The 120,900-nt window shown below is 44.1% G+C and overlaps 2 protein-coding genes across 3 annotated transcripts; one reads left to right on the forward strand and one right to left on the reverse strand.

The window, feature by feature from the left end:
* Window positions 1-8,360: 8,360 nt before the first annotated feature.
* On the forward strand, window positions 8,361-41,700 carry ERICH6B (glutamate rich 6B; the record flags this gene model as incomplete). The annotated part of the gene is made up of 7 exons (XM_079903344.1): window positions 8,361-8,454; window positions 23,153-23,297; window positions 25,572-25,680; window positions 33,907-33,992; window positions 34,144-34,296; window positions 40,519-40,744; window positions 41,392-41,700. 7 exons carry the CDS (start codon window positions 8,361-8,363, stop codon window positions 41,698-41,700), a joined length of 1,122 nt encoding a protein of 373 aa, XP_079759470.1.
* Window positions 41,701-47,112: 5,412 nt separating this feature from the next.
* COG3 (component of oligomeric golgi complex 3) lies at window positions 47,113-104,893 on the reverse strand. 2 transcript variants are annotated; one of them, XM_079903464.1, is made up of 23 exons: window positions 104,577-104,893; window positions 95,833-95,979; window positions 93,517-93,578; window positions 92,300-92,465; window positions 91,438-91,512; window positions 90,227-90,319; window positions 89,430-89,555; window positions 88,066-88,146; window positions 86,890-86,933; window positions 86,296-86,422; window positions 85,609-85,700; window positions 84,389-84,528; window positions 82,802-82,962; window positions 79,914-80,025; window positions 75,612-75,736; window positions 72,352-72,441; window positions 68,614-68,734; window positions 65,760-65,848; window positions 65,516-65,650; window positions 59,625-59,700; window positions 55,025-55,152; window positions 54,112-54,210; window positions 47,113-48,437 (listed from the first exon to the last, which is right to left on the reverse strand). In XM_079903464.1, exons 1-23 carry the CDS (start codon window positions 104,748-104,750, stop codon window positions 48,423-48,425), a joined length of 2,478 nt encoding a protein of 825 aa, XP_079759590.1. In that variant the 5' UTR covers window positions 104,751-104,893; the 3' UTR covers window positions 47,113-48,422. The 2 variants fall into 2 exon arrangements, with proteins under 2 accessions (XP_079759590.1, XP_079759589.1); XM_079903463.1 differs by having other exon boundaries at window positions 47,113-49,358.
* Between the last annotated feature and the right edge of the window lie 16,007 nt (window positions 104,894-120,900).

Here is a 120,900-nt window from a genome sequence, read left to right on the forward strand (position 1 = left end):
CAGTGATTTCTCTCATCCTAGAGCTGACATTTTTCCAATACTGTTTCTGCAGTTGGCAACTTTTCCTTAAGCTGGGTTTTATTATTTGGCAGTGGGCTCCTTGTGCTGTTACTCCAAGTGGCTGATATGCATTTATTCCCAGGCCCACACAGTGTCTTCCCTCGATGTTATGACTGAATGGACATATCCAACCGGGAACAGAAAGTTAAAAATCCAGGTCATCTGCATCATCTTAATGTTGACCTAGAAACAGAACTAAACTATTTTTTCTGGATCCCGTCCTGTTACCAACCGCAAGCATCTCAGGGAGCTTGAATTTTTAAATCCCAGTCTGATTGCACACTGCCTACATCCTGAAAGTTGGGTGGATTCGGCAGCCACACAGGTGTTTTACCTTTACCTCCTCTGCACCAAATCAGATGTATCATCCTACATTCCTACTGCCCTCACAAAAGTTAGTACGTTGGAGAGCTCATTCCTCTGTTGCTGGGAAATTCTCTTTTCTGTGCGCCTCTACCACTGAGCTCCCTCTCAGAACCCTAATAACCCTGCTGTTCAAGTACCAAGTGTGATTCTAACACTGAAAACTAGCATTCAAGCCATTTCTTCTGCACAGTATGAATCAAGCATTCTTAACATGTCCCTGCTATGTGTCGGACCTTTGTAAATATATTACCCACTAGAATAGGACAAATACAGTGCTGTCAAGTGAATGGAACTCTGTATAAAGCAAAAGCTTTGAAAATAAATGCCCTGCTAGCAAAAATTGGAGAGGCACTGAAAAACCTGTAGGGGAATACGAAAACGCCTTTGAAGGCACATGGAAGCGTGTCTTAGTCTACGAAAACCCAGGGTGCCAAGCCAGACTGTACAAAACAGATTAAGTTAAGAAGGGGTTTACAAGAGGATCTTAAATCTTCAAAAGAATTTACATCACGATTTCTTTATGTATAATTTCTCCCCAATACCTTTATGATGTAACTTTGTTTATCTCTTGTTTTGAACCCCAGAGCCTAACAAGAGTGCTTTCCTGACTCAGATCCTCAGTAAATGCAAACTGAATCAAATTCAGTTTCATTCATTTCACAAAGCCAGGCATATATATAGACACACACATGCACACACACACCTTTTTTCTTGGTTTTTGTTGTTGTTTTTTTAAATTTTTATTGGAGTAAAGTTGATTTACAACGTTGTGTTAGTTTCAGGTGTACCACAAAGTGAATCAGTCATACATACACATATGTCCACTCTTTTTTAGATTCTTTCCCCATATAGGCCATTACAGAGTATTGAGTAAGAGTTCCCTGTGCTATACAGTAGGGCCTTATTAATTATCTATTTTATATATAGTAGTGTGTATATGTCAATCCCAATCACCCATACTTATTTTTTATTATTTTTTTTTTTTTTGCGGTACGCGGGCCTCTCACTGTTGTGGCCTCTCCCGTTGCGGAGCACAGGTTCCGGACGCGCAGGCCCAGCAGCCATGGCTCACGGGCCCAGCCGCTCCGCGGCATGTGGGATCTTCCCAGACCGGGGCACGAACCCGTGTGCCCCGCATCGGCAGGCGGACTCTCAACCACTGCGCCACCAGGGAAGCCCCATACTTATTTTTTAAAACAGCATTACGAATTAATCGGCGCCTATAAAATGAGCCCAAGAAATGACAAATGGGCTTCCATCTCGCATGCTGACGGATTAATTATTAGAGGTTAGTGGTGAAGCACTGTAATGAGAAGGATTTTGAGTCCTCGTTTGGGCTCAGCAGGAAAGTGTGCCACGATCCGCCAGTGATGTCTGCCACGGGAGCAGGAGAGGAGAAAGGAGCGTGCACGCTATTTACTTGTCTATTTGGTGGCAGACATGAACCTGTCACAAAGAACACTTTTTTTCTTCCTCTCTCAAGACCTTGACTGCATAGGTTTGAACACCAGCTCTCTCCCACTTATTAGTTGCATGAGCTTGGGCAAGTCACTTAACCTCTCTGTGTCTTAGTTTTCTTAGCTGTAAATTAGGAATAACAGTAGGCCTACCTTATAGGATGCTTGTGAGGATGAAAGGGGTTTAATTATGTAAAGCATTTTGAGCTATGCCAGGCATATAGCATTTTAAGACTATGTAAGTGTTAGCTATTATTGTTGTTATTATATTTTATTATTTCCTTACTATTGACTTGTGAAGGGTAAATTACATCCCCTGGCCACATTTTCCTCTTTTGTGAAATGGACAGAACAAAAACACAAGAGAAGATGCAATGAACTAGGGTGTGGGAGGAATCTAGGGCCCCCACCCAGCTACTCTGCAGGAAGGTCAGAGTCTCCCATTGCCCTGGACCAATCAGGGTACGTCAGACTAACACCCCTCACCCCCTCTCTTCTTTAAAAGAAGGGATGATCTTCTCCATGATTTGTGAGAAAACCCAATAAAATTAGATGAGCAGCTTGAATGTAAATATGGCATCGACTGTCACTGAATAATCAATACCACATGGGACTGATCTCCCCGGATTGGAACTGGGCGGTTCCAGATCATCTCTGTGAAACACGGGTGTAAACCCTGTGGTGTCAGAGTCAGAAGACCCAGCACAAGGGTGGGCCTTTGACCTTGGGCATGTCAACTACCTGCTCCAAGTCTCCCTTTCCCCATGCGAAAAAATTCCTTGTGATTGCGGCAATTAAATGAAAGAACATTCTGGAAATGCTTTGAAAGCTCTCCCACCCCATACAACTGTCAGGTGTAAAAACGTTTTTCTGATCTCACAAGGTGCAGGAAGGAAGAAGTACGATCTACATTTCTGTCATGCTGTCACAGAACAGGAAACCACCCCCCAATAAGGCCCCTTTTGTTTATTTAGAACCCAAGACCTTCCTAAAGCTGAATTCTGCTCTGTGGCAAATAAGGCCGTAGAGATGTCACAGTATATTCGTTCTGATTCGTAATGTTCTTACCTAATGGTATTTTGATGCATATACTCGGCTGGATTTGACTTTCTTTCCCCTTGCTAGCTCCTCTTTGGCGGCTCTGAATGCTATTTGGCCGAAATGCTATAATTTGGTCGCCATTTCCAGTTGAGAGGTGGTGCCCCGAGGACCATTTCCAAAGGGGGAACCTAGTAATTCTGTGTATTTAATAAGAAAGGTTTGGGATACACCGATAAGGCAGAGATGGGAGAGCCTGACAACCTGTCCAGCAGGAAAGTTCACAGATAGTGGCAGAGCTTCCCCATCAGGGTGCCATGAGTCGGCCACTACTGGGGGGAGATGCTGAGCCCCAAGACCAGTCGCCCCAGCCTCCACTCTGCTCCTGTACAAACAGTATCACTTTCTGTGTGTGTCTTGCCCTGAAGGTCGGGAGCACAGTCCAGTGGCATACGGTGTACAGTGTGTATTTCGCAATCTGTTTCCTTCAATTTTCCAGCCACTCTTTACCCCCTGCCCCCTTCACAGATGCGGATCCTGGAGTTTGAGAGAGGGTATGTGACTTCTCCAAGGTCATGGAAAATAATTAGAGGGGCCAAGACAGCCTCCCAAGCCTTCTCTTCTTTCTCTTCTAGTCACTTCTCTTTCTTTTCTCCTTTCTTCCCTTTTAATAATGAGCTTTTGTTTCTGCTTTTTAATAAATTGTTTCTGCTTTTTAATAAATTACATGCATATTTTAATTTGAGAAGAGTAACATAAAAAGAAGCAAAATCTACTTTTGTTCATTTTCTTAGTGGAAAATTTGAAAAGTAGAAAAATAACGCCCAACCTACCAACATCCAAATATAAGTAAAGCTGATTCACATTTTATCATTTTTACTCTGTTCCTCCTGCCCTCGTTTTTTGCATGTTTGGTGGTTGTGGTCCTTGTTTTGTCCTGTTTTTACCACTTTAAATATGCTGTCTATAAAATAAGTCTGTATTTTACTTTTGTAACTCAGTATTGTCACTTCCATATTTGCCCGTATTGCTTAATTTTTGTAGATGTCATTTTAATAGCCAAGTAATATTCCTCGATAATAGTCTGTCTCATGGGTAAACTATGGATAAGTGTTGAACATTCAAGTTTCAAGTTCAAATTTTCTGACCGCCATCTCTTCACTACTTCCACTGTGCCATTCTCTAGAATCTATACTCTATTTTATCCCAATTGTACCTGAAATTCTTGATGTCCTATCTTTCAAAGCCAACGGTCAGGTGATTAAATGACACAAACAGAGTCTACAAGCAACTCATGCAGCTCAGTATCAAAAAAACAAACAACCCAATCCAAAAACGGGCAGAAGATCTAAATAGACATTTCTCCAAAGAAGACATACAGAGTGCCAACAAACACAGGAAAAATAATTTTTAAAACATTTATATCCTCTGAACCTCAGCCACCTCTCCTGTACAGATAGATGTCCTTCATCCTGTGACAGAGGGAGGCCTCTGTAATAACTCAAAAGATTAACAAAGCAAACCTAAATGTCCCAAATCCATGATTTCATGAAAATTAGCTTCTTGAGTTCTAATTTTATCAAATTTCAACCTCATAATTTCTAAAGGAAACCATTAAGAGAGACAATGCTAACGAAAAGCAAAAACAGAAAAATTCTGTAAATCAGGGCCTCTCCACCCCAATCCCAGCATCACACACCTAACAACAGATTTTTTAATAGAAAGATTCTTTTTTTTTTTCCAACATTGTCTTTCTGTTCTTTTTTCCAACAGAATTCAAGGCTCGTTCATCGCAAACCCCGCCTAGTCTTAAAGCAAGGTAAAAGTTTTTGATTTTTTTTTTTCTGATAAGTCAGGTGGAAGTTCATGCTTAGGGATGATGCTTCAGGAGCCTTTGCAGTCCCAAAGGTGGGAAGGGGGGGTGAGAGTGGGGTGGGCCGCAGGGAGCAGGACCCCCGAGGAAGGCGCAGTTCAGGCAGGGGTCTCCTAGAAGTCACACACAAAGGACCTCCCGATACAGCTCCCCTCTGCTGTTCAGCCACTCACAAGCTGAGGGACGAGTCCCAGGATCAGGGTCCTGGGCGCCCAGAACTACGGAGAGGAAAGGGCAGGGGACAGCTGAGTCTGGAGAGAAGGCTGAGCTGGGGAGAAATGGCCAAGGGCCCTGGCAGCGCTCGCAGTGCAGAGATGACTGAACAGCCACAAGGCAGTTGCCGTCTTCCTTGCTCAGGCATATTCCAAGCTCTAAGTAATCGCGCAGTGCGTGTTCATGAAACTCCCACCACAGGGCTTGGCCCACGCTAGACGGTCACTGACACCGCTGTGGACAGAAGCCTCTGTGTGCTCAGCTCTGTGGAAACCCATGTGGGGCAGGGGGCACAAGGCCTCTGATTCACAGTCCTCGTCCCCTACATCTGCCCCAAAGGATGACTGGGGGAAGGCAGTCATTGACCTCCACCGGTGAAGTGGGTTGACGCTAGCTACAAAGGAAGCCCAAGGCCAGCTGGGTTACGCTGAGAAGCAGGAACAAAACCCCAGCTCTTCTGCGCAGGAAAGACACAGGCTACAATTTGAGGGCACAGTACTCTGCACGGGGCTCCCCTCCACCTGGTGAGGCCAGCTCCCCACTCCCGCCCTCTACCGCCCCTCCGTTCCACGCTTCACGCTTCCAGAGGCTCCGCACCAAGTATCTGCCAGGTCCAGCCCTACTAAGGCAATCCCTAAGAGGCAGTGCTTTCCCGAGGCCCCTGCACCTCAGCTACTGATACTCACAGAGGAGCAAGCGACATGGCACTGAAGGGGCCTGACGGTGAAGCGACCCTCCGGAAGGCTGTGATGGAGAACAGGGACCCTGGAGCCAGGGATCCACACCTGCCTGGGTGTGAATTGCAGCTGCTCCACCCAGTCAGCTGTGTGCCACAGGGCAGCCACTTCATCTTCTGCCTCAGTTTTCCCACCTGTAAAATGGGGACAGGAAGAGTTTCCGACTCCTGGGGCCGTGGTGAGGATTAAATGTACTAACTGACGGGGCGCACGTGGAGCAGAGGTTAGCACACGGGGCACGTGCGGTAAGGGCTGTGGATCGCTGGTATCCTTCGTTCTGCTCCCACGAGCCACCACGAGGAAAACTTAGCATGTGCAGAACAAGGAGCTTGATTCCTGGTCAGCTTTACTCCAAACACAAGCACCCGTCCAATCTTTTATTCGTATTGCAGCTGAGTTTGTTTCCTGTTCTTTCCCGGGGCCCTGCGGGGAGCCTGGGGCCTGACCTGTGTCTGTCCCTGAGCAATTCAGCTTGCCTCCCCCGAGTCCAGGTCTGGGCCTGGGGGTGCTCAGAGAGGCCCTGGATTTTCCTCACACAAGGCTGCTGAGAGACCAAACCCTCCACAAACCCCTTTGGGCAAGAAGGGTCCCACTCGTGTTTCTTTGCTAAGGCAGGGGGGATGGGAAGGGACCAGACTCAGGTCAGGTGTTTCATGGGTCCCTTGTAAATGGGAAGGCCCCCTCTTCCACATGCGTCCCCAAGGTCCCCAGGCACATGCCAGGCCCCTTCCCCGCTCTGAAGCGGCTGCAGGAGCAGGCCTGGGATCTCGGGACAGGGGCTCCTGCTTGCAGCACCTCCGCATCGCCGACGGGGCAGGGAGGTGGTGTTTGGCCAGGCAGGCTGGAGCCCCAGTCCTGCTTTCTGGGTGCTGAGGCCACAGCAGAGCTCTGGCAGGCACCCCAGAAGCCCTGCAACGTCCCAGCCTGGGGCAGGCGTGGCAAGGAGGGTGCTGGGCAAGTGTACATGAGCATGGAAATGACCAGAGCGGCCCTCCATGACCTTAAGTATAATCCCTGTGTTTGTCAACAGCTTTGATTTGTCAAAGTCCATCCATGGGGACCTGCGTTATCTCCTTGGGTCCCCGTGGGCACCTGCTGAGTAAGGTAGGACAGGCATTATCCCACCAGAAGGAGAAGGAAACTGAGCCCCGGGGGGTCTCCTGATGTGGCCTTGAGGCCTGGAGCAGGGCAAGGATTGACACTTGCCTAAAAAGCTCCCCCTTCTCCACTAGTTGTTGAGCCCTGTGGTCACTTGACCTAAGACCAGAGCATCTTGCCACTTGCCCCCGGGGCCCCTTGCTAGTGGCGCATCCTGAGAACACAGCTGCTCTGCCCCAGCCCGCAGGCTGGCACGGACCCTCCCCCGGGTCCCCTCGAAGTGGCACAGATCTGCCTGGCACTCCCAGCAACGCTGAAGAGAGAACAGCTTTCTGGCTAGAGCAAGTTACCTCCTCTTCTCTTCCTCAACTCTTTGCCCCCAGCCTCAGACTGCGGCCCCTCTGCCCCCCACCCCCGATCCCTGCATCAGGAAACACTGACCCCGACAGGGAACAGGCCCGTCTCATGAAGGGCCACTGAACTTCTCATTTTCCCTCTACGAGCAATGACAGCCAACACTGTCCACTCTCGTTTTGTCCTCACCTGTGCAGACCTGGGGGAGGGGGTACAATTACCGAAAAGGTGCGGAAACCGAGGCACAGAGAAGTTAGGTGGCTCACCCAAGGTTACTCCACTCTAGCGCAAGAGCCAACACTTCAGCTCGGACCGCCTGACACCAAAGTCCAGGTTCTTTCTGCCGCCACAGTCTCTGCCCACTGACAGGCCGGGCATCTCCCCTCAGGCCTGTGTCTGCCAATTGGGCCAGTTTCCACGAGATGGCTTCAGGGCCGAAAGCCCCTCTCACCCCTCTGAATCACAGGTTCTTGTCCCAGTTAAAAGGCAGAGATTCCTGAGGAAGGACACGATGTAGGTCGGGGTGCTGGGTCACCCCTTTTGATCCTGAGCTCCCAGGTAGCAGGGCCTGCGCCTCACACCCAGCGCCCTGTCATCAGGCCCCGCGGAAACCTTTCTCGAAGATGGTGGTGTGTGCAGTGGGCAGACTAGCGGGGACAGACGTCGGTGCTTGGTTTGAAGCGGCTGCTGATTTTTTCCGCTCTGCCTGAGGCAGCTCTGAGGCAAGACGGACAACTGGAATGAGCAGGGTGGTGAGCCAGCAGGGACACAGAATGTTCTGGAAGGTTAGACTGTCCGGCACGGAGGCCTGGCCCATTGACTGGCCTTTGAAGGCACCCCCAGAGCCTGTCACTCTAAGTGAAGCTCCGCTTGGCCCCCAGAATGGCACACAGGCCTATTTTCCACGGTCCACAAGGTGGTCCCTTCCAACCGGCGACAGCCACCACCAGGGACAGGCCGAAGTCCGCGGGGACCGGGAAGCAGCCGCCGCCACCACAACCTCCCCACAGGCCACAGCTCTGGGTTCCTAACCCGGCCCCTGTCTGGAGGTGGACCGACCCTTGCTCCCCTCTGCTGCTGGCGTCCCTCGGGTGACCACCTTCTTTGCTGTCCCTCCTCCCACCCCCTGAACCTGCCAGCAGCCAGCTTCTCCTCAGTGACCCGATGCCGTCTACATCCTTGGTGAAGCGCGATGGAGAGTTCCTGGGCTTGCAGGACAAGAGCACGCAGACGGAGTGGAGCTGTGAAAGCCGGCAGGGTAAGGGACCCCACAGCCGGCATCCACCTCGCGGCCGGGCTCCTGGGGGCTTGGGGAGATGTGGCCTTGCGGGCGTTCCGTGGATGTGGAATATGGAGGCTGGAGTAGTGGCCATTGGGCTGATGATGCATATACTGCTTCCTGTGCCACCCTAACCCTGGGACCCCCTTCCTCATCCCAGACCCCCGTCAGAGAAAGAGCATCTGCAAAGTGCTAAGACAAACACCTTCTGCGATCTTCCCCTTGTCCCTTCATTAGTTTTCCTGTTCTTTTTTTCTTTTTTTTTTTTTTGCTGTACGCGGGCCTCTCACTGTTGTGGCCTCTCCTGTTGCGGAGCACAGGTTCTGGACGCGCAGGCTCAGCGGCCATGGCTCACGGGCCCAGCCGCTCCGTGGCATGTGGGATCCTCCCGGGCCGGGACACGAACCCGCATCCCCTGCATCGGCAGGCGGACTCTCAACCACTGCGCCACCAGGGAAGCCCGGTTTTCCTGTTTTTGTTCTATATGAACACAGGCCCTATTTCCCTCGGGGACACAGGCCATTTCCTTCCCAGATTACAGGCTGGTTCCCTGAGGAGAGAGGCCATCTCCGAACAATCACATGGTGAAGGGACTGGGACCCACCCCAGACTCTCCATCTCAGCGTGCGGTCAAAGCCAGCCCTGGTTCAGAACGAGCCAGGACCATCCGCAGGGGGAACTTCTGTGGCCACAACTAGGAGACACTCAAGAGACAGTTGGGCAAGACTGCACTGAGGATCTTAATCCTCTGCCCCATGAAGCCCAAAGGTTCCTCGCCCTAGGATCCTGGGGGTGCAACACTGAATGGCATTTCTCGCCATTATCAATAATTTAAACCCAGCCTTAGTGAGACTGACCATCACAGAGTCACACGTGCGTTTCACATCTGTAGTCATGGCAGCGGTACATTAGATTCCCGACCAGCACCTCGCTCCCCTGCCCCCATCCGTGCCTGCTACATTTTGTAGCTCAAATGTGGTGAAATGAAATCAAGAGTCAGAAACCCTACGAGGGAGAATGGAGCGGCAGAGGCAGGCCCACACAAGCCAGGAGTTCCATGGTGCCGGCTGCCAGCACGTGACGAGGAGTGTTTTACAGGCTAAATCGGTTCATGTGGGATTTTTATTAACGTGTGTGCTCCGATGGAGCCCTGAAAATAGGAACCATTTCAGAGTCAGTAAGCATGACAGCTGGAAAAAAATCTGAGCGTTTATCTAAATATTCATAAGCAGGCTTCTCGAAGTCATTTACTGGGTAATCGCCTGAAAAGTGCCAATGCTAAGCTTGAAAGGATGTGGGAGAGGAGAAAGAGACAGGAGAAGCCTGGGGTGTGGGAAGGGAGTCACCAGAGCCTGTTCGTACCACTATGCGCCCACCTCCAGAGACAGACCCTCTGGAAATCACCGCTTCATTTGCCGTGTTCACTCATGATCCTTTTGGTCCCCAAGCTTCATTTACAGAGCCAGTCACGTCTGGATCTAATTTAGGTTTTAAGCACTCTGCCTATTTGGTCTGTAGCGGCATGTTTTGTAGCTAAGTCTTTTCCAGGACTGAGTTCCTTAAAGCCAACATGTATTTAGTGTAAGTCTAGTCACCCGCAGCAATACCTACTGATCAGATCCTGTGATGTTGGTGGCCTGGACCAAAGGTGTGGACAGTGTTGGAGCAACTAAACCCAGGGTCAATGTCATACCCTAGGCTCCTGCAGAGACATGAGGGGATGGTGGCTACAGCAGAGATTGGAACACAAGGAGAAGTAAGCAACTCCCTAGAATTCGTGAAGGTTTTTCTTTTCCCTTCTGCCTATGGTTTACAATCAATCTTTTGGAGAGTGTTCATAATAATTGGGCAGAATTTGCTGGCAACAGGTAACTGATTGTGTCTGGACAGTGGAATGGGGCAAAGAGGCTCATTAAGAGACTCCTCTGGAAGAGTGAACCGCTGTATGAGGAGGTAACCGGGGCAGGGGTGCAAGGGGAATCCAGGAAGCATGGAGCCCCAGGAAGGAGCTCAAAATCGAGGTAAGAGGAGGCAGAGGGCCCCTGCCACGAAGAAAAGCCAGTCCTTTTGCAGCTGGAGGACAGAACACTAAGGGTTCCCGAGCACGGTGGATGCAAAAGAGAATCTGCTTTTAGCCCAGGGCAGAAGCCACCCATCCACTTGTTGGAGAAACACAGTCAATCAAGGCAAAAGCAATTCAAAGTGCTGACTGAGGGCCCCCAGGAGTGAGCGGAGGTGAGAGTGTTAGCAGTGTTACTCCTCTGGGTCCAGGACTGTGCACCCCCAGCACCCGGTGCCCGTAAAGACGCAGATTCCCAGGCCTTCTTATCACCATCCCTGCCTCGGCCTTAACGAGATCCCAGAGGATTCCAGGCACAGGAATGGTGGAGAACCAGAGAACCTCTAGGATAGAACAGATTTCATGGGTGCTAGTTTCCTATTTCTAAAGCATTTTTTATTACGGGACTATTCAATTCCAGTGCGCCAGAAACAGCATTTTACATGGACTCTACAAACAGCACTTTGAACCAAATATAGAGGTGTAACACCCAGATAAATAAATCCTTGAAACCTATTCCTACAGAGAGTGGCAGGTCTGACATGGAAGGAAGGCTAAAGGCACCGGGAATGTCTCGTGGCTCGTGTGAGGAAGCAGGTGGAAGGCCAGAAAGACTACTTATGGCCTCAGGTGTCCACCCAGCCAGGCACAGAGCAGGGTCATGAACAAAGTACACCAGAAATTCTAACACAGAGCATTATAACCCTGCTTGTAGAAATCCTCAAGACTTGGCGTCCTGCACACAGTAAGCGCCTATAAATATTTATTACATACTTGCGGAACTGCTGCTGAATCCTCAGCAGGCTCAAGATCAGCTATGGTGATGAGAAGGTAGATGATGAAGAGACAGTCTTGGTTAGAAAGGAGCTGTGGGGCTTCCCTGGTGGCGCAGTGGTTGAGAGTCCGCCTGCCGATGCAGGGGACGCGGGTTCGTGCCCCGGTCCGGGAGGATCCCACATGCCACGGAGCGGCTAGGCCCATGAGCCATGGCCGCTGGGCCTGCGCGTCCGGAGCCTGTGCCCCACAACGGGAGAGGCCACAGCAGTGAGAGGCCCGCATACCGCAAAAAAAAAAAAAGTGCCAAGTAGTGTTTGCAAAGAGTTCCTTTCAGTGGACTCGGATTTTGAAAGATCACATGCAGAGGTTAAAAAAGATATGATTGTTAACTACGATAAAAGTAGGAAAATGTCTCGAACTTTGAGAAAAGTGTCAGGAGAGCTGAAGTCCAGGGTAAATGTATTCTTACCAAAAAGTAATAATAATAATACTGCAGGCAGCAACAAAAGAAGAGGGGCCCTTTTCAAATATGATTCGGGCAAAAAGTAGACCAAGGCACACAGAGCCACTGTTTAGTGCCTGCTGAGGAACGATTCAAAGAAAATCATGTTCTTCCATCGCTACTGGATTCTGACTTCTCTGTGAAAGAAGATGATCTTCAGATTGAAAAGGGTACAGCAAAGTTAGGCAAGAAATAGCAGACACCGGGAGGGCTTCCCTGGTGGCGCAGTGGTTGAGAATCCGCCTGCTAATGCAGGGGACACGGGTTCGAGCCCTGGTCTCGGAGGATCCCACATGCCACGGAGCACCTGGGCCTGTGAGCCACAAGTACTGAGCCTGCACGTCTGGAGCCTGTGCTCCGCAACAAGAGAGGCCGCGATAGTGAGAGGCCCTCGCACCGCGATGAAGAGTGGCCCCCACTCGCCGCAATTAGAGAAGGCCCTCACACAGAAACGAAGACCCAACACAGCAAAAATAAATTAATTAATTAATAAACTCCTACCCCCAACATCGGAAAAAAAAAAGAAATAGCAGACACCAAAGATTGGTGAGAAGATCAGAAAAGAATGGTAACTGCTGTGTCCTGACCGAGATAAAGTCTACCCCAGAATATCTACAGAGAGAGAAGAGTTTAATCATGTTTATGGTTTTTGAAGAACTGGGGAAATGAGTCTGTGACCAATCTGGGGCAAATAACTGAGAGCAAAATGACCACAAGGAACCAGCATAGGATCAATAAGAACAGATCAAGTAATACTGGCTTTTAGGTCACTTTTTGACAAGGTTATTAGATCAGGGAACCATGGAATTTGGAGGCCCGAATTCCAAAACACATTTCTTTTTCAAAGCCTTCCTCATGTTCCTATGGACGACATAGACAAATACCAGGTAGATGCTAGTGCAAGACAATGGCATGATCGCTATTGAATAACCATCCAGAGATACTGTTTAAGGATCAGAGTCAACCCAATTTCCAGTCAGGAGCCGCAGGGCTCTGTCCAGTCTGTATCCACAGACTTGGATACAGATGTAGGAGGAATATTTATATCTGTACGTGAGTGGCAGCTGTTGGGTGATGCCAATAATGTGATCAGATTCTAAAAGTTCTTGACAGGCAGAAACACTGGATCAGGACTGGCTAGATAAAACAGAATGGTAATTTAGATTAGACCCTGCTCTTACGCCCACAAAAACAGGACGGAGAAGGACAAGGGGGGAATGCCCTGTCTATTGTAGATGATTTACTCAACCACAGGCTCAATAAGTCAATGGTATGACTGGTGTGACTACCAGAATAGTTAATATAACCAAGAACAATTAAAAGGTTATGTAGAGGGAGACGGGTCCTGTTCTAGCCTGCACTGCAGAAGCAACCCTGGGGCCGCTGTTCACTTCGGGGGATCCCACACTCTATGAGGGTTAGAGGCAGACTGGCCGGGGCTCGAGGAGAGGGTGGTGTTAGGCCAACCTGGAGACCACATCGTACAAAGAACTGCTGAAGCAAATGAGGGCGTTAAGTCTGGAAGACACGTGACTCTGAGACAGGATAACTGCCTTCAACTACCTGATGATCTGACACACAAAACCAAGACCTGACCTCTCCATCTGCACGGAAGGGCTAGAACAGGGCCAGCTTGAGGAAAATTAGTTAAGAAATAGACGTGATTCCCAACAGTCGGAGCCATTTATGGTAGGATGCGCGTCCTTCGAAGTTGGAGAGCTCCCTGGCTGTGGAGGGCTCGGGCTCAGCTGATGCACTGGCAGCACTGATCCCGCCCAGGTGGGGAGGCTTCTCATCACAGACCGAGCTCAGATCCTGCCGCTCCCATGAGAGGGGAGGGGGCAGCTCGCCTCTGCTTCCTTGCCATTAGGAATGGAGTGTGTGTGTGTGTGTCTGTGTGTGTGTGCGTGTGTGTGTGTGCGCGTGCGCACCCACGCATGTGTTTGGGAGTAGGGATAGGGACAGGTAGGGGTGAGGGAGCAAAAAGGAGCAGGGATCACAAAATTCTAGAAAATATAAAACATGGGTAACCAAGAACTTTACAGAAGTTCTCAAAAACCACAGTAGCCTCTCGTGGCATAACCCAGTGCATCTGTACTCGCCAGCCCCCACGCTTCCCCGCCAGCCCCCGTCATGCACCTCTCCGGGAGCTCTTGACAACACAACACCAGAGATGCCCACTTCCTACAGCGACAGGCAGATGCCATTATGAGTCTACACGGCCTTGACGCCACTTGGCTCTATGGTTCCTGCAGCTCTTCCTCCTACAGGAGGAGGAATATCCCTAAGGTCTCCCCTCAATCCCAGCCATCCTCTCTGTCCTGGGACCAGAGAAGAAGAACACTGAGGGCCCACATTTCCCAGTCACTGTTCACTGCAGCCCCAGAGTAAGTCAGCAAAGCTAAGAGGAGGAGGCTGGCAGAGGGAGCGTCCAGCAGACGCCAGCTGTGCCCTCCAGCCCGTTTTCTCCTCTATGGATCAGCCTTGGGTGCCAAGAAAGAACCTCAGACCCTAAGCGTCCAACATGAACCCCCTGGAAAGCATAAGGTTGAAATTGTTAACGGCCACCCTCTTCTGTCTTTTAACAGTACCTTTAAAATCAAAATCTCAAACAGAGGAAGACTCAACAACGATGCTAACCCCCTTAAAGTCTGATTCACAAGGTATCATTTTAATTTTATAGTTCTACGATGATTTTAAATGACTCCTGGAGGGTACGAATCCATCTTTGAGACGGGAAGAAGCACAGAATTAGCACACCCTGAGCCAGAGAGAGTCCTCTTCTGACCATTGTAGATTACGGTAGCCTTCATTAAGGCCAGTGGCCGAGGCATTATTTCCAGAACGTGGTGTCAGGGGTCAAGGCTCAGGGAAGAAACTTGGCCAAAGGGTAAAATGCTTTTAATTTTGAATTAAAATTGAGTTTTGAAAGGGGAGGAAATAATATCTACCGCTGGAGTTAGGAGGGGAGATAATGGATTATCCATACTCAGTTCATTCCGTGACATGTACTGTGCATCTACTGATATTTACTGTATACCTACTGTGTACTGGGCAGTAGTCTGTCCATCTTTATATGGACAAAGCCATCCTACCCTCTCAGAACTTAAACTCTAGTGGGAAAGATGAACTATGAACAGACGGAGGGGAATCAACGTGTGCTGGGCATAAGCTACAGGCCTCCAACCGCTGACCGTCATGGGAGCCTCTTACCCTACAATACGCAGTCTCCACCCTGGTCTCCCAGACATTTAAGGGTTAACAGTTCACCGAACCACATCCTATTCATCATTTTTCCTATTTGTTTTCAGCCTTTGTTCCCACTGAAGAACCGGAAAAGGCAGGAAATGGTGAGAGTCCCACATAACCTATCCAAAGATCCCTGCTCCCCGCAGAGCAGCCGGGGCTGGGGATAGCGCCCTGGGCGGGTGGGTGCCTTGCTGGTCCAGCTGGTGCCGAGTCCTAGAGAGGACCGAGGGACATGCTGGGCACACAGTCCCTGAACCTGTATATGTTTCTCTGTCCTTAACTGTAAAAGGGAGCTAGAACAAGAAACAGAGAGAGGGTCTCGGGAGCGAGACAGAATGACTTGGGAACGGCCCAGAGGTCCATCTCTCTACTCAAGCTCTGTATAGGGACGCCCACATTTAAAGAGGGTCCAGTCGGTCAGTTGCTAGGTTCCCTGAAGTCTGGTCAGCAGGGCTTGACTGGAATGGATGGGCCCCTCCAGACAGACTCATTCGATGGTAGCTTGATAGGGAATGAATTAGAGCCCCTCAGATGGTACCCTTAAAGCCTGATTAAATTTTTATTAAGGAGGGGATAGTTGAATTCTATGAAGGGGAAGGACAGGGGAGAAGCCTTTTGGCGGCAGAATCCCAACCTGCACACATCACTCCACAAAAGCCCTGCGATTAACCAGACCCATCCTATTAGAAACAACGTAGGGATGAGGACGTGCTTGCTGTCTGTCAGCATGGGGGCGGGGGAAGAGGGGAGAATCAGGGTTACCTACACAGGTGGCTTATCAAACTCCTCCCAACTCTAGACTATAAAATTTTCTTCATCTTATTTCATTTCCGGGGTGGGGGGCGGTCGGGGTAGAGCACTGCTGCTCGGACTTTAATGTGCAGAGCGATCACCCGGGCATCTTGTTAAAACGCAGATTCTGATTCCGTGTATCTAAGACTCTGCATTTCTCACAAGCTCCTGGCAGCAGTTCGGGCCGCTGATCCACGAAGCCCACTGAGTGGCTTCAGAACAGATTACAGATTTGTGCCCGTAGCAGCTGCCAGGCCAGCCCATCGTTTATCCTTGATTTAAGGACGACAAGGAATTCAGTACGCGCAGGGTGGAGGAGGTGAAAACAGGACCGAGTTTCACCTGTGTGCTCTTTTCTGAGAGCCCGCCCAGGGCTAGTCGCCTACTGCTTGTCCCCTCCCTTTCCTCGTTTATAACGTGGGGCTCTGCCCTGCAGGGCAAATACACCGGACTCAAACATCTACCCCAATTCAGGAAGTATGCTTCTGGCAAGAAAAAAACGTTACAGGAGAGCCACTGATCGGACGGGGGAGAATTTAGATTTGTTCTTCATCAGTCCGGGACAGGCACACTCCACTCCAGGGAATGTGTGCCCGGCGTTCACTGCGTTAGCGCCGGTCCCCTGAGCCACCCTGAAGATAAGCCTTATGGTCCCCATTACACAGATGAGGGGGCCAGGGTGCGAGGGGACTGAGGGACAAGCTGGGAGGGGCTCGAATCCTGGGTAACAGGGCCGCCACTTAGGAACCTGGCCTGACACCTGCCCCCTCCCCCAGTCCCCCCATAAAGCAACTTCAGGGGAAGATAATGATCTCCCTAGAACAAAGGTCGTGGTTGACAGAAATCCCCAAAGGGAAGGTTAATTAGGAATAAAGCTCTCCCTGCTCATTCTGCCCCAGTTGCGGCTGTGCTCCTGCGGACTTACTGGGCGCCTCCGGACACGCAGACGGCGCCTGTTGATGTTAAGGTTACTGATTATGTGGGACCGAATGCCTCTGAACACTGCTGCTCTGTATTCATTCACTCCTGCCAACTCCCCTTCTTCCTTTGACAAACACCTACTTCTTTTTTTCCCTCGAATTAACTATCTATTATTCAATAAAGCTTACTAAAATACAGCACTCACAAATCATGGGGATTTGCTAAGCTATCAGGACCAGAGCCGGACTCCTCCATGTTGGGCCGTCACATCCTCAGAGACCCTTACAGAGAGGCTCTGCCACCCGGTCTCCCCAGACCCCTGTTCTACCAGTTCCTCCACTTCTCTCCAGTGACAACCAAACGGAGCTTCCCGAGGTTCTTGCCTGAATTCCCAAGGATTCTTGTGGGGCTTTCCCAACAAGAAGTTTTAAAACCTCTCTAGGCCGCATCCCTGGCAGACAGCCTAGCGACACACAGTGTTTTGGAATGAGCGGAAAGGGCCCGGTGCCTTTGCCAGTTGTGAGCACCCCAGCGGGGTGGTGAGTGCCTGGCGGGAAAGAACTGTGGGGGGACTCCCACCACACAGGGGCCACGGAAAGGCGGCAGGTTTCCACCAGGAACAAGCCAAGGCTGGGGTAGGAGGTCTGCAGGCAGAGAGGCCCCTGGGCCTGGTGTCAGTACAGGCAGATGCAGCTGCGTGGAGTTCTCCATCCCCCCAGGGGCCCAAAGGAGTCAGCGTTTTCATTATTGAACCAAAGTTGGGAAGAAGTGCAAAAATAACGTGCGTGTATGGAGATCACAAAGAATGCCCCTTCTCTGCCCCCCGAGGCCCAGCAGGGACACACGTCAGACAGAATCGGTCGGCCCAGTGCCAAGCCGGTGGATTTTCAGGGCTCTCGGGATGGCCCAGCGTGGAGGGGCTGATGTCATCCTGAAGCTGAGACAAAGGCCACCGTAATTTCCCCGGGGGCCCAATTACTGTGTGGGAGCCCTTCCCCCCAGCTCTGCCTCGGGAGCCACACCTTCCCGGGAGCAGGGACTCCAGGCCCAAGTTGTAATTATCAACTCCTCCATTTGGTCTGCACCCCGTCGACACGGGAGGTTTCCAGCCCTCTCCTGGCCCAGGGTCACCAGGCTGTGGCTGACCTTGAGAACAAAGGCATCTGCTATCTCTGAGAGATTTTTTTTTTTTTTTTAGCTCACTGCCTTGGCGATTCATCTTTTAGGCTTTGATTAGCAATTACAAACCATGTGCAATTCTGGAAATGGGCAGTTTTTGACAAAACTGACGGGCGCTAGGGATATTTCTCAGGATTTCCAAGAGAAAAATCACACTCAGGATAGATCTCTCTCAGAATAAAATCTAAATTCCTTCCCATGGCCTACAAGGTCCTCGGTGAGCTGGCCCTGCCCCTTCCCATCTCCCTCCTCTCCGGGCATATTGTGCCTCTTCCAGTTTGTCAGGTATGTCAACTAGCTCCCACTCTCTCTCGCCTCAGGGCCTTTGCACCTCCTTTGCTCCCTGGCAGGGATGCTCTTCCCCAGCTATCTGCCTGCTCGCTCCCTTGCTTCATGCAGGACTCACTCAAATGTCACTTTGTCAGATGAATCTTCACTGGCCACCAGAAACACACACTCACTTTCTTAAGTCTGCCACTGAAACTGACCTTTTTATTCCGATTTTATTAATATCCCCAAGTCAAGTTTTAAGTGATTTGATGAATTTATTTAAAGTCTTATTGATGACATGTGCATTTTTATTCAAAAGCGCAAGCGTAAATGCCATAAATCTATTTCTCTTTTTGTTTTTGTTTGTTTCTTGTTTTGGTTCCTTCTCCAAATGCCTCTCCTTTTGCTGTGCCTTCCAAAATTGAAAGCCGAGGAGTCTGTCTCTAAAGAGAGCTTTTGCGATCGTACGTTAAGTGATGCCACTGGCACACTGGAAGCCGAAGACTTCGAAGCCAACGTAAGTTGGATAAAAACTGGAGAACACCTGGCTCTGAATGTCAGAGCAGAGTGGCCCAGGGCCAGCCGGGCACTGCCTCTTGAGCCCTGGGATTCACAGCTTCACTACACTGTTAGCACAGCCGAAGTGAGCTTTTCTTAAAACAGCCTAAGTGTAAAGGACAGACATCAAACCAAAGAGGGTCAGAAGAAAGCCAAGTATGGTACCACAAGGCCCTGCTTTCAGTAATATGAATAACAAACCCTCAAGATTGATTTTGAAGGCAGCAAAGCTAGAAACAAATCATGTAAGCTACCTAGATACCTAGATATCAAGGCAAATCGTCCTTTGCAGAAACCCTATGTAAAAATGAAGTTGGGACTTCCCTGGTGGTACAGTGGTTAAGAATCCGCCTGCCCGTGCAGGGGACACGGACTCGAGCCCTGGTCCCGGAAGATCCCACATGCCATGGAGCAACTAAGCCCGTGAGCCACAACTACTGAGCCCACAAACCACATCTACTGAGCCCGCATGCCTAGAGCCTGTGCTCCGCAACAAGAGAAGCCACCACAATGAGAAGCCCGCACACCGCAACTAGAGAAAGCCCACACACAGCAGCGAAGACCCAACACAGCCAAAAGAAAATGATGTTGGATTCTGGAAAGGTGGACTAAATGTAATTTTCCCACTAAGTACAGCTTAAAACCCTATACATTATATATAAAACAAACACAAGAAGCTTCTAAAAGACGGAGAGAAGAAGGCAGACTGGCTAGGGACCTTGGGACCCAAGGAACGACATGGCGGTGAGTTTCCTGAGTTTTCTTTTTGCTTCATTTATCCGACTGGGTGCTGGAAAAGACAGCGACCAGAAACCCCAACAAGCACAAACAAAAGCCCCAAGAAAAGCCTGCTGTCTCCAACTAAAGGACCAGGCCTGGGGCAGCCCAGCAGGACAGACACTTTGGACAACAGCGTCTGCAGTGCAGACACTGCAACAAAGAGCAGTGGAGCATCTCCCCCAAATCGGAGTCCTGTTCCCACACTCTTCAGAGGGGCACAGAACCAGCCCTGGAAGTTTAATGGCTGTCCTTTCCGAGTTGTATCCAATAACCAGAGACACCATGGGAAGTCCCAATTGTTTGAATAAGCCTACATCTACAGCATGTTGCATTGTCTTTACTGCACAATATATTTTTTTTTTTTTTGCCGTACGCGGGCCTCTCACTGCTGTGGCCTCTCCCGTTGCAGAGCACAGGCTCCGGACGTGCAGGCTCAGCGGCCATGGCTCACAGGCCCAGCTGCTCCACGGCATGCGGGATCTTCCCGGACCGGGGCATGAACCCGTGTCCCCTGCATCGGCAGGCGGACTCTCAAGCACTGCGCCACCAGGGAAGCCCTACTGGACAATTTTTTTGCCTGCCTGTACAGGCTTGTGGCTCTAATTTCCTGCGTCAACTTACCTCTAACACTTCCAATGCATGTTGATTCAGGTTATACATCCTTTCCCCTACAACTAACAAATTTTCTCAGGACTGTAGGTATTCACTACAATCACAAGAGTGAAATCTTGTGTCCCTGGAACTCAAGATTAAGCAGATACATTTTTCTAAACTTACAAAAAAAAAGGGGGGGAAAAAAACCCTAGGCATTTATACACTTTTTGCTTTTATTTTATTTGGAAAAATTCTCTGGTCTCAGTTCCTATTTAGCCCTAAATTCCTCACTTTCCAGACATGCTCCTATACACATTATATGAATAAGAACTGCTTTTCAAATATTGAAATACCATGTCAAAGGGAGGAAAAAAGATTACTTGAACTTTGATTCACCGCACTGGATTTACTAAGACAGGAAAGTAAGCTCAGGCATTTTAGAAAGATTTTTCAGCAAGAGTTGAAATTGAAAGGAATTGTTTTAATTAGACACAAATTATTTGGAAACCTTCAACGCGCCTGTCAATTGAGGTTCTGCTGTGTCTGGCGGAGCTGCAGCCACAGGCAGAGGGAACATCTCCCACGGAGCTGTGCAAGGTTCTGGATGAGACCAGACGCTGGGAGGGTTCCGTGTGACAGGCAGCCTGTGCAGGGGAGCCCTGGTCACAAGCACCACTCCTTGCCGTCTCAGGGGCTTTGCCATCTCAGGGGCTTTGCCCAGGTGACAAAGTGAGGCAGAGAGTCAGGGGGATACTTTCCCCCTTGCTGTCTATACCACTCTGCTTCCAAGGATCGATGCTTAGGAGGATAATGAGGCAGCACCTGCGGCCCAGCTAGTGGCAATCTGCGGATAGGCAGCTGTCCAGCCGGGGAAGCACTGCTTCTCTAAGCAATGCCATAGGTGGCCGCTGCGGACACATGGGGCCAGCGAGCAGGACAGAAGGAATGGAGTCAACGCCACATGGCACCTGCAGCTGGGCGGGGGACACCACAAGCCACTGGGAGAGGCGGCTGAGGCCCCTGGATTCGGATGCGGCTATCACCCTAGACTTCGGTTATTCTGACAATTCAACCTCTTGGCCGCTCTGAGTTCCCTATACATGTCTGAATTGTTTGTAGGATACACGCGTGCATCACACACCTGCTGTGCAAACGCTCTTGGTTGGAAAAACCAGAGACTCACCCAGGAGCAGTCACAGGGCATGGGAGAAGTCATCACTTGGGGGTCCAAGACCCCTACCGTGACCATGAGGATAGCTCTCCAGAGGCTGGGGAAGCAAACGGGATGAGCCTCCGAGGAGGGCACATGCGCTGGAGCGGGGTAGCACAGCCTGGTTGGGACGAGAACTTCGACCAGGCCCCGCCAGCGGGAACCATATCTTCTGGTGAACAAATCATGGAATCCAAAGGGCTGGTGAGAGACCACTGGCCTGGGCCAGCAGGCTATCACTGCACCTCAAGGGAGGGATGGTCAACAGTGAAGAACTTGAGGCAGGGGTAGCCACACCAGAGCCTTCACCTCAGCCTGCCCTGAAGCACTGACTCATTCCCGTATGAAAAGATAAACTGAAGCCTATTAAAAATTTGAAGAGGGCTTCCCTGGTGGCGCAGTGGTTGAGAGTCCGCCTGCCGATGCAGGGGACGCGGGTTCGTGGCCCCGGTCCGGGAAGATCCCACATGCTGCAGAGAGGCTGGGCCCGTGAGCCATGGACGCTGAGCCTGCGCGTCCGGAGCTTGTGCTCCGCAACGGGAGAGGCCACAACAGTGAGAGGCCCGCGTACCGCAAAAAAAAAAAAAAAAAAAAGTGAAGAGTTTATTTGAGCCTGTGTGGATCCAAATCGGGCAGCACCAAACCGGAAGTGGCTAAGAGCCCTCCACCAACAGGAGCTGGGGAGAGACTTACAGGGAAAATGCAGAAGCAAAGCAAGGAAGTTATTGATTGGCCGCAGCTTAAAGCCTGCTGCTTCTGATTGGTTGTCCTCGGGTTTTGATTTCCTAACCTTGAGGCATTTATGGCCTTAGGCTTTGGTTTGCTTACTTAGGGCACCACGGCCTTACAGCCTCTTCAGTCTGATGGCCGCCGTGTTTCATTAACTGAACACCAGCAATGCGGAAAGGAGCACGCAGAGGCTGGGAGTCACACAAGGCAGACCTGAGACGCCCCAGCTTTTCCCCAACCTAGAAAACCCAGCCAATCACAAGCTCCATTCTCGTATCTGCCCCAGGTCGCATGCAACTTCGGATCTGTGGTCTTCCACTTACGATAGAAGGCTTGTAAGTGAATGGCAGACTGCACATCATCAGATGCAGAACAACCACCATAACAACCTCGACCTGTAGGTGAGCAGGGCAACATGACAGACCCAGGGTTCTCCTGGACAGCAAGTCAAACTTCACCTTCGACCAAAAGGGATCCAAAAGAAGAAACTCTTGTGAGGACCCGCCTATGGGTCAGTCCTGGTTAGCAGCATGGACTTGGGATAGAATGATCAAATTTACAAAAATAAAAAAGGAGCTGGCAATGTCATTACTTTGGAAGAATCTTTAAAGGTAGAATCATCCTCTACAAGAACGTGCTAGGTGCTACCCTGCTTTCCTGAAGACTGTTATCCTTCACAATGAATAAATAACCAACCACTGAGAGCTTGGCCATTCCTGGAACTCAGAAAGGCTGTTATGCTCTTAAGGCATGGAAGCACTTTTACGTTCTAGAGCCATCTCTACATTTGTCAGAAGAGGGTAATTTTATGCTCTCAAACGATTTCTTGGTATGCTACTATTTAAAAAGAATTCTTGAGGGAATTGGAGAACGAGAAGAGGGTGTGACCGTAATGGAAATAGTCTTTGGAACCAATCTTGCTAGCCACCCTACTGTTCCCACTGCTTTTCTTTTTCGAATAACATGTTGCAATCTCCTCTGGCAGCTTAGAGAGTCACAAAAGTGATCATTAACTAACTGTTAATTCCCATTTTCTGGCTACTTCATTCTGTGGTCCTTTTGCAGGTTGTGACCAGCTCCTATCAGTCAGTGTTCGGGACCATGCTCAGAGAAATGGCGGCTAGCAGTGAACTGGAGGAGGATATTAACATTCCCCTGACCCGTCATCTGGAGAGAGAGACCAGAAGGAAACTGGGAATTCTGTAAGTGACTGGAGAGATGGAGCTATCGGTCAGTAGGTGCTGGTAGGCCAGTGGTAGCAGCAGGGAAAGTGTAAATTGGGTCATCAGAGAATAGAGTAAGGCCAGGGTTGGACAGGTCCCCTGAGTCAAAGGGCAGGCACAAGCCATGCACAAGGACAAGGGTAAGATTAGGGGTCAAGGGGACAGGATGGTCCAGCTGCCTGCCAAAACTCAGGAGCAAAGAAATCTATGAGCAGGGGATGTGCAGGATAGGATCAAAGATGGGCAGTGACAGATGCTGGAAATCCAGGGCAGGAAAAGTCTTGAAGGGACCGTGAATTGTACGCAAGTCTGGGAAGCAAGGTTCAGACCCCTGGGCCTTTGAAGTGAGGGGACAATGGAGGATCAAGTTCATGTTCCCTGAGGGGGAAAAGCCCTGAGCCTCACTGCCCTGGGATTCATGGCAAGAGCCCCTGTTGGGAATGGGGAATGATAAGTTTATTGCAGCCTGCTGCTGGCACCCAATCTTTCTAGTTGGCACGACTCCAGGTCTCAATGTTCCAGAACCCCGTTTGTACATCCAGACTGGGGTACATGGAAGCCTGGACTTTCACTTATCCAGCTGTCAGAAACCTTGGTGAACAAGGTACATGGTCAGACATCCAGGGGGTCTATGGCAGACTCCCCAGCAGTGGTTGAGGATGAGGCTGTGAGGATGGGGTGCCCTGCATAACCTCCTTGGTGAATGGAGATTCTCACAAAAATCAGGGAGAGACTGACTGCCAGCAACTTCTGCTCTGGGCTCAGTAGAGTCCTAGGGCCAGAGAACCCTAAGGCTTCTCTAGGAAAAGGGAAGGCAGAATACACAATGCAAAACACAAAGAACATCCAAGCTTTCACATCCTCATACAGCGGCAAAAAACAAATCCCAAATAACACCCCTGTAAGGTACCCTCTCTCATATGTTACATTTTCTCCCCTTCTTTCCCATTTAAGCCTATAACGGAGGCTCATTCTAACCTAATTGCACTCAATGAATATTTCATGAGCACCTCCTGTGTGCCGGTCTGTACAGTAGTGTGTAACCCAGTCTCTACCACTGAGGAGCTAGCTAGTAAGGATTCCACTAGCTTGCAAAGGTGGGCAAAGAGCTAAGGGAGGAAACTTGCCCAAAGGGCCCTGGATGCCTCTGGCTGGATCCCCTCACTGGAATTTAACTCTTGTATGCACATGGCATCGTGCTCTCAGCCGGCCGGACAGGCTTCACCCCACCCCCTCCTCCGGCCTTACTCTTTCACAGGTGACGGTAGGCAAGGTAACTGCTTCAATTCCATTCAAAGCGCTTGCAAATAAATAACACTTGGTACAAATGGGCCACGAAGAGCTCATTCTCCAGTTCCGCAATTGCTCCTAAAGTACAAAGAGCAAACCTCTATTTTCCCCCAGACAAAAGAGTCCAGCCCTTTCCAGCAAAGGGTATGAGCTTCCTAAGGTTGCTTGGGGTTAAATTATTATGCTCTCTTCAAGGACTCTGAACTGAGAACTTAAAATCTGTCTTGTCAAAGGCCTTCCTCTCTGATCCAATTAAGCCTGGGAGGCTCACTCCTTCCGGCAGATTCCCTTCCAAAAGGGCTCTGATCTGAGAACCAGGAAAGGCAGCTGCCTCTGGAGACCACCCTTGTTTGGAAGTAAAACAGTCCAAGCCACTTTAATGCCAGGATGACTCCCTTCGTCTATTGACATGAGAGGGGGGTTGAGGGCGTGATCCTTTTGAAGAGCTGTGCCTTAATGTGGCTTTCATGATAAGTCATTTTTGAGTGAGTGTATTTGAAATTTTCCTACTAAATGCGAAGGGGTTTCAGGTGGCTCTGTCCGGTTCGCAGACAATGCTGTTTCTCTAAGCTATTTCCAAACAGCCTTCGCTGAAACAGGCACAAGCCGCAGGGAAAGCAAGCTGCACGAGCTTAACTCACGGAGCCAGCCGTGCATTTGGGCCTCCCAGCTCTGGCCTCGCTCCCAGGAGGACCCCCACTGATTTCATTTTGAAAGGTCTGGGGGTCAGCCCAGGGGCCCAAGTTGAAGGCCAGTCAGAGGCCAGGAGGGACGCACAGCACCATGTGCTGGCCCTTAATTCCTGAGTACAGACTGGAAGAAAGCTGGGTCCGAAGGCAGAGCCTTCCAGCCCGCCCTCCACCTATGAAAAGGCTGAGCAGGCCCTAGCAGGCCTACGGTGCAGCATGACATGGAAACATGAATCCAGTCTCAGCTTCTAAAGATGAGTCACGTTCCTTTTAGGCTGAAGAAAAATTTTGGAAAATATAAGGAAACAATCCTCTGGATTATGAAGAAACGTGAAAGTAAGAACCCTCTCCCACCTTCCACCCCCGCTGCCCGGCTCTCCTGGGTGCGTCTCGCTGTCTCCCACCTTCTGCCGTGTCCAGAAATGCTTGTTTCCTCACCCGAGCATCTACTGGGCTAATACGGTCTCAGCTGCTGGGGATAAAACACAGAGCAAGCCAGACAAAGGATAAACCTCGAGGGGTTCATCCTTTGATTGTGCTGGGGGTGAGAGGGAGGGCAGGAGGTGAAGACAGCCAAGAAATCAGGGAATTTGCACATAAAACGGTTGATGGTATGGTTGGAGGGGTGTACTATGGGACCACACAAGAAGGGATCTGACCTAGATTTGCCTGGGGGGGGGCGGTGTCCGAGAAGTCATTAACACAAAGTTTAAGAAAGAGCCCCTTTACCAGATACTGAAGGCATTTGAGGTCCAGCTGTTAAGTTGTGCCAATCATGGAGGTTGCCAGTTTTTTGGGTCTAATCAAAAAGCCTAAGAGCCTAAGCCATCAGGCTACTTAATTCAGAAACTCAAAACCACCACATGGAACATCTTTCAGACGACCAGATCCAACTAACGTAGAAATGGCAGCAACACCCACGGCAGACACACCTAATCAATCATGGTGCTTTTTCTTGCTGAGCCAGGACGCAGCCCCAGGTTCCCTCTCAAGGAAGAGCTCCTGTCCCCATACCAGTGTAGGCTCCTGACCTAACTCCTATGGAATAACTGCTGCGGGCCAGTTATCGGATTCAAATTAATCTTCAAAACCATGTGAAGATGGGTAAAGAAACTTAGGCCAAGAGAATAAGTGACTTCCCTGAGATCACCCAGCTATTGTGTGGGCATGAACCACACTCAGGCCCAAGACCCCTCAGGTCAGACCCAGGGCTCATCTCCATGACATGTTCAATGAGCAACAAAAGGCAAGCGTGTCTGGGGAAGTAAAGGGCCTTCTGAGCCTGAGTCTCGTGTCCCCATTGGAGTTAGAAGGCAGGCAGAAGAAGGAATGACCACCTTCAGTTTCTAGAGCGGGCAGGCCTACCTCCCACCAAGACTCACACAATGGGGTACCCCCCAAACAAGGAGGGGGTTTCAGATGTTCAACAGCCAGAAACACAACAAATGCCTGTTATTATTTCTGTTCCCTTTGGGCCAAAGACACCTGTGTCTTTCACTCCTTGGCAAGGCACACAGTAGGCACTCAATAAGTGTTTTTGAAATGGATGCAGGTATGCATGAGTTTTTCCTCCTTTGGGGAAATGAAGGCCTTTCAGGATACTCTACGTCACATGCCCCGGGTAGGACTTCTAACTGGAGAGTGAAATTCGACATGACCGGATTCCCCATTTGTGCCTCACCATCACCCCTCACCCCTGCCCCACTCCCTGCTCCTCTGAACACCTGAGGCCTACAAGGTTTGAGCTTTTTATGCAGAAAAGCAACACATTTCTAATTGATAAGAGGCATCCCCTCCGTGTTCAGGTTGTAGCCAGTCCCAAAGAAATCCCGCAGCCTCCTTTGAGATACAAACTCATTTCCTTCCAGGATCCAGACCACTATCTGACACCCCAGGCACACAGCCCCGCGTCTCTGAACTCTCCGATTTCCAAGCCAAGGCTGGCGTCGCAGACACATGACCTGCAGGCACACAGGTCCTCACACTTAAGGCCCTGCGCTTGCTTTTAAGGCTCTGCTGTCACTGTCTCGAAATCCTTAACAATTTTAGAACAAGGATCCCTGCATTTTCATTTTGCACGGAGACCCTCAGATTAGGTAGCCTCTCCTATTCAGAGACAGCTCGCCTGGTGAAAAGAAGGCGATCACTACACAGCTCGTGTCATGAGCCATCAGAATCCACAGCTCCCCGTGTAGAGGACACAGGCCTGTTGCCCTTCTATGGGGCAGCGGGCTCCGTGCCACATCATTTCAGAGTAACCTGATGGGTCTCTGCAGGCAGCATGATCCCACTTTAAGAAAACTGAGGCTCAGAAAGGCAGCCTAAAGCCTCCCCGCTAATAGAGACAGAGCTGGATAAATGGCACAAACCAGAAACTCCATGATTTTAGCATTCTGACAGGAGAAAAACATAAGCACGTCCATGTCCTCTTTTATCATTACAGTTCAGAAATGCTTTATATTAATTTCTAATTAATACTCAGAAACAGCAGCTGGGCTCACATCTGCTTTTTCCCCGGACAAATCATTTCCACTCTGGAAGCAAGCACTGGAGGAGGACTCCTCGGAGGGAGACTGAGATCCGCTTCCAAGCTTCCCACAAAGGTCTTTTATTGACTCTGCCCCCGCCCACCTCTCTCTCACTTTCCTGAGGAAAAGCTCCCCCTGTGAGCTCTAATGAGCAGCCCCTTTAGTTCCTCAGGTGCACACAGGTGTGGTTCTCCTTCCCCACCCCCACCTCTCCATCCTCACTGACACCACCTCAGACACCCTCATCTCGCTAGTGTCCCTGACTCCTATCCTCTCCTTTCTCAGTCCTTTCTCCATATTGTTTCCAGCAAAATCTTTTAAAAACTCTTCACTGGCCCTCCACTGCCTCCAGGAAAATCCCACATTCCCCATGTGGCTTAGAAGGCCCTTACTTTTTCCTCTCCAGACACACTGGCTTTTTGGTTATTCATCAGGGCCAGGCATCCCTGCCACAGGGCCTTTGGACGTGCTGTCCTCTGCCTAGAGCACTCTTCATTCCAATACCCTTGTAATTTGCTCCCTCACTTTATTCAGGTCTCTGCTTAAATGTTACTTTCTCAGAAACAGTTTCCTTGGCTACCCTTTACAAACCAGTGCACACGCTTGCACGTGTGCGCGCGCGCACACACACACACACACACACACACACACATCATTTTCCATCCTTCTCACCTGCTTAATGTTTCTTCAGGGCACTCCTAGCCACTGGCACGTGAAGTTTTTATCTGTTCACTTGTTTAACACCATCTCCGCTACTAGAACAGGCAGCAGGGAATGTGGCATCCCCGATACCTAGGACAGTTTCTGGCACATGAGTACACAACAGATATCTACTGAGTGAATAAAGGAATGCTCTAGCCCTGCCTGCCTCTCCTGAGTCGCCTGTCATCACTAAGCCGGTCCCAGACCAGCCTTCAACCATGTCATGCTTACACTAGGAATTCTGCCTGGCACACTAGAGAAAACTTCCACCAGGAGTGTCCTCGACCGCCAGGCCTGGATACGGTCCCTGTGAGCTCTCATGGTGGTAGATCACATACCAACCCTCTGTGTTGGTTCGCAACCTCGGGGTCCCCCGGGTGAAATTCGAAATTAGCCCCCGGAAGCAGAGGGCAAGGAGAGACCGAAGAAAGAGGCAGCCCGCTCCAGATTGGTAGGTGGCAGGTTTAATAAGCAAGAGCACTTAACATTCGACGCTTGTCTTGGACGGCGCAAGACTTGCAGATTTCCACCCCCGCCCACGAGAACCTTAAAGTTTAGATGGAGGCCTTACCTGGCTTCAGGCACGTATCCCTCCAGATGGGCTCAACAGCACACTGCTCGCAACGCTGCGTCCTTGAAAAGGGCTCGCACTGTGGGAACCGTGGGCAGAACGTACATTCCAAGGACGGGGAGGGGCTGGGGAGCCTTCCATTGCCCCGGCCAGCTCGCTGGTCGAGAGGCGGTCACGTTCTCTCCGAGACCTCCTCCAACACTGTGTTGGCCCCAGTGGTGGGACAACCAACCTCTCTTAACTGACCTCCCCCAAACCTAGTAGCCGAGGGAACCGAGCCCTCTTCCGGGGAAGAGCGTCCTGACTGATACCGACCGCGCCGGAAGCTCCTCCTACCGCTGCGCCCCCTGGTGGTCGGACACCCGTCAAGGGTCCCTGGGAGCGGGGATTGTTCCCCCCGGTGGTCCTTACGGGTTTACTCCCCAACTTCAATTGTTATAAAAATGGACCAAAATGAAGATAAAAAGAAACTTGCTGTTGCTGCGAAAACTAAGTGCAATGCTTTTAAGATGACTTAATAAGAAAATAGCTTTAAAAAAACTGCTTTGAACAAGATGTGGACCAAACATACACAGAAGATTGGGGCATATACAGACATTTTTTTGAAGTCTACAATTCTGCACTCATACTATGTAGAAATTGCCAAAACTGAAAGTTACAGATAATAAATTATGAATGGGGTTTAAGCAAAAATGACCACAGAGCCCTGCACTTAAAAATGATGTGTTGGGGCTTCCCTGGTGGCGCAGTGGTTGAGAGTCCGCCTGCCGATGCAGGGGACGCGGGTTCGTGCCCCGGTCTGGGAAGATCCCACGTGCCGCGGAGCGGCTGGGCCCGTGAGCCATGGCCGCTGAGCCTGCCCGTCCGGAGCCTGTGCTCCGCAACGGGAGAGGCCACAGCAGTGAGAGGCCCGCGTACCGCAAAAAAAAAAAAAAAAAAAAAAAAAAAAATGATGTGTTAGTACACATTTCTGTTTTAAGTTAAAACAAGCATGTTTCCTTTTTTTTTAATGACTCCCCACTTTAGCCTATTTTTTCCCCATTAACAGAATCAGCAGCCACACTTGTTACTGGCATGTGGCTGGTGTGTCACCCCTCACATCCCCAAGCCTGGACCGGGTGGTCTTCACCGTGGTGTCTGGCATCTGGCACTAAGCTGGCACATCATAGGCCCCTGATAAATGTCTGCTGAATGAATGAATGAAAAAAATAAGAGAGCTTGGGGAAATATGGCCAATATCCCAAATCCTCAAGCTCTCTTTGGTGCCCTGAGAGAAACAGATCTAAGTTTTCTTTCTCTTTTCTACCAAAGACTTATCTAAGCAAAGGGCTACGGAGACTACTTTCACATTCGATGCATGTAATCTACCACCACAAGATGAGTCTGAGAAAGTAGTCAAACAATCTCGTCGTCTCGTTCGCCGTAAGAAGACGTTAGAAATACACACAGGCTGGATAAAGAGCAAGATTAAGGTAAGTGTGGCAGTTGGTGTTTGCACTTTGCACAGGGCTTTTTTTTTTTTTTTTTTTTTGGCCCAGGTAAGACACATACACACACCATCAGGGAGCTGTCAGGACCAATACACAACATGAATACAAACAAGAAAAATACGTCCCATGTATAGAGGCACTTCTGAGTGTATGGGTTATCACAGACTCACTAGGACTTGTACTAGGGGTTATTGAGACTCTTCTCCTTGTAGGGCCTACGTTAAGCAATTGGGTGGGGTTGGGAGTAGAGGAAAGGAAACATATATTATAATATATAGGTCCCTCCCCTAACAAATTTAAAATCTATATCGAAAAAGCAATCACAGAGGGACTTCCCTGGTGGTGCAGTGGTTAAGAATCCGCCTGCTAATGCAGGGGTCACAGGTTCGAGCCCTGGTCCGGGAAGATCCCGCATGCCGCGGAGCAACTAAGCCTGTGCGCCTGTATGCCACAACTACTGAAGCCCATGTGCCTAGAGCCCCATTCCCCACTCTGTCCTGCCCTGGAGCTTTTGTTCCTGGAGCATCTGTCTCCCAACCAATTTTAAATGTCCTTCCTGCAGCCAGGGGGAAGGTCCTCCCCGAGATCTCTAAGCAAAGGATCCTGCCTAACCCACCATTCACGTAGGCTGCCCAAAAGGCCCATGAGGAGTGGGACATTTGGTTGTTTTTTGTTTTTACAAAGGGGCAATAAATTCCAAGTAGTTTGCTGAGTCAGGTAGCACTGTTTATAAGTGTGTGCTGGTGTTCAGGCAAAATCCAGCCCAGCCAGCATCTCTGCAGCAGTCAGGGAGAGATCACAGACAGACAGGAGCCAGGGAGAGCTCAGGGGCAGACAGAGAGACAGCAGTAGGGAGAACCCACAGACAGACGGCAGCTGTCTCATAGCTCAGGGTCCTGCCTATAAGGCACTGTTTTCCCTCTAGTAGAACTGAAGGAAGGCCAGAGATGTAGTCTCTTCTCTATTAACTTTTAGCTCTTAACCTCATACTTTGTCCCCAAGCCAATAGTGATGAGATTTGGGCTTTTAGATGTGCTATTTATGATATATTTCCCAGTGAGAGAAAATGTGACAACTCTACCTCTGTGTCAGAGATTTTTCTTTGCCCACGGTGTCCTTATCATTAGGAAAATGTCATTCCATGACAAGTGAATTTGACAAGAAGGAAGCATCTTGAGAAATTCCGGCTTTCAGGTGGCTTTTGAAAATAAGACCTAAAATACAAAATCCTCTCCCGTGAACATTATCTAGAAGCTTCTTACGAGCTATCGATAAGGAAGAAACCAACCATGGATATCCTTATAAAGCACTTTTTTTAGGTTTAAAAAAAGAGAGAGAGAGAGCAGTGATTTGCAGAGTAAATGTGCCAGGTGGCTGGGAGCTTAATGGCTAGAGTCAGTGTGTTTCCATGGGGGTGGGGGGGAAGGGATGGGAGGCAGACTGTGGGAGTCTGGCTCCCCTCTCACTGGATAGGCTTGTGTAAGTCAGGTAGCCTCTCTTAAACATGGATTAATGACAGTGTCTCCTCCATTGGGTCACTGTGTCATGGAAGTAAAGTGCTGAGTGCAGTGCTGGGTAGGGACAAGAGTCAGTTCCAGGATCATCATCATCACCTCACAGAGAGATTCCTGGGCATTTAAAGGCCACACCCTGCAGAGCCCATAGCAGCTCCTCAACCAGCTGCCCCTCTTTCTTTCATTGTCTCGGATTTTGGCATCCTGTTGTGAGCTCTCTTGAACAAAGGATTCTTCAACTGTTAAAATTAAGAGCTCGAAAACCACTGATGTGACATCTATTTAGAGTAACACGGGACACAAGATGACTTCAAAAGGCGTCCTGCTACAAACACCTGGGAAACTTAGACAAAATGTTAAAAGTATCCTTTGAAACGCAGAGTGTATAAGAAAGTGCGGGAGGTAATACCAGAAATAGAAACTGGAAAACGAGAAGAGTGAGAGCGAGAAGAGTGTGGGTGAAGTGGGTGTGTCCTGGTGGAGGGGAGGGGTGGGAAGCAGAAGAACTGTCCTGATACCCAAGGGCTTGGGTTTTAATGCCTGATGGGGACACGAGGGAGTTGGAGGACAGGCATCCTTCTCAAGCACAAGTGAAACAGCTACAATAAGTGATGACACACTCGGCCACAAAACAAGTCACAGAAAACACTAAAGAGCTGATGCCATATAGACTCTGCTCTCTTAACCCGGTGGATTTTAATTGGTAATAATAACATAGCCAAAAGCAACTGGTACATGTGCAAATTTTAAAACACTCTTGTAAATAACCTGTGTGTCAAAGAGGAAATCATATCGAAAATTTGAAAGGAGTCAGAATGAAATAAAAGGTAAGTATCTACACTTGGAAGAAAGAGCTAAAACAGTATTTTGAGAGAAATGTTATAGCTTTAAATGCTTATATTAAAGAAGAGGAGGAAGAGGATTGTGAAGAAGAAGAAGAAAGATGGAAATCGACGAGCTCAATGTTCAATTCAAGGAATTAGAAGAAAAATAGACTAATATAGAAGACCCACAGAAAGAAGACGTGTGTAGAAAATAATGATAGGAACAGAAATTGATACACTAGAAAGCAAAGAAATAGAATAAACAAACCAAAAGGCTGGCTCTTTAAAAAGACTAGTAAAACAGGCAAATCTCCAGGCAACGTTGATCCAGAAAAACAAAAAAGAAAAGGTATAAATACTATAAAGAATGAAGACAGGGCTTCCCTGGTGGCGCAGTGGTTGGAAGTCTGCCTGCCGATGCAGGGGACACGGGTTCGAGCCCTGGTCCGGGAAGATCCCACATGCTGCGGAGCAACTAAGCCCCTGCGCTACAGCTACTGAGCCTGCGCTCTAGAGCCCGCGAGCCACAACTACTGAGCCCATGTGCCACAACTACTGAAGCCCGTGCGCCTGGAGCCCATGCTCTGCAACAAGAGAAGCCGCCTTAGTGAGAAGCCTGCGCACCACAACGAAGAGTAGACCCCGCTCACCGCAACTAGAGAAAGCCTACACGCAGCAACAAAGACCCAACACAGCCAAAAATAAATAATGAATAAATAAATTTTAAAAAATAAAATAAAATCTGCACACACACGTGCACAGAGCAATCCATCTCAGCCTGCTTGTCACATAGACAGGTAAACCCACCTGGAATCCCCAGCAAGTTGGTGGTGGTTATGGGTGGGGGAGTGATGGGTGGGTGGCACATGGGAATCAGAGAGTAAGTAGACTGATCTCAAGCCTTCTAGTGACAACACCATGCTCTGATTAGGGACAATCAGCCCCTGCGAACTTTTCACAGGCTTGTCTCTTCTTCCTAGGTACATCAAGGTGATGCAAAAATCATTCTCTACCCCAGTGAGATTGTCTTCCAAATTCTCTTTCCTGATGGATCAGGCCAGATATAGTATCCACTGGAGCACAGGGACACATATGATGTCTGAAAAGTCTGTGATTCGGGGCCGGGGCATGGGTTTTACTGGGGTCTGCGTCCTCCGCAGGGCTCTGCCCTCTCCAGGGGACCCCAAGGGACTACTTGTGCCTTAACCATCTCCCAGTTATCCATCAGGACACCTGGCTATGCTCATCCTCAGTATAAAAGAGGGAAAGTTCACATACATCATTCTGGAAGACAGTGAAAATATGTGTGTCCGGGCCCTTATCAACAACTCTGGCCATGCCACCTTCTATGATGAAAATGGAAACATCTGGTAAGCTTGGGTCATGAGTCTTAAACACCCCTCCCCGAGAAGAAGCAGTGTGATTAAGGTTTTGATTCCCAGTCTGCACAGCTGTCCTCTCTCTGGGTAAGCCTCTCTTTCTGTCTCTCATTCACTTATGAATTCATTCATCCGACTCACACATGGGGAGAGGGGTATCATGATGGGCCAGTAAGACAGGTCCCTGACCTCAGATGACACACTATCCTTTTTGCACCATTGCTTCCCCGCCAGGAAATAGCAATCACGGACCCAGTAAGGTGGGACCCTTTTGGTTTCAGCTCTCTATATCATTTAAGAATCAAACTTCATGAGAATTACCTTAGAAAGACCCAGTGACCCTCTGTTCCAGGTGCCTCTAAGAGGAGGGTATGGTGAGTGCATTGGAGGGGCGTGTATTGTATTTTAAAAACATAACTTCTAAATATTTCATTGTAACTAACTTAGTTGTTATGTTCCCATTTCTGGTAATGGTGGGAAACCTCATCTTACCAATTCGAGGTAATTCAGTCACTTCAGAATTTTTCTCCACCTCTTTGGTTTAAGAACTCTGTCTTTTCAGGATTTCTCCCTTGCCTTCTGCTCTAATTGGTCATGGAGTGGGAAATGCATATTGTCTTGAACCAACTTTATACTTCTTGATAGTCAAGGCCAAAATTTTTTTAATTCCAAAAAAAGATTTTCATTCTCCAGGCCTTGGTTTTTAAGAATATTTTCTCTGCTATGAGGTTTTTCAACACCATTTCCTAGTTGACTACTTTGTTCTCAGGGGTATCTGCCCTTCCTGGAGGGCACTTTGTATAGAAATTGATGTCTGAAATACTACAAAGCTACAGTAATCAAAACAGTGTGGTATTGGCACAAAAACAGACATATGGATCAATGGAACAGAATAGAGAGCCCAGAAATAAACCCACACACCTATGGTCAATTAATCTTCAACAAAGGAGGCAAGAATATACAATGGAGAAAAGACAGTCTCTTCAGCAAGTGGTGTTGGGAAAGCTGGACAGCCTCATGTAAATCAATGAAGTTAGAACACACCTTCACACCATACACAAAAATAAACTCAAAATGGCTTAAAGACCTATATATAAGACATGACACCACAAAACTCCTAGAAGAGAACATAGGCAAAACATTCTCTGACATAAATCATAGCAATATTTTCTTAGATCAGCCTCCCAAGGCAAAAGAAATAAAAGCCAAAATAAACAAATGGGACCTAATCAAACTTATAAGCCTTTGCACAGCAAAGGAAACCATCAACAAAACGAAATGACAGCCTACAGACTGGGAGAAAATACCTGCAAATGATGCAACCGACAAGGGCTTAATATCTAAAATATACAAACAGCTCATAAAACTCAATATCAAAAAAATAAACAACCCAATCAAAAGAAGAAGACTTAAATAGACATTTCTGTAAAGAAGACATGCAGATGGCCAATAGGCACATGAAAAGATGCTCAACATCACTAATTATTAGAGAAATGCAAATCAAAACTACAATGAGGTATCACCTCACACCAGTCAGAATGGCCATCATTAAAAAATCTACAAACAGTAAATGGTGGAGAGGGTGTGGAGAAAAGGGAACCCTCCTGCACTGTTGGTGGGAATGTACACTGGTGCAGCCACTATGGAGAACAGTATGGGGGTTCCTTAAGAAACTAAAAATAGAGCTACCATATGAGTCAGCAATCCTGCTCCTGGGCATATACCCTGAGAAAACCATAATTCAAAAAGAAATATATAGCCCAATGTTCATAGCAGCACTGTTTACAATAGCCAAGACATGGAAGCAAACCAAGTGCCCATCAACAGATGAACAGATAAAGAAGATGTGTCATATTTACACAATGGAATATTACTCAGACATAGAAAAGAATGAAATAATTCCATCTGCAGCAACATGGATGGACCTAGAGATTATCATACCAAGTGAAGTAAGTCAGAGAAAGACAAATATTATATGATATCACTTATATATGGAATCTAAAAAATAATACAAATGAATTTATTTACAAGACAGAAACAGACCAAAAAAACAAACTTATGGTTACCAAAGGGGAAAGGGTAGGGGGAGGGACAAATTAGGAGTACCGTATTAACAGATACACACTACTATATATAAAACAGATAAACAACAAGGATTTACTGTGTAGCCCAAGGAACTATATTCAATATCTTGTAATAACCTATAATGGAAAAGAATCTGAAAATATATATATAAAACGGAATCACTTTGCTATACACCTGAAACTAACACAATATTGTAAATCAACTCTACGTCAATGAAAAAAAATTTTTTAAAGAAGGGAATTGATGTCTAAAAGGGGGAAGAAAGTACTGGATACAAGAAGCATCTGGGAGTGGGGACCAGAAACTCAGTCAATTATCTCCAATAGCATCTGCTACATACAGTAGGGCCTCTTCTCCCTAACGACACTTAAATTTTATGGCCACAAGAGACCTAGGGAAAATCTACTTTCACATTCTTGTTGAGGAAACTTAGGGACAGAGAAAATGATGAGTCGTTCGCCCCAAGCCATACATAAAATCAGAGGCGAGCAGTTTTATGGAATTTTGACCCAGCCTGAAGTAAAGCATTCTTTTAAATGATCAAATAAAGTTTGCAAGACAAACAACATCTTATCCCAGCGCATCAAAACCCAAGGGGAACGATGGTGCTCAGAGCTGGGGAATGGCTGCCCCCCGCCTCGAGATTCTGATTCTGTAGGTCTGGGGCGGGGCCTGGAGATCTGCATTCTTTAAAAGCTTCCCAGGGGATTGTAGGGGTTGGCTGGTGCTGGAGCCCAGGCCAGTGTGCCCACCCGTCTCCCAGGGCTGTGGCACCCACTCGGGGCTGTAAGATAAAGACAGGGGACTCCGAGGCAATACATCCCGTCCCCTCCAGGGGGCGGCTGCTGTGTGACACCACAGACCGTTCCTGGGACTCCAGGACAGCCTCAACTCCATGAGGAAATGGGCCCAGAGGTCCTGTCCTGGGGGAGAGCAGTGACCAGTGGTTCAACCTCTCTTCCTCTGGGCAGCCCAGCTTCCAGGCCCAGGCACTCGCCTCGTGGTCCCCTCCTGGCCCAGGAGCCCCTAACTTCTCATCTCCCGTCTCTTTCCTTGGGACCTGCAGACCTCTTGCCTTGGAAGTTTTTCGGAGATTGTGTTGACCACTTCACAGCTCCTGATTCTCCAGAGTGGGAGACATACCTCCCTTTCTAACCCTGGACTCCTCCCTCACGGGGAAACTGGGCCGCTTACAACCAAGAGGCTGTGGGATGTTGAAAGAGAATCGGTTCTGCTCAGAGTGCGCTCCGAAAATCTTAGCAAGGGGCCCGGGCAGCATCCTGCCTGCAGGGCCACAGGCCAGGGCCCGGGCCTCCGAGGGCCTCCGCTCTCACCCGCCGCCCGTCAGGGGCCCCCATGGCAGGAGAGCCTCCACAGACGTGTCACTGTTGCTTTTTCTTGCCCTTCCTTCTTGCTGCTGGCCGGACAGACTGAGTGGGAGAAGAGAAGCGCTCCTACTCCGACTACCCCGACAGGGATCGGCAGCTCTGCGCACAGGCCGGGAGGCCCCAGGCGGCCTCCCCGCGCTCAGCTGTAAGCAGTTCATTGCCAAGGCTTTCTTACTGCCTCTCCCAAGGGCAGCTGCATCTTCTCTCTCTGGGTCAAGCTCTCATCTCATTTGACTTCAACCAAAGTGGCTCCACGGATGGCATTTCAGGCATCAGAGACCTGGATGGGAGAGGGACTGTCCCTGTGTAAAGCCTCACACCCATCACACCTGAAAGTTCACACCACGGGTCAGAGCGCCCCAAGCTGCTTCCGCCCGCAGGGGTGGTGGCACCCGAGAAGACTGCTCCCACCGCAGAGGGACTCGGCCCCTGACGGACTTCACGGTCAGAGCTGCAGGCCTCTCGTCACTGGGAGAGAGATCCTGTGGCAAAGGCCCTCCAAGCCATTTGGGAACATTCAGCTGCTGCACCAGGGCCCTGCCGACCCTCATCCCTGCGGGGAATCACCTCCACCCTCCAGACCCACGCTTGAGGAACCGCAGACCAGGCCTCCCTCCAGAGCTCAGGGTCCCACACAGCAAGGGCCCCAGACCTGCCTACACTCGGGGTCCCTGGTGGTGGGTCCCGCCAGCTCCACAGTTTGGGTCTTTACACCCCCTGAGAAGAAGCCTTCAATTTCACACCATTCCTGGGTGTTCTAGACGCCAATTTCTTGAGGGAGGCTTAGCCCAGAACTGGATACGTCCAGGCTGAGACAGATCCTAACCCTGGGAAATGGGGAGGGCCTCGTGCAAAAATTCTGATGGGAGGCTTCAAAGGGTTAGAAGCTAGCGGGGATCCGCTCCCCTGCAGAGTGAAAGAAGACTCCTCTTTGCCCTCTCCATCAATGATAATAAGGAGATCCTAATGTTCAACGACTTACTGCTTTGTACAGGCACTTAATCCTCACAAATACCCTATGAGTAAAGCACTGTTATTATCTGCATTTTACTGAGGCACAGAGAGGTTAAGTAACTGGCCCAAGGTCACACAGCTTGCAAATGGCAGAGCCAAGCTATGAACCTAGAAATTCTGGCTCCAGAGCCCAGGTTTTTAATGCATCCATTTTTAATGCATCCATTTTTAATGCATCACAGCCTCTTGTCAAGGTAAAGAGGGATGTGGTTGGACAGGCTGGGCCCCATGGTGAAGGGACTTAATAGTTTGCACTCGGCTCGATGGGCAGTGGGAAGCAACAGGAGGACCTAGCGCTGGGGAGTGACCAGAAGTTGTTCTCCTTATTGGAAGTGAACAAGGCAGCCGTTAGCAGGCCTGAGCCGGCCTCTCCCTCCCAGCGTCCTACAAGGCCCCTGAACACCCCAGACGAGGCCTGGCAGGTGGTCTGAGTAATCCAGGCTCCCCCAAACCCTACCTTCTCCTGACTAACCCAGGTCCCAGATTCTCTTCCCTTCTGCATTTGGCTCCCGAGAGAAGTTGCTACCCATCAGCACCAATTCTCAAGACGGCCCTGGCGGGATTCAAAAACCAGAAGCCAGGGCAGAGGGCTATGGTGGGCTTGAAATGCCAGGAAGGGACGGCTCAAAGGAGAGCAGGGCCTGGGCTGAAAGAGGGAGGAGCCCACCACCCCTTGCTCACCCACAGCTGTTTCCGCGGGCGCCAGGCGCAGTGCGGGGCAGGGGCCACCCGGGAGCCAGGCAGAGGTGGACCCTTCCCTCCGGACCACAAGTTACATTTCCATTTTAGTGGGACGGACGGATGATAAGCAAACCCAGTCGATTCTCATTATTCGAGATAGTTCTGTTCTATAAGGTCTGCAGAACATGAACTAGCAAACCCTGAACCATCGCTCCCAGGGGAAAGATGCAAACGCACACATTTCACATAGAGTCACAAACACGCACAGAGCACTGAAGGATTTGAGTTGCCTAATGTGCACATTCCCAGCTGCTTTGCCTTCTTGATTCAGCTCTTGACGAGGGAACCAGAGGATGGAGCCAGGAGGAGCAGGGCACGTGGCACCAGCAGCTTCAGTTCTGGGGCCGCCGGCTGGAATCTACCAGGATGGGTTGTTTCTAGTATGTACGGTTATCTGTGTGATATATACACACACCTATTTCCCCAGGGAGCAGTGGTTCAGTATTCGCTAACTCTGTGTTTGAGGCAACTTTACAGAACCCAGCTACACCAAATAAAGAGAATCAATGTGTATTAGTAAATCATAGGAAGGAAATTAACAAAGAGATGGAGATAGTCATATCGGGACTCAGGGCTTCAGGAAGGGCCTCTCTGAGGAGGTGACATTTAAGCTGGGGCTTACAGCATAAGCAGGAGGGAACCACGCCAAGCAGGGTGGGGAGACCTCTCCAGGCAGAGGGAACAGCACGGCAAAGCCATGAGGAGTTCGAGAGCATGTGTGACCCGGGAACGGAAAGGCGCAATTGGGTGTGAGGGGCCAGGAGCACCAGAGGAGGCTGAACATGGACAGGCCAGGGCCGAAGGGCTGCACCTAGATGGGTTCACCTCCTTGTTGGCATTTCTCCCACCTGCCAAGGCCCCATGTTGGGGGGAAAGAGCACGGGTGGGAGGGAGGGAAGGAGGGGCGGCCTTGCACCCCTGGGAGAGGCTGTGCCCTCGCCCCCGTGGCCCATTGCTGTGGCTGACTGATGCCTTCTTGGTCTAGGTTGAACCTGAGCCCAAACCTGGGATACTACTTCACCAGAGACAAGTACCAGAAGGCCTGGAACTGGTGGGATCTGAACCTCCACATCCATGCACCCCCCGTCCAGCCCATCTCCTTGAAAATCAACCAGTACATCAAGGTACAAATAAGGAGCCAGGATAAGATCATCTTCCGCTTCATCCACAAGCAGCAGCACATTTGCTTAAACCTAGGCACCAAGTACAAGGTAAGGTCTCAACTCCCCACGTCTCCTGCCAGGTGGGGAACTACCTGCACGCAGGCCACTGCTGGCTTGAACTGGTCCACGCCCAGGCCTCCAGGCCATGTTTTTCAACACTCCAACCCCTAGGGAAACGAGGCCCCCTTCCCTGACCTGATGCTTGACCATATACAAAGCAATCATTTAACTTCCGAACACTTATCACTTAACATAAGATTCAGAGCTGAGGAAACTGACATTCTCATCCCAGCAAGACCCAGACACGCTCCAAGGGAGCCCCAGATGGATGTGGGGCTCGTAGGCAGACACCATGAGGGCCTCACTCTCCTGCTGTGCTAGGGAAGCCAAGGGGAGAAGCTGGACGCCCCCAGGAGGGCACAGCCTTTGGAAGGCAGGTCACACCAGGGCCCAGCAGCTGGCCACCCTTTGGTTTGGGGTCAGGTTGGGATGTGGCCACGGGCACAGGCCAAGTGAGTGTCTTGGGGAAGCAGCAGCAAGGTTGCTGGTGGTAGGGCTGGGTTCACAGATTCGCCCTGGAGAGTGACGTTTCCAGGGAAGGCTCGGTCATGGCCACAGGGTCCTAATCCTGACGCGGGGGGAGCTTGGCGCCCAGGTAGCATTAATCCTCACAAGCCGCCTGTGAATTCCCACAGTACATTACCCCGGCGGTGCTGAGCGAAATGAAGAAGGAAGCAGTCCTGGAGATGGAATTCAGTTCAACGGCTCAGAAGATCCAGATCCTTCTAGGGAAAATGAGGACGATCCTGAGTACACTGACCACCTCTGATTTGGAATGCTTCATACAGGGCAGCAAGATCTGGCCAACAAGACAATATGAGTTGGAGGAGGAACTCTCATCTTCCAAGCTGGGGCAGTCACCAAATTGTGCTGCTTCGGCACGTGCTGAATGTTCCCGGGAGGTGGAGGTGTCCAAAGCCCCGAGGAAACCCCCAAAGCACTAGTTCACATCTTGTGGGAGCTGGTTTGTAATTTGGGACCTATCACAGCTCCTTGATTTGGAGAAAAAAAAAAAAAAGTTTTTCAGGGGTAGAGAGGGGCTGACAGAGTCTGTGGCTGGGCACAGAAGAGACTTAATCATGCGCCCTGCCAGCATTAGAAGCCAATTGTTTCAGCAGACAATACAAGCCAACACCTGTCCCGCTTGCTTCTACTGCACATGAGTGCAGATGTTCTTTTGTGACTTTCCCATGCTTGGGTTGACTCAGGACACAGACTATCTCAAAGCCTAGCTCTGCCCACTGTTGGCTGTGTGACCGTGGGCAAGTAGCTCTCTGCCTCAGTTTTCTCATCTGTAAAATGGGTCTAGAAATAGTAGCTTCACAAACACCCCCGTCAAGACAGAGGGACGCCCAGTCAGCAAAGCAGCACCAGCCTGCAGCCAGTCCCCCACACCAGGAGCCCAAAAGGACCCACACTTAAACTCTCTTCAATAGCTGGGCCCCTTTTGGTCACTGGTTACAGTCACCAACTCAAATAGGTAAAGCAAAATGGGAAACGTGTGATCTGGATGGAAGATGCAATGGGTCTCAGAAAGGACTGGCATGTGGGAGGGCCCCAGGAGCCAGGAGGACTTTCGTTCTCAGCTCTGCGACACTGGTCTTGTTCCAAAGACGTGTTTTCTATGCATCTCAGTTCACATGGCTTTGTCTCCTGGTCTTTCTCAAAAGATCCCAGTGGTCTCTATTGGCCTGGCTTGATCAGGAGGCCACCCTTGGTGTGATCCAGTGTGGGAAGGGAGGGTGGGGTTATGTCTTAGGCTCCTAGTCGATGTCAAGCATGGAGAGGGGCAGTAGTTTCTAGAAAAGGGGGACTCAGGAGCTGGGCAATCTCCGATAGCGTGCCTTTTATATGTCCCTGGGACACTGCAAACTTCCCAGGATGGCCTCAACTACAGCCTGAACCAAGAGTGCAGGAAACACCTCCTTCCCGGCTCAGCCTAGCAATTAGCCAGCTCATCCCAGCTGTGAACAGCCAGCCCAGCCCCACCTTCGCAGCCCCGCTCTCCAGCCGATCCCACACTGCGCTCACCGAAGTCTCGTCCTCACCCCAAATCCCGACAACTGCGCGCCTGGGGTGGGACCAGGGTGGTCAGGCTGGCAGTAGTGGGGTGTCGCACGGTCACTTCCCCCGTGTGACTATCACACCTTGTTGGCAAGTAGCATCATCAGCTAAGACAACAGGTACTTTGTTGCCAGGTAGTGACCGCTGGGGAGCAGACCGTCACAGGCCACACAGTGCTTGGGTTGACTCAGGACACAGCCATTCTAGGGACCTTGTTAGTTTACACCTCCGCTGGCGTGGGCAGAGGTCCCTTCTCTTACCAGGCCCTGGAGACAAGAAGCTCCGGAGTCGCGTCTCGCAGCAAACAAATCCTCCCGAGCCTGCGTGCATCTCAGAGCCCCGACGCTCCTCCCACGTGTGCCCGGGAAGCAGACAGCCCTGGTGGGGGTCTTGGTGCCACCACCCGCCAGCTGTGCGACCTTGGCCACGGCACTGAGCCCCTCTGGGACTCCGTTTCCTCCTCTGGAACAGGAGGGCAACCACCAACACACCTTGCAGAGTTAGAATGAAAGCAGGTGGCGTCAGTGAAGCGCTCAGCCTGGCGCTGCACAGGTGTGGGCACTTTATTATCATCCGTCAGTGCCTCTCCCTGGTCCTTCTCCTTCCACAAAACCTGAAGACATGACTCACCCCATTAACACAGAGACTGTCAGCAGGTGGCCTCGCAGAGGCATTGTGCTCGGTCAGCTCCCTGTTTTAAATATTCTATTGCCAACGTCTATAGAGACACAGTATTTCACGTCGATTTTAGGCATTTCCAGCCTCTCTTGTAGCTGCTGCTCTGTTCGAGTGTTATCACCGGCCGGACACAATTACCCAGCACCCAGGGACTATTTCATAAGGAAAAGGGAGTTACCTCACAGATTGTGAAGGAAGTAGCGAAAGTAGCCAGATGACCGGGAACTATAAAAATCCGGCCCCCACCCTCTGTATTAGTTTGCTAGAGCTGCTGTAACAAAAAGGACCACACACTGGGTGGCTTACACAACAAAAATGTATCATCTCACAGTTCTGGAAGCCCTAAGTCCAAGATCAAGAGCGTGGGAAGGATGTGGCCCAGGCCCGTCTCCCAGCTTCTAGTAGTTCCTTTGTCTTTGGCAGTTTTCACATGGTGCTCTCCCTGTGTGCACGTCCCTGTATCAAATTTCCCCTTTTTATATGAACACCAGTCATACTGGATGAGGGGCCCACCCAACTCCAGTATCTTAACCAATTGCACCTGCAACAAGCTGGTTCACAAGACGCTTCCTGCTTGGATACCAGGAAAACTCACTAGAGAGCAAGTACCACCAGACACCCCCCGACACACATACGGCTGCAGCGCAGTGTAGGAAGCAAAACCCACACCAGAAACGGAAAGAAACGCCCTTCCCCTGTGCCTTGCAGCGTGGCGCCAGCACCCTACCGAGCCTAACTCTGCACCAGCTGGCAATGGAGAAATGTTCTCAGGGTCCAGCTCCAGAATCTCAAAGCAGGGCCCGAAAGGGTGGATTTGGAGCTGAGGGGCACTATAAACCTGCATCTGTAATGCTTCCTGTTCTCCTTCCTCTGGTCCTCCTGCTTCTGGTCTGTCCCCTGCACTCCCATTTCCTTCCAATAAAGCCCTTTTCTGCTCAAGTTCGACATGATGCCTTCTGTCGCTTACACTCAAGGACCCTGAGAGATACAAAGGATGAGTAGTAAGGAGACAAGTGTGGGCAGATAGATATGCAGGAGCCTGAACAGCCCGCGTGCATCAGGAGGTGAAAGTTTTAGCAAAGGGGAAGGAGAGTGGTAATAAGACTAGGTTCCTGGGGACTTCCCTGGTGGTCCAGAGGCCAAGACTCCACACTCCCAATGCAGGGGGCCTGGGTTCGATCCCTAGTCAGGGCACTAGATCCCATATGCTGCAACTAAGAGTTCACATGCTGCAACTAAAGATCCCGCACACGGCAACAAAGATCCCACGTGCCGCAACTAAGACCTGATACAGCCAAATAAATAAATAAATATTAAAAAAAAAAAAGACCAGGTTCTTGTAGTAAAGATGCTCCAATATTCCCAGCAAGGAATATTGAAAACGAGGGCCTTGACCCAGGGCAATGGCATTGGAAATAGCAGAGGGGAGGAAATAGAGGCGGGCAGGAGGGGGTAGAGAACAGGCAGGACTTGGTAGGAATGGGATGGGGAAGGGAAGGCTGTGTGACTTGGGCCCAAGTGGATTCTTTCAACAGATACTGAGCATCTACCTCAGGCACTGTTCTAGGCACTAGGTATACAGCTGTAAACACAGCAAAGCTCCTCCCCCGGGTAGCTTACAATCCAGACTGGGGGAGTCAGAAAAAATAAAAACAAGTAGGGACTTCCCTGGTGGCCAAGTGGCTAAGACTCTTCGCTCCCAATGCAGGGGGCCCAGGTTCGATCCCTGGTCAGGGAACCAAGAGTTTGCATGCTGCAACTAAGACCCGACGCAGCCAAAAAAAAAAAAACCAAGTAAGTAAAAGACATCATTTGTCGGTATGAACACAACTAAGCCCGGTGAGGGGACAGCAAGTGCTAGGAATTGGGGGTTGCTGTATATATCACAGGGTTCTGCAACCTTGCCACCATCCACATTTTGGAGTGGATAATTACGTGTAGTGGGAGGCTAGCCTGTGCATATTTGGCAGTTCTAGTTGCTTCTACCAACTAGAAGCCAGTAATACCCCACACACACCAGTCATGACAACCAAAAATGTCTACAGGCGTTGCCAAACGCACCCTTGGTGGCAGGGGGCAGGGGTCATCCCTTGTTGAGAACTACTGTTGCAGATCACATTTGGGTTGTTTTGTTGTTTTATGGCCCAGCATCTATCTGTCTTGGCAAATGTTCCACGTACTTGAAAAGAATGCCTTCTGCAGACTCTGGTCCATTCTATAAGGAGTCCACACATTATTTAAAAAAAAAAAAAGAGTCATTGCCATGAAAACAAGCAAACAAAAACTTTATGAACTGTCTAAATTAAAAGAGACTAAAGAGATGGAACAATCAAGTTAACACGTATGAACGGAAAAGAAAAAGCTATGAAACATTTTGGGGAACAATCGAGGAAAGTGGAATATGGGCTACACAGTAGATATTACTGATTTTTTTTTTCTCTGAGGTGTGATAACGGTCTTAGGGTTACTGTTTGGAGCTGGATGCTGAAGTATTTAGGGGTAAAATGTCATGATGCCTGCAACTTACTTCAAACAGTTCAGCAAATGAGTGTGTGTCTAAGCAATGATAATTAAAACGCACCTGACTGGGAATTCCCTGGTGGTCCAGTGGTTAGGACTCGGTTTTACTGCCGGGGCCCAGGTTCAATTCCTGGTAGGGGAACTAAGATCCTGCAAGCCGTGTGGCACAGCCAATCAATCAATCAATCAATCAATCAACTCACCTGATTAATAAAAGTGTAAAAGAGCCCAATCCTGTAAGAAAAGTTATTTTAGAACATACATAGAAAAAAATCTGGAAGCTATATGCCAAACATTTAACAGCAGTTTACCTTTCAAGGTTCATTTATGGAAGACTTTCACATTTTATGTTGAAATGCAAACACTACAGAAATGTCTAATAGTGAACATATTTTGATAACCAGGAAAAATGTTTTTAACCCCCCCAATACGTATTTATTGGATGACTATTTAATGGATGCCATTATACCAAGTTTCCAGCAGCTGTCTCCTTCCTATGGGGGTTGGGTGCTGAGGAAGAGCAGACAGACAAGCTAGTGGAGGAACCACCACCAGAAGAAAAGCACGCCAGAAAGGAATCGATGAAGTTCCTCTTTTCTGAGAAGTAACCTTCTCTCCACCAACACACCCCCAGTTCCTTTAATAAATGGACTCTTTGTTTTTTGGGGGTTTTTTGTTTTTTGGGTTTTTTTGCGGTACGCGGGCCTCCCACTGTTGTGGCCTCTCCCGTTGCGGAGCACAGGCCCCGGACGCGCAGGCTCAGCGGCCATGGCTCACGGGCCCAGCCGCTCCACGGCATGTGGGATCTTCCTGGACCAGGGCATGAACCCGTGTCCCCTGCATCAGCAGGGGGACTCCCAACCACTGCGCCACGAGGGAAGCCCTAAATGGACCCTTTTTAAAAACTAAGGTTGACTATTCTTTCTTCCTCGTAAGGTAACAGCAGAAGAGAATTTAAAGATATGGGGTTGTGGAAATACAAATTTGTTTTTATTGTGACTTCAATAATACTAAATTTCAGCACAACTATTTGTGCTGATAGTACTCAGGAAACTGGCAGTTTTGCAAATAAAGAAAAATTATCTGTCACCTAATGAAGCATTAAGATGCTTCAAAATGTCTTTCCACAATAATCATCTTGCCAAAAGAGTCCACACAGTACAAGTAAAACCGGGGAAATCGGAATAACGTTGGTGGAGGGTAACACTGTCAATATCCTGCTTGTGACACATGTTATTGTTCTGCAAGATGACACCATTGGGAGAAATCGGGTAAAGGTACACAGGATCGCTCTGTATTATTTCTCACAACTGCATGTGAATCTACAAGTTATCTTTAATTTCAATTTAAAAAATTTTTTAAAGAATCCACACACGTAACAGACCAATTAGGACAAAAAGTAGGAAGCAAAAATCTTTATTTTTTAAAAAATTCACATTTATTAAAAACAGCAAATTCTAGCCAAATAATATAAAGCATTTTAAATTAATTATCTGAAAGTATGTACACTCTGTATAAGTAAACACTTGAAACTGTACAGATTTAAACAGTCATTTAGCAAACAAGTTGGATCACTATCACCTACTCAGCACTTTTGTAAGGTGTTTGTTTCAGAAATAAAAGACTCAAAACACAAGAACGAGTGCTATCAAATACTTTTACCCTTAAGAACACGCTCTGCTCTGTACATCAAATTAAATCAGTCAAGTACTGTACGATAATCGTGCCCTCATTTCTCTGGAAAGGCTATTTAAAAATCAAATGTACATATAATATACAAAACTGGATTGTACAGTTTATTTCATTAAACACATATTTAAAATAGTAAGTGGAAGTAAATATAATCTTCCTAATTCATTCATTTCCTGTTGAACAGTGAATATGGACCCTCTTTACCTTCTACCTTCCCAAAATAGAGAGTATGAAGCTCTATCGAGCAACATCCATCACCAAGTTAAACTGAGCTGAAAACAAGTGACCTGTTTAAAATGACAGACATCAGGATATGTAACCCATCTACACATGGCGGGAGTCTGCTTGAAGCGGATGAGAAATGCTAGTCTCACAGAATGAGGTCTGCTGGCTACATTCCAGAACCCCTGTCAGCATTCTATCTCTAAACTAGTGTCTGAATAACTCAAAATTCATTGTGAACCAAAGAGCAGGTTACATTTACTATAACATCAGAGGCAAAACCAATCCAATCAGGAAACGTATTTGTAGGAAAACTCAGAGATGCGCATAATTTTTTTGATGATCGCTGCTATCGTGTGGTTGATGTTAAGGGATGGGTGGTCTTCGTCATCCTCGTCTCCGAGTGAAATGTATCCTGCTGTCGCAGGGTACAGATCCACAAGGCAGGCTCGCGGCACAGCCACCATGAAGGTACAGGACGTGAAAATGTTCACTTTTCAAAGAACTACGGAAACGGAAGGCAGTGTGCAGAAAGCTGGTAACCCTAACCTTCGTGCACAAGATACACTATTCATCAGGCTTCCTCTCCTCCTTTATGTGCCAGACGGAAGACGCCAAAATTGGTACTTCCCCCTCACGGACACTGCCTACTGTACCATGAAGATTCTCATGAAAGATACGGCACGTTATCTACCATGAGGACGCTGCAGCTACCTGCCTACTTTTGAACACTCTGCACCTAAGCAATTCATGCAGTACAGATCCAGGGACCTTACACCTTGAAACTACCTCACATCAAACACACAGAAAGATAACACGCTGAATTCCCAGGAAAGCAGAACATGTTCTCAGAAGCACCCAATCTATCCCAAACTAAACTTCAAAGTGACAGGAGAAACATTACATTAAATAGGGTGTAGAAATAACATTTCTGGAAATAAAAAAATAGTCACTGTGGAATGCTCAGTGGTTAAAAGTGCAGTGTTTCACGCTTCAACAAACCTTTCTCTTAGAAGCTTTCTAATTAGCTGTATTTCTGTAAAGTTCTTTGCACTATTTATTGTAATCTATTTTCATTGCACATTTTTCTTAAGAACCATTTCACTGCGTGCCCACCATAGCTTCCTCTTAAAACCTTACACTGCTTGTGACCATTTAAATGAGGCAGTAATCAGCGCTCATAGATTATAGCTTATCTTTGGCATTGTGATGTTTTCAAAAGAGAAACACAAATCACGTCACACTTTGCTTCCACTTCATTCTGCGGTCAGCCCTGAGCAGCCCTGTGGTTCTCGGGAAGCCCCTCGCACAATTCCCCGGTGTCCTGCAGGCCATGGGACTTGGCAGCCGGCTCCTGCCGGACCGGCCATTTACGCACACAGCCCGACAGGCCTGGTTATTTAGAAACTGACAGTAGGAGGTTCAGCTGAAAAGCAAAGAGAAAGGCCTTGTTAGTTCTGCTGTGGAATACCATACTCAAGATAAGTTGTTTAGATCCTCAAAAAAGAATGAGAGGAAATGTCTGATTTTTAAGAGACCAGTAAACATGGCTGTAAGGTATAAACTGGACCTGCGGTGCTGATTCCGGAAGCAGCCCCGGGCGCTGTGCATCATCGGGGCCTGTGGGGAGGTATCGCCGAACCCGGGCCCTCAAAATTCATTAAGAATCCAATCAGGAAGACAGAAAAGAACTACATACCAACACTAACGAGAGACAGAAATGGCTCTAAATAACCGACTTCACCGGCCTCTATGCAGAGTGCGTTTCGCGGAGAGTTGTAAGTAAGCTGAACTCTCTAAATGACTCTTAACTGCACAAGAATGGGCACGGCAGGTGAGCTTCACCTCATATGCTAACCCGGACCAGGAGCCCCCTGTCCCCTCTGTAAAGGAGCGCGAGACCCAGAGCCAGCCCGGGGAAAACCAGAGAAATCGCCACTGCGACAGGAGGGGCTGGAAGCATGTTCTCTGCAAATCTGTCACCCTGGCTTGGAGAGACTTGCGGCTAGATGAGCCTGGCAGTGCGCCCTTCTATACAGTAGGGTTTTGGTAATCAAAATAATCACCCCCTAATCTCGTCTATAAATGTGTACTTCCAGTGAGAGGGACACAAAATCACCTCTGTGTTTTTCCTGCCAAAAATACAAAACCTGAATCTAATCATGAGGAAACAGACAACACCAAACACTCTACAAAATAACTGGCCCGACAAGGTCAAGAAAGCCCAAAAAGGCTGTGGAACTGCTCCAGGTTTAAAGAAACTAAAGGGATGTGACACCTGAAAGCAACACTTGGACTGGATCCTGGAATGGGGAAAATAATTTGAATATGGATGGAGGATTAGGTAATAGTATCAATGTTACATTTCCTGTTTTGATCATTGTGCAGCGTGTAGGGTAAGAGAATTCCTTGTTCTGGTTCCTACTCTATGAGCCTGTGGCCAAGTGACTCAGTCAGCAGTCAGTATTATCAGCTGTTGTTACTAACTAGAAAATGTTAACGGTTCTGAAAGAGGAACAGTGAGCATGATGGTCTCTATTAGTGCTGTGCTTTTCTTTTTTTTTTTTTTAATTTTATTTCTGGCTGCCCTGGGTCTTCGTTGCTGTACACGGGCTTTCTCTAGTTGCAGCCAGCGGGGGCTACTCTTCGTTGCGGTGCCCGGGCTTCTCATTGCGGTGGCTTCTCTTGTTGCGGAGCACGGGCTCTAGCCATGTGGGCTTCAGTAGCTGTGGCACACGGGCTCAGTAGTTGTGGCTCTCGGGCTCCAGAGCGCAGGCTCAGTAGTTGTAGCGCACGGGCTTAGTTGCTCCGCGGCATGTGGGATCTTCCCGGACCAGGGCTCAAACCCGTGTCCCCCGCATTGGCAGGCGGATTCTTAACCACTGCACCACCAGGGAAGTCCCTCTATTAGTGTTTTTCAAACTCTCGGCTGCAAGCCATTGGTAGATCATGAAAATAATTTAGTGGTTCATCAACAGGAGAAAGAAGAAAAGCAAAGCAACTGAGCTGCACATAGTGTGTGTGATTATTATAAAACTTTTAAGTTACAGACACACGTACACACGCTAAACCACATATCTCACTGGCAGGAGTCAAGTGGGAGTCCAGTAACTCTGCATGTTCTCAGCCGGACCGCTGCCTCTCCTCCATCAGAGCTGTTCTCCTCACACCTTTATCCATGCTTACGTCACCCACCACAAGAAGCCCAGGCCTCCCAAGTCATTCCTCTACTACCTCAAGGCTCTTCCCACCTCATGGCCCACCTCTCTGAAGTCCTGAAGCCCTGCCCCCCAGCCCTTTGCCAGGACAAGCTTCCCCTGCAGCCTTCTCCAGTGATGGGTGTTTCTCATCCACATGCCTGGAACCACTGGGCCTGGAGGCGGGATCAGAGTCCCCTCTGTTCCTCACTGTCATTTCCAGACCATTCTCCTTCCCTCTCCCAGCACCTCGCCCCAGCTTTGGTTTTCATTGTATCAGACCATGCCACGCTTCACTCCTCCATCTACGACCCCTCCGCCATCACCCAGCCCTGCACTTCTTGCAGATCTCAGAGCGCTATCACCCTTTCCTAAAACTACTCCTGTAGGACTTCTTGGTGGTTTCAGCATCCAGATAGCTCACCCTTCCAGGCTTAGCCTCAGCTCCTCTCCTCCAATGACCTCATCTTCCACCAACCACGTCAGCTACTCAGACCGCAGGCACATCCCAGCCCCGTCACTACCTCTAACTGCAACCCCTCCGCAGTCCCATCGTCAAGTAGCTCACTCTTTGATCGCCACAACCCATCTTCCCAGCTCAGCTTCCCTCTCACATTCCAACGCCAATGACCGTCTGACTCGACCAGGACCTGGAAACCAGGGTTCCTCCCCACTCCCTTCCCTCAGCTCCCTCGCTTGAGTTCCACGGCAATCACTACAGCCACTCCCTTCTTTAACTCTCCCGCCCTCACCCGCCCCTGCCTTGTCCCTCCTGGCAAAAGCACAGCCCTGACACAACCCTCCAGCAACTCCACGGCTACACTCATGCAACTGACAAGGACTGGAGGAAAAAAAACATGAGACAACTATGCTGAATGCTTTTTCTTGGATTCATAACCAGCCACTGAACTCAACCGAACCTTCCTGCGGAATCTTCAGCACCTCCTCACTTTCAGTGGTGACCCTGCTTCCTGTTCCCCCCACAAGCGCAAAGCAGTCAGAGGAGAGCTTCCGCGAGCGCCCATCACGCGTGCCAGCTCCCTGCACGTGCGCCCACACGCTCGGCCTTCACTCCTCTCTCCACGCTGAACCCTGCAGGCCCCTGACAAAGGCCCCACTCTCCAACTGCCCCTGCGATCACATCCCCCCTTCTCTTCTCAAGGACATTTTCCCAGCAGCAATTTTTCCCTCTCTTTAGATCTTCCCCACGAATATACAAACATACATTTCCCCTATCTTTAAAAAAAAAAGGATGAACGGATAATCCAATAACAAATAAAAATAGCTATCTAAAAGGGGAGAGAGGGAAAAAGCTGGAGGGACTGGAAAGGGAAACAAGACTTCTCCAAATTTACCTTGTTCCATAATTCTGACTTGGGAATCATGTAAACATTTTACATAAAAACAAAATTAAATCAAAACGAGCGGAAAAAAATCTCTAAATATTGAAAATAAACTAACTACATGTCAAGTTAGTGGTATAATCACATAGAATATAATTGCTTCAAATGACTTATAAAAAAGTATCCTGACTGGGGCGTCCCTGGTGGCGCAGTGGTTAAGAATCCGCCTGCCGATGCAGGAAACACAGGTTCGAGCCCTGGTCCGGGAAGATCCCACATGCCGCGGAGCAACGAACCCATGCACCACAACTACTGAGTCTGCGCTCTAGAGCCCGTGAGTCACAACTACTGAAGCCCGTGCTCTGCAACAAGAGAAGCCACTGCAAGGAGAAGCCTGCGCACCACAACGAAGAGTAGTCCCTGCTCGCCACAACTAGAAAAAGCCCACATGCAGCAATGAAGACCCAACGCAGCCAAAAATTAATTAATTTTTAAAAAAGAAGTATCCTGACTGTCTACAACCCTAGAACTACAGAGAAATCATTTTAAAATATGACCCATAGAGCCATACAAAGAAATTCATACAGCCATGAGAAAGAATGAAGTTCTGATACAAGCCACAACGTGAATGCACCTTAAAAACATTATGCTAAGCCAGTGACGAAAGGCCACGTACTGTACGATTCCATTTAATGCACTGTCCAGAATAGGCAAATCCACAGAGACAAAGGTAGGTTAGTAGAAGACGGGGAATGAAGAATCTGCTAACAGGTAGGGGGTTTCTTTGTTGAGGGGATGAAAGTGTTCTGAAGTTAGATAGTGGTGACGGTGCCAGGACTTACTGAATATACTAAAAACCACTGAATTGCCTACTTTAAAAGGGTGAATTTTATGGTATCTGAATTATATCACAATTTAAAAATGACCCCATTTCTTCTCCAGCTACCACCCCATCTTTTCTCTCCCCATGAAGTAAAACTTCTCAAAAGACTTACCACACGCACGGCCTCCAGTCTCTCCCCCCGCGGGCTCCACACACAGCAATCGGGCTCTCACTAACCTTACCACTCTCCCCCAGTCTCTCTCTCTAGTCCTTACCCTACTAAACTCCTCAACTAATCTTAAAACCAGAAATAAAATACCCTCCATAGCACCAGCCTACTTCTACTCAATAAAAGCCTGCTGACTGAATTGAATAAATGAATGATAATAAACACAGACTAAGCTCTCTATTTAGTTTTTTTAATTTAGGAAGAAGAGAGAAAACAGAAACACTTCTAACATCTATTCTAATCCCTAAAACACTTTTTGTTTTTCATCTAAAACATGGGCCTCCTATCATACATACTGCAAACAAAATTATTCAGCAATCTAAATACCACTGTTTGAGTCTCCCACAAACAGTTCATTCACCTTAAACACAGCAACCTTCAATACCAGAAAGCACTGAAAAGCAGCTGAAAATTCTAACGCCAGCACTAAATATGCAAGAGAGCAGCTTAACTCTTGCTCATCAGAACAAAACAATGTACAATTTTTAAAAGTACAACTAAAACACAGTTACTCAAAGACATTACGTACTCAAGTAAAATAACTAAAAGGTTATAAAAGTAACAAGGATCTTCAGACTTTGGATTACCTGTTCCATAGAAGGACAAGCAATGATCTGGACATCTTCAGGGCTGAACTCTTCCTTTAACAAGACATGGAACTTCTGGAAGACTTGCTGAATGTTATTCTTAGAAAGAAGAAGAGGCAATCATTATTACATGAGTCACTGAAAACATATTCAGTCTTCTTAAATATGAATAACTAAGAAAGTTAAATCTTGCTATGTGCCAAAACAAGTGGAGGAAATGTATCTTCTAGGGCATTACCAAAGACGTTCAATTTGCATTAATATTTCACATGCAAGCACTACCTGTCTAAGACTTATCAGATAATACTTACTGGAAAAACTAAACTCTAGCAAGCCTTGTCCCCCGCAGAGAACAGTAACAGTCTTCTGCAGCAACTTCTTCCACAGAAGATAATAAAGTTCCCAAACACATAAAATGTACTTTAAAAATCAACCAACGCCTTGGGTAAAGATGTGAGCTCAACACAGAGCTGGAAGCTATGAGTACTAAATTTGCTCTGACATTTAATCCCTCCATGGCCGCTGCAAGCCATTTATTTCCGCTACTCACCAGTAAAATGGGACATAATTCCTGAAATGCTGTTCTTTCACAAGTGCTGGGCCCCATCTCATGTGAGGGTTTGATTACTTATTTATTCATTTACTGATTTCTACTTTTAGGTAGAAATTACCCTTGTGCCACAGGTAACCATAAGGAAATTAAGACAAAATGAGGGCTGGGGGCGAGGTCAGGGAGATATAATCAGACAGATGCATGCTTTGTAAGTCTTTCAAGAATCACAGTGCTTTTTAGTCAACTGTACTAGAATAGTAGACCAACATTTCAAAATGTTTACAGGAAGAGGAAAATGGTACACAAGGCAAGAATACTCCAAGAGACGGGCCAACATTCAAAGATGATCACGACACTCACCCTAACTGGCTTAAACAGGACGAACTCAGTATCTTTATTGGATAGGTACAATGACATGCTTCTCAACGTCAGGGGCAGCTTTGCTTTTATTGTCTTGTAGGCACTTGCCACAAGGTCACTGACTTTTGCTGGAAAGAAATTAACCTCCTTAGTATCACAAATAAAAACAGAAGAAACATTTCCATTTTAATTCAGAGGGGAATAAAAGGAGAGAAAAATAGCAAAAGAAGACTCTTTACTTCCCCAAAGAATTTCTTTCCCTTTTCGTATTTATTTATCAAGTTTAATCACAAGCCCTATAAACATTCATTAAGTACCTACTGTATACAAAATTCTAACCCCATGGGCTAAACAGCAAAAGAATCCTGCCCCCCCAGCCCCCCCAGCCATGGCTCAGGACATTCATAGGGATAGTAATATGGTGCCTTCGGCATTTGGAGATAAGGTGTAAGGTGAAATAAAAGGTCATTTGCAGAGAAGCACTAGTAAGAATTACTTCCTAACGATTTGTAGGACTGACACACAGTAAGAGATGCTCCCTGTCTTATGAGATCATTCAGAAAATACCCACACATATTTAATGGGAACTAAAAATCCATTTGTTACGTTCTTATATTGTATTATCAGAAAAGGAAAAGAATTCCAGAAAATTGTAACTGAAATAATTAGCCCAGGTGTAGTGTCTGAAAAGAAGTACAAATGGAAAAGAAGAGTCGTAATCTGTATGAAGTATCTAAAAGAGAAAATTAGCTAGAAAGTTATCAAAGAAAAGACTGATTAATAATTTGAAAGATGCTTGACCTCACTCATAATTAAAGAAACGCATATTAAAACAACTGAAATATTTCAGATTGGTAAAAATTACCAAGGTTGTGAATATCCACACTTGGCAGGGGTGTGGGGAAACAGGCACCCTCATCCACTGTTGACGGGAGTATAAACTGTTCACCCTCTTGGAAGGGATATTAGGCAATGTCTAGCAAAACTGAAAATATACACACTCTTTCACTTAACATTTCTACTGCTAGAAATTTGCCTTATGGACATATTTACAAAATACCAAGATATGTGTGTTTATTAAGAGTGTAAGGAAAAACAAACTAAAAATAATTTAAATATCTATTAATAGAATTATTAAAGAAATTATGCTTTAGTGATATATTCTACACGTTAAATAGAATGGGTAGAGCTGGATATGCTGGTATAGAAAGGGCTCCAAGATACAGAATAAGTGGTTTAAAAAAAAAGAAAAAAAAAAAGTAAGGGATATTTTGTAAGCAGATAGGGTAAGAGGCCCCGGAAGAAGGAACACCAGGACTGGCTTTCTTAATGTAAGAGAAGCCATTTTGGCCTAAACCATTCTGTGATCTCAGCCTGGCCACAATGCTTGTCCTTTAACAGGTCTCAGTAATTGATGACCTTAAGGGAAGTGAGGGAATGTAAGAACACAGGAAAAGTAATAAGAAACAATAGGCCGGTAATGAAACAGCCCTAGCTCCTCCTCAAGGGATACAGAGAACAATCGGATGCACGTCTTTGAGCTCTGCAGGAACGAAGGCCCCCATTCGGGTGGAGGATGGAACGATGCCGTTGACCACCGTGACTTCAATTAACTAAAGCTTGGATTCTGTCAACCATTGCCCCGGTTCAATGCTGAATTCTCCTCTCTTCAAGCCCCTTCATGAATACATGTACCCTCAGCTTAAATTTCCCCAATTTTGCCATTCGGGGAGACACTGCTCTGGGAAAGACCCCCGGTGTTCTCCTTCCTCGTTGCAAGTAATAAATCCTTCCTCCTCCCACTCTTTGCCTTGGTTGTGTCTTTTGGCTCAATACCCACCAAGAGGCAAACCCGTTTTTTCAGGTAACAATAGTATAATCTTATTTGTATAACACGTTTCAAGTCCATATATGCTAGAATACACATAATTTTGGGAAAGCCGCCATTAATAGTGGTTACCTTTGAGAGAACTAGTTTAGAGGTGGAGAATAGATTTCTCATTTTATACCTTTCCACGGTTCAAATTTTATACCATGTTAAAAAAATTTTTTTAATTGAGGAGGGTTGTGTAAGAGCAGGGTGAGAAACTGCCAGTGCTCTCAAGAAGAAAGAACAAACAATCCAAGAGTCCCTTATTTTTCATAGACAGATGAAAGCTCCTTTGAGACAATGAATTCCACGGGCTCTGGTCCTATAGTCACTAACACACTTCAGGGATCACTGGTCAGTCTTCAGAGCCCAGTTTTATGTGGAGCCTTGTAAATAAAGTATCCTAATTCTTAAAAAGGTATATTTCCCAGAGTAATTAACAAACTGGCATCCTAACTGTAACTCAGTCTCGTGAGTTTAGCACGGAATGACCCCAAGAAGGTGATCAAGTCTGCATGAACCACTAACCCGGGTTCTGGGGGCCCAAGATAAGTTTCTAGACTGTCCCTGGTGCTCTCACCCCAAAGACTTAAAAATCTTTGACATTTAAGTGTGGGCTTCTCGTATTACAGATCAAGAAAAAGCAACTCCATAGCTCCTTGAGGCTAAATGAGACGGAAGATACAACAACTAGGTAAACTGAAGTGTCACTGCTCCATTTGCCAGGATCTCCTCACTTAGAAAGAAACAAAATGTTTTAAATGACAAAACAGCAAGCCCTATTTCATCTAGTCTTTCTGTCGGTTTCCTTTCATCTACTCCTGCTTTACTAATGACAATTCTAGTAATACTTAAGAGCACAATACACCTAACACTAGGAGATCTATTAGGACTCCACTTGAGAAAATGACAGCGCCTATTTTGAGAAGAGAATCTTCCCAAAGGGGAAAGAAAATACATTAATTATGCATCAAGCCCCTGGGCTTAGCTGTACTAACTATACTTACGACAATTTGGTGGTTTCTACCTATTTTAAGAGAGATTTATTGCACCCAAGAGTTTCATTTACATTAACGTTCAAAATAAAATCAGGTCCTATTTCTAAATAAGCTCTGTAAATGACAAACCTTGAGCCAATAGCCCAATTGATCCAAAGATGATTAGAATTCCTTCTAGAATCAGTGCTGAGTTACAGCCTGACAAGCCTGCTCCTGACCCTGAGGGGTCAGAACGAGTGATTACCACCAGGCTCACTGTGGTTAGAATTTCCAGTATTGTCAGTAAAAGACTCTGGTTTTCTGTCTCTTGACAGAATATACTACTGCATGAAGGATGCTCTCTGTCCTTTAGTAAGATGGCAAAGATTTCAATCTCATATACAACACAAAGGTTTAAAATAATAAAGCTAGTATAATATTCACTGTCTCCATCACAGTAAGCAAAAGGCCTAAAGCATGTCACAAAGTTTATTTGCAAAATAAAGCAAATCAATGCAAATCTATATTGACATCATCAAAGTTCACATGACAAATTTTTGAAATAAAATCCTGCCTTCCATTCAAATACCAGTGATAATTCTCTATGCTTACAAATCTTCCTAGGAGATACACAGCTACTCTTACAACTTCTTTGTTCTACTTCAACTTCAAGTTAACCTGAGGCACTAATAAAAATAACTGAAAATTTTAGAATGGCCTCAATTCTTTTTCCCAAAAGAAATAAACACCTGACAGACATGCATTCTTTCATTATGGGCAACCAATCACGTTAAAAACCTAATTCCAGTTTTGGGTGCCTGTAGACAGTCAATTTTTTATGGATGCTAAACCAGAATCATTCTTTGAATCTCTCTCACTATGAGCAAAAAGCTTCCTACCAACTTGGACACAGCTCACCCATAATTAAAACACTGATTCTTTCGGCATCTTGCCCTTCTTAGTTTCAAAGGATCTCTATCACAATATGGGCCAGGGAATGGCCAGCAGTATCAATCTAACAAAATGATTTATTCTGGTTTAATGACAGCTTAAAATGTCACAACATGGACCAAAAATAACCCACAAAACTAGTCGTGATTTTCAATGTCTAATGTTAAAGAGGGAAAAAAACACCTAGCACAAAAAAATTTACATTTAGGAAAGAGTTAAGACTGGAAACATCTCCAGCACTTCTGCCAATCAGTGATAGAGCCTGTCAACTCTTAAATGACACCACAGTTTTATAATTTTTTTCAAACACTCTAAAACATTAAAGAGGATGTAACTTGCTTAAAATGTAATGTCCAACATTTCTTCATATAATACTTGGAAACAGTAGCATTCTCTCCATTAATTTCATACTACCAAACACAGTATTTTCACTCTAAGACAATGAAAATCAAGTGTACAGAAACCATCACACTCAAAGCATTTCCATCTAAGCCATATTTTATTTTTAACTGTGTGTGTGTGTATATGTATGTATTGATGTATGTATGCATGTGTGTGTGTGTGTGTGTGTGTGTGTGTGTGTGTGTATATATATTTTTTAATTCTTCCTTTCTTGGGATGCTTGTTGAAATGCAAGTCGTGTTGGCTCAATTAAGACCTGTCAGCTCCAAAATGAATCTTGCGTTAACCTAAACCACAGCAGGAGTAGGAAACCAACTTCAAGCTGTTGGAGCGCGGCTATATAAATGCAAATTAACTGACATCCTAAAAAAAGAAATCCCAAACAGTAAAACGTGGGTACCTGGTTGAGCCCAAGGCTGCTGAGAGAGAGTATACTTGGGTCCTCCCTGACTGGCCATTGTGTTTAGTGCTGAAACCTAGTAGAGGGGACAAAAGGAAAAAAGTTTCATTTCACTGATGACAAATTAAACTAGTTCTGCTCTCATAATATACACCATTTGAACATATGAAAGCATAATGATAATCAAATGTGCAGCCCTAAAAGAAAATGCATCATATCTCATAGTCCTTTACAACCAATAAAATATTTTAGCAAAACTTCTGTGATTTCGAGGCATACACTGTTTTGCAAAAAGAAAACCATACCAATGTCCTGAGGCATTCAGCCTGAAACATTTCAGGGTAGGAAGACAAAAATGAAGACCGAGAGAAACGTCAACACAAAACAGTCCTCTCTTTCAGTGGACTGTTAGGTTAACATTAAATTACTATCGTATGTTATTAGAAAAATGTCACAGCAGTTGGACAAAATCTTTTATATACCTAGAGGGTCCTTTCCTTCATTACAGGCAGAGAGAATGTTATTTAAAAAAAAAGATTTTCAGATAGCATCAAAAAGCACATTTGACTAGCCAGTGTTCTAGGTACAAGAATTGGATGCCCACCCTCTATTCACCTCTCAGCATCAGTACAGAGAAGCAAAACCATACATTTAGCTTTCGGACAAGAATGTTCTTAAGATGGCAAATTACGGTGCAGCTAGGCTGCAGCTAGGGAACGTGAAGGACAGAAATGCACAAAACATCTGTAAAAAATGGACTGCTAGGTGCCAACGGTCCAGGCCATGACCTTGGCCTCAGCAGATAGTCTCATTAGAAAAACCTGAACACCAACTTTTTAGACTTCTCATAAAGAAGGCCACACAAATATTTAGGCAGAGGATGGGCACAGACAGGATATAATGTTAACTCAGGCCTCTCCAGCCCTCTCTCTATTTCTACCGAGTTCATATTCCTGGACCACTCTAGGCCTTTGCTCATGTTGCCATGTAGATAAAATCACCCCTTTCCACTGTCACTCAATTCCTCTCTACGTCTTTACTTTTTATTGTGAGATGCAGCTTTTAAAAGTGAGTCATACATACGATTATAGGTTAGACAATGCTAAAGAAAAACATGTTCATGTTTAGTGTATATTATCCCAAATATTTCCCAACGTAAATATATAAACATGCTAATGTGTCTACATTTACAAAAGTAGGAACACAGTGCTCTAAAAACTTTTTTCTCCACTTAAATCTAAATCCTGGACATTTTTCTGTATCTAATTGTTATGCTTTAATAGTAATGGCTGGCTGTTATGCCACTGATTGTTCCAGAATTTAACCAATTTCATAAAGACATATATTGTATATAACTATTTTTATACTAAAAGCAAATACAAACTTGTATACTCATCTCTATTTACTACCTAGATAATATACTTATCTTTAAGTTAAACCTCAAGGAAAATTTTCTTCAGAAGTTTTCCCCAATTAGCCCCATCTTTTTTAAAACCCTATAGGATGAAGATAGACCCATTGTCTCATAATGACATTGCTGTATACATCTTAATGTTTACATATTTTCCATCTTGATTTCCCATTAGGTTATAACTCCTTGTGAACAGAAATTAAATTTATAGGTCAAATTCTATTACACACACTATGCTGAGGAAAAAAAATTAATTTGTAGTGTTGCTGAGGAAATTAATAACACTTCAGAGGGAACATTAAGAATAAACTTGCAATACTTTAGCAAACTGCTTGAGAGGAATACAACTCTGAGTTTTTAGCATAAACTGGTCCCACGAGGGGAAACACTTTTAGCTTAGCTATAAACATGAAATTATACTTCCTTTAAAATGCTTTCATTCAGATTTTTTGCAAAAGCAAAATCTTCACTGCAAATCTGTCACATTTTACTATAAAATAACACTTCTTCAAGCACTGACAAAGTATGTTTATATATATAAAATCATCTTTCGGTCCCCATAATAACCTTAAGTAGGGAGGAAGGATGCAATAGCTATCTCCACTGTAGAGATTAGAAACTAAGGCTTGGAGAAGCTAAGTGACCACTACCATCCCAGTCAGGAGGTGCAGAGCTCAGCTTTCCTGCCTCAAAATGCTATGCTCTTTCTACTACACCCAAGACGATTCCAAGCCCTACTTAAGAGTTTGTTTCAAGCAATAGTCAGTACAATAAAATTCTAGGACATAAAAAAAGTATCGATAGTTTTTTAGTTTTAGAAAATAACTGACCCAAATGTTTTGATATGAACCGCCACCCCCAACACTTAGAGAACAGTATTACACTCCCTAGGGCCATTCAAATACTGAGAGAAAAGATTATTTTTCAAGGAGCAAGAAACAAGGCAATAGTTCTTCTAGAACCATTTTCTTGTTCTCAAGAAATTTCATTATTTTATAAAATAAAATTTTAAATTTTATTGTTCTCAAGAAATTTCATTAACTGCATCTCAAAAAAGAGAGCTCAAGGAAGGAGCTACATAAACAAAAAAGCCAATTTACAACAGGTGAAAGGGGACCAGAATCACACCTGGAGTCTTCAGGCTCAATAAACAAGTCTTCTAACAACCTAAGAACGTTCTCTATACACTCTCACAGCTTGTTTTATTAGGCAAACCTATATATATTTTAAAAATCAGTCCAAACTTAGAAACAAGCTGAGGACATTTTGTTGACGAAGCTTACATCCAAATAGCAAATACTGAGACCTACAAGCATACATCCAAATGAAAGATGAAATACTGTTTCCTTTCTGCAACTATGGATACTGCTTTTCCTGTGATCATTTATCAAGGTACAAGAACTGGCTGCCTTACAATGCCAATTGAAATAAAAGGGGTATAAGATTCTGCACTTGCACAATTACCTTTAAAGAAAATTATTTTAAGGTTTTAAAATCATTTACTCTGTCTCTGCTATTCAGAATACTAGTAACATTGACCCGGTGAAACGTGAAAAATGTTTGGTCCACAAACTCTAAGAAATAACGTCTTAAATGATCACGTATATCTGTATGAACTCTAGTGCTTACAATGCACGTGTGCGTGCTTGTGCGTGTGTGTGCGTACATATCTTTACTTCTGACCCACTCTATGCCAACAGGACAGGGGAAGAAACCTAAATTTGGAATAAGATAACATAAAAGGGATGCCGGGTCCTCTAAGCCATAGTATCTACTAAAGATTCTCACTGAACAGTAAGGAGCTGTGAGAGACCAGGGTTGTAAAAGGAAACATGAGGCAACTGTGAATAATCTGAGTAAGGTCAACATAGAGTGAGCAGATAGAGGCGGGTGAGGGAGAACGGCTTCTCAGTGATCAGGGGCAGGGCCTTTCCCTCGCCCAGTCCCATACTGAGAGGAGTATAAAAAGAGGTGCATGAACAGCTATACAGGGGTCCTTGCTATAGACGTGCAGCATGCCCACGTACATAATTCAGACTTGGAATACATATTTTCTACATAAACCTCTAATTTTTAAAGAATGTTCGTAGTGTCCAGAATCTTCCAAATGCCCAGAGTTATACCAGATTTACCAAATTTATACTAAGGTCAACTTGGACAACTACCATCAGTGAATTTTCATTCTCTTGACTTCTAGGAAAACTGTGCTTTTCTAGAAAAAACCCTTTAATGGCAGATTTCATTATAACCAACTTGCTTATATCAGAAGATTCGTTCTGCTGCTCTGTTATTGCAAAATATTCATCTACAGTATTTCCCACCAGTATTAATGTGGGTGCTCTCCCCAAAATACTACAATCTACAAACTAGTTTTCCATGAGGACAATTTCAGTAAAAACTATGATGACTGGTTTGTAACCTACAAAATATCCATACTTGCACCATTTTTTTTTTTAATCAAAAACCTGGGAGAGGGCTTCCCTGGTGGCGCAGTGGTTGAGAGTCCGCCTGCCGATGCAGGGGATGCGGGTTCGTGCCCCGGTCCGGGAAGATCCCACATGCCGCGGAGCGGCTGGGCCCGTGAGCCATGGCTGCTGAGCCTGCGCGTCCCGAGGCCGCAGCAGTGAGAAGCCCGCGTATCGCAAAAAAAAAAAAAAAAAAAAAAAAAAAAACCTAGGAGAAAACATTTACACCACCCTCCTTTTATATTTCTGTGGTGGGGAAAAACACACACACACACATTCCAAATACTCGATGAATGGGCTAAAAGCCACTAAACAAGTAATATACCTCAATGATAAATAATAGTTTAACATTTCTATATTTGCTTTTTTGGTATCATTTCTTACTTTCAAAAACTAATATCTTCTGTCTTTATCACAGGACCCAGCAACAAGTTACCAATGTCTCCCCAGTTAAGACTTAGATAAGTAAATTTGAGAGAGAGAGGGCTATCATATTTTTATTCTTTTTTAATGTCCTCTAACACAAGTCTGGACAGACAGTAGAGGCTTAATAAATGAAAGTTCACTTCAAGACTCCTTAAATATCTTTATGAGGTAAGTCCTTAGTAACAACACTTAGGTTTTTTTAAAAAATGATTATGTTGCAACAGGAAAAGTCATAACTGCCATGATCTGATTTTGCCTTTGCTGGCATTTGCCAGTTGATGGATTCTAGCTAGGAGACAGAGAAACAGACAGATTATTATAAATCCATATGTCTGGTAATTAACAATACAATGATATAAAATCTTCAATTCTCAATTATCTACACAAAATGAAAGGGAAAAATAGCATGTAAAACAAAGAGGAAAATAAATCACCCATTTAAGTAACAGGAAACCCTGATAAGACAGGACTGTGATTACTGCCATGCAGGTCCTAATCCAGGAAAAGTGAGAGTCCCAGACCACATGCAGGTCCCTACAATGTGGATAAAGAGAACAGAGCTAACCAGAGGTCTGCTATAACTAACTTTGCAATATTTGCACACTTTCTCTTAAAACTGAAAAACTCTGCAAGCATACCTAAAAGTCCAAACCAAAAACCTTCCATAATAGGAAACACGGTGATTTCTTAGACAGAATCATTAAGACATGGGTTTACTGTCTCCTTTTTCTTTTTTTTTAAATAAATTTATTTATTTTATTTATTTATTTTTGGCTGTGTTGGGTCTTTGCTGCTGTGTGCAGGCTTTCTCTAGTTGCGGCGAGCGGGGGCTACTCTTCGTCACGGTGCGCGGGTTTCTCATGGTGGTGGCTTCTCAGTGCAGAGCATGGGCTCTAGGCGCGCGGGCTTCAGTAGTTGCAGCACGCGGACTCAGTAGTTGTGGCTCACGGGCTCTAGAGAGCAAGTTCAGTAGTTGTGGCGCACGGGCTTAGTTGCTCCGAGGCATGTGGGATCTTCCGGGACCAGGGATCGAACCCGTGTCCCTTGCATTGTCAGGCAGATTCTTAACCAATGCACCACCAGGGAAGCCCCTACTGTTTCCTTCTGCCAAGGTTTTCATAAGAGGGTAATTCAAAATGCAACCTAGGGGCTTCCCTGGTGGCACAGTGGTTAAGAATCTGCCTGACAATGCAAGGGACACGGGTTCGATCCCTGGTCCCGGAAGATCCCACATGCCTCGGAGCAACTAAGCCCGTGCGCCACAACTACTGAACTTGCTCTCTAGAGCCCGTGAGCCACAACTACTGAGTCCGCGTGCCGCAACCACTGAAGCCCGCGTGCCTAGAGCCCGTGCTCCGCAACAAGAGAAGCCACCGCAATGAGAAGCCCACGCACCGCGACGAAGAGTAGCCCCTGCTCACCACAACTAGAAAAAGCCCGCACGCAGCACTGAAGACCCAACACAGCCAAAAATTAATTAATTAATTAAATTAAAAATGGATTTCTATTAAAAAAACAAACAAACAAAAAGAACAAAATGCAATCTAGGGAAGAATTCACAATTACCCAATATGCACCAAGGTCTATACCTTTGTCAGGAACTCCTCCAGCTGCTCTACGAACAGCTTGGTCTGTTGCTGAATAAACTGCTCACAGGCCGATTTCAGATGACGGTCTACATCTTTTTTAGAGTCAAGATAATGTTCTCTTATCTCAGGAGTACCCTTAAAGAGAAGATGACAGTTTCCTCCTGTTTTTATGTGCCTAGAAATTACCAGACATGTAAAGAATATCGTTTATCTCCCACCACCAAGAAAACAGACTCCTTCTCACCTCCAACAAGAACTCTATCAAGGCATTGTTGCTATTCAGCCTAAAAAATCTTGGAACAGTCATAGGATTCAGGATTTTAAATGCTGCATCTGTGAAACAAAATTACTCATCCAGTGAACATGTACAGTTTCAACAGAAGCCAAGTTCCTATTTCAGTGTGTAAACATACACTAGTTCTCTATTACCACAGAGCAAGAGGGGTGTCATTTCCACCAAGTCACCTCCACGAGTGGATAAGGTTAGTGCCAACAACGGCTACAGCACTCACACACAATTATCTTCTAGAACTCAGAATTGCAAAATGACTATTAATCACAATTATTCATTTATAGAAAAAAAGAAAAAGGATAAATGGTAATCAATACCTTAAAATTTCACTGCTTTACTTTTATGATGCTAAATAGGTTTTTAAAGAAAAATTCATATACTTACCCAGCTTCCTTTGTTTAAGATCTGGCTGGCACAGAAATTTATTCATTTGAAGCAGAGAATAAACTAATGTGTCAGCCAGAAGAAAAACACCAAAAGGACATATTTACCCCTTAACCTCCAGACTAATTAGAGTCTATGCAAAGTACAAATAGGTCTCATTGATGTTCAAATGCAATAAGGTATAACGTTAGTCATGAGAGGTTAGAGGCTTAAAAGTAAAGATAGCAAGTATTATTAAGTGATAGTCAGAAAAGATCATTTCTTTGCTTTGCCTTGGCAGGCTGGAGAAAGCAAAGCATGAAATGCTTCCAACCCTGGTTTTACAAGAACACACCAGACTGTACTCCCTGCCTTGATCCTGATCTTACTGGGAAAACAAAACACAAACAACACACCTCTCTATCAGATTCAGAGTAAAGCTTTAGTAAATGACTCTTTGTTTCTGCTGCCTTTTCTGTAAGAAACCTGAACAACTGCAGGTGATCATATGGCAGGATTACATAACCCTCATAAGGTTTTAGGGAAAACATACTTTATACCAAAATTTGCCAAAATTTTAGAGTATTTCATTTTCTCACACCTCAGTGGATCTGTAGTAGAACGAAGCAGCAACAAATTATGAATTAGAAAAAATACGAAAGAAAATAGATCAGCCCTGCTTCGTCCCATTACTTAAATAAAGTAAGGACTATCAGCGCCTGGCATTCCTCAAGGTTAAGGCACTATTTCCACACCTCACACTGAAAGGAAAGCAGGAAATCAACCAGAATGGCTGCGTGATGGCAGCCTCCGATGAGAATAAACTAAAAAAATTATGCATTCTGTAAGGGCAAAAGCCAGAAAATCTGGCTGCTGTTTAAAAACAAAATTACAAAGTATATGAATAACATACAGGCTTACTACCTAATACCAGCAGAGGGCTTCCCTGGTGGCGCAGTGGTTGGGAATCCGCCTGCCAACGCAGGGGACACGGGCTCAAGCCCTGGTCCAGGAAGATCCCACATGCCGTGGAGCAACTAAGGCCATGCGCCACAACTACTGAGCCTGTGCTCTAGAGCCTGCCAGCCACACCTACTGAAGCCCACGTGCCTAGAGCCCATGCTCCACAAGAGAGAAGCCACCGCAGTGAGAAGGCCACGCACCACAAAAAAGAGTAGCCCCCGCTCGCCACAACTGGAGGAAGCCCGTGTGCAGCAACAAAGACCCAATGCAGCCAAAAATAAATAAATAAATAAATGTCACCAGAACCAAAAGGTATTCCCTGTGGTGAAAAGGAGAGTGCATTAGGAAGAGAAAAAGAATAAGCTGTTTTAATATGACTCATGATGAGACGATTTGGCTCTCAGGTGAGTTAAATCAAGTCCGCTATTTTATAAACACAGTCATTAGGAAAGTAAGAACCTGCTCCTCTTGGAAATCCTATTATGTGGAGTTCCTCTAAACCACAGAATACAGAAAGTAATTTGAATGGCTATGAATTTTCTCAATTCCCCCAATACATAAGCGAGAAATTCATTCATTCCATAAACAGACGGCGTAAGGTGTTAGAGCTTACTTCTCTTGGAAATGGTTAAGAAAAGATAAAGTTTAGATAAATTTGTAAGTAATTAAAGGAGATGGATATTTATGGTATATCCTTAACTGTTTAAGATCAACATCTTAGAAAATAACTACTTTGAGCTTTTAGAAATCATCACTTGTTAATTCAGTCAGAAACAAACCATCAGGATGGATGAATCACCTTTCCCAAGATGATTCCATGTCTATTACCGACTCAAAGTCCCTATCTACATGATTACTTAACAACCAGCTGATTTAATAATAATACAACTTGAGTTTATTTAAGCACCTTAAGCTTACAAAAGCACTTTAATATGTATTTTCATTTATTTTCACTGTTAATGATATTGATACTCTGGTGACAGCATCTCGACAAGCGGATTCTGCTTGTTTTACACAGGGTAGGGAAGCTAAAACACACATTTAAGATCACAAGAGCCAGGAAATGATGGGCCAGGCACAGAACCTGACTCAGACTCTTAGATAAGTACTCTTCCTATTTTACCCAGCTGGCTGTCTCAGTTTCTATGAACTAACAAACCCAACGCAATGTTTAAAATCACTCCAATTAGCTGACACTCTTAGGTAGTTATTATAGTGATTTTTCACTTTTTAACTGGTTATGGTAATATGTGGCAGAGTCTAAGAGAGGTAATCCTCTTTTGCAAGCTGAGATGCTCAGATATAGCTCTCTCCATAAAGAAGATCCAGCGAGTTAGATGTAGCTAGGATGCTGACAGGCAACACGCCTAGCAAGCAGAGCATGCATGCAAATTGCAGATGAACATACGACAAACCTATAACCTGTGCTGACACATCAGGTCCAGCACACCCAACTGTGCCAGCCAGGACAACGGAGTACCTCTAGTTTTCTTGAGGTCCAGGGAAATTTCCTTAATGGTGAATTCAGTGTGAAATGGAGCGATCTGTTCACGGAGAATCAAAAGGTGCTTTATTAAGAAAAGCTGTCCATCAATCTGAGTCTAAATTGAAAGACAGAAAAATGGATATTATCACAGGTGAAATAAAAATAGGCGCACATAAAACACATGTTATTAATCAACATTCATCTATCTAGGTCTATGGCCCTTAGCCTAACTATATGGTACCAATACTCCTTTGTTGTGCGATGAACTCTTCCCATATTTCCATGTTAGAATTATCTGGAAAAATCTTGCTACTAACTCTATCACCTGTTCTATTTAGTAAACCCAAGGAAGTAAATCAGACAAAAAGGTTGTAAAGCAACGCATTTAGAAAGAGAAGGCAAATCTACTCTAACCTGGTGCAGAAATAGAAGAAACCACGTGGTCCAGTATCAGCACAGAGCAGGAATTAAAAGCTCCAAGTACAAGCACGACTCTGATCTCCCAGGGCTTCCTAGTTTCTCTCAGGAGCCTGGCTTTCACTGTTTGGTCAGAGTGGTTTCAATACACAGAGTATCAGAAATACTCATATTTATATAGAAGTACAAAAGGAGCCTCCAAATGCAAAATGATTTGGGGTTACCATTTTGGATTATCCGGCCAGCAACAGAGCACTGACTACCTACACCCCGGAGAGGCCCTGCATTTCCTTCTACCCTCTCAGGACTCATCCACAAGAGTCTTGTGAATCAAGCTTAGTTCTCAAGCTCCGACCCAGTCCCAAAATAGTGAATAATCATGGCCCTCATTTCAGAAAAGAGTCTGTATATTAAGAAGAGCTAGGCTATGTTTGCTCCTTCTTGCTGCTACTCAAGACGCAATCTTACTTTGAAAATATTTTTAATGAAATTATACTGCATTAGGAAAAGAATAAAGTTGTCCTTCAGTAAGCAATATAGGCATACCTCAGAGACATTACGGGTTTGCTTCCAGACCACTGCAATAAAGTAATTATCACAACAAAGCTAGTCACATGAATTTTTTTGGTTTCCCAGTGCATATAGAAGTTACATTTAGGGCTTCCCTGGTGGCGCAGTGGTTAAGAATCCACCTGCCAATGCAGGGGACACGGGTTCGAGCCCTGGCCCGGGAAGATCCCACATGCCGCAGAGCAACTAAGCCCGTGCACCACAACTACTGAGCCTGCACTCTAGAGCCCGTGAGCCACAACTCCTGAGCCCCTACACCTACAGCCCGTGCTCCGCAACAAGAGAAGCCACTGCAATGAGAAGCCCATGCACCACAACTAACAGTAGCCCCTGCTCACCACAACCAGAGAAAGCCCACGTGCAGCAACGGACACCCAATGCAGCCAAAAATACATTTATTTTTTTAAAAAAAAGTTACATTTACACCATACTGCAGTCTATTATGTGTGCAATAGCATTGTCTAAAAAAACAATGTACATAACTTAATTTTAAAATACTTTATTGCTAAAAATGCTAGCCATCTTTAGCGATAAAGTATTTTTAAATAACTATCGTCTGAGCCTTCAACAAGTCGTAACCTTTTTGCAGTAGTAACATCAAAGATCACAGATCACCATAATATAATAATGAAATCTGAAATATTGAGAGACTTAACTAAATGTGATACAGACACACTAAATAAGCATATGCTGTTGGAAAAATGGTGCCAATAGACTTGTGCAATGCAGGGTCGCCACAAACCTTCAATTTGTAAAGAACAAAAACACCCCGCAGTATCTGTGAAGTGCAATGAAGCGAAGCACAATGAGAGGAGGTGTGCCTGTATAAACTTTAAAGAGGTTATTAAAGTGACTCTTCTCTGTTCTCTCTCCCTGTCTCCCCCCCTCCTAAATAAACACAGAATCAACATGTAAGTGCGATTTATTTGATGGAAGCTCACTGTGCTCTGGGACACAGAACATTAGCCAAGTAGGAAAAGCTACACATTTTGAATGCTCGCTCTATTTTCAAAAGAACTAACAGCTCCAATGGAGAAAATGGTATAATATAGATTGAATTTACTGAAGCTGTTGTGATCCAGCTTTGTGTTAGTTTACTGATATACTAGGTACTCGATTTAAGTATGTAAGAAGAATTTCTTGCCCTAAGAAATTCTCTAAGACATTAAGCCATTTTCATTGACCACTTTTTTTAAAAGTTGAAAGGCAGAAAGCATAAACTCAGTCATGAAAATAAATTAGCTAATTCTTACCAAATTGAGGGCTTCTTCATACATACTTAAGCACCTTATAATATGAAGGAAACTGAGTTAATAAAAGAGAATAGCCTTACAGGCAATGAGGGCAAAAGACTGAATAATCAAAAGGCTTTTCACTCCCCCCTTTAAAAAGAGGACAGTGGTACAAGAGGACATAAGTATATGAATTTTTTTTTTCAATTAGGTCACTTTTTCCTCTGATAATCTAAGAAATACATACTCATTGTAAAATATGTGGAAAGTAAAGGAAGTGTAAGGAAAAGAAAGAAAAAATCATCTATAGTCACCCAAAAGCTTTCACCGTTACTTTTTTTTAACACATATGTCATTACATAAAGTCATAGCGTATATCTGATTTGTATCCTGTGCTTTTTTTTGCCTTAACATATTTAAGTTAAATTTTATTATTTCATTTTTTTAAATTTAATGTCTGTGTAATATTCCACTATATGGAATATACCACAATTTATTTAACCGTTTCCCTAATATTAGACAAGCGTTTCCTAATTCTACCTACCATACCATAAAAAAATGTGAGAGCTCAGACTTGGAAATACTTTTTAAACTTCAACCTGCCTGTCTATAACTTAACTTTCCATTCTCTTCTAGTCCCCCTGTCAAAATTTCATTTCAACTCTCGATTTCATGAATGGGAGCATATGGTGGTCACAAAGATAGAGCTTTTCTATGGTCCCAAATTCTTTTGTGAGGAGATTTCTGTTTTTTGGTTTTAATTTATCTAAAGTCTTGAAGTTAGAAACCAAGTTTATAAACCTGGAAGTCCAGAAAGGTTCACAGGTTTGAAAACTCCCAGCAGCTATGAAATTCTGGCTGGACACACCCCGGACAGCTTCCTCCCTGTAAGTGGCAACAGGTATTCTAAGTGGAGAGCAAGGTAGAGCAGCACTCCGAACCATACCTTCTGAAAAAAGTCTCAGGGGCCGTGGGAGAAGCACACGTCAACAGCCTTCAGCCCCAGACCCCTTCTTCTCGATTAAAAACTCTAAGTTACAAAATCATAAATCATGGCAACTACTTCTAGTCACATAACCCACAGGCCACAACTGCCTGTCTTCCAAACTGACTGGCTGATTCCCTCCAAGTGAGGCCATTCAACTCTTTAAAATGTCATTGCAGGGATGATTATAAATTGCTACATTTCCTTGAAAACACTGTTTTGGTATTTCGAGGAAACAGCAGTCCAGTACCTCCCAGTTGCTAAGGCTAGAACAAGAAACCTTCATCCTATAGAATTTATCATCTAAGTATCACTTCTGGCACTTTAGCAAAGCTGGCACTCTCATATAGAGCAGTCTTTATTGAGCACTAAAGTGAAGTACTAGCTTCTCTCAAAGGGCCTCAAAATTAAATCATATTAAACAAATCCTACTGCCAAAATGGCTTTAAATTTCTGTGCCTGTAAATTAATGCTGCATCCCACAATATTACTATAGGCGATAAGATTTCATCTAACACTCTATCAAACCTTCTTTTTGCTGATAGACTCTGATGCTCCAAGTAACGACTGAACACAGGCCGCCAAGGCTTCTTGTGATAATCCTTGGAATACTGCCCTCTGGTGAAATAAAAGAGAAACATCACCTTGCAGCACTTCAAAAACAGAAAAAAGGAAAATCATAGGCTCTGAGTACAGCCTGCTTGCCCTCATCTGACGGATTAATTTATTACTACCAGTATTCCTCCTGGAGTTTCCTATTCCCATGCAACCTTTCTAGACCAGCACATAGTTTCCTAATTTGCATCTCCCAAAACACTCATGTGACCCTTCCACAATATTTCCTGAGCACCTATTTCATGCAGCTCTGTGCTAGATGCTGGAAGTACAGTGGTAGGTTCACAAGGCAGATGTGATTCTGACCTCATGGAGCCCTCACTCCAGCATGATCTCATGTTACAGGCTGTTTTTTAGATACATAAAACCAACTTTATAACAAGGCCTCGGTAGGAATTCCCTGGCAGTCCAGTGGTTAGGACTCTGAGCTTCCACTCCCTGGTCAGGGAACTAAGATCCCGCATGCCACGTAGCACGGCCAAAAAAAAAAAAAAGCCTCAGTAAATCCACTTCTAAAAATGTACCCCAAGTAAAATCAGTACTGTATTCTAAGATTCATGCACATGGCTCTTCATCACAATATTATTTAAAACAGCAAAAAAACCTGGAAATAACTTAAATGTTCAATGATAGGAGGCTGACAAATAAAATACTCGTAAATCTAAATTATAGAACACTGTGCATGAAATCAAAGAATGCTAAATAGGAGGTGGTGCAATTCTTATAAAACATAATTAAGTAAAAACAAAATCAGGTTACAAAATAGAATGTGAAGCATGATTAATTTAATTCTGCCATTTCTATATCTTCCTAGAGGTGTGGGATGTTGGTCTCAGAAGGGACTCCTGTCAGTTCCCTTGGAACTGATGGATGGGTAGGAGCAAAATTTTTATTATTAGGCCCTGTTCTGGGCTCTGGGCTCATACCTGATGCTTTATTCGCTTTTTGTACCGCTTCCCTAACTTCTGTTTCTCATGAGGCTACTGTATAGTAAGAAGAGATGAGGGCTGCCTCTTGCCAGGAAGACCGAATATGCGCAGCTTAGATTGAGGCCCTCTCTCCTGCTCAGCCTTGATGGGGTTTTCATTGGATTTGTCTCTCCTCTCCTTTGCTTGGTAAGATAGAGAGGGAGACGATTCGGATGTAAGCTAGGTGAAAATGTAACGGGCAGGCCTAGGGCAGAAAATAAAAACAGGCAGAGTAACGTCCTTGGGCCCACCTCCTGTTTGGCTCAAATTCCTGTTAAGCACCTAAGAGGCTTCACCAGGGTCTGTGATGACAATGGGTTCTATGTGGAATGTGGCTCTGCATTATTTCCCTTGGGATCCTGGCTCCACTGTAGGAAGTTTCTGAATCCCAACCTAACACCATCATTCAATACACCTCCTGGGGGGACCTGGGGAAGAAAAATTGCCAATGTCCAAACCCCCCTCTGGAAGAGATCTCAGCAGCTGGGCAGAAGGCTGAGACATCTAATTCTTTAGAGGTGATCTGGCCTCACCCTAAAAGTCCCAGAACTGAGCAAAAGGCACTTTCTGGTTGAATTTCAAAATCTCCAAGCACAAACTCCAGTAACGATGCAGTTTAAAATAGACACCAAGTCGTGAGCACTCTAATGAACGAATGAGTCAACTGTGCAACTTTGCTCAGGCCCGAGGACTCTGAGGTACAGCGCATCTCAGAGTGGGAGGAGATATACATGTACCCTTCTGAACCATATTCTTAAGAAACAGTGGCATCTGGACAATTCATTACATGACCATTATATTTAATCCCTTCTCTCTATATCCTGTTTCAGTTGTAACAATCAAATTAATTTTTTAAAAGTGAATTAGGGAATTCCCTGGCAGTCCAGTGGTTAGGACTCCGTGCTCTCACTGCTGTGGCCCGTGTTCAACCCCTGGTCGGGGAACTAGGATCCCACAAGCCGTGCGGCATGGCCAAAAAAACAAAACAAAACAAACAAACAAACATATAAAAGTGAATTAAAATCACTGATTTTTATAAACTATTTTGGGTTTAACACTGACAATAAATAAATGTAGACAAATCTGATCATTCAGGGATTGATACGCATATCATTAAACTGGAATGCTTAAAATAAATGTTACCTAAAATAAATGCACAGTATAAGCTGGGGCTAAAAAAACTAAAAGGGTACTGCTAATTTTAGCAGATAATTAAAATTAGCCCAGGGTTAGAAACATGTAGTCCGACAACTACTTGTTAAGGAAGCTGATTTAAACTGAGTGCAAAACTAAAGTAGTTGCATTTAGTACTATATGTATATTATACCTATGTGACATTGGACATAACCTTTCTGCATCTCTTTTTCTTCATCTATAAACTAAGATGAATTAATCAGTAGTTTTAAATGTTATTTGTAGCCATAGACGCCTATAAGAAACGATAAAAGCTATAGGTCTTTTCCTCAGAAAGACACAAATACAAACATACAGACAAAATTTTACACACAACTTCAAGGTGTTCACAGACTACCCAAAGCCCATTAGAGCAGCGGTCCCCAACCTTTTTGGCACCAGGGACCAGTTTCGTGGAAGACACTTTTTCCACGGATGGGATCGGGGGTTGGTGGCTCAGGCAGTAATGGGAGCGATGGAGAGCAGCAGATGAAGCTTCACTTGCTAGCCCGCTCAACCTCCTGCTGTGCAGCCCCGTTTCTAACAGGCCACGGACAGGTACCAGTCCCAGTCCATGGCCCGGGGGCTGGGGACCCCTGCATCAGAGGATTCTGAGGGTCTACAGAATGCTCAGGTTAAGAATCTCTAAATTAGGGGGCTTCCCTGGTGGCGCAGTGGTTAAGAGTCCGCCTGCCAATGCAGGGGACACGGGTTCGTGCCCCGGTCCAGGAAGATCCCACATGCCGCGGAGCGGCTGGGCCCGTGAGCCATGGCCACTGAGCTGTGCATCCGGAGCCTGTGCTCCACAACAGGAGAGGCCATAACAGTGAGAGGCCCATGTACCGCAAAGAAAAAAAAGAATCTCTAAATTAGATTGATCTTAAAGTTATCTCTGTATCTAAAAATCTTATTATTCTCATCTAATACCAAACAAAATATATTATATCAAGATCTTAAAATTTAAATTAAACAAATATTTTAAGTGAAAGAGCACGCAATTTACAGTAAAGATGTAAGAATTTACACACGTACATCTATACATCTGTACAATTTGGAGAGACAGACGAGAGTTCGTCGGACTGTAGGATACCACATTCCATGAAGATCTGCTGGAGAAATTGTGGTCTGTGCTCTAGGACCGAGAGATTCGGTTGAACCTAAAATCCCAAATGGAGAAGACGACATTTCACACACGGAGGTCTGTCTTATTTGCATAGCAATTATAAACTGTTAGTTCTCACTAGCTATCAATGGCTGGAGGTATCCATTTTCTCTAGCCTCGCCTTTAATCGAGAATGCCAAAGGGAACCTAAATCAGCGACAGGTGAGATTTAACACACTGAGAACGCACGTGACTACACACATATGTACACTCCAGCCTCACGCACTCAGCCCAAGTTGCTCTCTCCGAACTGTGATAGATAATCTTCATGGACTACATGAGCAGTATACACATACTGCAGAATACCATGCAGCCGATAAAAAGGAGACAGGTCTAGATGCCGTCACGTGGAAGCAAGCGGGAGGTGGGGGAGTGACAAGAAAACAAAGCACGTTAAGCAGGAAGATTAATCGAAGCCGGTCTGCCTGACAGCCTGCCTTCCATGTGCTCAACTCCATCACTTATAGGCCTACTTAGTGTATGTAATTCCCAAGTGACCAGAGCTGAGTGCCCTTCCCCCCACCCGCCCCACCCAAAAGGTAGCCCCAGCAAGCATGAGGAGGAGCATGGGGGGGGTGGTGCCTGAGCAGAGACACGTCTGTAACAGACGCACCATCACTCTGGTGGAGGGACCAGAGTTCACACGAGCCAGGAAAGTGAGGCTGGGACCATACTTTGGGACAAGAGGGGATACTGAAATATGGACTGGGTATTAGAGCACATCAGGAAACATTACTAAATTTTTTAGTGCAATGATGGTTTATGGTTCTGCGAAAGATGACCTTTTTTTTTTTGGAGAGGTGCTGAAATACTCAAAGGTAAAGTGGCAATGATGACAATAACTTACTTTAAAATGATTAGCAAAAATATATACATACTACAATAAAATGTTAAGTATTGAATCTGGGTGGTGGGCACAGGGATTCATTGCATCATTCTGTTTATTTGAAATTTTTTTAATAATAAAAGAAGAAAAGTAAAGCCAAGCAGAACAGAATTCCTTTTTTAAAAAAAGAGCTAGACGGAATTCCCCTGGCAGTCCAGTGATTAGGACTCTGTGCTTCCACTGCAGGGGGCCCAGGTTTGATCCCTGGTGGGGGGAACCAAGACCCCACAAGCCATGCGGCGTGGTCAAAATTTTTAAAAATTTAGGAAGAGCTAGATCTGCATATGCTCAGAAGGAGAAGTGGTGCTCGCAGAGTGGCTTTATGCGGGAAAGGGCAGAGGGCAATGCTGAGGGCTGGTGCTTTCACTTCATGGTTCTGTAAGCTTAGTTGTTTTTCAAAAGCATGTAATACTTGTAGAATTCTAAAAAGCTCTTCCATAAGGCCTTACTTTAAACTAAGATACCTACGTTATAAAAAAATTTCTTAAGGAAAAAGAATAAACTGGACAAATTATATCACGGAATACTCAGGAGGTTAAGTATCCTTAGTTGTGCTAAGAATGAGGATATCTGCGGGATTCCTCCTTCAAAATAAAGAGCCAAAAGGGTACTCCCAAATTAAAGTTTAGTGCAATAAATGTATTTATGTAGTTCAAAGTCAGAAGTCAACCTACTTGTTCATTTTTTCACTCTCCTGAGAAGAAGAGTTAATAGCTAAAATAGCTGACTGGGGAGAGTTTATTTACACAGCAAGTCGCCAGGTAAGGTGCCTACTGGCTGCCTCTTCTGAAGAGCTGAGCAAACCCGGTAGCAGGGCTTCTGCATCGGCTCCCGCCGTGGGCCCCCACCACCCTCCCTCTGCAAGCCTGCCGCTGCCCTCACTTCTCCATGCAGAGAACAAGGCCCATGCGTTCTGAAGACACTCATCGTCGGCCTCCTCACACCGTGAGCCCTCCACCAACTTGACCTGACACTACTCCCATGACATGAACATCACATCACTTGAAGGCCTCACTTCAGAGCAATCTCATTTTCTCACTTCTGACATACTCTGGAAGCAGGAGAAGTGATTACACTCGTTCTTTTCTTTTTTGCTCCCCTTGCCACCAGACTCAGAGCCTTGCTTCCCATCCCAAATTCCATGTCTATTCTGAACAGCATCGACAACCTTAGGGATGACCCCTATGGTTATCCTTGCCCGTCTCAACTCCAAAGACCTTCACTTCCATCCCTGCACCCCCTACTCCAGACACAGTTTCTTATGACTTTCTTTCAGAATTGCTTTCTACAGACCTTCTTATTACTCCAAACTATTCCACCTCTTAATCATGAAAACTCAGCATCCCACCCTCTAACCACGATATCCTCCCATTTCCTATTTCTCACCTCTTTACTCAAATCACTCTGCCGACCCCTCCTCCTCTGGCTTAATCACACCCTCTGACCCCTCTGGCTGTCCTTCCCCTGTCAGCCCAGCGCACCCCCTCCCTCCATCTGCTCCTAAGACTCTCTCCCCAGACTTCTGTTACTGTCACTCTACTCTCTGTCCTGGCTGATCTCATACAAGTCCGAAGCATCAAGGGTCCTCACTCTTTACCTCTGAATCAGCTGCCTCTTTATAGCTCTAGAGCTAGTGCTGTCCAAGAGGACTCTTATGTGAATCATAAATGTGACACATTAAAATGCCACATTAAAAAAGGTAAAACTAGTGGAACTACTTTGAATATATTTTATTTAATCTAACAGATCAAAAATCTCATTATTTTAACATATAATCAATATAAAAATTATTAATAAGATACTTTTTATTCTTTATTTCATACTAAGTTTTTGAAATTTGTTGTGTATTTACACACAGCACATTCGGACTAGCCACATTTCACATGCTCTATGGCTCCCGTATTGGACAGCATAACTCTAGATACATTTAATACAGATCTCTCGGTTGTTCCACATGGATCTTACTCAATCTTCCTTAGCCCCCATATCTAGTGCGTCACCAAATTCTACTGATTCAAACTTCTAACTATATCCCTCATCTATACACTTCTCTCCATCCCCCCCCATCAACGCCCTGGTTCAAACCACCTTTACCTTTCAGATGGAAAAACACAACAACATCCTAACCAGTCTCCACAGCTCTACCAACAACACCTTAATGTAATGCCAGGCATGAGTTAAAGAATAAGCTTTACTGGGGAAAGGTACAAGGCCAGGGTTGGTAAGACAGAAATGTACTCTAGTCTCTCCAGTAACTCTTCAAGCGGCTAACTAGACCAAGATGTGTATTAGGACACGGCATGGGTTCTATTCCAGAGGAGGAAATTTCAGCTCCCTATGGTCTCTCTTCCTATAGGGCAGGCGTGATAGAACGGCTTTGTCAGATGGGGAATACTGAGGCTGTTGGGCAGTCTGGATTTGGGGTGTCAACTGTTACAGAGTTGACTCAGAATAAACTGATGATGCACTAAGCCTGGGGATTTGGGGGCAGCTGGGGCTCTTTAAAGCCCATGGAGTTACAGTACCCCCAACTCCCAGTCAGTCCCACATGGAGCTGAGTCTGAGTGTCACTCTTACAGCTGAGGGGTGAGGAGAAGGGGTGCCCTACTTCTCATCTAGCCTGTTGTCTAGATAACTCATCAGTTATCCAGGGTGAATCTTGGACAATTTTGTTCCTTGCCTAACAGGTACCCTAGTCCAAGCTATCCCATACGTTTCTGTCAATTTTTTTACCCGAGTCCTAGGCGCTCAATACATTTTTAAAAATGCAAATCTGATGGTACAATTAGGTAGAATTTCAAAGTCCATGAGATTATCACCTGACACCTATCACAAGCTGGCCTGTTTTGCCTGCTCCTTCCTGCAGGAACCGGTACCCAAACTCAGCAAACCACCTGACATCCCCAAAGCAACCATGGTCTTCCATTCCTGTATGCCGTCCTCCATGTGATTCTATCTTAAAACAACCTTATTTCACCTGACTCTCTCATACTCATCAACACTACAGCTTTCAGATTCCACACCTCTCACTGAATCAGCCTTCCTGCACTCAAAGTTCATCCCCCTTCACAATTCTGATGCCCTTTTCCCATGGTCCAAGAGTGCCCTGTGCCTACCTTTATCCTGTCACCCCTGAATTACGCCTGTGGCTTGCCAATCTCCCCCTGCTAAAGTGTGGGCTCCTCAAAGGCACAAGCTGCTTTTCTTGCCTGAGACATGACAAGTCCTCAATAAAAGTTTATTAAATGAATGAATAAAAGCTGGAAGTTAAAACATCATGACATACCAGATTTTGTTAGATTATTAGGAGGCTCTGCTTCTTCTAACTGAACATCTGAAAACAAAGCTTCTGAAGGTGGTACCTTCTTCTGCTCATCTTTTAAACTCTGTGCAATTTGCTGTATAAAGAAATCAGAAGGAACATTAAAGTGTAGTTTTCAGCTGTGTTTAGCAATAGGAACACATTTTTTCTATAAGGTAAAAAAATATATACTAATTAATGGATAAACGAACTAATGAACTATGCCAAAACAACACATGGAGATGAAAAAGTTAAATTGGTATAGAGTGTCTCTCTTCTCATAAAGGCATACATAGCCTTTTCTGAACCACTAATTTCAGAACCATTACAAGGTATCTGCTGAAGAGAGTCAAATATACAAGGCTCAGATTAGAAGCTTAATTTTCCATTTTACATTTAGAAACAAAGTATTCATATTTAAGACTGGGTACATTCTAGATGTCAGAAATGCTTTTATCAAGGAGTTGGCAAACTCAAACTACAGGTTTTCTCTTTATGTGAAAACAGCTACAGTTTGTTATTTTTTAAGCAGATTTTTAAAAATTATCTTATGGACTGAGACTATTTAACTCTTTTTCACTATCTAAAGAATATCATCAAATATACACAGGTCACTAACTACTAAGTTGGCAATGAAAATCCTACTTATTTACATTGGTTATAAAGGTGGAAATATACAGAAATGAAGGCCTAACACAGCAGTCCCCAACCTTTTGGCACCAGGGACCAGTTTCGTGGAAGACACTTTTTCCACAGATGCAGGGGAGGGTGGCTCAGGCAGTAATGCAAGAGATGGGGAGCAGCTGTAAATACAAATGAGGCTTCGCCTGCTCACCCGCCACTCACCTCCTGCTGTGCGGCCTAGTTCCTAACAGGCCATGGATGGGTTGGGGACCCCTGGCCTAACAGACACCCACCTACTGCCAAAAAGAATAGCCAGAGAACTGTTTAGGAGACAGGTTCTGTATCAGTCAGGCCCGTCCTTTCATTCTGCAAACAGAAACCAGAAAGTATAGCTAATCCCTAAATGGCACACAGATGTCACAGCCAGATCACCTTAAATCCCTGACCTTCACCAAAAGAAAAACAAAGCAAATAGATTTACTGGAAGCAGTACACTTAAAACAAGAGGTCAGGCTTCCCTGGTGGCGCAGTGGTTGAGAGTCCGCCTGCCGATGCAGGGGACACGGGTTCGTGCCCCGCTCCGGGAAGATCCCACATGCCGCGGAGCAGCTGGGCCCGTGAGCCATGGCCGCTGAGCCTGCGCATCCGGAGCCTGTGCTCCGCAACGGGAGAGGCCACAACAGTGAGAGGCCCGCGTACCGCAAAAAAAAAAAAAAAAAAAAGAATCCACCTGCCAATGCAGGGGACACGGGCTCGATCCCTGGTCTGGGAAGACCCCACATGCTGCGGAACAACTAAGCCCGTGCGCCACAACTACTGAGCCTGCGTGCCGCAACTACTGAAGCATGCGTGCCTAGAACCCATGCTCTGCAACAAGAGAAGCCACTGCAATGAGAAGCCTGTGCACAGCAATGAAGAATAGCCCTTGCTCACCTCAACTAGAGAAAGCCCGTGCGCAGCAACGAAGACCCAAGGCAGCCAATAAATAAATAAATAAACAAATTTTAAAAAATAATAAAAAGAAAACACTCAGGATGCTGGCCATGTGTTGACTAAATAAACATACCAAATGTATCACTAAATTAAACTGGGAGGGGGTATATAGTAAACTCAATCACCTAACATCCTATCAGACAGCACTATTAAAACAGGTATCCTATCTAGAATGTAAAGACTGATACAAAGGAGACAAGGAAAGGAGGGGAGGAAAGGGAGAGAGCACAACTCCCTAGATCCGGCTGAGAAACAGACATGTTTATACCAGTCTGCCCAAGAAGCTGGAGCTGCTGAAGGCCCCCACCAAGAAGGGGGCAGCCTCCTCCTCCACCAAGATACCTTCCTAAGGATACAGCCCCAGCAGAGGCCATCTCTGCAGACCCCTCCTCTGTGCTCAGACCTGTGCAGGTGACCCCATAGGGAGGAGGGATATGCTCCCCAGAGCCTGGGGTTGTGCCTCAAACTTTACTGTGGGTCTGGCCCATGGGCAGGTGATCAGCAGGTCTGAAACGCACTGACTGGTTGGCTTCCCAGGGTGCCAAGAACTCAGTATAGGCCAAGGCCGGGAGGATGCCTTCACCAAGTTCCTGTGTTCCCCCCTCACCCTTCCCATATCCAGTCTTCACTGGCTTAACCTGGAGCAATAAACCTGATTTTGTCATTCAAAAAAATTAATAAACAAATAAAAAGAATTTCCAGGTTCTAATTCTGTTTAAGCACTAATACCCTATGCATTATTTTAACTCTGTACAGCACTCAAAGAAAATGAAGATACATATGTAACTGAAAGATTAGTGAGATGTACCTAAGTCTTCAAACCATAAACTGGACACCAGCACTGTGTAATTTTGAGGAGACAACCACCAGAGTTTTTAATGAGAGAAGACGACACATGGTTATGTGACCATCAACTCTGGTGGCTTATATGTTATTAATCCTCTTCTATGCCACTTACCAAAAAAAAGAGAAATCATAGAAAGCACTAATTCTATTTAAAAATTGAGAAGACACGCTTCCTGGAAAAGGACAGAAAACCGAATCAAATGTTTATAAAATACAACTTGAAGGAGGGACAATCTAACAAATTATATCTGTTCAGTTTTTTTTAATTTTTATTTCCTATGATTTCATGGCAAGTTTATCTTGATTTTTGCATCCTGAATGAGAATTAAAAAGAAAAATCCTATTTTCACCGGTATAAAATATCGAAAAGTTGTGTGGGGTAGGGGAAAGATCAAATAAGAAGACCCTACCTCCATCATTACTAACTTATCAGGATACGCTAGATCTCCAGGAGCTGGTTTATAGCCTGTGATGTCTGTCTGAATGTAGATGTGGGTTCGGTAGACAAGTCGCTCTTGTACATCTTCCAACATCTGCTTTACTCCAGCTGCAAATGCCCCCAACTGTTCAGCTGATAAAAAAAGAAAGGTCAATCACCCATTCCTTCAGATTTAAAAAATACTTTCTTTAAACGAGCAAAAATATTACAAAATTGTCTAGTAATAGTATAAACCACTCTTGCTTCAGGGACTGGCTGTATTCTATTTTGGTATGACTTAATGACCTTAGAAAAATTTAATAAATGTCTTCCAATTTCCTCAAATTTAAAATTGGAAAATAAATTTGCCCTTACATCTTCTTCCTGGGACTCTGTGAAATAATTTCCATTATTAATGTGAATAATAATCTTATTTATAAGTGCTTTGTGTTTTTTTAAAAGGTATCTCTATAGCTTCGTACCAATCCTGAGAGACAGCTAAAGCAGCTTATTAATCAGGTTATCACCCCCATTTTGCAGATGGAGTCCCACAGACATTAAATGACTTGTTAACATTCTCACAAAGAAAAATGAATAAAAAAATAAAATGAGGGAATTCCTCAGCGGTCCAGTGGTTAGGACTCTGCACTTTCACTGCCGAGGGCCCGAGTTCAATCCCTGGTTGGGGAACTAAGATCCCACAAGCCGCGCAGTGTGGCCAAATAAATAAATAAAATGAGATATGCGTTTGTATAGAATTTCTTCATTTCTAAGATGCCATCAATGTTAAGACACACCAGTGATTCAGTATCAGCTTTCCAAGGGCTGGGGAGTTGGAGGCATTACACACTCATATAAATATTTACATTAATTTTAAAAATCATCTTTAATTCACAGGCATTAAAATGGGAGAAAATGTACATCTTAGAATGAACTAAATGCAATAGAATAAGAAACTCGGGAAGAGTAACAAACCTATAGTGTCTCTTAAGGAAAGTCAAAGTAAGGACAATAATTTCTGCCAGTAAAATGATTACCTGAAGGGTATTTCTTAAAGGTACCTAAGTATCACTAGGAAAATCATGTTTTTTATGACAATCAAACCAATTGTTAAAGCATGTATTAGATGAATAAAGTAGAGCTACTCCAGAGAATTGCTTTTCTTTATTTGTAATTTCAAAAAAGATGAATTACTACTATGTATGTATGCTAAAACAATTTCTGTTTTTTAAATTAAGACTATGCAATACAGTCAATTACTTTATGTACTCTGGTAATAGTGTACTAGAAATACCCAACCCAAAACTGATGGTCAGTTCTCTATGGATTTCAGATGCCAGAAAGAACAGTAGCTATAATTATTTTATTACTAATTTTGCCCAGATTTAAAAATTCTTTCCCCATTATTATTTAGTCACAGAATAAGGTGCATCTTGATTCAAAAAGAGACAAGGCATCAACCCAAGTTTTAAAAATACTGTTTATATAGGGATGGGGGGAGGTACTAATCTTTTTCAGATTCATTGAGCCATAGATATAATTAAAAAGACCTTTGAAATGATCATTTCTACTTATTTACCATTATTCTGTACATGATCTTCAAGCACCTCGTTTTTAAGAATCCCACAAAGTTCCGATAAAGTCTCTAAGTGAATAACGTGAATGATCAATGGCCTGAAGACATCATACAATGACACACACAGTTTCTCCAAAAGTTCACTAAAATGAAAGAATAAAACATGGTCATCAGCAGTAATCCTTTCAGTATTTCCTAATAGTTTAAAAGTCACCCTTGATTGCTTCCAGCCAAAACAAAACAAAACAAAATAAAACAAAAATATATATATATATATATACTGGAAAATAGTACGTGGGGACATTATATGATGAGAAGTGAAAGGCTGAAAGTAATTCTGTGAACTGTTTTTGCTAGAATCAATAATCAAGCTCAGAATTAATAAGCAATCCTCAACAATTAGCTGGCCCCAGCCGAGTGTCAATTTATTACAACTTGTACTTATGTTAGCAATAATTTTGTGTATGTCCTTTCAAAAACAATAAAAAATATTTCAGTAGACTTAATTCTCCTTTTATAACCTATACCACTATGAATCAAATGGTGACATTTTCCCCAGGAAAGATAGGTTCAAAACTCTTGAATACTTACAGACTTAGATAAACAAAACTCAAAATATTCTGGACATACACCAAGTATTTTGACAATTTTAAACATTTTAAAAGAAAAACATTAGGCTGTCTATACTCTTTATATTGTCAACAGTACTCTTCTATATATAGTATTCCATCAAAACCGTTAAGATATATTTGTCTCTTCCCCTTTACAAGAGTCATAATCTTGGAATTTTTTAACAGTCAAAACCACCAATATGAAGAACCCAAAAGTGACTGACAGTGGGTTTGAAAGACACTTTGAGAAAAATAAGGAAAAGGATTTTAAATAGTATCTACGTTTTTAAGTGTCCTTCATTAGTTAGAATCATAGAATTTTTTAAATAGAAGGAATTATTACACTTAGTGTAGATAAAGGGATCTAGATACCAAGATAGTTCCCTATACAGGATTCTTACTATCATAACTTATTGTCTCCATAATTATAAACAATATGAAAGCATGTTGGCCTTTAAGCTGCACATTTATTTCAAAATAAATAACCACTGTCCCATCCAACAAAAGTTAAAACACTCCATAGTTAACTTTAGAATACTCCTATAATAAGCCATTACAGCCATTAGCGAATTAAATCTTAAAAACAAGAGTTAGATTCCGTGTACCACCTACTCTAATTTTGATGTTGGTTTTGTAAAAAATTCGTTATAAAGTTGGTGCTCATCCTGGCATACATGAACCATAAAGGCACAGCCACTGCGAATCTGCGGGAAACAAACACACACCATCTACAGTTAGAGACACACAACAACTCCAGCATTTATGAAATAAAGCCAACATTTTATTTACAAAGAGACTATGCATATATAATTCATAAAAAAACTCCCTGAAGAACAGAAAATGGTTTTCTGCACAGTGGAACTATCGATGATTTTTATTTTCTTCTTTATGCTTTCTAAGCTTTTGACAATGAAAATTACTCTTCTAGTTGAAAAGTATTTAAAAAAATAATCTTTATTTTTTTTCTATAATCTGACTTAAAATCACACTAAACAAAAAAGCACTTCTGCAGCAAAAGCTAAGATTAATTTGTCTACATAAATCCAGAAACTTTGAAACTTCATCTTTCAAAAAACAATACTGATTTGTGAATCTTCATACTTCAAAAAATCAATCAAAATGAGAATATTTTGCCAAATTGAATGCTAATTACTAAACTAAATTTGTCATAACAGAAAGAAACATTATGTAAGTTTGTTGATATGGGGACCAAAACTTATTTACCCAAGTATAGTTTCTAGGGTATCATAACAGCTCAAAAGAAGGTTTAACATTAAACCACAACAGGCAGAAACTCACCAAGGCACAGTGGTCTCTGTTATTCTGGCTGGTTAACTCTGTTACAGTACAAGTAATACTAGGGCCCAAAAGGAGTTCCCGTTGATCAAGGTAACACTGGTGGATGTCATTTAGCAGTTGTTGGTATCTGATGAAAAGCAAATGAGATTGGAGTACTGTATAAACTTCTGATTTCAGATATGTAAATTAAATCCAATCTTAAATCCCAAAATAGGTTGCCAAACCTCCAAAGCTATATGGTTACTGCTCATTTGCCCACATTAAATACTAGAAATATTTATGTATATAAAGAAAAAACAAATCATAATGAACTACCATAACCTTCATCTTTTAAAGACAGATTTATCTTCCACAAGTAGTGATGTTACATCTACCTAAATGAGAAGGAAATCCTGCTATATGGGAAAAAGATGCCTTACAAACTCACCAAGTCAGGTCTGTGACCTTGCTCCCCAAACTGAGCTGTGTGCTACAAGAAAAGTCGTGTACAGCGTGCAAGGTAATTGCTCAGAAAATATCAGGGATGTAACAGACTTGGCAAAATAGCACTTCAAGGAAGGTAATTTGGAAATTGAAGAACCTGTGGGTACTCACTCAGGTATTTTTTCAGATCGTTGTTCTATTTGTTCGATGAGAGTCTGGAATAAAGAAAAGTCCACTAACTCCATCTGCTTTAGTTATATTTTCAATTGCTTTCTGATTATAATAGTAACACAAGCTCATGTTAGAAAATCTGTGACTACAGAAAAGTTGAAACATGAAAATCACCTAAAACACAAAAAAATTAATCACAGTATTTCAGAATATTTTCTTTCAGTTTTTGTATGCACAGTTACTACATTTTTCTTTTTAAACAAAACTGGAATTATACTATATATTCAGCTTTGCAATCTGCTTTTCTTTTTTAAAGATTTTTTAAAATTTTTATTTATTTAATTTCTTTCTGGCTGAGCTGGGTCTCGTTGCTGTGCATAGGCTTTCTTCTAGTTGCAGCGAGCGGGGGCTACTCTTCGTTGAGGTGCACGGGCTTCTCATTGCGGTGGCTTCTTTTGCTGGGAGCACAGGCTCTAGGTACACGGGCTTCAGTAGTTGTGGCACACGGGCTCAGCAGTTGTGGCTTGCGGGCTCTAGAGCGCAGGCTCAGTAGTTGTGGCGTATGGGCTTAGTTGCTCCGAGGCATGTAGGATCTTCCTGGACCAGGGCTCAAACCCGTGTCTCCTGCATTAGCAGGCGGATTCTTAACCATTGAGCTGTATCTGGGATTACACTGATTTAAAATATTGCACTGGCTCTCTACTTTTCCTGAATTAGCATGACATGCAACATCCTCTGTGAGATGGTCTTTGCCATCTTTCCTTTCTTCTTTCCTATCACACCCTACTGAAAGTCTTGTGTTCCAGTCTTAAATGAGGTCCTCCCAAAATACAAGTCTTTTATGTCTCCACAACTTTCTCTATACATGCTGCTCTCTCTGTATAAAATATCCTTATCAATCCCCTCAAGTCTGCTGTAAATCTACGTTTTTTTTAAGCTCAAGTATCATCTTCAACTGGAAACCTTCCCTGAGCATTCCAGGAACAGCTAGGTGTTTCCTCCTCTGTGGGCTTAAAGGACCTCAACATACACTGCTATAATGTGGAAGGACAAAGCCTATCTTTCATTCAAGTTCATTTTCCTGGTATAAACAAAGGACCTAACATACATTAGCGTTTCAAAAGGGCTGGCTAAATAAATTTCATAGCATTATCTTATTTATGTCAATAGACTTACTCTGACTTTGGGGGCAGCAGCTCGAAATTTCACATAAAATAATGTGAAGGCATTGTCTGCATTAGGTACAGATGAAGGATCCTAAAGAAACATGGGGGAGGATAGGCAAGGAAGAAAATTAGCGAACAAATAATTATTCAGAAAATATAACACAAACCATTTCATATGGCTACTGCTTGGCCTATATACCAACCAAAAGCTTACAGAGAGAAAGATTAAATACTATTATTGCTACACATGAGAAATAATTATGTGGAGCTGTCATCTCTCTCTACTTTATAATTAAAATTTATGCTATGTTACATGAATCTTGGTGGTAAAAAGACTGAACTCAGATTCATACTCAGTCACTTTCTGAGTGTAGGACTTCGGTCAAATTACTTAACCTCTCTGAGATTCATGCATCCATTACATGGTGATAACACATATGCACAAAGGTTTTCCACAGCTCAGTTATAAAGCACTAACACACAGTAGGTACTAGTACTTATCAGGCATCAGTTTCCTAAAATAAAATTTTGCAAAATAGAAAAATTATATAGTCTGTTATGTCAGCTAAGAGCAACGTGAATGGTAAAATGCAATACAAAACTCAGCAGCTTTGAACTAAAAGCTCAAGATAGTCCATATTCTTTAGAAAGTAGGCTGAAAAAATAAAATAAATTATCTTTCAGGTTTTATTTTCTTAGGAAAGAAATGTGCTCAGTGACCATCTGATCTAGCTCCACTCTTATTTTCTAACCTAACACGCTGCTAATTTTCCACCTCGCATCTACTAAAATCTGTAATTGATTAATTTGTCTTTTTCCTTCTTTACTGATTATTTCTCCTGAACATAAGCTCCATTAGGGCAGGGACCTTGTTAGCTCCTTTCACTACTGTACAGTTCTTAGTACAATGCCAAGCATTTAGAAGGCATTCAATAAAAATACATTTGCTAAATACAGTAAATTAAATTATCCATCATTTGTAAAGAAAGAAATTCAAATTATCTATCATATGTAATTCTGCCACTCAGACAGAACCACTTTTATTATTTTGGTGTATTTCCTCCTAATATTTTCTTTAAAAAGATAGGAAAAGAAAAAGTTAAAGTGAGAAATAGTTTGCATCTTATTTTATTATTTATCATATAGTACTGGATATTTCTCACACTGTTATATATTCTTTGAAAATAAGACTGTGACAGACATATATAATACAGGCATTTTTTCTTATTATAAATAAAATTGCAACACGTATTTATTTAACAAAAGGTAAAAAAAAAAAATTGGAGTTACTAGATACTAATCTCAGACTAACATTATGGAAAATAAATGAATTAAAAAAAACAAAAACAAAAATCACCTCACCAGTTAACTCACCCTTTTTAATAACTGACTTGTGAGGTTCTGTAGTGTGTTCACTGTATATGTCTTCATGAGGTGCAAAGCTTTAGAAAGACACTGCTTAAACTTCAGTAAATATACAGGATAATCTTTAAAATTTGGCTGTAAAGGAAAGGGAAAGATTTACAAAAATGAAGCAAACTTTTAATGAAAACCAACCTGTCCTTTATGTAAAGCTATACAGAAAGTTCAAAAGAAGATCTTATGTAGACTGTAAGCTCCTTGAAGACAAATACTATGACTGTCTTGGTCATAGCCAAATTCCCTGTGCCTGGCACAAAGCAAGGGCTCAATAAATATTTGCAGCTTTTAGCAAAATATATTTTCAGTACCCCACAGACCTCAAGGCTAATATGTGAGGCCCAACTAAGAAAAGAAAAGGAGTTGGGTGAAATAAATACAGCTATAAATCCTTGGAGGGCAGAAAGAGATGGTGATTAAACCAAGGGACGTGTCCTTTTATTTCCCCCCCCTCAAGTAATACTTTTTGTTTCCAAGGAAGTATCTATCTAGCAAAACAGTTAAGTCAACAGTCTAAAAATCACTAGTCCTTTTAGATGGGATAAAGTTGTGTCAACCAGCCGCTTTTTCTATTCCAGGGGTTGCTGCAGCAGCTGAAAGCATTTTTTACATCACTACTGACAATGACTAAGAATTTACTATAGTTTTTCTTCAAGTATATTACAGAAAGAAATAATTAGTTTACTGCATAAGAAATGATATAATAGGGATGTTAAGATTTCTTTAAAACACACAGAAATACCATGACTTACATGAGATGATATGTATGTAATACAGTCATCTAACTTGGCCAGCATTGGTATAAATCCTTCACTATTCACAGACAGCGTGGGAGAATTCAATTTCTTTAAGGGAAAAAAAATTTTAACGTTTTAAGAGTCACCAAATATACTCAAATGCAGCCCATGTGTAACAATGCAATAAAGAAAGGACAAATTTAAAAGAATATGGATTGAATTCAGTTTACTCCTAATGACCTTTAATGGGGCTCTTCACGAATTAGCAAACATTTTATACTCCATTGCACAATGTTATATTAAAATAATACATCATGTACCTAGATTTCCCACTTTCTAGCACTTTACAACATAAATTTTCCACTTCCAAACACTGGCGACCTTCTCAAGGTTAAAAGATTAACTACCAGTTACCATGTTCAGCAGTCATACTGAAAGTAAAATATAAATCAACATATACAAGTAGTACTAATATAAGGTAATATATAATATAAACATGAGTTAATATTTAATATAATAGATTAAATGATAAATATTAAAATATATAAACCTATATAATATATACAAAAGATAAGTAAAATGACCCAATTATTTCTTATCTTGATATACAAATAGTTTGGCAATGATTTATATTTCCCATTGCATTCCACTGTTAACTGGCTACTGGTTTTATTTCTAACTCTTTCGTAAACTATAATAATTTAGATTTAATAATTTTAATAACATGATTTATATGCAGTTATTATGATTAATTTATGAGCCAGAATACAGAGAAATATAATTTACACAGAAGTCTTTACTGTGACTACCTCTTTGGGATCCAAGAATCCATTATGAGGACTATACTCTTCCTCAAACTAAACATGAGATTAGTTTAAGAAGTGTTTTAATTACTATTATAGAAGTACAACCATAGCAAGATTTAAAATGGAATATTTCTTCTTATAACCTTCACAGCTTACAAATATGATACTATTAAGAGTTAACCAACAAAGAGATTTTAATAGCAAAAATACAATTTAAGAAGAACTATTATTTAAATCATATTTGGAAATCTGAACTGGTAATGGTATGTCCATCACTCACAAACAGGAATATCTTAACAACAAGCAAACTATTAATTTAAAATATCACTCAAGCCAATTTATAAGGTTAAAGATTATACTCAGAATGGGAAATATAAAATAAAGCCACTAATTCTAGAAAAAATAAAGAACAATGCTTACTGTGTTAATAGTTTCCAATTCATTAAAATAGGAAAGCTTTTGTTGAATGTTTTCAGCCAGATCAACAAGTTCCGACTTGAATTTTTTAAAAGAGAAAAATCAATTATTATGAGAACATAAGAATCAACACTCCAGTCTCAAAATTACATCGAGGAGATTTATACTAGACATACAGGTTTATATTAGATATATGATTTCAGAATAATGCCCAAAGATTTCTGCAGTCATGGGCTAAAATAAGCAATGATTATTACAGTAAATTACGTATCTTTTTATAAAATAACAGATGATTACCTTTTTAAAAACATACAAAATATACATAGATAAAATTCTGAGGTAAGTATAGTAACTTAAATATTCTATCTTTAAGTCACAAGTTTAAGTGCAACCTAGATCTGTTCATCTTTTCATAAACCCCACCATTAGTATAATGACTATGCCTTGTTTGAAAAGTGTCAATAGGGAATTCCCTAATGGTCCAGTGGTTAGGGCTCAGCGCTTTCAGTGCCAAGGACTGGGTTCAATCCCTGGTCGGGAGCTAAGATCCCGCAAGCCGCGCAGCACAGCCAAAAAAAAAAAAAGAAAAGTGTCGCAAATGTGAATATACCCTCTTCACTCTGAAACTGTACTGAGACCTAACAGCTCAAAACATACGAAAGCTTGCCCGTGCCTCTGCTGACATAAGCTTAAAAGCAGGCTGTCAAGGTAATAATTTGCATACTTAGCACAGGGCCTCATACAGAGAACTGTTCAAAATATACTTGGAGAAATAAAGGAAATTAGAATTAAATTGTATTCATTTATTTAAAAATAAAATATTAAACATAGTCAGTCACTGACACCCTCTCCTACTCCAAATTACCTGCTCTTTCAGGAGCTGTTCACAGGCTTCATGTAGGGTTCCTGTCTTATTGGACACAAAAAGATACTGTTTCTGCAATGATTCCAGATGCTGAAGAGCATTGTTGACATCATTCAATATAGCATCACACTGCTCCTGAAACCCAGACAAGTAATCCCTCATCTGTCTAGAAAACAGAACCAAAAGGGGATTGGCAATAATATTTTCCCCCAATAAGCACAGACAATAAACAACAAGGTCTCGTTTTCCTCCAAATGCTTGCATTTCAGAAGGGAAGTCTGACCTATTCAAAAAGTTTATTATATTCAGAAATATAGCAAAAACTGTCACAAACTGTTTCAGTACTTAAGAAGGAAAATGATTGAAACTATGAGCAATAAAAGGAATCAGCCTTAAAGCCATAAACTGGCTTTTCACATGTAGGGCAGTAAATCATGGGCTCAACTTTCAAAGACTGGGACACCAGGCCCATCCCAAGGTAACAAGTAGGTCCATCCTTCAGGTCATGTCTGCCTTTGAGAGATGGTGTGATGTCATGGAAAGAATTTTGGACTTGGAATTGGAAGACCTGAGTCCAAGTCCCAGCTCTGCCCAAGTCTCCATGACATTAGGCAAGTATTTAATAGTTCCAGGCCTCTGTTTACTCATTTGTAAAATGGGAATAATAACACCTTTCCTTATAGAGCTGCTATGAAGATTAAATGGAATCATACATCAAAGAGCCTAACACAATGCCTAGCAATAGTAGTCACTTAATTAATGTTAAATGAATATAAATGTTCAACCCACGGTCCCCAAATCAGCTAGAAACAGTACAGTCACTTCCCCCACGCCGTCAATATACACAAACAAAACAACATAGTTCACACCCTGCCTAGTTGGCCATCCCTAAAGTCTCTTGGGTCTCTCCCTCTAAAGAAAGGCAGCAAACACCTCTTAGAGTTCCTGACAAAACTCCCACTTGATTCCAAGCCTTTCTAGAGTTATCTAAAATCAACCTCTGCCCCTCCTAACCTATTAATTACAATGTGACTTTTTTTAAAATCACACAACTTCCAGTACCAGTTGGAATGACCCACATCCTTTCTAGCTATTCTTCAAGAAAATGTTGCTGTTCAAGTTTTCTTTGTACCTTAATTTTGTTTAAAGGCACAGATAACGAAATGCTTAAGATGATCTAAGAATTAGGACAGCCAACAAATATAAGAGCCACATACCTATATTTAGTTCCTTCATCCTGATCCATCTGAGTTTGTAGCTTTGCAAACCATGAGAAAAACTGGAAAAATAGGGTATTATGTTGTCAACAAAACTAAAACAGACAAAATGAAAAGTGGTTACATGCTAAACAGCAAGTCAAAAGGGTAGACACTAAGTCTTACTGTTTGGGGCTCAGACATTTATAGCTGTAAGCCAGGAGATGACAATTTAATTGCATGGTCAGTGTCTACATTCCAGGAAAAGCAAAGTATCTTAAAAACACGGGCCATTTTCAGAGTTAAATAAGAAAGAGTATTAACACGATAATATGTAGAAATAAACATTTCTTCCTAAGAAGCTAATGCCTACCTGCTAGTTTGCCAAATTTGAGTAGGTAACATAGGGCTCTGGGTAAATATTAATGTTATCTAATAATAATTGTGAGAACATAAGCTCAGAAATAATATAAAGGAGTGGTTTAAAAACATAGCTTTTGCATCGGCCAAACCTGGGTTTGAATTCTGGTCCTACCATCAAGTTGTATACTTAAAATGAGTACATTTTATTGTATGTAAATTATAACAATGTATTAGATCTTTTTTTAATTTAATGAGAGATATGCAAGTGAAAATTTAATCCAGAAGATCTTTTTCTTTTTTTTCAAATAGTCCAAGTAAATTCACAGACATGGTGCAAGATTATCTTCTATAATTCTCAAGTGGGATTCGAAGTCAAAGGTATACTTTATTCTCTCAAGATACTACTCTTGCCAAGTACCTTGGCTTTCGTTTCCTGAACACTGATTGTGTGCCTGGTACACACTGCATTTACATGCATTATCTAATTTAATTCTCATAAAAGTCCTATAAGTATATAATTATCTTTGTTTTACACATTAGGAAACAGAGATCTGAGAAGATAAGTAATTTGCCTAAGCTCACAAAGATGGTAAGTGATAGAGGTGACCTTCAGATCCAGGTTGGTCTAACTCTAGAGCTAGAGCTCTTCATCACTTTGCAGCACTGCCTCTCTTGACTTAGTGCAGAGGTCCCCAACCTTTTTGGCACCAGGGCCCGGTTTCATGGAAGACAATTTTTCCATGGACCCAGTGGGGGGCAGGGGGGGATGGTTTTGGGATGATTCAAGTGCATTACATGTACTGTGCACTTTATTTCTATTACTATTACATTGTAATATATAATGCAATAATTATACAACTCACCATAATGCTGACAGGAGGTGGAGCTCAGGCGGTAATGTGAGCGATGGGGAGCGGCTGTAAATACAGATGAGGCTTCGCTCGCCCGCTGCTCACTTCCTGCTGTGCAGCCTGGTTCCTAACAGGTCACGGACCACTACCGGTCCATGGCCCGGGGGTTGGGGACCCCTGACTTAGTGTATATGCAATTCAGCACATTTGCTTTATGTTTCACTTGGTAAATGCCTTAGCTCTGATTCTTCTTTTTTTTTAATTGAAGTATGGTTGATGTACAGTGTTGTGTTAGTTTCAGGTGCATGGCAAAGTGATTCAGTTTTATGTGTGTGTGTGTGTGTGAGTGTGTGTGTGTGTGTGTGTGTGTATATCTGTTCTTTTTCAGATTCTTTTCCCTTATAGGTCATTACAAAATATTGAGTATAGTTCTCTGTACTGTACAGTAGGTCCTTCCTCAGCTTTGATTCTTAAGAGGACAGAAAGATGAGACAGAGGAAGCAGCAGAAGAAACTATTGTACATTTAAGTTTATAGTTGGGAATAAGCAAAAACCAAGAGATTTCACATGCTAAATTTCAGAAAAATAACTATAAGCGTTCATCTAAAGAGCATACTGAGGTTTTTAAGGAAGAAATTACCTAGCAGCAAGCAGTGAGGGGTGCGGTTGGGGGGTCTGCATGTGTGCATGTGTCAACGCACATGCATGTTGGGGGACACATTAACACAGACACGTACTGGAAGAAGGTCTAAAGGGCATAAGATATCAAAACCTTAATAAATCTAATAGTCTATCCAAACTTGGAATAGCATATTTTTATCTGTACTGCAAATAAAACTGGGCAACAGGTTCATTTAAAACACTTAAGAAATAACCACAACTAACACAAAATCAAAAATGTTCTAGAAATAGAAACAGCTTTGGGAAAGATCACTGGTGTTCTCCTTACTTGGTGCAAGTAATATATCCTTCTTTCTCCAGCTCCCCCCGCCCCACCCCCAAAAAAAAGATGTCCTAGAAAGACTTTAACTACAGTTTCAAATGTTCACAACTTTTAATTAGGACCTCTGTCTTGAGACATTTAAAACAATCAAATATCCTTAGAAATAATGCTGCCATTCACCTGCTGTGCAGTTTCAATTCTTTCTTCTTCCATTTCTAAGGAGGTGAATCCCTTCAAGAGAATGTCTTCTGTAGATTCAGGCACTACCGAAGTCTGTGCAATGGGCAGCGACTGGGATGTTAAATTGCACAAGTCTTCAATTGGGAGCTTGAAAAAAAAAGAGCCACAAAGATATTCAAATAACTTGAAAATTCTCTAAACTTAACTCAAGATTGATATTCCACCTCAGGTGTTTTGAAAGAGAAAGAAATGTTTTCTGTTAAATCGTCTGATGTTAACAAGCGCCATATGATACTAACACTTAGAACCAGGTTCTCTCTATATTAAATGCTGGTCTCAAAATATAAACTTGACACCAATACCCAACCATTTGCAAAGTATGGTTTTTGAGTTACCTTTTGAAAACTGGTGGTGAATCTGTACTAATCCACACACCTTTTCCTACTGGAACTTCTTGGGAACTAGCACCAAGGCAAAGGCAAAACCTGCACGCTAATGAAAGTAGCCGGCCCTCTCCATTATCAACACAAAAGCCTCACCTCATTAATAGAAAACAGAAAACAAATCGTACCCAAGAATCAACTACCAACAACTATATCCCCTTCTACTATTTCTACACTGTTGCCACACTTCACCCACGTCTTCTTGCTGACAAATTCTGAAATTACAACTGAAAAGAAAGAATTTCAGAATTTCCCATCAGCTTCAGAAGAGCTCACCTTGAGGCCATCAGACCTACAATACTGTCTAGTTTGCCATTACTAAAGCTATTCCAGGTGTTCATTTACCTAGGGTCATACAGACAAGCTGTTTTTGGACTTAAAAGAAAGGGAGTGTGAATGCTGGGGAAGGTAAAAGGGTGGAATTATTTCGTTTCAATCCCAGTTTATGCCCTTAAGGCATGACATCTAAGGTCCAGCAATAAAAGACCTTAATCCAAGGCCTCAGGAAATTGCCTCCTGTCTATTTTTCTAGATACAGAAATTTCAGCTGAAGACAGTATTTTCTCTTCAAAGCTAAAATAAAATAAGCTAGATGCAAAATGCACCATCATTAACTTAGAAATACAACACTTTAAATATGGGGGGAGGGAATTCCCTGGCAGTCCAGTGGTTAGGAGTCAGTGCTTTCACTGCTGTGGGCCCAGGTTTGATCCCTGGTCTGGGAACTAAGATTCTGGGAGCAGTGCGGCATCAAAAAGAAAGAGAGAGACACACAAAAAGAGAGAGAGAAAGAAAGAGAAAAAGAAAGAAAGAAAGAAAGGAAGGAAGAAAGGAGGGGGGAGAGAGAGAAAGAGGAAGGGAGGGAGGGAGGGAAGGAGGGAGGAAGGGAGGAAGGGAGGAAGGGAGGAAGGGAGGAAGGGAGGAAGGGAGGAAGGGAGGGAGGGAGGGAGGAAGGAAGAAAGGAGAGGGGAGAGAGAGAGAAAGAGGAAGGGAGGGACGGAGGGAAGGGAGGGAGAGAGGGAGGGAGGGAGGGAGGGAGGGAGGAAGGAAGGAAGGAAGGAAGCGAGGGAGGGAGGGAGTTTTGTGTCTGGGTTAAAGTGGGGCTGCACCTTCGGGCGCAGTAAAGCACATCACAGTGCGGCCTGGTTTGAACCCTGCTCACTTAATAAGCGTGTTACAATGGGCAAATCACATAATGCTTCTACATCTCTATTTCTTCTCTGTAAAACAGGAATTACATTATCTGTATCATGAGGCCATTGTGAAATGAAGAAAACACAGGTGTAAGAAAACAGGCTCCTTGGACCACTGGGAAGCTGCAGACAGAAAAAAAGTGTTCAGAAAGGTCCTCAATCTGCTTTCTCCCAGGAGGGTCCTGGATGTACAGAGATACGTCTTACTAAGGGCATCATTGTTCAACATAAACTCTTCCTGAATGGTGACACAATCCCTGAAGAGAAAAGGACTGTTGGGCAGGAAGAATTAAGTTTCTGAAATCTGATGAGAATCTATCTTGACTCTAACGTGTCACCAGCAACTGTGTGCTGCCACCAGAGGTTCTGAGGACAGAGGAAGCTGAGCTGAGCTAAGCCTACCTGCTCACGCTCTGTGCGAGTTACCAACAACAAGCTGTCTCCTTGGAGACAATGCTACGTGTGTTTAGCGTAATGCCTGCCAAATAATACACACGATCAACCGGAGCCGCTTCTATTTATCATATTACTATTCCTACTTATTAGCAGTAACAAAGTAAATTTGTTTCTTTTAATTTATTTATTTTTATTGAAGTATAGTTGATTTACAATGTTGTGTTAGTTTCTTGTGTACAGCAAAGTGATTCAGAAATATGTGTGTGTATATATATATATATATATATATATATATTCTTTTTCAGATTCTTTTCCATTATAGGTTATTACAAGATATTGAATATAGTTCCCTGTGCTACACAGTAAATCCTTGTTGTTTATCTATTTTATATATAGTAGTTTGTACCTATTAGTCCCAAACTCCTTATTTATCCCTCCCCCACTTTCACCTTTGGTAACCATAAGTTTGTTTTCTATGTCTGTGAGTCTGTTTCTGTTTTGTAAATAAGTATTTGTACCACTTTTTAGATTCCACATATAAGTGATATCATATGATATTTCTCTTTCTCTGTCTGACTGACTTAGTATGATAATCTCTAGGTCCATCCATGTTGCTGCAAATGGAATTATTTTGTTCTTTTTTATAGTTGAGTAATTGTATATATGTGCCACATCTTCTTTATCCATTCCTCTGTCGATGGACACTTAGGTTGCTTCCATGTCTTGGCTATTGTAAATAGAGCTGCTCTGAATGTTGGGATGCATGTATCTTTTCAAAGTAGAGTTTTCTCCTGATACATGCCCAGGAGTGGGATTGTTGGATCAAATGGTAACTCTATTTTTAGTCTTTTAAGGAACCCCCATACTGTTTTGCATAGTGTCTGCACCAATTTACATTCCCATCAACAGTGTAGGAGGGTTCCCTTTTTACAGTAAGTAAATTTACAAATCAGAATCTATACTGCTTCTTGGGAACAGAATCGTCTAAGTTACCTTTACAAAATTATAGTTTATTAGTAGTAAAATTTAGTTATATATGAACAGATAATGACAAAATTCAAACACATAATTCTATCAGCACTGTTTACCTGATACCTAAGGAGGAAAAGGAAGAGAGACATGGATCAGGTACAGATTTGAAAAATACACCAGAAAGCACGTGGAGACTAGGCTAAAAGAATGCTAGACAGAGTGTTGCTTGCACCTTAATAATAAGAAAAAGACAAATAGTCTACAAAATCAGGTTCTTGAAGCCATCAGAGAGTTGAGGTTCCAGAGTAACTAAGTAGCTTAAAATCTAGAAAAAGATGGGTATCTCCAGGCAGAGACAGAGTGAGAGCACGGGCTTACCGTGGCAGATTATGGAAAAAGAGATGACAAATGCCACACAAGTAGGTAAGAATTAGGCTAAAATTTCTTTCAAATTACTAAATGGTACAGGACGGGTGAGTACAGAATGCTTGGAAGTCACAGACACAAGGGGAATTTGCACCCACTCACATGGTCTTCACGGACCTCCACCAGGTGCTCATGAGGAAGAATGAGGACTGGTGGTGCAGGCTTAGAAGAGGAGGGGCCTGGGGAAAGTGGGGCACAAAGCCCCATCCAGACCCTTCTCCCCAGTGGAACAAAATCTTAAGACACTGAAAAAAGGGCAGCAAGCGCTATCAACCCTAGGGCACAGGGGAGAACACACTACAGCCGGGGAAAGGGAAAAGAAAACAACCATTACCCCTGGAGGAGAGGCAAGAAGGAACCCAAGACCCAGAACATCAGAGGTCTCCTACTGCCGGAGGAGGGCAGAGTCAGTAAGAAACTCCACCCCTGAGTCCCAGGGGCAAAGGCCTGCCTAAGACTGAGACTGGACGCAGATGATAGAAAACTCCCACCTACCACCACCAGGCTATAGAGCGCCAGCAATGCTCTCCTGTGGGAGGGGCAAGAGCACAGACACCCTCTGAGACACAGGCGCACAGCACACCAAAAGCTGAGGGTTGAGAAGGAAGGTTAAGAAGACCCTGCAGTAGCCCAGCCCCAATGCTAGGCAAAAAGTAATGAAAGAGAAGTCTGAAGCCAGTGGTAAACTAAAGGCAACCAGAACAAAAACAAAACACAAATCTAGCCCACTAACCCAAACCTCCACACTAATGACCTAACAGAGTAAGTGTATTCATTTCCAGGCATTCACGCTATTTCCCTCATTCTCAAATGTCCTGCATACAACGTACAGTATTTGACCAAAAGTTACATTAAACAGCAAGGAAAATAACCCAACTCATTGTCAAGAAACGAAGCACTCAACAGAGCCAGACTCAAGAGATGATCTGGATATTGGAACTATATAACTGTGACTAATATGTCAAAGGCTCTGGTATGAAATATAAATAAAATGAATGAACAGACGCAGAAGTTAAGCAGAAAGATAAAAACTATACATGTCCAACAGAAATGCTGGAAGTAACCATTATTGTAACAGGTGAAGAATACCTGCCATAGACTCATCAGTACACTCAACACAGCTAAGGAAAGAATCAGTGAACTTGAAGACAGGTCAATAAAAATCACCCAAAATTAAACATAAAGAAGAAACAGAGTGGACAAATAAAAACTGAACACAACATCCAAGAACTGTGGGATGGTATAAAATGATCTAATATACGTGTAATCTGAATCTCAAAATAAGAAGAGAGAGAGAGAACAGGGTAGAAGAAATATTTAAAGAGATAATAGTTGAGAAGTTTCCAAAAATAATGAAACACACAATGCTACAATTCTGAACTCAGAAAATCCCAAGCAGAATGCACATGCATGTGTGCGTGTGCACACACACACACCACCCCTAGACACATCACATTCAAACTCAGAGAGAAAATCAAAAGTCATAGAGAAAACCTTAAGGCAGTCAGAGAGAAAAAGATACATTATATACAGGGGAACAAAAATAAGAATTAAAGCAGACTTATCAGAAATCAGGGGACTTCCCTGGTGGTCCAGTGGGTAAGACTCCGAGCTCCCAATGCAGGGGGCCTGGGTTCGATCCCTGGTCGGGGAACTAAATCCCACATGCATGCCACAACTAAGAGTTCACATACCACAACCAAGAAGTTCGCATGCCACAACTAAGACCTGGCACAGCCAAAATGAATAAATAATTTTTTTTAAGCTGCTTTTTAAAAGCTTATGAGGGAGTTCCCTGGTGGTCTAGTGGTTAGGACTCGGTGCTTTCACTGCCATGGCCTGGGTTTAATTCCTGGTCGGAGAAATGAGATCCCGCAAGCCACTCAGCGGAGCCAGAATAAAAAAAAAAAAAAATTAAAAAAATAAAAGCGTATGAGAAGATGCCCCCATTAGGTACATTTGCCCAGCTGTCTTCTTTTCTCAAAGCACCTGGAAGAGAATGGCAAATCAAGAAGGGTGTGTTGCAGGGAGATCAGCTCGGTGCTTTGTGACCACCTAGAGGGGTGGGATAGGGAGACACAAAAGGGAGGGGATATGGGGATACATGTTTATGCACAGCTGATTCACTGTGTTATACAGCAGAAACTAACACACCATTGTAAAGCAATTATACTCCAATAAAGATGTTAAAAAAATAAAATAATATAATATAAATGGTAGAACTATTTTAAAAAAAGGGTGTGCTGGTGTCACAAACTTTCCTGTTCTGACTACTCTTTCACTCCTGAAGAGATGTTGACTGAATACCTCTGGCTTACTCGCACTGTCCTGGCTTCCAGATGGAGCAGACATTTACCACCAGAAAGAGAAGAGCAGAGACCTAGGCTCCTGGTTGGTCCTGGATAGCTACTGTACAGCTTACACAAATGGGGACACTAACATATTAAATACTAACTACAATAAACTATCAAGCCTTGCCTGACCAGCTGAGCAGCTCCAGGAAAAAACAAGCAAATATACCTTTCTCTCCCAAACTTTACTTCTTGCACAGTTCTGGGTTGGAGAAAATCACTTCTGTAATCAATCTAATAAATTCATTCCCTAAATGAAACCTGACGTTACCTACTCTGTTTGGAGCAAATCATTGAAGAGGTATAGATGGAGTCTCAGAACCTTCCTCCAGGCACCTAACCTCTTCTTTTCTTACCTTTGGTCTGAGTGACACCTACACAGTACCAGCTCAGCGTCGTAACATTCTAATCTATTCTTTTAAGGTAATAATCATTTGGGGAGAAAAGCACATGAATAATATAATACTGGCAGGTAGCTTGCTGTGTGCACTTTATATACTTCATTTAGTTCTCACAACTCCCTGTGACGCAAGTACTATTATAATCCCCATTTTATAAAGAAGAAAACAGGTTCAGAGAAGTTAAGTAGCATGTCTAAGGCCACACAAACTTTAGGAAAACAACAACTGTAACAGTAAATTACAGGTAAATTTCAGGATAAATTATCTCAGCATTTTATCAAGAATTACTAAACTCAGCAGAAAGAAAAAGGCCCTCACTACTAAAAAAATTTGCCCTGGCTACAAGAAACCAGTCTACTTAATATTCTACTGCAAATTTTCTTATCTAACACCAGATAAAAAGGTATATAAGGCTAGTTCTCCTAAATAAAAAGGAAAGCTATAAACAGCTTCATGATATTTGCTCAGAGGTAGCTGGCCTCTTGCTATTCAACTAACTTGCCCAGTTCCAGTTGCTCAGGATGTAACTTATCTCCTGAAAATTGTGAAACACTACAGAAAACCCTTTACAGGTTTTTATTTTGGTCAGACCAAATAAAAATTGAGGCATTCTTTCTCAGTGCCAGTGTTAAAAGAGTGGTAACGGATAAAAAATTCAATTCCAAAGTCTTCCCACCAGACATGTAAAGGAAAAAGAGGGCTGTCGAAAGCTGAAGAGCAATGAGAAATTCCCCCTCAAAGATTCCAGGATGGATAAATAACAGACTGGTATTTCATTCTCACAGCAATCCAATGCCAAGGCTGCATGTACCAGAAGACCTTCACTGAACCCTTGAACTTGGCAAGCTCATCCCCTACCCAGGGCTTTGCACTGCTTTTTCCTCCAGCTGGAAGGTTATTTCTCTAGTCTTTGCAAGACTGGCTTCTTGTTTTCCATCATGAGCTCTTGCCTTAGGTGGTTACTTTCTTAGAAAGGCCTTCCCTCTTTATCTAAAAGGGCACACCTCATTCCCTGGTGTCATACCATCCTGTTTGATTTTCCTTATATCCTGGATGACTGTCTGAACTTACCTTCTTTGTTCTTTTTCACATGCTCATGATCACCATAATTATGTCAGCTCCTTCAGGCTAGGAATCTTGTTTTTATCTTTCTGTTCCCCCATTCCTAGCCCCGGGTAGGCACATAATATATGTTAAATGACTGCATGGGGCTAATGGTAGGTATTATGTTGCATAAATATCAAATAATGGGGTGAAAATGAAGAGATCTCTTTTACTTCACTCCAAACCCTTTCCTTCATGCTCAGTGGGAATAGTAATATTTTATGGCCCAAGACATTAAAAATAAAATGGGTTACTTTGCTTATGGAATACATTCACCACAGGTACTGTGATGCCCAAGCACCTTGCTTTGGTGAGAGGCCAAATCAATTATAAACAGACTGAAATATTTATAGAGCAAACAACTTCTATTGCCCAGAGCATAAAAGACTCTGATAGCCACGCCAAAACAAATTTCCAACTGCTTCCTCATTTATTTCAAACACACTTCCAGCACAGAATCCTAGAGGTGGACAGAGAAACCCAAGAAAGAACACCTGTACTTTATGGCAGAGTGTGCAACGGCGAAAAGTGGCGAGAACTTTCAAACCAAAGTTCTTAACCTCTGAAGTGTGAGGGCAGAAAAAGTTTAAGTCTCTAAACTCAGTCTGCCTTTGGACACAACCGTGTAAAGAGAATGCTTCCAACATCAAAAGTAACCATCAGTGCTAATAAAATAATAACCGCCTAAACCTAGCCCTCAAAACAAGAAGAAGTCTGTCAAACATCTGACTACTCATAAAATGTACTTCTTGCTATTATAACTAATTGAATTGAATCACACAAGCAGTATCAGGGATAATATCCCAATGGCAATTAGGATTAAAAACGTTGACACTAAAACATTATCTAATAATGTACTGACCCAGCTTTCAAAGAAAAATTTTTATTGCTTTGCTATAAGTCAAATATAAACCGGATCTCCCACAACCTGCACTTGATCGAGAGTTCATTGCTCAATGTGCGATGAATGAAGCTGTCACCCGGAATCAACTTTGGTCTCCCCAAGGGCCCCTATGGAAAAAGGAAGCTGGGCTATTCATTAAGGTGGTAAACAAATACCAACAGGAGGCTGTGCTGAAGTAAAGCACTTCGGGTTCAGTGTCTTCCCCTTCCGGGAGAGGGTGGGCAGCAGGACTATGCCTCGCTAACACCAGGGACACCCGGGGCAAGATGCCCGGGGCAAGGCTCCCGAACAACCGCCCCACGCCGCAGGGGCGGGCTGGGTGCCGGCGGCCAGCAGCCGCTGGACGCCCCCGCAGCCGTCCCCACGCCGGAGGGGAGAGTCGGCGGTCTGGGACAACGTAAGGCCTGACAGTCCGGGAAGGTGAGGGGCCTCTCCCACCGGAGCCGACACTGTGATGGGGAGGAGAGGACAGACCCTGGCCAAGGGTCTGCAAGGTCGGGGTCCGCCGGCGCGCCCGCGGAGTAGCCCAGCCCAGCTCCCGCCCGTCACCTCACCTCGGCGGGTACGGGCAGGTCCTCGGCCGCCGCCTTCAACTCCAGCACCGAGTCCGTCTGCCGGTCGGTCAGTGGCGCTGTCGTGTCCGGTCTCCCATCCCAAAGAGCCAGCTTCTCCCGAGCGTCCCGCTCCGCCGCCGCCTCCGGCTGCAGTAGCAGCGCCGCCTCCGCCATTGCCGCCGCCCCAGCGGCCCGCAGCAGCAGGGGGGAGGTGGGAACCCCGACAGAGAGATGTCCGGGGCACTTCCGGGAGAACCGGGTCTTCCAGCACTGCACCGGCGGCGGGGCGGGGCGAACCGGAATACCCTGACCCCGGAAACGCTTCCCCCCGCGTGGGCGGGACTGAGGCCAGGACTGACGTGGCTTTAAACGGGGTACAAGTATTTCCGGTTGGGATGTAAACAGAGAGGGCGAAGGATATAGGCCCTAACGGAAATAGACATGCCCCTACCAGAAGTCCCTTCCTCAACATCAATAACTTTATTGTTAATATTGTTACTGACAACTGTGTTCAGTGACCCTGCCGGCAGGGGCCTTCGTGAGCCGCGGCATCTGCTGCTTCTTTCTGCTCACAGCCTGGTAGTCTGGGTTAGGTGTGTGGACTGATTTCCGTGTTGACATGTTGCTAGTTTTCACAACTTTTCAAACATCAATAATTCCGCTGTTAGAAATCTAATTTATGAAAACACATAAAAATTCAAAGATTTATATATATCAGACATCATAAATAGTATCAAATAACCACCTGAACGTCCAACATTGAAGAACTGGATCAATAATTCATGGCACAGACGTGTAATTGGAATACTGTTCTGCCATTTAAATCATGTTGTAGATTTCAACAACAAAATAAATAATGATTGTATTGGGTCATAACCTGTAGAATAAATACCCATGAGTCCATACTGATATAAATAAATGACTGAATAAATAAATAGGGGAGAAGAGACAACTCCACCTTACTGAAGAATTCCAATCAATAAATTTAGAAAGAATGAGGGGAAAGAAATCATTAAGGATACTACAGTAATGACTATAGCAGGCAAAATCTAAGGATGGATGCTAAAATTAGTGGGTGAAAGTCTGAGGAGAAACAGAAATTTGTATGGCATCTCTCCAAGGTATTTATTAATGGGGGGAGGGGAGGGTGGCTGTTAACTTTACAGTGGAGAAACCTGGAAGACATCCCCCCTTAACCAAATGATCAAGGTCAGCATCATCACCATGAAACTCCTAATATGATATATCAAGAAGCACACAATATTTCTTCTGTGATATTCTTGCCAGAAATGCAAAACCACATTCTAATTATGAGAAAACATCAAACAAATTCAAATTGATGGACATCCTACAAAACAATTCACGAGTACTCTTCAAAAGTGTCAAAGTCAAAAAAAAAAGTGTCGAAGTCATAAAAGACAAGGAAAGACCGAGGAAATGTTACATTTTGGGAATGAGGGAGACATGACAAGTAGATGCAATGTGGGAGCCTGGATTGGATCTTGGGTCAGAAAAGGGAGAACTATAGAATAAAATATAGATATCCAAATAAGGTCTACAGTTTAGACGATAGTAGTGTACCAAAGTTAATTTCCCAGTTTTGATTGTTGTACATGATATAGTTATGTAAGATGATAACATGAGGGGAAGCTGGATGAAGGGCATATCTGAATTCTGTAATACTTTTACAGCTTTTCTAAAGTCTAAAATTATCTCAAAGTCAAGAGTTAAAATTCTCATGTTGTAGAAAGTATTTATCTCCTTGGAGAAATGATATAATTAAGAAGAATGAAACAGTGTATCATCCTATTGACCAAAGGAAACACTTCCAAAATATTCATAGATGGTTAGAATTACTAATAATTATTTTCTTCCTTTTCTCTTTTTTTTTCAATGAGTTTTGCATCTAAGCATAAGGGTGTTTGTTTGTTTTAATTGGTATACCTAAAACACACTTCCTCCTTTTCAGGCCAGGCTGATTCCAAAAATCTCAGAAATGAAGTTTATCCTGTTGAGTTTTGTGATGATAATTCTTCACGAAATATCATCCTTCAAGGGCCAAATATAAGCATCTTCTCTCACAAATGTGCTTCTACTGCAGATATTCCTAAACCTATAATCATGCTACTTTCTTCTAAACATTATGTTTAATTTCTTAAAATATTTTTACCAACTGGTGATTCATGATGCTAAAGGGATGCAGTGTAGGTCATGGCACTCAGAAAAGATTTGGGACAAGGCTGAATGTCTAATCAGCTGCTGTGAGGGCAAATGAAGGGAGAGAAGGGTAGATATTCAACACAATAATGCCTGGACTATTCCTGAATTGAAGAACTGGAGCTAAGGGAGGTCAGCAAAGATCCAGCAGTCACCAGCTGGCCCTGCAGGGTGGGGGAGAGACAACAGCAATGAAGCAGTAAGTGCAGTGTTACTGGGGTGTTTTCATTGCAGAACACTAGCACAGAAGTATATATATTTAAACGATGCACTTGTTGCTCAAAATACAGTGGAAAGGGTAGTATACAATATGCTGAACTCTGCTTCAGACTCTAGGGCTCTTTTCTGTATGGACAAATACTATCTAGTGTGCCCCATCCCCAGAAGTAGTACAAATTTCCTACAATGGATCCACTTTTATACTCTGTATTACAAGTCAAATTTCTTCCTGTTTCCAGCTGGTGATTAGCTTATTCCCAGAAGCACTAGATGTCATGACAAATACAACTGCAGCTTTAATTTTCTACTGTAATTTTTTTTTGACCGCACCTCACGGCTTCAAGGATTCTCAGTTCCTCGACCAGGGATTGAACCTGGGTCACGGTGGTGAAAGCGCCAAATTCTAACCACTAGACCACCAGGGAACTCCCTCTACTGTCATTTTTAACAATATTATTTATTTGATTCAAGTATTTATAAGTGTTCCCTTAGAAATGTTCAAGTTGATATAGTAAACACTCATATAGCATGTATCTGTACATATGCATGTACATATAAGGCACACATGTATTCATATCGTGTGTGCATGAAAAAAGAGAGAGAGAGAGAAATGAGCAGACAGGATTACATAGGCTATCTCGGGAAAAGGACGAAGATGAGGTCAGAGGAGTCTCATCCCCAAGTGATCAAGGTCCCATATCATAGTAGATGACATTTTGTTTGTAAGGTGTTATTCAGATTTCCCTCTTGATCTCTTGATTGAAACCCTGTAAGGCAGGTTATTCTCCCATTTAGATTTAAGCAAATGAAACACAGGATGATGAAGTGAGACATCAAAAACATTTGGGAAGGTGAAGGAAAAGACCACTTTTCTACACTCTTTCTAGAGGGAAACTTGCCAACACCTATCAAATCACAGGCTAGACACAGGGAGATCAGCTCGGTGGTTTGTGACCACCTAGAGGGGTGGGATAGGGAGGGTGCGAGGGAGGGAGACGCAAGAGGGAAGAGATATGGGGACATATGTATATGTATAGCTGATTCACTTTGTTATAAAGCATAAACTAACACACCATTGTAAAGCAATTATACTCCAATAAAGATGTTTAAAAAAAACCAAAAACACAGGCTAGAGAAATGGAGAGAGGATAGCTCTTTGATCCAGCAATTCTGTACCTGAGAATCTATCCTAGAGAAATTTACATATTAAAAAAAATAGTAGTACCTGCACAGGATAGTTTGCAATGGAGAAAAAGTGGACACAACCTAAATGTTTTTCAATGAGGAAATCGTTTAGTTTCTATTATTTATTGCTACCTAACAAACTAACCCCAAAATCATGCCCTAAACGAACCACCACTTTGTTCTTATCTTTCACAATCTTGCAGGTCAGGAATTTCTAGAGGGCACATCAGAAAAGACTCCTCCCTGCTCACCATATCTGGAGCCACAGCTGGGGAAACACAAATGGCTGCAGGCTGGACAGCTGGGGTCTGGCTGTGCATCTCTGCATCCTCGTGAAGTCTCAGAGCTGGTCCACTGGGTCTCTTAAGTGTGAAGACCTCAGAGTATTTGGATGTGGCTCAGGGCTCGAAGAGATGGTTCCCACTTCTGCCCTTGCATCAGAAGTCACAGAAGGTCATTTCTGCTGCACTCCACCAAGCGAGTCACTATAGTCAGGCCAGATTCAAGGGGAAGGATTGACTCTTCTTAATGCGGGGAGTAGTTAAGAATGGGCAGCTTTTTTTTTTTTCAGGCTGTGCTGCCTGGATTGCAGGATCTTAGTTCCCCGACAAGGGACTGAACCTGTACCCTCGGCAGTGAAAGTACAGAGTCCCCATCACTGGACCACCAGGGAATTCCCTAATTTGTGTTTTAATGTTACGTTAAGAATGCATAGTGTTTTACAACGTATGTGCAACTATTATTGCAGACCTGTCATAAACAGAAAAGTCTGCTTGTGGGATATATTAAAAAATATATCTTGTGAGGATAGATAGATAATCTTGCAATAGTTTGAGGAGCCTTTCAGAAAAGGGTAGAGGAATGCTTTCCTGACAGGGATTTGTGACTGTCTGCTGACATTAAGAACATGAGTTTAGGGCTTCCCTGGTGGCGCAGTGGTTGAGAATCTGCCTGCCAATGCAGGGAACACGGGTTCGAGCCCTGGTCTGGGAGGATCCCACATGCCGTGGAGCAACTGGGCCCGTGAGCCACACTACTGAGCCTGCACGTCTGGAGCTTCTGCTCTGCAACAAGAGAGGCCGCGACAGTGAGAGGCCCGTGCACCGCGATGAAGAGTGGCCCCCGCTCGCCGCAACTAGAGAAAGCCCTCGCACAGAAACGAAGACCCAACACAGCCATAAATAAATAAATAAATAAATAAAAATTAAAAAAAAAAGAACATGAGTGTAAACATCACAGGAGCCTGGAAACTGAGCAACAGCTGGGCCAACTGTAGAGGAAAGAAAGGAAAGCTAGAGGCACAGAGGACTTCAGGGGATTGACCAAGTGTTGGAAACCACTCCACTGGCCTCTGCTGGTATTAATTCCCTACCTGGTGCTCATTCAGCTTGCGAACCCCTGCCAGGAACCAGAAGGTTACACTTACAGAACATGTAAATGAACATGTACTAGCAGTAAATCTAAGATAAACAAACACTGACACAAGGTCTGAAGTGGTTCCCCCCTCCTCCCGAAGTAGGTTCCCCCCTCCTTCCTTCTCCTCTTGGCTGGGATGAAGGGAGAGGAGGTATTTGTCACCTTTGGAGGTATCCTGGGGGGAAGACAGCGTTTCCAGACTTCTGTTTTAAAACTAACAGTCTGGTATATTAGGGGTGTTTTGTTTTTGATGAATAAAAACAAAACCACCAAAAAGCAAAAACATCTCTCTTCTTTTTCAAATTAAATAGCTTTCACGATTATGTCATGGCATAATGGGCATTCCCCCGGAATAACCTAGATCCTGCATTTTAAAATTTTCACTTGCAGGTTTTTATCAGGTGTGGCTGGCATTTTGTTGAATCCAACCGACAGCTTTCAACAGGGGAAGGAGGAGAAAACAATGTTCTGACCTTTTTCCTTCCATTTCTCTCACTTCCTTACTGGGATGTGAGCCACAGGACCAGGGCTGCCATGGTTTCTGTGGCCTTGGGTCCTAGCCTCCCTCCCGCCGCCCTTCCCCGAGTGTGAGCATTTGTGGGTTGGCGGCTCCGGGAGGACACGGGGGCCGCTGATGATGGGCGGGCGCCAGGTGCTAGTGGGCCTGTGGCCAGCTCACCACAACACCGCAACAGCCCCACAGAGCCCGTCCTTTCCGGGCCGGAGCTGCGACTCGGGCCCCACCTACCTGGGAACAGGCTGCTGGGGGTCACTCCTGTCCCTGTCGCAGAAGGCAGACCCCAGGCAGCCGTGACCCGGCTCCCCGCTGGAGAACGCAGACAGCCGTCAGCACCCTGGCCTAGGGCTTTGGTTTATTCGTTCCACAAGTGATGGTTGGGCTGAATTGTTCATATCCATGAGGCCGGCCCCAGGGTCAGCGGTCCAGGGTGCTCACCAGCCTTTGCCTATCCTCGTGTTGGTGCTGACAACAGTGTTTAACAGCCCGGCCCCGGAGCCCAACCACCCAAGGGTGTGTACCCTGCCTACCTTCCCCAGGTGAACATGGGCAACTAGAAACTCTGTGCCTCAGTGTCCTGATGTGAAAATGGGCACTGAATAAAATAATAAAAGTACTTGCCCTTTGGACGTGTGGTGAGGATAGCACAAGATGATCTGTGTGAAAGCCCTAGAATGACACAGGGTGGGTGCTCAGTAAGGTACTGGAGAGGAAGAGAGTGGGGAGGAGAAGAGGGAGAGAGTTAGGAGAAACGTTCAAGTAGTTTAGATTTTAATCCCTCTGGAATTCTGCAGCCTGATCTTCCAAAGTCTCTAGGACTTGAGTGCAGCTGTACCTCTGCCTGTGCGGATCTTTAAAAAACATCAAGCACGTTCCAAGGACAACTTCCTCAGCTGCTTTCCAACCATTTTTCTGTGCCACATCCCAGACGATTGGATCCACTGCCAGCAGCTCCAGGGGTCTATTTCCACCTGGTTCTCAGGTGGGGTGGGGCTCCAGATGGAAGTTTGCTGGATTGAGAAGCCCTGATTCTGATGACACACCACCTTCCCCAGGCCCCATAAGGAATCGCTGTCATACAGCAGGGACATCCAAAGCGTGTGCCTTGTGTCTGAGCCAACAACAGTTAAGGACACCCCTTTCTACTCTTCCATGGGGTCAGAGCAGCTAGAAGCAGCTTTGTGGTGATCTTGACAGTCTCCAGCTAGGGTCACAGTGACTTCAGGCTTTATCCCCAGGGAACAAATAGCACAACCCAGTGGCTGGCTGTGTTCCCAAATAAGGGCTCTTTGACCTTTTAAGAAGAGAATTCAGAACTGGCAAAGAATCTAAAGATCATATAATCAAACCTTTCATTCCGCAGATGAGCAAACTGAGGCATACAGAGAGGAGATGACGAGATGACCAGTCCAAAGTCCTACAGGTGGTTAATGTTAAAGTTAGGACTAGAACTTAGACAAGCTGACTTCTGGGGCTGAGGCTCTTTGTACGACCCCAGGGTTCTCCCAAGTTGAGTAATGCACAAAGCCCTTTTAAAAAACTGTAGATCGGGCTTCCCTGGTGGCGCAGCGGTTGAGAGTCCGCCTGCTGATGCAGGGGACACGGGTTCGTGCCCCGGTCCGGGAAGATCCCACATGCCGTGGAGCGGCTGGGCCCGTGAGCCATGGCCGCTGAGCCTGCGCGTCCGGAGCCTGTGCTCCGCAACGGGAGAGGCCACAACAGTGAGAGGCCTGCGTACAGCAAAAAAAAAAAAAAAAAAAAAAAAACAAAAAACTGCAGATCCCCAATGTTGATGTAAATATATTATGTTGCTCAAGTATAAAAAGAAAACTTGACCTAAGCTTTGTATGTTTACATTAAAATGGATTTATAAGTTACATATCACTAGAAGTATAAAACCAATATTCAAATTAACGAGGTGGATGATACTGTCTTGCTGGAAAACGAAATTGCTGTTGGCAGCACGAAGATGGTGCTGACTGCTACCACACAGCTGCTTTGGGGTTCACGCGCTTATGTTACACCGGTAACACGCTCAATCCCCTGACATTCGAATCACCAGGAAGCCTTCACTCAGGCTGTATCCCTAACATCATTTTGCCTTTAATGGTCTCGTACATACCATTTGCATATAGATCAATCCCTGTTCTTCTTCAATAGCTTAATTAAAATAGTCTAAATACACACATCAGGAGGGTGGTGGGGTGAAGGTGAAATCACGTGGCAATCCTAAGACAATCATGTCGATGATTCAGAAAAAAAAAAAAAAAATATATATATATATATGTTTAAGTATATGAAATGAAAATACATACTTAAAAAACTGTCCACAGGCTCTGGTTTTAGAAATGCCGCGCATTATATCCTGCTACCCTAAAGGCATAGAAAGATAGTCGTGAAACTTCCCTATTACCTTCTGTAAATGTCCCCAGAGCCATAACTTTGCTTCTTAAGACTTCATCTATTAATGTCTTAGCATAGGCCTGTGAGGGACTTCTCTGGTGGTCCAGTGGGTAAGACTCCGAGCTCCCAGTGCAGGGGGCCTGGGTTCAATCCCTGGTCAGGGAACTAGATCCCACATGCATGCCGCAACTAAGAAGTCCGCATGCTGCAAGTAAAAGATCCCGCATGCCACAATGAAGACCCCACGTGCTGCAACTAAGACCAGCAAAAATAAACAAATAAATATTTAAAAAAAAAAAAAGAATAGGCCTGTGGAAAAAATACCCTAAGGGACAAGAGGCAAGGATGTTCCAGGTCAGGGATGGAAGGAGAAAGCGGAGGAGATGGAGATCGGGATCCCAAGACCTCCTTCCAGTGCGTACTTCAAGTCTCACCTCAGTCAGTCCCACTCAATTTTAACTCAGGAGGAAGTTGGTGAATATTATTACTATTATCTTTATTTAATGAGTGAAGAACTGAATCCCAGGAAGGTTTGTGACCTGTTCAGGATAATGGTTAGTAAAGGGCAGACATGTCATCGGAACCAGGATTCCTGACAAGACTTTCTCTTTCTCCTGTACACTAATATTATGAAAGGGAGTCACATGAAGATGGACATTTAAACCCATTAGTGCTTTTCTGTAATAGGGCATTTTAGTAAGCATGAGCCCCGAGCGTGAGCATTACAGGCTTGAAGGAATGCCTCTAAGAGGAAAAGCCTTGAAGCTTTGATAGGTTCTGTTCTACTGTAAGGCAGGAGTGGTTCAAGCGCCAAAACACTAAATCATAGCATCGATGAGGAGGAAAGATAAAACATCAGGCTTCTCCCATCATGCTCCATTTCACTTCATTGCTTACAATGAAGTCACAAAATGAAATGATTTAAAAGAAAAAAATTCTTATGCCACCTGCATGTCTGCAACTCCCTCCTGAATTTTCAGAGAATGTTCATTTGAAATTGCTGAAGTTCTTCATGTTCGATCCTCCAACTTACTATCAGAATCACTTCTCTTGGTGTTGGTTTTTATAGTTTCATCAAGTATCTGAAGATGTTTCCCTTTTCAAATTACTTCCTTGCTTACTGTATCAATTTCTCATTCACACATCAGTGAACTGCATAAATCACTTTAAATCTTGACTATTTAAATAGTACGTTGGGCTCTATTTCATAACAGAGGAATTGCTTCCTTAGATCAGACAAATGGTCCCTCAGCTTAGAATTTAGGATATTTTGAATCAAGGCATATTTTGAAGAAAGGCATAATTACCTGTCAAGATTTCAACCTCAAAAAGCTATGAACTGCATTTTTGCTAGTAAGAAAATGAAAAGAAATGGAATAAAAAGCATTATTACATTACTGTGATAAAAATAAACATTGGCAACATTGGTAAAACATCTTTGGAAACATCATTAGCTTTATAATATTCATTTTTTTACTTCTTCTTTGGGATTCTTTCAAAAATGATAATCTTAAATATATATATATATATATATTTTTTTTTTTTTTTTTTTTCCTTGGGTGGTGGTACGCAGGCCTCTCACTGTTGTGGCCTCTCCCGTTGCGGAGCACAGGCTCCGGACGCGCAGGCTCAGCGGCCATGACTCATGGGCCCAGCCGCTCCACAGCATGTGGGATCCTCCCGGACCGGGGCACGAACCCGTGTCCCCTGCATCGGCAGGTGGACTCTCAACCACTGCGCCACCAGGGAAGCCCTTAAATATTTTTTTAAAAAGCTTCAGACTCTGCAGTTCAGCTTACCCTCCAGAGCTCCCCTCCAGATCAGGTTGAAAGCAGAACTTAACACCACATTCCCGTGCAGCAACTTCTCCATCCCTATCTTGCTTCCTTCCCTCCCTCCCTTCCTTCCTTCCTTCCCACCCTCAATAAATCATGAGTACGCACACACACACACACACACACACAATAAATTAAGTTAAAAAAAATAAAAAAGCTTTATGCAGAAAGTTGTTCATCATAGGCTACTAACAAACATTTGTAAGCAATTTACATACAGAACTATGGTAAATTTGTTTGATGGCCTACTAAGACAGTGATTTTAAATTGTTTAAATTTTACTGGTATTTTTGTTTTTATATATTTTTAAATGAGTATGTGTTACTTATAATGATGGCATATATTAATTATTCCTATATATTTTTATGTTGTTGGCATGTGTATAGCATTAGGGATATCAAAACATAACCAATTACCCATTTATTCATTAGCTCATCCACTTATCGAAATCTTTGGTGTGTGCTTACTAGGTGCCATGTGGTGTGCTGGTCTGAGTCTTCAAAACTAAATAAGAACATTTCGTGCCTTCAAGAAGCTTACAATCTAGTAAGACAAGCCGACAAATGCTGGAAAGTATATTACGATTTGAGGTGCAGTCCCACTGGAATAAGCATAATTACATATTACAGAAAGCACAGAAGAAAAACACTGAATCCATTCTTGGAAGATCAGGGTAGGTGTCCTAGAGGAAGGAACCTCTAAGCACAGTGTCTGGCATATAGTCAATGCTCAATAAGTGTATTTTGAATGAATTGGCATCTGAAGGAAAATAGGGCAAAGAAGGAGAAACACTTTTAAGCCAGAGGGAAACAGGTGAGCTAAGGCCTAGAAGTGAGAATATACCACATTTTTAGGAAGTCAAAAATTTTACAATATGGCTGGAATTTGGAGTTGCAGGTGGACAGGTGATGAGACAGGAAGCCAAAGAAGTGAGTAGTGACGAGACCAGGAAACCCCTGGGCGCCATGCTAAGGAGGCTGGCCTCTACACTGAGGAGACTGGGTAGTGAGGACACTGTCAGATTGGCTGCAGAAAGGTCCTTGATAGGATGACGTGTGTATTGACAGGCCGGACCAGAGGTGTGGACATAGAGTGGAGGCTGTTTCAGCATCTAGAAGGCCTGAACTCAGGAGTGTTAATGGAGATGGTGCAAGGAGGATGAACAGAAGAGATATTAAGATAAAATCCACAGGGCTTGAGGTTTACTTGAATTGAAATAAAATGCCCAGAGAGGGGTCAGGGTGTCTGGCAGCAAATGGAAGTGGTGTGGGATAGACAGACAGCATCAAGCATGAGCCGTTCCTAAAGGCATGAGTACGGGGCTCAGGCTCCCACGGCAGGTAGTTCTCCTGCATCACTGCCTTGCCCTCAAACCACACCTATGGCATCACTGGGATTTCCCTATGGCCAGCTGACAGAGGAAGAAAAAACTTAGCCTCGTTTATAGATGGTTCTGAACAATATATAGGTACCAGCCAGGAGTGGACTGCTGCAGTGTGCCAGCTCCAGTTAGGAGTGTCACTGGAAAATAACTGGGAGGGAAAGAAAATCTGACCACTCAGACTTCAAACAGTACCTCTGTACTACCAGGGCTGGAAGTCTTGAATCTATGACCATGGTCAAGGTGGTGAGTCTCCATTACCCCCCCCCCCGAGTTACTATATCTACACCCTGCTCTATGCTTTGGGGTGATGGCTCCTTGAATGTGGATTGGATTACTCAGGTCTCTTTACTTTCTATTTTCCAGTTGGATTATTCAGTGAAAATAGCGGCAGGAAATTGGAGAGGGAGAGAGAACAGGGTATTTTTTCATGCTCTCCCTGTTTCTCTGCTGTGTCACTGGCCATAGCTGTGTCCTTCTATGATCACAGTTCCAGCCCAATGGCCCCTCCTCCACAACTGCAACTTGCACTAGGCTCTGGTGACTTGATTTCCTAGCCTTGCCTCTTAAACAACCAACGTACCAAAGAAGGCACAAGGGAAATTAGAAATTCTTAGAGATAAATGAAAGTGAAACACAACTTTACAACTTAAGCAACTAGAAAAAGAAGAACGAACTAAACCCAAAGCTAGCAGAATGAAGGAAATAATAAAGATTAGAGCAGAGATAGATTAAATAGAGAATGGAGAAAATAAATGAAACCAAAACTTGGTTCTTTGAAAAGATTAACGAAATTCACAAACCTTTAGCTAGATGAACTAAGAAAAGAAACAGAGGACTAAAATTACTAAAATCAAAAAATGAAAATAGGGACATTACTACCAATTCTACAGAAATAAAAATGATTATAAGAGACTACTATGAATAATGGTACATCAGCAAATTGGATAATCTAGATGAAATGGACAAATTCCTAGAAACAGAAAACCTACCAAGACTAAGTCAGGAAGAAATAGAAAATCTGAATAGACCTATTACTAGTAAGGAGATTGAATCAGTAATTTAAAACTCTCCTAACAGGACTTCCCTGGTGGTCCAGGCGTTAAGAGTCCACCTTCCAATGCAGGGTATGTGGGTTCGATCCCTGGTTGGGGAGCTAAGATCCCACATGCCTCAGGAAAACTAAGCCCGAGTGCCACAACTACTGAGCACGTGGGCCACAAGAGAGCCCCCACGCTCTGGAGCCCGTGCGCCACAACTAGAGAGAAGCCCACGTGCTGCAACGAGGAGCCCAAGCACCACAACGAAGATCCTGCCTGCCGCAACTAAGACCCGACGCAGCCAAAAAAAAAAAAAGAAATATTAAAAAAACGAAATGACTAGAGGGGTTAATAATAAATTTAAAATAACAAGTAAAGAACTTGAGTAGACATTTCTGCATAGAAGATATACAAATGGCCAATAAGAACAGCAAAAGATGCTCAACATCACTAATTATTAGGGAAATGCAAATCAGAACTACAATGCGATACCACCTCACATCCATTAGGATGGTTACTATCAAATAGCAAACAAGTGTTAGCAAGGATGTAGAAGTGGAACCCTTACGCACCACTGGTGAGAATGTAAACCAGTACGATCGGTGTGGAAAACAGTATGCAGCTCCTCAAAAAATTAAAAATAGAATTACCGTATGACCCAGCAATTCCACTTCTGGGCATATGATCAAAAGGACTGAAAGCAGAGTCTCAAAGAGATATTCATACACTCATATTTACAGCAGCATTATTTACAACAGCTAAAACATGCAAACAGCCCAAGTGTCCACCAACGGATGAATGAATAAGCAAACTGTGGCATAAAGGTATAACAGAATTATTATTCAGCCTTAAATAAAAGGAAATTCCGCAATACGCTAAAACATGGATGAACCCTGAGGACATCCTAGAGACTGAAAGTAGAATGGGAGTTGCCAGGGGCTGGGAGGAGGAGAGAAAACGGGGACTGCTTATTTAATGGATATAGAGTTCAGTCCCACAAGATGAAAAGTTATGGGGATGGATGGTGGTGCACTTAATGTCACAAAACTGTACACTTAAAAATGGTTAAAATGGTAAATTTTTAAATGAATATCTTACCACAATTTTAAAAAAATTAATATCAGCCTGAACTGAACACTAGCTGACAGAGATTTTGAGTGTCATAAGAGAAACTGGGTAAATCAAGCAGTCAGTAGGAAATACTACATGCAGTGATCTCAACCCAATTCTCAGACTCCTTGGTGACCTTAAGGTCACATTTATTACATAAGAATCCCAGAAGTAATGAGCAAATCTTAGTAAGTTGCTTCCATTTAACATGGCAAGTATTTTTGGTATTATCTACTCTGCGCAAATTATTATGCTAAAAAAGCACAAAACAGTGCAGCAAATTAAAAAAGTGATGAAGGAATTCCCTGGCGGTCCAGTGGTTAGGACTCTGCACTTCCACTGCAGGGGGCACGGGTTCGATCCCTGGTCGGGGAACTAAGATTCCGCATGCTGCACAGGCCAAAAAAAGAGGTTAAATAGTGATGCAATTCAAGATAAAACAGTTTTTGGATGTTCGTAACCCAGGCATTAACTGTAAGATGCAGACTCCTTTTAAGTCTAGAATCATTGGAACTCTCACACATACATTCAGTGGACAGAGGTAATAGCTTATATTTAGTCAGCTTCTCTTTCCGTAAAGAATTGTGGGGTGTTTCAGAAATATATTTGCAAGATTATAATTGATGAAGCAAAACCTCTTAAATGAAAATGTAGTTGTCACTCTACCACATGATGCAATGAAAACAAACATAATTTGAAAATCAGTATGTAAGAGGGAGATTCATAATTATATAAAATACTCCAGGAGTTCGGAGGCTAAGTATGTATTCCACATGATACACCACTCTTCTAGAGGTTTCTCCTCACTGTCAAAAAAAAACAAAAAGTTAAAAAACTTCTTAATTATAGAAGTATTAAGTTCATTGAGGAACTAAAGAAGTAGTTAAAAACTGAAATAAACAGCAAAAGTTTCCCATTTAAACTTTCAGCTCAATTTTATGTTTGACATTTAGTATACTTTTAGAAACACAGTATAGTTAAAATATAAGTAGAATATTATATATACTGCAACTCTCACTTTCCACCCAATTCCCTTCACTTAGATGTCACTTGGACATCTATATTCCAAGCTAGTCCTTTTTAAGATTTTGTTTTCAACAGCAGAATATCAGTTTTCAAACCAACCAATACAATTATGCATAAAGAAAATATTAATAATTTTCTATCCTGTGATGGCAAAATTTTGTGTCAATCTGACCCGGCCACAGTGCCCAGTTGTATGGCAAACACAGGTCTAGGTGTTGCCATGAAGGTATTGGTAGCCCTGAACAACATCTACCATCAGCTGACTTTTAAGATTACACTCCATAATATGCGTGTGCCTCATTCAATCAGTTAAAGATCTTAGGAGGGAAAAACTGATTTCCCAGAGAAGGAATTCTGACTCAAGACTAAAAGAGAGGGAATTCCCTGGCGGTCCAGTTGTCAGAACTTTCACTACCGTGGCCTGGGTTCGCTCCCTGGTTGCGGGGGGGGGGGACTAAAAGTCCCACCAGCCATGCGGCACAGCCCAAAAAACAACAAAGACAAACACCTGCCTGAGTTTCCAGTCTGCTGGCCCAACTGCCCTACAGATTTTAGACTTGCCAGCCTCCACAATCACATAAGTCTGTTCCGTAAAATGAATCATGTGTGGGCACACACACTCAGCCCACTGATCTGTTTTTCCCTGGAGAACCCTAATACACAACCTTTATATCCATTCCCTCCTTACATAAGTTTATGCTTTTTTTTCCCTAAGAGTTGCGTTCATGATACACCAAGAAGTTTGCATCTCAACTTTTCCCTACGTAATAGCATATCATGGACATCTTCCCAGGTCAGCAGGCTGAGACGTAACTCATTCTTCTCATGAGCCATGTGATAAGCCACTGTATAGATTATTATTTCAGCAAGGGACATATAGACATAGGGAGTTTCCAGTTTTTTGCTCTTGGTTACATGATTTGCATCAAGCTTTCAATAAACAGATTTATCCATGCCTTTGTCTTATAGTCCCATGCTTTGCTGCAGGCTGGAGATACTTGTAATCTATCAAAACTTTACCATCAGTTTTTCTCAGCTGTCCATTTAAAATTAAATAGCCTGGGATTTCCCTGGGGGCGCAATGGTTAAGAATCTGCCTGCCAACGCAGGGGACACGGGTTCGATCCCTGGTCCGGGAAGATCCCACATGCCGTGGAGCAACTAAGCCTGTGCACCACAACTACTGAACCTGCGCTCTACAGCCCTCGAGCCACAACTACTGAGCCCGCGTGCCACAACTACTGAAGCCCACGCACCTAGAGCCCATGCTCCGCAACAAGAGAAGCCACCGCAATGAGAAGCCCACGCACCTCAATGAAGAGTAGCCCCCGCTCGCCGCAACTAGAGAAAGCCCATGCGAAGCAGCAAAGACCCAACGTGGCCAAAAAAAAAAAAAGTAGCCTGGATTTCATGCCTAATGCTTCTAACAGGTGCCCTGATCCAGTGGGACATGAGTTCTCCAGGCATTTAAGGCTCCCTCTTTTTGCCAATTCTGTTTTTTCAATAGACCACTGTGTTTTAACTCAAACATTAAGACAGGCACCTTGAAAACATTTTCAAATAAAAAAAATAATGAACCAGGTTTGCATTTCATTCACTGGCTGTTTTATACCAACCAGAGGTATCTCTGCCTGGCCCACAGTTAACCAAGGATCCCGGCTCCGCCTCTAGCCAACACCAGATGCTAGAAGAAGGACTGAGGGGTCCTGAAATTTCAAGGCACTGATGGCGTACCACTGGTGTTCTGAATCTACAAGGTGCCTTGCCCAGCAAGCCCACGAACCGAATTCACTGGCCTCTACTGAGGTGCAGAGTGTTTCATAGATTGGGAGGTCACACAGGTCTCTAGGCAATTAGTAAGATGATCCCAACAACTTCTCTAAGCAGAGAGGAATGTCTGTGGCCACTTTCACGAATCCTATTTCTACTCCAGCCTCCTGGACGCTTTGCCGCTTATCTCTGTTTAAACGTTTCT

Source organism: Stenella coeruleoalba (assembly GCF_951394435.1).
Source record: "Stenella coeruleoalba genome assembly, chromosome: 18".
In the NCBI taxonomy this organism is placed as follows: domain Eukaryota; kingdom Metazoa; phylum Chordata; class Mammalia; order Artiodactyla; family Delphinidae; genus Stenella; species Stenella coeruleoalba.

What these genes read in the sequence shown, in the direction of transcription:
- COG3 (XM_079903463.1), bottom strand. Translation starts at nt 104,750, where the DNA reads ATGGCGGAGGCGGCGCTGCTACTGCAGCCGGAGGCGGCGGCGGAGCGG. An exon ending in AGATCATGTACAGAATAATG is followed by an intron (nt 82,963 to 84,388) that starts GTAAATAAGTAG and finishes TTTTTTTATCAG; the next exon opens with CTGAACAGTTGGGGGCATTT. An exon ending in CTTGTCCTTCTATGGAACAG is followed by an intron (nt 49,359 to 54,111) that starts GTAATCCAAAGT and finishes TTTGCTTTTCAG; the next exon opens with CTGAACCTCCTACTGTCAGT.